The following is a 134954-nucleotide window of genomic DNA, read 5'->3' on the forward strand; positions in this document are numbered from 1 at the left end:
GACACTGCCTCATTAATTCATCTGGTGTTTACAATTGATTTAACCTCTGTTAAGTAAGTCCTATCCTAAATTATATCTACGATTTTTACGTGGGGAAGGAGTCAACAAATCCAGAATAGAGAACAAATTAAAAGGGTCGTTCATACCAAAATGATAAAAAAACGGCCTTAAATATCCCAAATTCTAAAATGTCTAACACTTATCAGTTGCCATGAATCATTCCTAACAACAACAAGTTCCTTTTTCCATCCTTGCCTAAATATGTGATTGGTCATAGCGGCTAATGCGCGGCGCGGCGACCCCTGAAATGAAAAGTGAAATGGTTAGTATGTAAATGATAAGCATCCTTCTTTCCTCCCTTCTGGTCCACGTGTGATTATTCATGTCTGTGGGAAGAAAGACTTGATTAAATATTCGTGATCCCCTCGGAGCGCCGGAACAAATGAAGCACGGCGCCCCCCGTCCTAACAGGAGCTGACGCTTCTTTTAAATCATGTTTATTTATCTGCGTTAACATTTAGCGGCCTTTCGCTCGCTACCCGCGACCCTTCGCCCCCCCCCCCCCCCCTCCACTTTACGTGATAAAAGTTTGCTTAAAAGTCGGACGCCGAAAAGTCCGCCAAAGTTCCCCCTCCAATGCTCTTTCCTCGTCTTGAGCGAATCCAGGTAGCGAGGCACCGGGCTGGATTCCGTTGTTGCCGCTGCCGCTGTACTATGGTCGGAAAAGGAATACATGAATACGTGAGCGTCAAACATCTGCATGGTGATACATTATTCACCGTATCTGATATGATTATACTTCAATTAATACAAAGTATACTTTTACCATTGCAAAATGCCTTTGATTTTACTTTCAGGGAATGTCAGCGCCACTCGGGTTCAAAGGTACCTTTGTTATGCCTGCAAAAATGCGTATAAAAAGCACACGGGCGGCGGCGGCAAGCGCCAGTCGAGCGGGACGGCTCTGGTTTTGTGGAGGAAACGCGCCGGCTGGCCTCCTTCTTCTTCTGCGAGTCCAGAAGACGACGATGATCAAGCTAAATTAGCAGGTTTGTGTCAATTCATTGGAAGCAAATATATATATTTTTAGCAAATACCAATACCATTTTGAAAAAGATTTGGCATAGTATTAGTATTATTTATTTTATTCTATTTTATTTATTTAATTTTATTTCTTTATTTTATTTCTATTTATATGTTTTTTATGTATTAGTTGTATTTATTATTTTATTTATTTATTCATTTTTAATTTTATTTTATTCATTTGTTTTATTTAATTATTTTATGTTATTTTGTTTTTTATTTATTATTATTATTAGTATTTTTATTCTAGTTATCTAAAAAAATATATATAACTGCATTTCTCCCTTCTTGCTACTGTCACAATGAAATTTCCCAAATACAGGACGAATAAAGTTACCCAATTCAATTGCGACATAGTTGTTTACAACCATATTTTTTCTTGCCCAGGTCTTGTATGTATTTGCGGACACCCCCGAAGCAAGCCGCGGGAGAGTCTACCATCCCTCCGTAAACCCTCCATCCCACCCTGTCACGGCCATTCGCATCCACCAAGTAAGTTTAAGGCGCGTGCGGGTGAAATGTCAGCGATGGCGGCGGCGTAGTTGAATTGTTAATAATTGGCGTCCCGTATTTGCTTTGCAATCATTTAAATGGCTAATCCGGCATTTTCATAAATGTTGCTTTAATGAAGTGAGCGAGCGAGCGGGTCTCTTATGAATACACATGAACAAGCAGCAGACAAAGGGAGTGCCAGTCATTTGAATAGTTACATTACACTTGTACATAATTTCTCTCCATTAAATATGCTAAGACGTTTGATTCGATGTGTTTTTATACCCACGCACGGTGATACGCCGCGACACGCGTCAGGCCAACGGATATGACCCTTGGTTTTTGCAAAATAACATTAATAAACATCAGAAGAGACCGGGGGCATTTGCGTGCTACATTCTAGAAGACTTTAGGTAATATTCTAGTTTACCTTTTAATTTTTTCTTTGTGGAGGAAGGGGTCTTTGCTCTAGTTTTTTTAATTCCTTAGCTATTATTAAAGAAAGGGCTTTAGGGCTCATGTTTAAACTTGTACTTTTCTCTTCTAAAGATTGCATTTGATTCAGTAAAACTTTTTTTAGTCCCCTTACACATTTACAAAGTATAATTTAAGGTATTTTTGGCATAGTTTGGTATTAAATTCTTCAAATTGATCAAAAATAACGTTTTATTTACAGACTTAAAGTACTGTATATTTAATGAGCTCATTTGACCTTAAAGATCTGTTAGTTTAAATCTACTTTTATAGTCTTTAATTAAGAGCTCAGTATACTACAAATATTACTATTGGATTATTCAGAATGCAAATTCCATTTTTGATTTTGCCAGATTAAATATTTAGCAAAAAATAATTAATATGAGGCTATTATTGAATTTTGTGTACTCAATTCAAGTATATTTAGCATTTTATTTTGTTTATTTTAAAATTACGTTTTTATTTTGAAGTAAAACATTAATGACAACATAGTGAAATTATTTTTTAGGAATTGTCACATGTATATCATGTTTAATAATGAATGCCTTAGCAAATCTAAACCTAAAATCGGCCTAAAAATAATCAATGAAATAGAATGACACCCCCTTTTTTCAAGTGTAATGACTGTTTGGACTGTCTAGTTGAAGGGCGCATTACAATATTAAGGCAAGAGGTAAAAAATTGAATATTTATGACGGGATCCATCAGCTGTTTGGACGTCCGCATTTTAATGGACGGCCCCGGGTGGGCTCGCTCGCCTTTGGAATCCAAATAAAGGCCACTCGCGCTAGTTGATCTCTCTAAAATGTTTGGACAAAGTGACAAATGCGAAAACGTTCTCTTCTCTCCTACCGTACGTCCACTCATTTTACCATTTAAAAAAAAAGAAAAAAATGAGCCCAAGTGTTGTTGAGCGGCTCAAAGTTGAATGAATATGCAAGAGTCCAAATGGACGTTAGACATTAGCATGCCTTTGAAACCCGAGAGAGGGAGAGAGAAAGAGAAAGCCGGCCGGACGCACTTTGGAATGTCATTTGTATGCGTAAAAAGTCAAACCAAGTGAGGATGTGAGGGTCTAAGTAGGGGGGGGTCCAAATAGGGGGTCCAAGTGGGCCTGCAGGTGGACTTCTCGACAGATCAAATGGAACTTTTAACGCGTCTTTTTTGGGTTGGATAACTTTATTCATCCCGTATTTGGAAATGTTGTTGTCACAGTCGCAAGAGGGCGAGAATACAGACACAGAAAAATACATTTTAGACATAGACTTGTTTTGTCAATATACAAGTAGAATGAGATTTGATAACGTATGGGCCGCTATTGAAGGCTGGTTTTGACAGCAGGTGGCGTCAAACCAATGGAAATTCCGCCAAGTAGGAAAGTGTCCATTCCCGTTTGTTTGTCGAGTGACCTGCGTTTGATTTTGGGGGTGACGGGGTGGCGCCCCTGCTGGCAAGCCCTCAATTATGCATGCTGATGACAGCACGATGGAGTCCTCTGAATTGTAAATCCCCACAATTATACAGTCCATTGTCTATTCATGATTTCACTACCCAATGGGGAATTATGTAAAACTCCCTCCAAAGTGGACGGCGGCGTGTAATACGACTTGCCATCCCGTTCATGCAATGCAAATATACATCAGGGGCCCACCGCCATATTTAAATGGAGCCTGACCCGCGTGCCGCGCGCCATTAGGGCAGATGAGACACCATCACCGCTAGCTAGCGGGCGCTAATACTCGTCAACATAACTTCTTCCTTCTTGAAAAAAAGAATGTCAACTGGCTTGTGGACAAATGAGGATTTCTTTATTATCCCCACTAAGCTCGCGGGGGTGCTAGAGCCCCTCCTCGAATTGATGGACAGCCATTTGCCAAAAAAAAACATGCTGACATGTCAAACATATTGTTATAATCATTCATTTCGGATGTACTGACATTTTTTTCAGTGTAAAAAATTAATTTGTTGTTCTAAAAGTCAAACTTGAGTCTCGAGAAAAAGGGGATCGTCTTAGATTCGGGTCAAAACGAGACATTTCAAGGGCTAGTTTCCAACCGACCAACGTTTTTGATTTTCCTGGGCTGCTTATTTCATTTTTTCTTCCTGCTATAAGGCGTGTGGCCTCATCTTCATTCACCCCGTTGCTTATTTGGTCCACCTCGGGCCGTCGTCGTCAGGTATTTGTTTAGGAATCTGTGTGTGGAAATGACACTCCATCTCCGGCCGGCCGGCCGGCTCTGCCTATCAACACACAATTATCACGGGCAATCATGCAGAACAGTGTTCAATTCAGCTGGAAGTCCCGCTCTGATGACACGGCGGAGTGGGAGGCACCCCGCCACATTAAAAGCTGTGGATGTAGCACATCATATACCACACAAGCATGTTTTTTTTTTTTAATCTTATTAGGATTTCATTCAAACCAGGAAGTGAAGCAGATAAGGAATATCATTCCCGAGAGACCTGATTTTATTATTGTATTTATTTATTTATTTTTTGCAGGTAAAGCCTGAACTAATCATGTGATTATATCTTACATTATATTAGCATCTGGCAACCTTGGCGCTCTGTCTTGACGTGACCCACAGCTCAAAATTTGAAATTAAAAAACATGGTTTTCCCTTTTACTACCCATTATTCAGGTCATGTGCGTATTTAACTCTATTTTTATCATAGGTTTCGTGTTGAATAATCCTTAAATCATGTTTAATTGTTAGAATTGAACATTTTCAGCAATAATATCACATGCCTACTTAACATTTGTTGATTTGACTTGTCATTTTCTCTGAATAATGAATAGAAATACTATTTGTGCCAAGCCCCTCCCAAAAATACTCATTTTAACTTAACTAAATTTTCAAATCAAGATTTTTATTGTTCGTTTTTTTTTTTTTTTTTTTTTTTGCAAAGGTTAAATCCTATACCCCCCATCCCCCCTACATCTGTTTACGTATTTTTTTGTCTTTGTTTTCTGGCATTTTGCATTGTTTTATAGTGTTTATGAAATGTAGACTTGTCTAATTGCTTTTAGTACCTCATGTTTTAATTCCTCCAACCATTAATTACCAGTTTGAAGCCTTCATTTTTGAATGTTTCACTATTTTCTGTAATGTACGACTTGATTAGCCCAGAAATGACCACATTGGTCTTAGCAGGCCTAATGAATATCATATATACATGTACAACATTAATGCTTCCACTATTGTGTCCTTTTCAGGAAGTCGTGAGGACACCTTGGGACTACAAATCCTGTGTGAATCTTGGAGGTGTGAATCCCCATTTTTTGCAGAGATAGCGAGACGTACGTCTAAATTGAGTCCAACCTGGAAAAGAAGCGCACAGTCGATTGAGACGCACGAGATTGGATGGCGGCGGCGGCGACGGCGTCCATTCATTCCCGATCAAATGCTCCATTCATGAGTGAAATTAGCATCCGTCTGTCAGCCGGGAGGTGTGAATTCTCTCATCTTCTTCTCAACTTGTGATGAGATGCATAACACCACATGCGCTCCACATGGAGGCTCAACTCAGGGAGCAAAACGGGGGGCATCCCTTCCTTTCTTTTCCCTTTTTTAGGCATGGAGGCTCTCCAGGTGCTTCATTGCCCTCTTGTGGCCACTTGGAGATCTTCACCCTCTCTCCACACCGACTTTTCGGAGCGGTGTGAGCCCCCTCATCCATGCCAAGTCCCCCGAGAACAACATTTTTGGATCGCCCAACATAAACCACAGAGAGCCCTCATTCGTAGATACATATTTATTTAGTTTTTTACACTGAATATATCGTAAATTTAACACGTTATATCATCCACACGACGTCTAGACAATGTTGTAGTATATCATTTGGTAATCTAGTACAACTTGTTTTTTTATTTACTATGCAGTAAAACTGATTATAGGAAACTGCTTTTAGAACATTTGATAAAAGGCACTAATGATGTTAAAACTGATTTTTGAAGTGTTATTTTTTTAATTAAATGGTGCCATTACATGCAAATATAAAGAAAAAACAAAGGAATAACAATTCACAAAAGGAGGAGGAAGGTGATTCCATATTACATTTTAATTTTATACAGTACTCTGTTTTTTTTTTTCAGGACCTAATCCCAATCTCAAATGCTCCCCTTTTAGTGATAATAAACCTTGACGGTTCGGCCGATGAGGAGGAAGAGAAGACCGGCCAACAGAGAGAAGAATATCCCAACGGGAGCGAACATGAAGGAAAGGCCGTAGTTGAGGGTCAACTGGAAATCTGGACACGCCCCCGAACGTTGGTAATCCACGTAAACGTCCACCACGTCCAACACCTCCAGCCACAGGACGTACATCACCACCACCAAAAGGAGGAAGACACCTAAAGGTGAGGATACATTGGCTCACTTTCCTTCACTTGACCTTACAGTGGGTGTGGCTAAAGAGTTGAGAGGGAATGACACAAGGAAGCAAATCTTACCCGAAACCAGGAAGAAGCCACCTCCCGTTTTGTACAAGCAATGGCTGGCGAAGGGGGCGGCGCAGATGACCAAGAACCCCGCCAGAACCACGGCCGCCACGCCAATCAGCATGAAGATACTCCAGAAGCCTCTGTAGACTTGAGAAAGAACCACACCGGTTACACGGTGAAGGCAACAAAAAGCCAAGGATACCTACTGATGGCCGATTCGTAGGCCGTGGCGTTGTGGCTCTGGTGCGACACCGGGAAGGGGAACAAGTAGGATGGCGTGCACACTTTGGAGTGAGGTTGATTGGCTGGAAGGAGGGAAGAAATGGAAAAGGCCATCATGGAGAACCCAAGAAGAACTTTCTTGGCTGACATACTGAAAATGCCTTGAAAATGGAGCCCATATTTTGAAATGTTGACTTACTGAACCAAAGCGTCCATAGCAGGTCTTCTTCTTCTTGCCCATTGCCTCCAAAGGAACATCTCCAGAAGAAGCCCTCGTGGTACAAAGTTACACCACCGGTGCTATTCCGTACTGGCATTTCTCCATCCTGAAGTGGAAAAAAAGGAATTATAAGGGATGTTTTCTTAGGGTCATCATATTTCGTGACCGGACGTTTGGTCGCCGGACGTTTGGTCATCAGGAATGGCACGATAGGACAAACCCAAAGTAACCACAACAAACTCACATGATTATTTTTAGAGCAATTTTCCTCATCTAAAAACCTCTTCAGTCCATTTTACCATCAACTACGGCCCATCAATCCATCACAACAACGTTCCCTTCAACATTTGACTCTCATAGAACGTCCATTTTGGCTCAAAATACCATATTTGATCCCCTACCTCCACAGAAGCGCCATCACGACCAGAAGACGGAGGATGACAGCGTTCCGAGGCCAGCAGCCAGTAATCCGTTCCGAAGGAAAGGAGGATGAAGACCACCGCCAGTGCCCCGAAAAGGCCGGCAAAAAACAACGCCACGTTGAGCTTCATCCCAGACTACGAGGAGGGGGTTAATGATGTCTCGGAGCCGAGCGCCCTCCGTCCAGCGCCGAACTGGACACGTGACGATGTCGAGACGTCTGGGCTGACCCACGCCAACGCGTCAAGCTTGTCTAGTATGTATGACGGTGGACTGTTTGGTGCACATGATTTCTATCTAGAAACCACCCTCCCCAAAAGCACGACCTCTATGCTATTTTGAGCTCTGAGTGAAGGCAGCTGCTGGGCAAACACTCCAACTGTGTAGGGAATTGGACCGGCAGCAGCAACTGGACACTCGGGGTGGCGCGGGGAATGTCAGGGTGAGAATTTGGAACATTTTGCCTCCCCAACTCAGGCAGGGCATGTGACACAGAAGTTTGGCCTCGTTGATGGCTATATCATTTGTTGTCTACAGTTGCTTAAACTCCTAACTGTTGGAATTAATGAGGCAAGTATATTCTAATCCGTCGGCCTATTACACTTTAATGTGACAGAATCAAGTCATCCGTAAATATAGGTTGAAAGGTATGTGACAACCACTAGCGTCTAATTGGCATATTTAGCAGGGAGCCTTGATGTAGGTGCTTGGCTCATTTGCACACTTGTGACAACATTTTAAAAGTACTAAAAAAAAGACTACAAACTGGTTCTATGTTCCATCCTGCGGTACACAGCAACAAAGGTTAGTTTCAGTATTTTAAAGGTGGTAAAGCAACATCTTACTTTAAGTTTACTGTATAAAGATAACTAGTAGTGAGTGCACTATTTTGCGTTATGCGGTATGTTTCTGTTATGGCTGAGTTTGTCCGCTAGGCGGTGTAACATTCTCACCAGACCATAATAATCAAATACTACTAGTACATAAATTAGTATTGTTGACTGAGATTTTTTTTAATTGAAAATTTACTGTGTAAATAAAATAAGCTTATTTAAATAATGAAGGAAATCTAAATCCTTTTTTTCCATTCATCTTTGGCTCAGAATATTTTTCTCTTTCACGACCTGTTGGTTTTTTTCACAATAACTTAATTTTATATCTAGTAAAAACACATTTAAACACGTATACAATTCACTAAGTTTTACTGTTATTTAAAAAACAACAACAAACAAATGAATGAAATTCACTTCCGCATTGACGTCTTTGGGTGATACCACGTGCTCGTAAAACACGGGTTGGTCGGACCGGTCTATTCGGGGTTTCTCGCTACAAAACATCTACCAAGACTCGTTCGCCACCTCCGTACCACGGTACAATTTTCCACGTTGTAAATTCCGACCTCGTCAATCTGGACTTTCTTTTAAAGACGATACAGAGGGGACCATTTATCCGCCACCCCCCTTCATAGGGAGCAACGGCAGACTTTGCCCGTGAAACTTGGGTCCCGAGTCGGATGAGCGCTTCCGCATTGCCCGCTGGGTAGCCGTGCGGTCACCCCGGCAGGATGAACAACCACAATCGTAGCACTTGGTATCAAAAACGCCGAGGACGGACGAGGATTATTCAATGTGTCTATGTAGTTGGCTTTATGGTGAGTAAAGTCACAATAGCTAAAACACATGAATTCTATGTGCTTTTTCCACACGCTTTTTTTTACCCCATTGTTGTCAAAGTAATCAGTTAATGCAAACTCGTTAAAAAACAACAACAACGATCACATATAACATGTCATTTTCCTTTCTTTTACTGATCATTCGAACTGTAAATGTGTATTAGATGAGATGAATTTGACCAATCTAAAGCATCCAGATGATGCTCCTCATTAGAGGTTGCTGTGGCAACTCCAAAAACTGCTTGATCATGAGGGTCTGATGTTCAAAAACATCCCTGTCACTCAAATGTGTCGCAGGAGGAAAAAAATCCATGATGTCAAAATGTTATGTGACGCATAAGAAAAAGAATAAAAAAGACTAAATGTGGAAAATTGAATTCAGCGCTCTCGTCAGAAGACGTAATGACACACCATGAGGCTTCAATCAGGAGTTTTTCCAACAAAATAGCCTCCGCTGTAATCTCACAGAACCCTGATTTTGAAACATATTTTCTTATGGGAAGTCATGGAACTTGGAAATAAGATTTCATAAGAGTAAAGTATGAGGAAGAGGTGCAGAAAGGTGCACTTGACAAACCTGTTGTTTGCTGGACTCCACACTAAAATGCCACGTTTGACTTAATCCTTGCTTTTATTGTTGATCTTTTGGCTGAATAACAAATATTTATATATTATTTAAGGATTTGTTCGGGGTGAGCATGATCATCCCGTTGCTGAGCCATCACGTCAAAGCGCTGGGAGCAAGCCCGACCGTTGCGGGTATCGTCGGTAAGATTTTTTTGTTTGTTTCTTTTGATTTTATAGTATCCAACTACTATTACGATTACTCAACCAAACTCCTTTGCATTATTATTTGATTTTGTTTACAGGGTCCACTTATGGCGTCTTGCAGCTGTTCTCAAGCACAATCGTGGTGAGCAAACACTTTTTTTATCCCCTTTGCTCCTAGTCAAGGTCATAATTTGCATCCTACATGTTGCCATACATTTTAGTATCACAATTTAGCACCATTCAAGCACACTTTTTAAGAAACTATTTTTACGTGAGAACGGGACGATGGATGGGTCTTAAGTATTTCATCTGATGCAATCTTCTCAGGCATGACATGGGCATAACTTTGGAAGGTCATGCGACCAATTAGGCCAATAAGAGGGCGTCTGTTGCTCCAAGCAGCGGATTCTTGTCCGCAAGAACACACCAAACTCACTCTGGCCTAATTGCATTATGCGTGTTGGCGTGCATGTGCATGTGTGTATGTATGTTAGATGAAAATTGAATACAACTATTCCTGTTGTTTCCTTAATAGGAAATACAGTCTTCACTACCTACTACTATACTTATATTTATTTATATATCACCACTAGAACAAAAAACAAATAAGTAAGATAAAATATGTCAAGCAAAACACAATGAAGAGCTCAGTTTTTTACATTAGTTTTAATGTTTACGTACTCAAAAGAAAATAATGAACTCTCCAGTTTCCCACATTGACTTCAATATAAAGGCAACAATGTTTAAGCGACGTGCTCCATCTAGAGTTAAAACTGAGAACTGCAACAGACCGAAGGTGGCTTTTAATCGTGTGCATGCCATCATCACATTTCACCATCTAGAAAGGCTTATAAATATTGCATAGTACTCTGTTTTATATCGTTAGAATGTCAATTTGAATTCCCATATTATTTTCCCCATTGTTCTTTAAAAAAAAAGTATGTATTTAATGTTTTTTTCTTCTCGGTTTTCAGGGCAGCTGGAGTGACGTGGTGGGCCGCCGTCAGTCTCTGCTAACCTGCTTGCTGCTGAGCGCTCTGGGCTACGCCATTTTGGGAACGTCCACCAGCATGGCTTTGTTCGTGCTCTCGCGGATCCCCGTGGGTGAGTGGCGAGCCTCCGTCAAAGCCTCAACGTCATTTTTGCTCCGTTTGATGATAGTCCGGACATACGGCACCGCTCATTTGACCAGTTCAAAATGTAAATTTAGCATTTTGGTATATAACGATAATCCAAATAAACCTGGATAATCATTCGATTGTTCTATTTCCCTTCATTTCTTAGCAATTTTTCCGTCGTCCGTACGACATAATGTCTAGTCATCCATTGGCCACCCGTGCTAGCATAACATAGCCGTGTGTGTGTTTGCTAACGCGGGCGCCCTGTGGACTGTCTCCCGTCTCAGGGCTGTTCAAGCACTCCCTGTCCATCTGCAGAGCCCTGCTGTCCGACTTGGTGTCCGAGACAGAGCGTCCTCTAGTCATGGGACATTTCAACGCCGCCTCCAGCGTGGGCTTCATCCTGGGTCCCGTGCTTGGGGGATACCTGACGGAACGCGAGGGCGGCTTCTACACCTGCGCCTTCGCTTGTGCCGCCATCTTCCTGCTCAATGCGGGTGAGTCAACCAATTTATTTTTATGCCCCCTTGCGTGTAGATACTCATTATTTAAAAAATGTTTAGCTGTTGCGAGGGGGCTCGGCACAGGGGTGGGTAAACTACGGCTTTTTAATCCGGCCCGCCGACATTGTCCAAATATTTTTTCCCCAAGATGGCGCAGTCACGAAGAAGCCAGTGGCAGTAGCTCTGTCCACTCTTGTTTATTTTTGTTTTGTTTTACAGCCCCTCCATCTTTTTTAAATGACAAATACACACAATTGGCATGCGTTTCTGGTTCCAGGTCTGGTGCGGATGCTCCCCTGGGGCGACATCCTCCATCACTGCGACGGCACGGCCCGCTCCAGCAACGGTTCTTCTTCCGCAAGGGGCGAATCGGAAGCGGCGGTTCCCGGGAAGCGGCGCCCCCTCTGGAGCCAGCTGTCCTCGGTGGGCTCCAGGATCCGCATGGTGGCCTTGTCGGACGCGTGGGACCTGTTCCTGGTGCGCCTGCTGATGGCGGTGGCCATCATGCTGTACTACAGCAACTTCTCTCTGGCCATGGAGGAGCGCTTCTCCCTCAAGCCCAAGACCACGGGCTACCTCATCAGTTACAGCAGCACGCTGGGGGCCCTGGGCGGCTTCCTGGTGGGGCCCGTCACCCGGCTGTACGCCGACGACACGGCCGCCTTGCTGCTTCACTCCACGCTGCTGACCTTCCTGCTCCTGTCGCTGTACACGGCGGCGCGCAGCGTGTGGCAGGTGCTGCTCAGCTCCACCTTCTTCGCCATCTCCACGGCGGTGGGCCGCACCTGCGTCACCGACCTGGAGCTGCGGCGGGGAGGGGCGCGGGCCAGCGGGACGCTGATCGGAGCCGGCCAATCGGTGACGGCCGTGGGCCGCGTGCTGGCGCCACTGATTTCGGGCGTGGCCCAGGAATTTAGCCCCCGCGGGCCCCCCGCGCTGGGGATCCTCTTGGCTTTGGCAGCCGTGGCCGTGCTGCTGGTTCGAATCCCCCATTGGAACAGGAAGGGGCGTGCAAAAATGGACTGACGTGGATTTTACGTCCCAGTGTGCCAACGTGACCAGAGCGCCTTTTTTATATTTAAAAGTTATTTTTTACCACAGTTTTTTTAAAGACTAATAATTTTAACATTTTTGTTAAAATGACCTCAAATTTTATTTTCCTTCTCTGCTGGCCTAAAAAAAATATCTGAATCACAGACGGATGTTCATTATTTTGGTCCATTAATGCTTATTAAAGAATTCCAAAATGTCTGTCAGCTTCCTTTCATTGCTGGTTGTGCTGCTTCCTTATGTTTGTTTTCAAATTTAAGCATTTGACCAATCACATTTCAGCCATTATTCGTTGCCAGGTTCAGAAATCTATCTGGAGCCTTTCACAATCAGTTTTATGTGCCCTGTAGTGTCGATAAAACTTGCTATAACTAATCAGATTTCGAGTTGCTTTTGTTATTGTTATTTTTATGATTGATTATTGACCTTTTGTACCAACATAATGCCAATTTTACAAATGCATCATTCATTGATTCAATCCTTTTCTGTACACATTTTCCTCGAAGTGTTGCTGGAGACTATCCGATGGGTTGCCAGACAATCGAAGGGCAAGCAGGCAACGACAGCTGGGCTGCTCATCAACTAATTGACTTCAGGTGCCAAGTGCATTGCAACTCAGACCAGTTGCTCGTCCGTCAGGTAAAACAATGTTTATCAATTTTATTTTGATATCTTACGAGTTGTTTACGTGTTATAATGAATAAGTGTGCGTTTATCGGAGGTGAAGAGATTCGCGTTTATTTTGAGGTGAAGCACTGCGCGTTTATTTTGAGGTGAAGAGCCGAGGTCGTTGTGTTGAGTTCCTGTAAGCAAGCGAGGGCTAACTAACCCCAAACCTCAATGTTAGATTATAATGTTATTTGCTAAAAAAATGTCTTGTACGAGCATTCATAATAACCCATCGGCGTTCTTAACGTGCGTGTTATTACTATGTTATCAAATAGTGCGAGGCCAGCGCAAGCCGCGAGTGACTAATCGCTACCCTATTAGAGACTTCACGTAATATGCTAACTGTAGTTATACTTTATTGTGGATGCTAAATGTCCTTTCAGTGGTCTGAGTGGTAAGCGAGTCGGACTCATAGTAGCCTCTGGCCCGAAGTCAGCTGGGATAGGCTCCAGCACCCCATGAGAGTGAGGACGAAGCGGTTCTGAAAATGAGATAGGATGCAAAATTTTACATTTTATTGATTCACACACTCATAGTATAGCCTGCACTGATTGTAATGTATGTACACGATGGAAATAAGGCTCCAAGTGTTTGTTTAGAAAGCAGAGCTAACTCTGTCCCTATGTGGCTTTTCAGCTTTGGCCCAAAAGTTCACGCACGGATGTCTTCCTGGTGAACAGCGGCTTGACTCAGAGCGACTTCCAACAGGCCCGGACCGGAACCTTCCAGTTCGACTGACCCACCAAATGACCAGCTACCTGTCTGCGCACCCAGGACACCAGAGTGGACTTCAACCTGGACGCTCACCGGAACAACAAAAAAGCGGCCGCCGCCGCCATCCGCTGTGGATTTTGGACACTTTTCAGGAACTTTGGACACTTTTGGACACTTTTCATGAACTTTGGACAATTTTTCATGAACTTTGGACAATTTTTCATGAACTTTGGACAATTTGTCATGAACTTTGGACAATTTTTTTCATGAATTTTGGACAATTTTTTCATGAACTTTGGACAATTTTTTATGAACTTTGGGCAATTTTTTATGAACTTTGGACATTTTTTAATGAACTTTGGACACTTTTCATGAACTTTTGGACACTTTTCAGCATTTTGTTGTTACTGGTCCCCGTGGACCCCAGGTAAGCTCGCCCCGTGGCGATTCAACGGCACCTTTGGACACTTGTTGAACTTTGGACACATTCATCAACTTTGGACACGTTTCATGAATTTTGGACTATTTTCATGAACTTTGGACAATTTTTTCATGATCTTTGGACAATTTTTATCATGATCTTTGGACAATTTTTTCATGAACTTTGGACATTTTTTTCATGAACTTTGGACAATTTTGGACACTTTGTGGATTTTGGACACTTTTTTCATGAACTTTGGACAATTTTTTCATGAATTTTGGACAATTTTTTCATGAACTTTGGACATTTTTTTTCATGAATTTTGGACAATTTTTTCATGAATTTTGGACAATTTTTTTATGAACTTTGGACACTTTTCATGAACTTTTGGACACTTTTCAGGATTTTGTTGTTACTGGTCCCCGTGGACCCCAGGTAAGCTCGCCTCGTGGCGATTCAGCGGCACCTTTGGACACTTGATGAACTTGGACACATTCATCAACTTTGGACACGTTTCATGGATTTTGGACACTTCATGAACTTTGGACAATTTTTTCATGAACGTTGGACAATTTTTTTCATGAATTTTGGACACTTCATGAACTTTGGACAATTTTTTCATGAACGTTGGACAATTTTTTTCATGAATTTTGGACACTTTTGGACACTTTTCATGAACATTGGACACTTTTTCATGAACTTTGGACAATTTTTCATGAACTTTGGACACTTTTGGACACTTTGTGGATTTTGGACACTTTTCATGAACTTTGGTCACTTTTGGACACTTTGTGGATTTTGGACACTTTTCATGAACTTTGGACACTTTTGGACACTTCATGGATTTTGGACACTTTTCATGAATTTTTCATGAACTTTTGGACACTTCATGAACTTTTGGACACTTTTTATGAACTTTTGGACACTTTTCATGAACTTTTGGACACTATTCATGAACTTTTGGACACTTTTCATGAACTTTTGGACACTTTTCAGGATTTTGTTGTTACTGGTCCCCGTGGACCCCAGGTAAGCTCGCCTCGTGGCGATTCAGCGGCACCTTTGGACACTTGATGAACTTGGACACATTCATCAACTTTGGACACGTTTCATGGATTTTGGACACTACATGAACTTTGGACAATTTTTTCATGAACTTTGGACAATTTTTTTCATGAACGTTGGACAATTTTTTCATGAATTTTGGACACTTCATGAACTTTGGACACTTCATGAACTTTGGACACTTTTGGACACTTTTCATGAACATTGGACACTTTTTCATGAACTTTGGACATTTTTTTTCATGAACTTTGGACATTTTTTTTCATGAACTTTGGACAATTTTTTTCATGAACTTTGGTCAATTTTTTCATGAACTTTGGACACTTTTGGACTCTTTGTGGATTTTGGACACTTTTCATGAACTTTGGACACTTTTGGACACTTTGTGGATTTTGGACACTTTTCATGAACTTTGGACACTTTTGGACACTTTTCATGAATTTTTCATGAACTTTGGACACTTCATGAACTTTTGGACACTTTTTATGAACTTTTGGACACTTTTCATGAACTTTTGGACACTATTCATGAACTTTTGGACACTTTTCATGAACTTTTGGACACTTTTCAGGATTTTGTTGTTACTGGTCCCCGTGGACCCCAGGTAAGCTCGCCTCGTGGCGATTCAGCGGCACCTTTGGACACTTGATGAACTTTGGACACATTCATCAACTTTGGACACGTTTCATGAATTTTGGACACTTCATGAACTTTGGACACTTCATGAACTTTGGACACTTCATGAACTTTGGACAATTTTTTCATGAATTTTGGACACTTTTCATGAACTTTGGACACTTTTGGACACTTTTCATGAACTTTGGACATTCTTGGACACTTTTCATGAACATTGGACACTTTTTCATGAACTTTGGACAATTTTTTTCATGAACTTTGGACAATTTTTTTCATGAACTATGGACAATTTTTTCATGAACTTTGGATAATTTTTTCATGAACTTTGGACACTTTTGGACACTTTGTGGATTTTGGACACTTTGTGAATTTTGGACACTTTGTGGATTTTGGACACTTTTTTCATAAACTTTGGACAATTTTTTTCATGAACTTTGGACACTTTTGGACACTTTGTGGATTTTGGACACTTTTGGACACTTCATGGATTTTGGACACTTCATGAATTTTGGACAATTTTTTCATGAACTTTGGACACTTTTCATGAACTTTTGGACACTTTTCATGAACTTTTGGACACTTTTCATGAACTTCTGGACACTTTTCAGCATTTTGTTGTTACTGGTCCCCGAGGACCCCAGGTAAGCTCGCCTCGTGGCGATTCAACGGCACCTTTGGACACTTGAGGAACTTTGGACACATTCATCAACTTTGGAGACGTTTCGTGGATTTTGGACACTTCATGAACTTGGACAATTTTTTCATGAACTTTGGACAATTTTTTTCATGAACTTTGGACAATTTTGGACACATTTTGTGGATTTTGGACACTTTTTCATGAACTTTGGACACTTTTGGACACTTCATGGATTTTGGACACTTTTCATGAATTTTGGACAATTTTTTTTCATGAACTTTGGACAATTTTTTCATGAACTTTGGACACTTCATGAACTGTTGGACACTTCATGAACTTTTGGACACTTTTCATGAACTTTTGGACACTTTTCAGGATTTTGTTGTTACTGGTCCCCGTGGACCCCAGGTAAGCTCGCCTCGTGGCGATTCAGCGGCACCCCTGGACACTTGATGAACTTTGGACACGTTTCATAAATTTTGGACTATTTTCATGAACTTTGGACAATTTTTTCATGAACTTTGGACAATTTTTTTCATGAACTTTGGACAATTTTTTTCATGAACTAAGGACAATTTTTTTCATGAACTTTGGACACTTTTCATGAACTTTTGGACACTTTTCATGAACTTTGGGACACTTTTCATGAACTTTTGGACACTTTTCATGAACTTTTGGACACTTTTCATGAACTTTTGGACACTTTTCATGAACTTTTGGACACTTTTCAGCATTTTGTTGTTACTGGTCCCCGTGGACCCCAGGTAAGCTCGCCTCGTGGCGATTCAGCGGCACCTTTGGACACTTGATGAACTTGGACACATTCATCAACTTTGGACACGTTTCATGGATTTTGGACACTTCATGAACTTTGGACAATTTTTTCATGAACTTTGGACAATTTTTTTCATGAACTTTGGACATTTTTTTCATGAACTTTGGACACTTTTGGACACATTTTGTGGATTTTGGACACTTTCATTAACTTTGGACACTTTTGGACACTTCATGGATTTTGGACACTTTTCATGAATTTTGGACAATTTTTTTCATGAACTTTGGACAATTTTTTAATGAACTTTTGGACACTTTTCATGAACTTTGGACACTTTGTGGATTTTGGACACTTTTTTTCATGAACTTTGGACACTTTTGGACACTTTTATGGATTTTGGACACTTTTATGGATTTTGGACACTTTTCATGAATTTTTCATGAACTTTGGACACTTCATGAACTTTTGGACACTTCATGGATTTTGGACACATTCATCAACTTTGGACACTTTTCATGAATTTTGGACAATTTTTTCATGAACTTTGGACATTTTTTGTCATGAACGTTGGACAGTTTTTTCCATGAACTTTGGACACTTTTCATGAACTTTGGACACTTTTCATGAACTTTGGACACTTTTCATGAACTTTGGACACTTTTCATGAACTTTGGACACTTTTCATGAACTTTGGACACTTTTCAGGATTTTGTTGTGACTGTCAAGGCCTCCGTGGGCCCCAGGTAAGCCCGCCTCGTGGCGATTCAGCAGTCCTGGTCGCCGTTCACAATTAGCCGGGAGACAATGGAACCTTGCAGGCGTGTGCCACGGGACGTTGCGGAGACCATGGTGAGAAGGCTCGCGGCCGGGAGCTTAGCGCGTCATCGCCACGGTGACGACCAAGGTGTATTTGTCATCACAGGGAGAATCGGGACATCGGGGCGCAACAGGCGCGAAGGCGATGCCGGGCCCCCGGAGGAAGCCGGTGAGTTTTTACATTTTATTTTTCCCCCCTCCTGACAAGTTTGACCTAACTCTACCTTTTGTGTACTCTCACTGTGAACTGTCCATACGTTCGCCAGGGTCTGGACAGCAGCAGACAATACGGCACGCCGGACATAAAGGGATCAAGGTAAGCGCAATATTCCCCACTCCTTAGGCTAGCTGTCGATGGCACTGAAGGTGTTCCTATGCCTATTGTGTGTTTTTATAGAGAGATCCAGGCATCCCCGCTTTCCCCCGGGATCACCATGGGTGCTTCCTTTCGTTTTGGCCCAGGGTGAGTCCGGCCGTTTGACACAATGGCGCAAGCCACGCCCACTTTTCTGCTCCTAGGCGAAAGCACAGCACAGGGTTCCAAAGGGACGTTGGGACGCCGGGACGCAAAGGCAACCGAGGTGGCAGGGTAAGCGTGCGGCCCAAAAAGCCCCTTCTTCCCCGTTATTTTTCTTCACTTTTATTGTATTTGTGCCCCCTGCAAGGCTACCCGTGGAACTTGGGATCCCCGGGTCAGCCGGAGATCCCGGTTACAAGGACACAAGGTGAGCCAATATTCTGATAGACACTAATTTATTTAGTGGAACAGTAAATAGAACTTTTTCTATAATTACCTTTAACCCTTTTAATTATAAACAGTGACCATGTATAGTAAAGCTTTTTTTTCTTTAAAAAAAACGACACAGTAAAGCTTCATTTCTTTAAAAAACGACAGTATAGTAAGGCTTTATTTTTGGTAAAAACAACATAGTATAGTAAGGCTTTATTTTTGGTAAAAACGTCATAGTATAGTAAGGCTTTATTTTTGGTAAAAACGACAGTATAGTAAGGCTTTATTTTTGGTAAAAACGACATAGTATAGTAAGGCTTTATTTTTGGTAAAAACGACATAGTATAGTAAGGCTTTATTTTTGGCAAAAACGACATAGTATAGTAAGGCTTTTTTCTTTAAAAAACGACATAGTATAGTAAGGCTTTATTTTTGCCAAAAACAACATAGTATAGTAAGGCTTTATTTTTGGCAAAAACGACATAGTATAGTAAGGCTTTTTATCGCCAAAAAACGACATAGTATAGTAAAGCTTTTTTTCGCAAAAAAACGACATAGTATAGTATGGCTTTTTTTTCGCAAAAAAACGACATAGTATAGTAAGGCTTTATTTTTGGCAAAAACGACATAGTATAGTAAAGCTTTATTTTTGGCAAAAACGACATAGTATAGTAAGGCTTTATTTTTGGTAAAAACGACATAGTATAGTAAGGCTTTATTTTTGGTAAAAACGACATAGTATAGTAAGGCTTTATTTTTGGCAAAAATGACATAGTATAGTAAAAGCTTTATTTTTGGAAAAAAACGACATAGTATAGTAAGGCTTTATTTTTGGTAAAAACGACATGGTATAGTAAGGCTTTATTTTTGGTAAAAACGACATAGTATAGTAAGGCTTTTTTTCGCAAAAAAACGACATATTATAGTAAGGCTTTTTTTGGCAAAAAAACGACATAGTATAGTAAGGCTTTTTATCGCCTAAAAACGACATAGTATAGTAAGGCTTTTCATCGCAAAAAACGACATAGTATAGTAAGGCTTTTTTTCGCAAAAAAACGACATAGTATAGTAAGGCTTTTTGTCGCAAAAAAAACGACATAGTATAGTAAGGCTTTTTTTTCGCAAAAAAACGACATAGTATAGTAAGGCTTTTTATTGCAAAAAAACGACATAGTATAGTAAGGCTTTTTATCGCCAAAAAACGACATAGTATAGTAAGGCTTTTTTTCGCAAAAAAACGACATAGTATAGTAAGGCTTTTTTTTCGCAAAAAAACGACATAGTATAGTAAGGCTTTTTATCGCAAAAAAACAACATAGTATAGTAAGGCTTTTTTTTCGTAAAAAAAACGACATAGTATAGTATGGCTTTTTATCGCCAAAAAACGACATAGTATAGTAAGGCTTTTTTTCGCAAAAAAACGACATAGTATAGTAAGGCTTTTTTTTCGCAAAAAAACGACATAGTATAGTAAGGCTTTTTATCGCAAAAAAACAACATAGTATAGTAAGGCTTTTTATCGCCAAAAAACGACATAGTATAGTAAGGCTCTTTATCGCAAAAAACGACATAGTATAGTAAGGCTTTTTATCGCAAAAAACGACATAGTATAGTAAGGCTTTTTTTCGCAAAAAAACGACATAGTATAGTAAGGCTTTTTGTCGCAAAAAAACGACATAGTATAGTATGGCTTTTTTCGCAAAAAAACGACATAGTATAGTAAGGCTTTTTATCGCAAAAAAACAACATAGTATAGTAAGGCTTTTTATCGCCAAAAAACGACATAGTATAGTAAGGCTCTTTATCGCAAAAAACGACATAGTATAGTAAGGCTTTTTATCGCAAAAAACGACATAGTATAGTAAGGCTTTTTTTCGCAAAAAAACGACATAGTAAAGTATGGCTTTTTTTCGCAAAAAAACGACATAGTATAGTAACGCTTTATTTTTGGCAAAAACGACATAGTATAGTAAGGCTTTATTTTTGGTAAAAACGACATAGTATAGTAAGGCTTTATTTTTGGCAAAAACGACATAGTATAGTAAGGCTTTTTTTCGCAAAAAAACGACATAGTATAGTAAGGCTTTTTTTTCGCAAAAAAACGACATAGTATAGTAAGGCTTTTTATCGCAAAAAAACGACATAGTAAAGTAAGGCTTTTTTTCACAAAAAACGACATACTATAGTATGGCTTTTATCGCAAAAAAACGACATAGTATAGTGAGGCTTTATTTTTGGCAAAAACGACATAGTATATATAGTAAGGCTTTATTTTTGGCAAAAACGACATAGTATAGTAAGGCTTTTTATCGCAAAAAAACGACATAGTATAGTAAGGCTTTTTATTGCCAAAAAACGACATAGTATAGTAAGGCTTTTTTTTTCGCAAAAAAACGACATAGTATAGTAAGGCTTTTTTTCGCAAAAAAACAACATAGTATAGTAAGGCTTTTTATCGCAAAAAAACAACATAGTATAGTAAGGCTTTTTATCGCCAAAAAACGACATAGTATAGTAAGGCTCTTTATCGCAAAAAACGACATAGTATAGTAAGGCTTTTTATCGCAAAAAACGACATAGTATAGTAAGGCTTTATTTTTGGCAAAAACAACATAGTATAGTAAGGCTTTATTTTTGGCAAAAATGACATAGTATAGTAAGGCTTTTTTTGCAAAAAAACGACATAGTATAGTAAGGCTTTATTTTTGGTAAAAACGACATACTATAGTAAGGCTTTATTTTTGGTAAAAATGACATAGTATAGTAAGGCTTTTTATCGCAAAAAAACGACATAGTATAGTAAGGCTTTTTTTGGCAAAAAAAACGACATAGTATAGTAAGGCTTTTTGTCGCAAAAAAAACGACATAGTATAGTAAGGCTTTATTTTTGGTAAAAACGACATAGTATAGTAAGGCTTTATTTTTGGTAAAAACGACATAGTATAGTAAGGCTTTATTTTTGGTAAAAACGACATAGTATAGTAAGGCTTTATTTTTGGTAAAAACGACATAGTATAGTAAGGCTTTATTTTTGGTAAAAACGACATAGTATAGTAAGGCTTTATTTTTGGCAAAAACGACATAGTATAGTAAGGCTTTATTTTTGCCAAAAACAACATAGTATAGTAAGGCTTTATTTTTGGCAAAAACGACATAGTATAGTAAGGCTTTTTATCGCCAAAAAACGACATAGTATAGTAAGGCTTTTTTTCGCAAAAAAACGACATAGTATAGTAAGGCTTTTTTTTTCGCAAAAAAACGACATAGTATAGTAAGGCTTTTTATCGCAAAAAAACAACATCGTATAGTAAGGCTTTTTATCGCCAAAAAACGACATAGTATAGTAAGGCTTTTTATCGCAAAAAAACGACATAGTATAGTAAGGCTTTTTATCGCCAAAAAACGACATAGTATAGTAAGGCTTTTTATCGCAAAAAACGACATAGTATAGTAAGGCTTTATTTTTGGCAAAAACGACATAGTATAGTAAGGATTTATTTTTGGCAAAAATGACATAGTATAGTAAGGCTTTTTTTGCAAAAAAACGACATAGTATAGTAAGGCTTTATTTTTGGTAAAAACGACATAGTATAGTAAGGCTTTATTTTTGGTAAAAATGACATAGTATAGTAAGGCTTTTTATCGCAAAAAAACGACATAGTATGGTAAGGCTTTATTTTTGGTAAAAACGACATAGTATAGTAAGGCTTTATTTTTGGTAAAAACGACATAGTATAGTAAGGCTTTATTTTTGGTAAAAACGACATAGTATAGTAAGGCTTTATTTTTGGCAAAAACGACATAGTATAGTAAGGCTTTTATTTCTTTAAAAAATGACATAGTATAGAAAAAAAATACAAATAAATTTCTTAAAAACAAAGTGAAAGTCACACAATAGAACAAGAGATCCTTTAATGTCAACTTTAATTTTTATTTTTTTCAGATTAGTGACAAAGGCAAAAGGGCTTGGCTAGGGTTAGGGTTTGCCTAGGGTTAAAAACATTTAAAAACATTTTAAAAAAAGACATAGTATAGTAAGGCTTTAAAAAAAAAACATGACCATGTATATATAGTGAGGCATTTAAAAAAATGACTATCATTTCCTGACAAATTCTTCACCATTCTTGTCTTCTGCAGAGTCTGTCAACACGAACCCAGCGCCATCAGACCTGCCAGAAAGTGGAGTGCAAATCTTCATAGATGTGTAAGTCCGCTCGTCGTCGTCGTCTTCTTCACTTTGGTCACGTGATCTTCAGGTCATTCACGGCGTCCAGTCAGGAGTTTGTGAAACAGTTTGCTGAGCGGCGGCAGGAGCAGTCGTCACCACCTCCATCCTTCAAGGTAGAAAACTGTGTCGCCACTGTAAAGAAATTAGAATCACAGTGTCAATGTTGTCTTGATTAGGCAGCGAGAAGACACACTGGACAACAACCACGAGGAGGAGGAAGAGGATGTGGCTTACCGCTCGCTTCACTTCGTGACCGTCATCGCTTGGAAGTGTGACGTGGATGAGGGTGACTGCCAGAACGATGTCACCACGTGATTCTTGGACGGCCGGAAACAGAGCTGATCTAGATGTCATCTAGACGTCATCTAGATGTCAGCGCCACTTCCATCTCTTCATGGTTTGGCCGCCTGTTGCGGCCAACCACTTGAAGGGCAATTTGGTTCCCAAGGGGCTGTGTATGATGACAATGAGCTTTTGATGATGAATCAATGATGATGATCAAGCCAAAGTCTGAAACAGCTCAAGGATCGGAACCTGTCGAGTGCGCTTTTCGGATCAATACATCTAATGTTTAATGGGTTATTTGAAATGATAGCAAATACTAAATGTCTTTTGATATTATTAGTAGAAATGTGTTAGTGTACAGTGTGTTCCAAAATGTTTGACCCCATTTTCTAGGACAGTCATTTACAGAATTATCATCGGAAGTAACCTTAAATTTTCGTAACTTGTGTAGAAAGGGTTCAAGTTTTTAAGGGTAACGTTTGTCAATTCTAGCTTTTCAGAATAAGAAATGCTGTTCCCTTCTAATGAAAAGACATTTTGCGTGATAGGGTATGATCGGATTCATTCACCCAAAACAGTGGAACTTGCCTTCTTTTCAAAATTTTGTAAAGAAAGCACCCACTACAACACTCATTTGCACCAAAACTTTGGGATGCTTTTGCATACCTTTATCGCCAGGACGGCCAGGAAGCTTCGAGAAGCCTACGAAAGGGAGTCAAACATTTAGGAACAACATGTATTTGCGTGCATAGATACTATTTTAGTCTTTGTGTTTGCATTGTCTAGTTGTAATGTAGATGTATTTAATAGCACATGTATTTTTCCGGGAAAATTGTGAAAAAAATTGTGCTTAACAGCTAAGGTAAGTGCGTGTCGTTATATTTAATAGCACATATGTATTTGCGTGTAAACTCTGTGAAAAAGTGTCCTTAACCGCTAAGGTAAGTGCATCTAGTTGTAATGTATAGTTATATATAATAGCGCATATGTATTTCTGGACAAACTGCATGAAAAATGTGTCCATCACAGTTAAGGTAAGTGCATTTAGTTATATCTAACAGCATATGTATTTCTGGCTAAACTCTGAAAAATGCCCTTAACAGCTAAGATAAATGCGTGTAGTTATATTTTATAGCACGTATAGAATTTGCAGGCAATTTCCTAAAAAAAATGTGTCCTTAAACACTAAGGTAAGTGCGTCTAGTTGTAATGTGTAGTTATATTTAATAGCACATGCATTTGCGGGCAAACGCCAGGGAAAATGTCCTTAACCGCTAAGGTAAGTGCATGTATTTATATTTAATAGCACATGTGTATTTTGCGGGCAAACGTCATCAAAATGTCCTTAACAGCTAAAGGTAAGTGCGTGTAGTTATATATAAAGTAGCAGAAATTTGCGGGCAAACTCCATGAAAAAATGTGTCCTTAACAGCTAAGGTAAGTGCGTGTATTTATATTTAATAGCACATATATTTGCGGGCAAACGACATCAAAATGTGTCCTTAACAACTAAAGGTAAGTGCGTGTAGTTATATTTATAAGCACAAATGTATTTGCGGGAAAACAACATCAAAAATGTGTCCTTAACAGCTAAAGGTAAGTGCGTGTAGTTATATTTTATAGCACGTATAGAACTTGCGGGCAACTTCATAAAAATGTGTCCTTAAACACCAAGGTAAGTGCGTGTCGTCGTAATGTAGTTATATTTACTAGCACATATATATTCGCGAGCAAACAACATCAAAATGTGTCCTTAACAGCGAAGGTAAGTGCGTGTAGTTATATATAAAGTAGCAGAAATTTGCGGGCAAACTCCATGAAAAATGTGTCCTTAACGGCTAAAGTAAGTGCGTGTAGTTATATATAAAATAGCAGAAATTTGCGGGCAAACTCCATGAAAAATGTGTCCTTAACCGCTTATGGTAAGTGCGTGTAGTTATATTTAATAGCACATATATATTTGCGGGCAAACGACATCAAAATGTGTCCTTAACAGCTAAGGTAAGTGCGTGTAGTTATATATGAAATAGCAGAAATTTGCGGGCAAACTCCATGAAAAATGTGTCCTTAACCGCTTATGGTAAGTGCGTGTAGTTATTTTTATTAGCACAAATATATTTGCGGGCAAACGACATCAAAATTTGTCCTTAACCGCTAAGGTAAGTGCGTGTCGTTGTAATGCAGTTATATGTATTAGCACGTATGTATTTGCGGGCAAACTCCAGGGAAAATGTGTCTGTAACAGCTAAGGTAAGTGCGTGTCGTTATATTTAATAGCACATATATATTTGCGGGCAACTCCATGAAGAATGTGTCCTTAACAGCTAAGGTAAGTGCGTGTAGTTATATATGAAATAGCACAAATTTGCGGGCAAACTCCACGAAAAATGTGTCCTTAACCGCTTATGGTAAGTGCGTGTAGTTATATTTATTAGCACAAATGTATGTGCGGGCAAACGACATCAAAAATGTGTCCATAATCGCTAAGGTAAGTGAATGTAGTTATATTTAATAGAACATTTGTATTTGCAGGCAACTCCATGAAGAATGTGTCCTCGACCGCTAAGGTAAGCGCGTGTAGTTAGATTTATTAGCACATGTATTTGCGTGCATAGATAGCATTTTAGTCGTTGTGTTTGCATTATCTAGTTGTAATGTAGATGTATTTAATAGCACATATGTATTTACAGGCAACTCCATGAAGAATGTGTCCTCAACCGCTTAGGTAAGTGCGTGTAGTTATATTTATTAGCACTAATGTATTTGCGGACAAACGACATATTTATTAGCACTAATGTATTTGCGGACAAACGACATCAAAATGTGTCCATAATCGCTAAAGTAAGTGAATGTAGTTATATTGAATAGAACATATGTATTTGCAGGCAACTCCATGAAGAATGTGTCCTCAACCGCTAAGGTAAGTGCGTGTCGTCGTAATGTAGTTATATTTATTAGCACATATATTTGCGGGCAAACTACATCAAAAGTGTGTCCATAACAGCTAAGGTAAGTAAGTGCGTGTAGTTATATTTAATAGCACACATGTTAAACATGTGCAGTTAAGTATTTTAAAGTAAACTTAATATGTAGGGGTTAGTAAATGGCTTGAAGCAAGAATATTAGACGCAAAAGTTCAAGTCAATTTAAAATATTTTAATGAAGTATTAAAAAGAACACATACAAGTCACCGGTAACGTGGTAAAAATTCGACTCTGCTAAAATTGCTTAACTTTAAGATGCAAATTGTACTCTCACCAAGGAGGTCTTCAACTTTTAGGCTTCCACTGCGGCCTCCTCAGGAGAGGATTGCGCGTGGTGTCGTCTCGCCGTTCGGCGGCCCAAACGTCGGAACCGCCGTGGCTCCCAGGCGGCTCAGCGCGACGTGGGGACCTACTGGAGGAGGAACGTGTCTCAGGTAGAGCTCTCAGAGTCCGTCTTTCGTCCAAAAAGTCCACAGAGGCCACTTCTTCCAGTGTGTCCAACCGCCGTAACGGGAGCGGCTCCCTATGGCGCCCGGCGCCGTAGGAAATCTCTGAGCTGGTCTCCCGCTCATCTGAAAGCAAACGTCCCACTTAAGCCCAGGGCTTGTCGGTAATTTGATTTCAAAACGACGTACCTGCGCCGCGCCGGCGGACGGGGGGGAAATCGGAGTCCAGGTTCTTCCCGGCGGGGAGGGAAAAGTACTTGTGCGATTTGGGCGGCGCCTTAAAAGGAGACAGGAGGGAAGAACGGATGAGTTGGTGAGTGAGATTCCAGGCGAGGTGAGTGTGTGTTTACCGCCGTTTGAAAGCTTCCCGGGCGGAGACTGCGGCGGATGCTGGAATGGCGTCGGATGAGAATCTCCCGCGTGCGGCTCTCGTTGGGCAGAGCGTGCTTGCTGGTGTATAACGTCGTCTGCATGACGGGAGACAAAAACCACAGAGAAAATCATTTTTAACCATGTAAAATGTGAAAAAAACTCAACTAAAGGTAAGTTGTTGCATGCAAATCATCACCTTAACATTAAACAAATATTTTCATCTACTTTTTGGCTGTTTTTGACTGTCTTATTGATGTAATGTGACTTTGGATTATGCTTCTTAATGAGTAGTGCGTGGTGCAAACATCAGGACGCTGTTTAAAGTGTCATGTTTGGTGTTGGCTCACCCTTTGTCGGATCTTGTACATGTTCTTGGCCAGAATGTCGTGCATGCTCCGCAGGTCGGCAGCCAGGAACTTCTTCTTAGCTTTGGTGGGACCTTTCTTTTCCTCACTGGAACAGAGTAAGAGTTTTAGCCGTCAGAATACGCCTCAGAATACTTTTTAAAATGGACTTACTGCACGGAGATGGTCGAGGGAGCGGCGCTGATGTCTCCTGACACGCTTTCCAGGATCTCCATGGCGTTCTGGAGCTCCAGCTTCTTGTAGAGCGCCACGATGCTGGATTCGGCGCGGTTGTCTCGAATCAGGATCCGACGCAGAATGCGAGTGTTGAATTTCATGAACCTGCCAAAACAAACAAAAACAAACATTGACACTGAATACGCCTGTGGGGGGGAGAATTGCAGACAATAAAGAAGAAGCCGAAAGAGCTTTAGGCACAACAAAACCAGTCTGTCCAACCCGACACCAATGCGTGCCACCAAAGACAATGGCGGGCGGCTAAAAAGAGGAAAAAGACAAGCAGAAGTTGGACACGCGAGCCTCACTTGTCCTTCCAGTAGAAGCGACTCCAATGGCCGCAAACATCCTCGATGCCGGCGATGGTGTGTTCCATCACCTGGGAAAAAGAGAGAGAGAGCACAAAATGTGTTAGTGCGTAAGCACACCACAAAAATATGACATAGTATAGTAAGGGTTTCATTAAGGCTTACCCGGCAATGAATTTCAGCATTGATGGTGTCCAGATTGCGGTTGGTTCTGCGCACATTGATGAACTCGATCAAAGGGCGGATGCTGATGCCCTGTCAACAAAATAAAAGGTTCACATTTAAAGAGTGTTTTGACTCCTTTTGAACCTAACAGACAGTTCTCCAAAAGACTACCTGGAGAAAGACGGTAAAGATGATGATGGCGATGGTGGCGGTGACAAAGAGCTGCTTGCGCCCAATGTTGTCCGGCAGCGTGAAGGCCAGGGCGAAAGAAATGGCCCCCCGCAGACCGCCGTAGGCCAGACCAAATTGATCCTTCAGGTTGAACGGGATGGTGCGGAAGGGGTTGATGATTTGGGTCAAAACCAGCACGCCTGTCCAAAAAAAGGAGATAGTAAAATCATGTCAAATGATATATCTTCAACTCTTTCTAGGACATTTTTTAAGCCAAAAAAATAATACTAAAATTCCAATGCAAAATACACCCATTTTCCAAAGTCCTCTTAAATTGAAATAATAATAAAATCTGGTTGCCTTACCGAGCCCCCTCCACAGGAAGGCAAAGAGCAGCGTGAAGAGAACGTATCCCCAGTTCCACTCGTGCTCGGTGGTGACGGTGACCACGCCCAGGAAGAAGAAGATGAGCGTCTCCGAGATGGAGCCCAGCATCTTGACCACGTGGCGGATGGTGGTGCAAGAGCGCTGAGACACGTTCTCCTCCACGTAGTACTTCATGGTCAGGGCGCACGTCACGATGCTGGCCAAATGACAAACAAATTGAAATATATTTTGCGTACAAACGCCACCACCGGATGGAAACGACGTCGTACTCACGCCATGATGGAAGAGATGGCAAAGAGCTCGGCCACCAGGTAGGCCAGGTAGCTGTACATGAAGATGAAGAGGGGCTCGATCTCGCGCACCCTGGAGGTGAAGCGGGTGGTGAAGGCGGCCACGAAGCCAAAGAGGGCGCCGAATCCCATCCCGCCCGTGCCCACCACCAGGAAGCGGGCCACGCCCAGGAACACGTCCACCGGTTCCACCACCGGCATTTCCGCCACAAAGGTGAACATGTTGTACAACACCTGTCGTGGCACAAAAGAGAGAGAAAGACACTGCGTTATCAAATGGAGGAAAATAGGACATCGTAAACATAACGTGGTCAAAAAAGCTTGAATTTTCAAAATGTGCATTTGTCAAAGAAAAACAGTTTTCCATGAAAAAAAATACTAAAATTGTTCGTTTTTTGCCAGTGATTTTCTTTTTAACCACAGATTTTTGTTGTGATTGGTCACCTTTTTGTTGACGTCTCAAGAAGACAATTGACTTGTTAATCCCAAAAATAAACGCAATCCCTCACAAAGAGGTTTTGATCCACCTCTGCGAAATATGAGAAGTTTAAAAAACGATTTTACAAGTTAAAAATGGTCATTTACCCACTTAAAAAAAATACTATCATCGACTCCTAAAACATTTTTACATGTGAACCTAATAAACTGGTTTTACATAGACCCTACGCTTGTCTCAATGTTTGTATTGGTTTGAAATGTAGTGTTTAATACAGACACACCATTTAAAAAAGGAGGAAGTGTTCTGACTACAATAAAATAAGGTGGGGGTTTGTTTTTGAATTCTTAGTGGTCTAGTTTCAGATGATTTAGATGCCCACTCCGCCCAGAACATTTGCACAAATGACCGCTTAAACCGGTTTGGCCACATCTAAGCAAATAAAGTCCCGACAGAAAGACGGGAGACGTTCCCTTAGGGGGGATCTTTTTGGGCGGCTTATTTGGTCAAGTTGTTCTTTACGTAGTGGAGAGTAAAACGGCTGGCGAAACTCGAGCTGAGCTTTGTTGTCAAAGAATTGACAAACAATAGTTTGGCTTGCTTTCACATCGTCCCACGTTTGACGATCAAATGGGGACGGACGGACTGGACCCACGGTGGAGTCAGGGAACTAAAAAAATCTAAAACTATGAAAAATGGGAAGAACAATGGCCACCTAAAAAACTAAATAAATGAATAAGAAAACTATACTATGTTGTATTTATAAAGAAATAAAGCCTTCCTATACTGTGTCGGTTTTTAAGGGAAAAAAGCCTTACCATACTATGTTGTTTTTTAGGGAAAAGGCCTTACTATGCTATAAACATATATATAATAATATATGAATATATTTACATACTGTAAACCCGCATGTAGCGCGCTAAGCTAACCTCAGGCCAAACGAGTTCAACACCCCAATTGTTGTTTTGGTTTGACTTTGACAAAACGGTACACTTTTTGTCTACCTACCAGAGTAAAAGTGGGATTTGTTTACTGACTTTGCTCCGAGAGATAGCTCCAAGGCTTCGGGCTTGTTTTTGTGGCAAGTCAAAACACTAAAAGCTCAACACCAGCATTGTTTCAGCGCAACCAAAAACAAAACGAAAGAATGGCATGTGACTCACCACGGTGACGGCGTCATTGAAGAGGCACTCGCCAAAGACCACGATATAGAGCTGCTCGTTGACCGACACGTCCTCAAAGACGCTGAGCACGGCCACGGGGTCCACGGCCGAGACGATGGCGGCGAACAGCAGGTTCTCCTGCAGGTTGATGTCCTGTACGCCAAAGGCCTCGATCTGGCAAATGGCAAACAGCGACATGCCGATGCCCACGCTGTTCCAAAGCGTGCCCACCACCGCGAACCACAGCACCTGCCCCAAAAAACAAAACAAAACGTCAACGGGAGGGGAGTTAAATTCCGTCCGATTGGCTCACCGTCCCGATGTTCTCGAAGAAAGGGCCGGTGGGCATAAAGTAACCCGAGTCCAGGACGATGGGGGGCAGCATGTAGAGGAAAAAGACGTGGCTGGTGAGCACGGCGGGGGGCTCCTCGTTGACAGAGTGCATGATGGCGCCCACCACCAGGCCGATGCTGATCAACAGGCACGATTCCGGAACCCAAACCGTCATCTTGTTGTACACGTGGAAGCCTGAGAAGAGGGGAAAAAAAGGGCAAATTATATCACATTCATGCGTTTGTGGATTTGCCAGTTGTTTTTATGATAGTTTTTTTTAGACAATTAGCAAACAATAAAGCAAAAAAAAAAAAAACATCAAAAGAGCCACATATGGCTCCTGAGCCATAGGTTCCCTAACCCTGTAATAAACAGGGAAGCGGGCAGGCTTCACCTGCAAATTCACATCTTTTATAGTAGTTGAGTTTCTGGTTACTGGTTTCAAGTTTCCAATACACTTAACGTAAATCTCAAGTGTCCACATTTAATCTGGAAAAACCAGATTTCATTTTAGAAACGAATCACAGTAACCCAGTTTCCTGTCAAATTTGGAAACAAAGCTTTTTTTGAGGGGGTACCAACATAGCTCACTTTCAAAATCATTTTTCACTAGTATTTTTACTTGTATAAAAACCCTGGCATCATCATATCGTTAGATCTTAACGAAAATTGAATGGGAAGTGGAACAAAATCGGTATCATAACATCCCTAATGAGCATAAACTTGGACTTTTCACATACAGTATACTATTATACATGAAAAATTTTAAGGTTACTTACCAATCTTGGCGAATGATGCCAACAAGACCCACAAGGTGATCTCAAAGGGGATTTGGATCCTCTGGTAGTCCATGGTGAACACGGGTAAATTGTCCTTTTGGGGCTCCGGGTACGCCTGAGGACCATCCGGTTCGACCGGCGGCAAGACCGGGACCGCACCACCGGCCGTGGGTCGAGCTGGGATTTCCCCCGAGGAACCGGGCAAGACGACCCATAAAATCGACAAAGTAACAAGTAAAAGGCCCCCAATTTGCCTGAAGCGAGCCTCCATGTTGTCCATTTTCCGGGCGAAGCACTCACAGCGTCCAACAGCCAAACTAATTAAGCTCCAAACTATTTCCACCAGCGCCGCATCATGGCTACTCTCACCCGGACGGATGCCCAAAGTAATAGCGATGAAATTTTAGTTTCAATTAGAGTGTCTTACTTGAAATTTCCGCGAGAACGAGATACCAAACATTTGTGAAAAGTTGTCCACCTGAGTCAGGCGCGTGCATGGGTTCCTCCACGGCCAAGGGCGCGGTCACGACTGATTGGACATCACGTGACCGAATGGAAGTTTCGATGCACTATCATCTTGAAAAGTTGTTTCTACAAAGCACAAGCACGTTAGTTTTTAAAGAGACAAGACAAATGAACTCCCATACAATGTGAATAACAATATTTCTGTTAAAATTTGGAGTATTACCATGAGTATTTGAAACAGGTTCTTTTTTACTCTCACAACGCCAAAAACCTTTCAATGTCAAAGCGGGACTTTAACACCATCTAGTGGCGACAAGGAGTTAGTGCGTCGGTCACACAGGGAGTCTGGGCGAGTCTTGTGCTTTCTGCCTTCCAGACGCCGTCGAGCGGCCAAGATGAGAGCAACGAGGTTCGTTTCACCATGACAACACTTCTCCTTCCTACTCTTCCTTCTGCTAAAGGTTGGACATCTTGTTTTTTCGCATTACATCTGCTAAAAAGCCCGTTGACGTCACGCGCAGGGCAACGAACGATTGATGATAATTTGACATCAATACGGCTGTTTATGTTTTCATCCGGCCTCACTCTCCCCGCAAAACCTCTTATTTTACATCTATATTTTATCATCTTGACAAAAGGGAGTAGTATTGGGATAGTGTGACACTGACAGAGACAGAAATGGAAACAAGCATCCAAGTAAACAGCCGGGATGACACACCAATGTTGATGTGGGATTAAAGTACGGGCCACTGGTTGTGGATTATAAAGAGGGGGAATGGAATGGGATGTTTTCTTTCTATGTGCAACTGGATATTGCTGCATTGGAGGATGGAAATGGGTGGTTTGTGCTGGAAAAGTAGCATCCTTAAGGGTACCACCCAGTGACGTTGCATTGATGATGCAGGGATGGGCAAACTGCAGTCAAAATGCTAGCATTTTGCTTTTGTCAATACAATAACAAAGTGGCGTTTTTCTAGGGATAGCTAGGAGTGACACATTTATTGGCTGCCAAAAATTGCTTATTTGACTATAAAAACATCAGAAGTTAGCATTATTTGAGGTTTGCTAGTCCAAACAGAACTGAAAAAGATGACTCATCATAAAATCCTCCAATGTTGATTAAATCTGAAGCTGTTGGGAAAAATGCTCTTATCTCAGAGACCCTGCAGATTTTTTGCAATCCCCTGAGGCTGCTCGGCGGGGGGCCCTTTCTGCTTCGAAGCCCCAATTTGGGGGAACAGCTGTTGGCGAATGCGCCCGTGGGCCTCCAGTGGTGATCTTCCTGGCGGCACAAATGGAAATTTGCCGGCAGGGAAGCGTGTAGCTAAGCCACGGTGATCTTTGAGTCCCGGCGAGTCTCGGGCTGTGATGCATGCGCCCACCCCATTCCTAATGACACCATGACTCACCACGCCCCCTACCATAAGATCCCATCTCCTAAAAACCCATACCACGGTGACTAATGAGGCGCACGCCAGCTAGCGTCAGCGATGCTTTTGTCATCTCTCGACTGGGCGGGTGGCAGCAGATTGGGCCCATGACGTCAAAACAGAGCCCTATAGAATAAAAATAGAACAGCGTGGTGGACATCTGTGCCCAGCCATGGGCAAAAAATGAAGCAGTTTTTCTTTTGAAATGGCCTGTTATCATTACCGAGTATTTTTAGAGTCGCGAAAAGTCACACGCGAAAAAGTTCACCACCCAGCGGATAATTGCCTTCATTTAAATTGGTCCAGCTGCGTGAGAAGATGGCGTCACCCCTTGTACGTCTCGTGTATCCATGGCGACGGGACACTGACTCCCTCCCTCCCCCCTCTTCCTATTTGTTTGCCTTTCATCAGAAACTCGTCGATAAAAGAGCACGCTTTTGGGCTCTGGGTTTGAAAAAAAGGGAAAAAGAATGGAAAAGGGAACTCACCCTCAGCCACCGGCGACGCGCCGTGACCCCTCGACCTCGGGGAAAGAGCGCAGCCCCCGGCATCGGCCCTGGTCGGTTTACCGGGCCAACACCTTTGACCTTTCGGCGGAGATGATGGGCTTGGCGCTGTCGGGTAAGATTACATTAGATTTATCTTAAACAAGTAAAAAAACATTTTCCAATAAGGCTCTTTCTCTCTTAATATCATCTACAGGAACCAGTCAGGATCCAGATGAGCCAGTGTTGGAGTTCAGTTTAGGTAAGATGAAGGAACCAAAATGGCGTTTGAGCAGGCAGTTTCCTAGGAAATGTCCCCAAAAAGTTCCCATCCAATCCAATTCTTCCAGTCTGCAGCGAACTGGCCACGCCCACGCCGGAGCGTAAACCCAGCAGCTTCGTGGCAGTCAGCTGCACCACGCCACCCCAAGCTTTCTGGACCAAACATTCACAGACGGAGATCATCGAGGTGCATCACCATTTTCTCTCAATGGTGGATTGTGAAGAAGAAGCATTTGGGATCTTCTTGTCTGTTTTTTTCCAACACAGGGGACAAGTAACCCCACGTTCCTGAGCAGCGTGGCCTTCTTCCAGGACTCTCTGGTGACTCAGCAGACCCAGGTCAAGCTCTCCGTCTACGATGTGAAGGATCGTTCGCAGGGCACGGTCAGTGGCGTCCGTCTTCAATCCAAAAGTGTCGCTTTGGGCCAACTCTTTTCAAAATGGCCGTTGTCTCTCTCTGGCAATCAGATGTACCTGCTGGGCTCGGCCGTGTTTTCCTTAAAGGAGCTCCTGCAGGATCAGCACCACCGCCTGCACCTGATTCTAAGGTAACTCCTCCTCCTTTGCCCCCAAAAAGCCTGTCGCTCAGCGAGTTTTCATCCAGGTCGGCCGAGAACGAGCGGGTGGGTCACTTGACGGTCATCGCCTGGCAGGTGGAGGAGAAACGGGAGCAGCGAGCGCCCATCGCCAGACTCCAACGAATGGACACCGTCAATGGAAGGGTGAGTGCTAACCGAAGGGAGTACTAGCTTTTCAATTTAGAGTGAGAAATTAGCCTAGCTTGAGTTTCAGCGTGGATTTTCCCCTTTTTTATGAACTTTTGAACTAAATAAATATATATTTTTTAAATTAATAGCTGGAAAAAAATCACTAAGAAGTAAATTTGCCATAAGTGAAGTCACATTAATTGGCTGTCAAGACATTTAATAAAGGTTGTTTGACTTTGGAAAAATACATCAATTGCAAGGGGCTAATGCAGAAGGGTGGTTGCTAATGCTACTGTTATTTCAAACGGGTACATTTTGGTAGCCCCCAGAATGACCATCTTACTTGCATGTTAGCCTCAGTACCACCACCAAAGTCATCTGGCCTTTGTCCTCCGCTTTTCAGATGGTCCTTCCAGTGGACGAAAGTCTGACGGAATCCAAAGGCATCAAGTCCATGTCTTCGTCCCTCTGCAAAGATCCCCTGTTGAAGGCGGGTGAGTCAAAGGTCAAAACACTCCACATTCCCAGAAAACCAAAAGCGAGTCCCATGTACCTCAGTGTTTGGAGGCGTCATGTCGCACACGTACCGTTTCCCCACCACGGACGGCAACCGTCTGCGCGTCTTGGAGCAGATGGCCGAGAGCGTGCTGTCCCTGCACATTCCTCGACAGTTTGTGAAGCTGCTGCTGGAAGAAGACGCCGTCAGGTAGCACAAACAGACTGGAGACACTTTCCATTGTCCCTCAAGCGTCACTTCTTCTTCTTTTTCCATCTACGTACCTGCAAATTGGCACAGGGTGTGCGAACTGGAGGAATTGGGCGAGCTATCTCCGCATTGGGAGAACCTCCGCAGGCAGATCATCACGCAGTACCAGACCATCATCTTAACCTATCAGGAGACCATCAGCGACCTGCATGAGTACAAAGGTGACACGAATTATTTCCACAAATCAATCATGTTTTGACGTTCTTCTCGTTTTCAGGACCTTCTTTTAAATCGAGCACACTGAAAGCCGAGCGCAAGTTAGAGTTTATTCCCACAAATTTGCACATTCAGAGGATGAGAGTTCATGGACAATCTGGATATGGTAATTTTGCTTCAAAACCCAGAGGGGTATATTGAGATTTTTTACCCATTGCCGTGTCCCTTGAGCAGAACACACGTACGACGTGGTGACCACCGGCGCCCCCGCCGCGCACCATCAAGGCTTAAAGGGGTGTGGCCTCAGAAAACTGCTGCAGCAGCTAGAAGAAGCCAGAAAACAGTAAGCAAAAACACATTACCAACCAACGTATGCCTAATTTACCCGACGTAAACATGGATTTGGCTTTTTGTTTTGCACCGCCAGATCTTACGAGGAAGAAAGGTGAGACCGGCGGGCACACGGCGGCCATTCCTTCCCCCCGATTTAGCAAAATGTCCTCCCGGTGTTTTCCAAGCTCCGGCGTGCCGAGGGGAACGCCGTTACCGTACCAACCGCAAGACGTGGTCAGGGCCAAGGAGCTGATTGGTCAAATCAATACGCTGAAGACGCAAGTGTCTTACTACGTGGAACGTCTGAGCAGGGCGGCCAAGGAGAGATCGGCCAACGCCATGGAGAGGACTTTGGCCATCCTCAAAGAAAAAGTAAGCACGCCAATGACTTGACTTTCTCGGGCCGCACAAAATGATGCGGCGGTCCAGATTTGGCCCCCGGGCCGCCACTTTGACACCAGTGCACTAAAACGATAGGATCTCATTAAGGAGTATTCCAAAAAAATAAAGATCCATAGCTATTGGGATGATTTGGGTCACGGTTTGTTTATGCATAGTGGAAACCGACCACAAGAACAGCTAATGGCTTCTTGGGAGGCTAATCCATCAAAATGGAGCCTAATCTATTTGGTCTTTCAGACTCGTCAGTTGGTGAGCGCCTGTGATTCCAAACTCTTGTCCTCGGCCATCACGGCTTTGAGCGCCGCCCGGCCCGAGTCCAACTGGGAGGGCACGCCGTCGCCATCGTCCCGCTCGCCCTCGCGCTCGCCCTCTCGCCAGCCGTCGTCGTCATTGTCCCCGTCGAGGGCGGCCACTTCGCCCTCCCGCCTGGGCGCTCCCCCGGACAACTGGAAGAACAAGCGCGCCTCCTTGCAGGCCGACTTGCTCGGAGAGGAGTGGGTAGGGAGGACATCTGTCGGACGCATCGTCTCCGTCACTCTTCTATGTACGTGCCACGTGTCCGCAGGAGAAAGTGTGGCTGAACGTGGACAAGAGTCTGGAGTATGTGATCCAGAGGGTGGACGGCTTGCTGCGAGGAGACGGGCTCCAGAGTGACAGCAGCTGCGATGATGTCTTCTCATTGGCCAGTGACGATGTCCAAAACGCCAAAAAAGGTCATGAAAAATGTCCAAAACGCCCAAAAAGTTCTGACAAAAATGTCCAAGACACCAAAAAATGTCCAAGATCCCAAAAAAAGATCAGAAAAAATGTCCAAAATCCCCAAAAAAGGTCAGAAAAAATGTCCTAACCACCCAAAAAAAATCCGAAAACATGTGCAAAACATTTTGATGCTGGCAAAATCAGACTGTTTGTCTTCATTTGACCAAAGACAGTGGTGACATTGCACATTTTTGTTTCAGGTAGCAGTCCCGAGCGAGGAAAAACATCACCAGGTGAGATCTTCAGTTCAACTTCCACAAAAAAAGCCACCTTTTAGGCCTTTTTAGGCCCAAATTTGCCATCTTCCTTGTCACAGGGGAATGGAGCGAGGCCTTGCACCCCCTACTGAGCACATTAAGCGACTGCGCCTCGCTGATGAGCGACAAGGCCAAAAAAGCCCTGGTGTTCCTCCTGATGCAAGACAGCGCGCCCACCATCGCCGCCAGCCTCACGCTGCAGTACCGCCGCGACGTGGTCTTCTGCCAAACGGTCGGTGTGGCCGGCCAGCGTCACTCACGGCGGACATTTTTTCTAAGCACCCTTTTCTTTCGACAGCTGACGGCTCTGGTCTGCGGCTTCGTTCTCAAGTTGAGGAACAGTCTGTGCGACTCGGCCTTCCTCAAGCAGCTTCACACCATCGGCTTGCTGGTGCAGTACGAGAGCCTGCTCAGCACTTACGGTAACAACTCCATACTGTACTAGTATGAGATTTGATACCAGGGTGTGTAGACTTTTGGATTTTTATTTCCTACAGGGGCTAACTTGAATTTATTTGGCAAAAAAATGGGAATTTTCCCATTTGAAATGGATTTTAACATCTATAACTGTCACTGGCTGTGCATGATTTAAGGGCGACAGTCAAGAAAATAATCCAAAAGTATTGCTATTTTGAAATATGTATCTTAATTTAGTATACCTAACTGATACAAACTATGCAGAACCAAGAGAAAATGTTTTTTTTGGCATATAGGTACATTTATATTAACATAAATTGTTCCTACCTTGACTTCATGCTCTTGAACATGGGCCAATGGAAAGATGTTAGTGAAAAGCTCCATCTGGTGTTGAATCTGAAAAGTGCAACGTCATGAAGATTGAATTCAAGCTTCTTGTTCGCGCCATTGTCATTGATATTTTCATAAATTGTTGCAAGCTAATAACAACTTGGCAACGGGTCAGCCCATGGTAATAGTGGACTAATAAGTGAAAAATGAATTTAAAATCCAAGACTGAATTTTGTGTGAATTTCCATTTAGGCGAGGAGCTGGCCATGTTAGAGGACATGAGCGTGGGCGTATGCGACCTGAGGAACGTCACCTTCAAAATCACGCAAGCCAGCACGGTGTTCGGGCCCGACATGCTGCCGGTCATCACGGGCAACCGTAGCGGCTTCAACGTACGGGTGCCCGTCCCCGCCGCCATTTTCGAGGGTCTTCCCCGGGAGATCCAGAACGGCATGTTGCTACGCGTGCAGCCCGTCCTCTTCAACGTGGGCATCAACGAACAGCAAACCATGGCCGAGAAGTACGTTCAGTAACAAACAAGCCCATTCATTCAAGTTCATGGGGTCCTGGGTTCGATCCCAGATCAGTTCTTCCAAGTTTGCATCTTCCCTCTAAATTTAGAATGGCTTTTTGTGCAGGTTCGGAGACACATCTCTGCAAGAGCAAATCAACACAGAGAGCATGGGTCGCCTAAGCTTGTACTACGAGCACTTTAAGGAGGTCCTTGCAGAAGACTGTGAGTTTACATGACCTCGGCGAGGAGATATCCCTCATCTTCTAAGCTCCTCCCACCCCGCCGTCATCTCCTCAGGTCTCCCTCGGTCCCAAAGCGCCACCAGTGTGCCCGATCTGCTCAAACGGCTCAACCACAACATCGGCGCCAAGAAGAGCAAGAACGTGGAAATTTTGTGGCAGGCGGCTGAAGTAGGCCCATTTTCATGACAACATAAAAAGAGTCTGAAAATGCACTAAGCTCTTTGTGTATGGTTTGCAGGCGTGCCGGCGGCTAAACGGCGTGCGCTTCACCAGCTGCAAGAGCGCCAAGGACCGCACGGCCATGTCGCTGACCCTGGAGCAGTGCCACATCCTGAGGGAGGAGCACGCCCTGGCCCCGCCCATCTTTTACCAGGCCCTGGACTGCATGCGCAGGTCAGTAAAACCTTCCAGACTATAAAAAACTTTGTAATCTGAAAATGTCGTACCTAGAGGCATTTGTAAGTAGAGGTACGACTGTAACAGTGTTTTTGTCGGGCGCACAGCGAGGGCTGTCGACGGGAGAACACCATGAAGAACGTGGGCTGCCGCAAATACGCCTTCAACTCGCTTCAGCTCAAGGCCTTCCCCAAACAGTATCGGCCCCCCGAAGGCACGTACGGGAAAGTGGAATCCTAAACGCCGAGGAATGACCGACGACGGGACACTTAAGCCCGGTGGTGTCCAACTTTGGTCGGCGGGCCAAATTTGTGCCAACGAGATCTCACATGGGCCGTAGCGGTTTAGCCACTCACCAGTAAGGAGATTTGTTTGTGTCCATGTTCTGCTTTAGGGTGTTTTGTTGTTGTTTTGCTTCTCCGTGGTTCTAAAACGAGGTGAGCACGCAGGGGTGTTGGTGCCACGCTGAAATGAAAAGAAAAAAATTAGTTCTCCCACGGATATTTTTCTTTTTATTTGTATGAAATGCCACAAATGACGATTAAATGGAAAAAAACAACAACCGAAGTTGAATACTCGAAATGTTTTTTCCCAATATGCCTTAATTGTTTATTTCTTTTAGACAAATTATCGGCACTTACCTAAAACGCATCCTCATATGAATTGGAATTGGATTGGATAACTTTATTCGTCCCGTATTCGGGAAATTACATTGAAACAGTATATAAAACAATTAGTCAGTGTATGTATCTAAACACAAGTGTTTTGTTTTACTTTAATTAAGGCAACGCCCGGAAGTGTCGTAGTTTTCATTTCACATAGCTCGTCTATTTAAAAATGATGCTCTTTATGAACAATTTCTTTGGAATCATCCAAACTCGGATTTTCGGGAGTAAATAGATGACTATTTTATGAGACATTATGAAATACATTTGAAAGTGTGTTGTCATAAAATAAATCACTGGGATAAAAATGATTATGGACACGATTTTGAAAATCCAACCAGAAGAGCACCGAGTACTCCGTCTTGCTGTCATAGACCAGCTTCGATGCTCTCCATGCATGCTGCCGTCTTTGGCCGCTCTTTTCGACTCAAGTACGTAATCCCGAATATTTTAATTAGACATCATACTACGGATACAAAGATGTATCGTGCATTTTCTATTTTAAATTGGGTGTCGGGATGACAGATTGTGTGGAAATAAAAACAAACCTAAAGCAGTGAATAGTAAGAAATGGCAATTACATATAGTATTATTAAACAATCATTTTACAGTTGCCAGCATTTGATTTGGAAGGAATGAGGAAGGATTTTTTTTAATGTTTACTGCGGAAACCCAGCTCTGGATTTCAAAATAAAACCACAAGAGGTTATCTTTTCCAATTGACCTAATTATTTTTTTGTACTTCACAACAGTGTCTTACATATTTTTTATACCGTTATTGGAAGGTTTGGACAGACGTCATCAAAACTACACTCCAGTTTATTTGCATATTCAAAGGGTAAGTTTAGCATGGTTCTCAAATGTTGAGTGAGGATCTGGAGTAGTTTGTTTCATCATTTCTGGAATGAACTTTGAACTTTCCTAACGTAAATAAACAACTAGAAGGAGCAAGTTTTTGCGATTTTATGCTACGCTTGTAAATGAAGTCCTCAAAAATACTTTCAACTAGAACTTTAACGGTGAGTTTAACAATGTACTAAGTTATCAAAGTACTAAGCCTTTTTTTGCCAGTTTACGGGTCAACGGTTGCAGAAAAATCTTCGGCAATGAGGAAAAAGCTGCTGATGGACGTGGACTGCGGCGTGGATGACGCGCAGGCCATGATGCTGGCGCTAGCTGCCCCCAACGTGGATCTGCTGGCGGTGACCTGCGTGCACGGCAACACCACGGTGGACAACGTGTGCAGGAACGCGCTGCGTGTTCTGCAGGCTTGCGATAGGCTGGAGGTGACTCACTCGGGATTTGAAATGATTTTTTTTTGGAAATGGTTTTCAAAATGTCTACCTCTTCATTAGATTCCAGTGTTCAAGGGTGCGGACAAGCCACTCCTCGGCGACACCATAAACGCTAGCCACTTCCACGGACAGGACGGCTTAGGCGACATCCCCGACCCCAACGCTCCCGGCCTGGACCTGGTGCGGGATGAGGGCGCCGTGTCGGCCATGATTCGAATTATCAACGAGAACCCGGGAGAGGTGAGCGAAGTGCACAGAACGTTCATCCGCGCAACACCACTTGTTTTTTGTCACGCCCCCTTCCCAGGTCTCCTTGGTTGCCACGGCGCCGCTCACCAACCTGGCGCTGGCCGTGAGGTTGGATCCGTCCTTGCCGGGTAAACTGCGAGGGCTTTACATCATGGGAGGCAACACGGAATGTGAGTTGTGGACGATGACGCAATGGATAAGCGGAAATACGTACGTCGTGTTGAGAAAATAGCCATTGGTGGTTGGTCGGCGCAGCCCGAGGGAACACCACGGTGTGCGGGGAGTTCAACTTTGTTGCCGATCCGGAGGCGGCGTACATCGTACTCAATGACTATCGCTGTCCGACTTACTTGGCATGCTGGGAGTTTACATGTTACAGCAAGCTTTCCTGGGTGAGTCTTTTGTATATTTGAGCCAGCCACTGGATATTGGCTAATCGTTCAAAATCTCAATTTTTGTGACAGGAGTTCTGTGACGCCTGGCTAGCACAGCCAACGCGCAAAGCGGCCTTCATGGGACGTATCTTCGGCCATAGCATGGAGGCGTCGCGTAGCGAGCGCGGCCAGAAAGAGTTGGTGGGCGGGAGCGGCTTGGTGTCCTGCGACTCGTACGCGGCGGCGGCCGCCGTGGATGACGACTTTGTCACGGAGAGCGAGCGCTATCCGGTCACCGTGGAACTGACGGGCACGCACACGCGAGGCATGATGGTGGTAGATACGGGGGGATTCCTCAACAAGACGCACAAGGCCATTATCATGAAAAAGGTGGACTTGGAGAAGTTTAAGGAGATGATGATGGCCGCTTTGAGATAGTTGTTGCTCCAATTTTCTTGCAAAAATGGTGATTATTAGGATTTAGACATCTAAAATGGTTGACTTGTTTTTTTTCTAGTTTTAAAATGTAAATAGTTTGAGATTTTTAGTCATAGTCTGTTTAACGCACGGGTAAATCACTATTGAATTATGAATAACCTCTAATAAAACGTTTTAACTATGATTGAACTGTAATTTTCTAATTTTAGTTTTTAGTCTGTTTACCACACGTGTATATCATTATTACCAGAAATGAACATGATCAGTGCATTGATACAGATGAAAAACTTAATCCGCCCCTTTTAAAAAAATGCCTAGCATTCAGAGTCAAACACTCGAAGCTCTAAGACGTCAAAGTTAGCATCCCCTTTTATTTTCTCCATTCAAGTCCAGTCATTCTGTATCAGAGTGCGCTGTTCACAGCGACTGCTAATGGAACAGGGACGGCTGACAATAGCTAACGATAGCCCTAGCGGCTTGCTACCTGATGTCTGGAGATTGACGACGACGACGATGATGACCTTGCAGTCGAGGCCCTAATATCCTTTTCTCCCTCTGAATCTTGACCTGTTATCCAGCTGTAGAAAGCCAAGCGTTAGAATGCATATCGCGGCCGTTTCGGGCGAATTATTCGTAACATTTTGAATAACTCACCATGGATCTCTTGCACTCGAAGAAGGAGGTTTGAAGGGCTTTGCAATGGCCTTCTTTCAAACACTCGCTGGGCATTTTCCCCTCCTAAAGAGAGAAACCATTGACTTAAACTTTTACATCGTGGTATTCGCTGACATAAATTAAGAGAGGGAGAAGTTGAAGATTCTACCTTGAGAACGCAGTCGTGTTGAAGGAGACAAGCCTTGAAGTCTTCTCTTATCCCAGCACATGCTCGGTTGTCTTCTTCCTTTTCCTCGTAGTATTTGGGCATGGCGAAGAGTTCTCTTAATGCTAAGATGAACTTAATTTAAAGCTAAATACTAAATTATTGGCCGTAAGCGGCACCAAAGAACGTCCACTTCATTTGTTGTGAAAGCGCCCGGTCGCCATTTTGAATAAACGCTGCGTCACGGGAAGTGACGTCACACCAAGTGCATTATGGGAGCAGTAGTTATTCTCTATGGAGATGACCTTGACATAGTACGTATACAAGTAATGATTTTATACAGCCCCCCGCTTTTGGGAATGTTTGTCTTTTTAGTTAAAAATAAAATAAAAAGTGAGTTAGAATGAAGCCAAGTAATTGTTTTTCTCATTTATTTCAAACGTGCCCATGAAAAAAAGAACAAAAATCAGTAGAGGCAGGCAACAGACATTACACAATGAAGGCACACAAACCAATGAGTGTACTGTTATGAAAGGAGAGGGGGGGATACATTTCCAGCCTGAAACGGAATTTTCCACTTTAACTATCCACATTCACGGGTTGCAACCAGTGTCGTTTTGGCTTTCGCAGTAAAGACAATCCAGCAAGCGAGAAAAGAAACTTTGTTTCAGAGTAAACATCTGATTAGGCTCCAAAGTTCAAATAACACGGGGGTCTCACCAAGAAGCTAGCTTTAGCCTAACCATAATAACACTTGTATGAACAAATATGCATGGAAAGAGCACAACTGCAGCTTTGTCCATTCCACCAAAAGGCACTTCATTACCCCTTAGAAGAACAAAATAATAATAACAAAGAAAACAAAACACTTGGCATTTAAAATGACAGCAAGTTACAACAAAACGTCACGTGACCTTCACTAAAACGAGTGAAGTGCCAGAGTAACGGAAAGAGATGCGCATTGCTCTTCATATTTACAAGTAAATAAACTCAATGTCCTCTGTTAAACCCTCACGACAAAAAGGTGCACTCCTAACGATCAGTAGTCGGGATATTCCGCTCCCCCCTCATAACATCAAAATTGAAAAATATAGATATGTCAGAGGACAAATACAATCTATGAAGTAAATTAGGACGCATGAATGGGGATAGGAAGTATTGGAAACATACTTTTGAAAGAATGAAAGTGAATTTTCTTGCAATTGTAGACTAGAATTATCAAACTGTATTATTACTTTGATTGGGGACAATTCCAAATGAAAAACATCACACAAAAATGATCAATTCTTCTTGTGATCAAACAAGAAAGTCGTGAAAAGCACACATTCAACAAAATTGGATATCTGGGAGAAAAAAAGAACTTTTTACCAGTACTGCATTCATTTTTGTCCGTTAAATGGCCCTTTAAAAAAGGCAACTTTTTCCTCACAATGATTGTAGCAAATATGGTCATTTTTCCCCCCTCTGGCACAATGAAAAAAATCAATTGCAGTCGCTCCCGACGGCGACACAACAAAAAAAGCAGTGCAAAACAAGCAGGAATGCGGCACAACTACAGTCATAACGGAAACCGACGCAAGCGTCTGCTATTCTCACAATGATAATAATAGAATCATCTTAACATGTCCAGTCGTTGATGTTTTGGCAAAAAGAAAACAACGTATTGAAATAAGCGGGTCGCTCTCGGGGAACCTGTCGTTAAGGCACGATTCTCAAGGCCGAGTGTGTTCTCGTCTTCTTTCTTGTCCTTTTCCTTTAGCTGCGCGGATAACGTCCTAAATGTCGACGGGCTTCAAGTGAAATGAAATCGAAAAAAAAAATGATAAACGAAAAAAATGGCGCCCAGCAATAGATTAAAAAATATATTTCACCTCTTATTACATATTAAAAAGATTTATTCTTAAATAAATTAAGTCACCTTCATAGATCCTCCTCTCTGTAATCCTTCAAGAATATATATATACATATATATATATATACATTAATATATTCCAAAGGCGCCAAGGCAATGTCTGATTAGTTCAAACACTTGTTTGATTACTTTTTCGCTCTTTGGCGGAATTTCGCCTGGAAAATAATCGAATACGGGCATATATTTTTTTTAAATAACAAGGACTATTTTGCATGTTTAGGCTGGTGTTGGTTCTAAACACGATATTTGCGGGGGGGGGGGGGGTTGTTTACATTCCCATCTGGGGGCTTCAGTCTGAGTGCAATGTCCTAGCGCGCCCCCGTGTGGCAGCATTGAGTTGAACGGGAGTGATTTGGCAGCACTGAGTGACGTCATGATTTTCTTCCCCAGGGGAGGGGGGGTTCCCATGTTGGCGTTTACTTCCAAAGTTGCTGGAAGAATCTAACTGGCGACTTCTTCTGCGTATTAACGGCAGGATTCACATTCTGCCCATTGAGGTAAGAAAGAACGTAAAGGGGTGGAACGAAATGAAATAAGGTTGAACCCGACCCCCTCCCGTAGCGGCCCAATGACTTCCTTGCTGCCTGAGCTGAGGTTCGAACGTGAGCGGCGGCCTACCACATTTTGCTATACCGCTCCAAAAAAAAAATCATCCTGCTATCCTCTTGATATGGATCTGACGGGAGACAAAGAGAGGATGTGGTGAAATGCGATTAGTGGGTGTGGCTTGTTTTTTTTTGCTTGCATAGAAGTGTGTGATGTCATTGTCTTACTTCACTGAGGATGGTCCATACGGGCGAGTTTTGCAGGACGGATAGTCGCAAGGCCAGGATGGGATTGAAACACGGATCCACGGCACCCTCCGCCACGCCCTTTTCAAACTGACCTGTGGGTTTCAATACGCCATATTAAAAAGGACACATTGTTTCTGAGACTTAATTGACTGCACAGTTTAAAATCCTAAAAAAAAAACATTCAAATGTGGTATATCAATGTTGACTTCTATGGGGGGTGTCCCTTTAAAAAGCCTTATCCAGTTCAGGATTGTGGTTGTGCTAGATGCCTTAAGTGTTAATTATGACAAACAAAAGAGGAGGTCGCTCGGGCACATTGTCGCCACCACGCCTTTCACCTTTTGCTAATCAGTGGGGAGAAAAAGAAAATCACGTTTATCCACTCACCGATCCTGTAAAAACGGTCCTCGGTCCGCTTGAACTTCTCTTTGGTCTGCGGTACGATTTCCTGAGCAAGGCAAGGTTCAATTAAGACGGATGGCGTCTTACCAGAGTGTCAACGATGTGAGAAAAAAAGCCAGTGTTTGGGTTTTAAATCAATAGAGCGCAGCTTCGTCATCAAGTGTTTCCTTACGGAGACGGGCAGAATTTCCACGGTAGTATTTTGCATCTTGTCCCCAAGGTGTTCCTGGTTACCGCTGCGAAACAGGAACCTGCCCACAAAAAAAACAGGACGTGCCTTTGGTAAACTTTATATCAAGGATTGGTTTGCGGAACTGGATTAAAATCCTTGAATATTCCGTTTTTTTTATAGATCTAAAACAATGTTAATTTGAGCTTTTTCTAAAATATATTTTTTGATTTTACCAAGTGATTTTTGAACTAAAAACACAGAAAAAATTGGGCAGACGGAGTCTTGATGGAGAGTCATTTAATGTCTGAGCCACTGCCTCGTCACGTGCCAATTCCCTTCTGCTGCCTGCCTGACCTGAAGAGGACTATTTTCGAGTCCTCTCGCTAAGTCTAATTAGCCCCGTGGCGTCCCCTCGGAGAGGCACGGAGAGATGCGCCAAAACCGACTCCGAATGTGGCTAGCTGGGGCAGCCGGAGGAAAAAAAGTTATCCCGGACATTACTCACCTCTCGATGCTGATGGGCCGGTCAAATTTGAAGAGGATGTAGTCTCCGGCCTTTGGCGCGATGGCCCAGAAGAAATCCTCCCCGAGGTAGGTCTTCTCCAGCGTGTGGCCCTGATACACCTAGCCACCATAGCATTGAACTAGTTAGTATTTAAAAGGTCTGCTTTTTTCTGCATGTGATAAATGTATATTAGCTGTACTAGTTTGGCTTTGGGAATTGAGTATGTCAAGTAAAGAGATTTTTCTTCAATGTTGGCATGTTAAGTCAATCAAGGTTTTTAGAGGAATGAGCATTGGAGGGTGAAAGAGCGTCAATGGAGACAAATACCTTCATGGATGTGGAAATTTCAGCCGGTGGATTGACGTGTATCTTGTGGAGAAGCGGCTTCAGGAAATCTTTGTCCTGTGAGGAAGCCCAAAGGTCAAACGTTGAAATTTATGGCGCGCTAAAAGGTCTCGCTTACAGTCAGTTTCTGGATCTTTCCGGCCAGTGACGAATGGAGCCCCACGTGTTGAAACAACGAAGGGCGGAATCGAACGCGGAGGCTGGACTTTTGCCGCTCGCAGTGTTTCTAGGGAAAAAGGAAACAAAATAAAATAAAAAAATAGGGGCATCATTATCATGATTCATCACAGCACTGCAAAGCGTATACTACTAGAATAGAACGGCTTATTGTCGTCATAGATTGGGTTAAAAAAAGGCTTGTCCATTTCCTCACTAATGTCATCAAAAGGGGCGTGGCACCCTTTTAGAATCATTCTAGGAGGATGCCAACAAAATTGAATTTAAAAGTTTTTTTTTTTTGACCAGGACAGCAGATTCGTTGTACGTAATTCTGTTATTTCCCGCTCAAATGAAATCGGATTTAAAGACGCCAGTTCCATTGAAAACATGACTTCCTTACCGCGTCTTTTTCAGGATTGCACACTTTAACCCAGAGAATGTGGTCCAGTAGCCAATCGATGGGCTTCTCCTTGTAGAACATGAAGATGAACTCCACAATAAGATTCAGGTCTGTCGCCTTGAACATCTTTCCTGAAGGAGAAGACAAAAAAAATAAATAAATGATGTCACTGACACACAAGATTATGAACAAACAACATTTTGTGTGACTGGACATTTGGTCCGGCGAACAAACGTCCGGGCGACCAAACGTCCAGGCGACCAAATGTCCGGGCGACCAAATTTTGAGTGGGATGAATCTATGGCTCGGAGGAAAATGTTGTGTATTTTGCCGACAAATCATACCGATGAAGCCCAGCTGAGAAAACTCCAGGACCATCCAGTCCTCGGACGATAGCTGGAGGGCAAAGTTCTTCATGGTGGCAAAGTAGTTGGGCTTGGCCACAATGTCGTCCTCCAACTGAGGACAGAAGAAGATGTACAAGATTGAATCAAGCATAGTTTTTTTTTTTTTGGTGGAGTGGAGAGAGGGATTACAACGGTCACAAAAAAGGGAAAGCCATGAAAAGACGCAAGAAGGAGTGAACACAAAAGCAGGTCGAGTGGAAATACCTCTTCCCTTCAGCTGAGAGCAGAGAATGGAAATGACAGTTCATGCATTAGATTAACAACAAGCATGCCTTCTCCAATATTTTGATTCTCCAATCTTGTTTATGGCCGGAAAATATTGGTGCAATAATACATTTCCCTTGGCGGAATTGGCACATTTGAGGGGTATCCATATTTATGGTTTAGATTCCAGGTTACACATTTACTAGTGGCTGACATTGAAAGAGTTCATAATATGAGCCACCTCAGCATTTCCGGTCTATTAGTGACACATTTGGGGGGAAGAAAAAAAAATGCAGGGCAAAAAAAAAAGATGATTGCAGCAAAAGTCAAAGAGGAGGATTAAGCTGTCACCAAGTCAGCGAGCAAGCCGTGGTTTTATGAGCGGAAACCCGCCGACAAAAAATGCAGAAAGCCACATTTTCGGCTTTCAATTCAGTGGAAGACAGAGATGGAGGAAAAAAACATCTTTACCTGAACATAATAAACTCCTTTGTTGACGGCATACATCATCAGGAAGGAATAGTCCAGGTTCTGCTTGGTCCGCCATCTAAACCATACAAAAATAATCAATGTTGTTTACCAATGACACTCATACCTCTACTTATGAATATATTCCAGGTTACAATTTTTTTATGCTTTTGAAATAACTTCATCTGGTGGCATTTGATTTCTTTTTTCTTCTTGAAACGCCAATGTTTTCCAACGTTCTTCCATAAGCACATTCACGGTGCTCTACAAGACGCACGCACGGCTTGTATTACCCGGCGTGCCGACGTAAACAATCACTCGAGCCAACACAAACAAGACGCGTCTGCGGTCCGCCCGGGTCGATGACGATCCCACGGCGTACGCCCGTTTCTCGGGAATGAACGTAAAGGCTGACGACAAAAGCTAGCGAGAGTGGGGGGAGCGCCATGTGGCTGCTTCTGCTGACCTTGATGTGACTTTGACAAATGCTTTTGGAATACTAATCAGCCGACTAAAAGCCGGCCGGCCGGCTCATCCTTTCAGTTCGCTGCCGGTCCTTTAATGGCTCTCAAAATAAAGCGGTCCGGGAGAGCATCGGGTGGCTCACGTACCTGACTCGGTCTTTACGGTCGCCAAACGTCTCCTTGAGGTTGTCCAGGTCTGGATAAAAGGTGCCGGGAGGGGAAATAACCTCCAGCAAACCCGAATTGAGCTCCACGGAGAACCTGAGGGAAGACAAGACGAGACGTGAGTGACCCCGGGATATGGCGAGGTGCTCGGACGTTTGGTGACCGGACGTTTGGTTCCCGGTCTTTTGGTCGCCAGTCAAATGGTGACAGAGAGTTTACTGTTGAAACCAGCTCTCAAAATTATATTAATGAGAGAGTTTAATATCGAAGTACTGTTTGTCCGAGTCCATTTGACCGGCGACCAAACGTCCGGTCACGAACGGCGACAGCCAATCGGAAGGCGCTCTTACTCGTTCTGAAGGCCGGAAACCACACTCTGAACGTACTCCAGGTCCGTCTGCGGGAGGAAGAGGGCGCCACTTTAGAGCGCGGCGCCATGGTCACGGGACGGCGAGCGGGTGGTGGGGGGCGAGGCCTCACCTCCCCGACGAAGACGATGATCACGCAGTCGAGCTTCTCTTCCGGAGACAGCTTGTCGATGAGCGAATGCAGCGTCTCGGCCAGATACGACTTGACTTTGCGCTTGACGGTGGGGATGCCCATCACCATGGTAACTGGGAGGAGAGAACAGGAGTTTTAATCAAAGCCACACCAACGTTTCGACGTGGACTTGATTAGATTGGATGGAATTGGCGGCCGGGGCGGAGGGACAGATGGGAAGAGGGGAGGGAACAAGCTGGATGCAAAAAAGAAGCTCCCAGAAACGACGTCTGGGAGGGGGAAAAAAAATAAAAATCAAATGGTTGTGTTTACGAGCGCTGAGGGACGTTTCGAATGGAATGGAGGCGGGATTTGCGAGTTGCGGGACTCAAACAATTCATGAGATTCTGCTATGAATGACAGGCTTTTTGGCCCAGGGCAACAATGTTCCGCACATCACATTGATCTTCCCGTAACCTATGAATAAATTCACGAGAAACGGGTTATTTCGGAACACTTTTGGGGAAAAAAAAAGAAGGAGCATACTAGGAGACTCAAAATATATCTGCATCTATATCTCTATCTAGCTATATAGCTACTGTGACAACGAAATTAACCAAATACGAGATGAATAAAGTTATCCAATTCAAAACAACAACAACAAAAAGCAGAAGCAGGATGAGATTAAAGAGAGCGGCGTGGAGAATCTGTCCCACTTTCGCATTGTGTCCCTCACGCCGACCGCCGCCATGTATGGTGACGCCCACCAGCATTGAAATCAAAAAATTAAAAATCTAGGTCAAAGATGAAAGGAAAGCGAGGGAGGCAGCAAATAGAAAAAAAAAATAGAAAAAAGTGACAGCATGCTAGTGGAGAACGTATGTTAATGCATCCAATTGCGAGGCCCCATCAGCCCCATCAGGTTCTTAAACTTTTACTGGTCTGCTTCCAGAGGATTACGCTCGATACTAAACAACTTTGCATTTTTGGGATGGCTATATGTATTCCTATATTCTTATATTTGCTAAAAATCAGAATCCAAAAGCAATCTTGACAAAATAGCGAGCACACACGTGTAGTATTTCCAGGCCAACAGGTTAGAATATCATCGGTCATGGACCATAAAAGCAGTGCAAAGTTCAGCCCGTTTGACATGTGTTGCGACATGACACTTACAAAAATGGCTTTTTCAGTGTGTCAATCAACAACTAAAACCCAGTACAAAGAATATGAGTGGGCCAATTAGCCATGCGATTTGTGTTTATATTTTAGCATTAGCTTGTCGAGTGACATCCGTTTACAACCTTAAAAAAAGAGCAGTCCATTTTAAAATCCCAAACATTTCTACTGGATTCCACTGAAAATGATGTGATTGGTCCCAAATTCTGAAACATGGCCAATAAAAATGCTTTTAACGTGTTTTAAAGCATTCCAAATTAAAGGAGGCAGAGGTTAAAGAGTGTAAAAGTCACATGGGGCTTCTTAGCAAAGACTTGTAATCCACGTGGACTAAAAAGTGACTCCTGCGTACACATTCTTTGGGGACGACTCGCTATCATGACAAGCCTCGAAGATATTTACAAAGAACCCGTCACAAATTGCAGGCGTGTAGACGCAAGACTCTCGTAAAAAAAGGCGGAGACGCCGTGGAATGGGATTGTCACCTCCGGTGCGTCCCACGCCGACTTGTACGGCGGGTTGCAGGCTGCCCTCGTTGTTGAGCAGGTGAGGCATGTGGTGATAGATGTTTGGCACGTGCAACGGCTTCCGATTGGCCAGCTGCTTCAAAAGTTTCTGCGTCTCATCTGAAAAAGTCGGTTTCATTGTGTCATCATCACTTATAAGGGTTTCACACTCATTTCACGTGGGCCCGACCATTTTAGATAGAATATTTAGATATTTTTTTTGTAAATGGATAATAAAAACTGGATTCAAAGCTCTAAATATTCATTTTTTTTTATAAATCTAAAACATTGTTTATTTTAGATTTTTTTTAAATATATTTTTAGATTTAAAAAAAAAAGATTTTTGAACTAAAAACAGGGAAAAATGATTTAAAAAATTGCAATTATGGATTTTAAAGGGGAAAAATAAGGAAATGTAAAATACATTTTAATTTGATCCTAAAACAAAAAGTTGTCACTCATGATTGACTTTCTCGGTCCGTACAAAATGATGCGGCGGGCCAGATTTGGCCCCCGGGCCGCCCCTTTGACACCTGTGGTCTACCAATTGGTACCAAAGTAAAAATGTGTTTTGGTAACTGTGCAAATAGAAATGGCAGGCATAAGAAAATGAAACCTATGTGGTCAATCCATTACCTGAGAAGGTGGCGAGGTTGTCTTTGCTGCTGTTGGTTTCGGCAATGGCGCGGCGAAACTGCTCCAGGATGCCGTTGAGCTCGGACGAGCGCTGCAGCGTCCGGTGCTCGGCCACGCGGAGACGCTCTTTCAAGGCGTGGAACTCCCGCTGGTAGGCTACCAGTTTCTCTGTAAAAGACCAAGCGGAAAGTCGTCAGTGAGAGAGAGAGAGAGAAACACATTTAAAAGACAATCGACCTGGTCACGTGTATTCGTCTATATGCTTTTACGGGGGGCCGTCCAAGTTTATGACCGAGCGGTCATTCCTACGGTGAAAGCCGAACCCAAACAATGGCGGTCCCTGTGCGTGCTTTCTTGGGTCACATAGCAACACACTTTAAAACTTTTTCTTGTAGTACCATTGTACAAATGGATTCAATTCATGACGGCCATCTTTATGGGAAAAACTGCTTTTCTATTACGGTTGAAACATTCAGTAAACAAAAAAAATGGCTGTTGATGAAGCTAGCAAAGATGTTCAATAACATTCATTGGCGTGAAGGCTTATATTACTCCAAAAATCAATTTCTTTCACGCTTAAATTAGGGACAAGATACAGTTGTTGTTTTTTTTTCCAGCTGGTCTTGAGTGTCTGTATTCATAATCTGAAATCATATGACTCATAGCTGCAAGCCAGCGATGACATCCTCCCACAGCAGAGGCCATTCTCTCCATTTTGTCCTGAAAATCCTCAAATTCTGTAGCGAAAGAGCACATTCAAAGAGCTGTAGTGAGATTGAGAGGTTGACGGGTTATTTTTGGGGCTCTGTGATCTAACGCCGCTGCTCTATTGCCAGAGCGCTCATCAATAAAACACCACCCAAGGACGGCTTTCCCTTTATCTGGTGGCCTGTGTGCTCGTGCTATTGTCTTTTTCTCTCCGTGTGTCGCCTGTGCTTTAAAGCACAGATGCTGTCATTTGGATGGAAAGGGCTTCACACTTCAAAACCCTAAAAGTAGACTTTCATGTGCACAGCGGCGCTTCGGGTGCCACCACGGTTCGGGGGAGGTCGAAGCCACCCGCACCTGCCAACGCCGTGGCGGACACGGACGGTGGTACAAAAGCTACGTCTTTATCGTCTCTGTAAAAGACAACAAAAAACTTTGTCTTTTCATAGTTTTGATACAACATGTGTTCGGTAAAAAGAGTAGTGGAGAAAAATATGAAAGATTGGTAATTGTTTTTGGAAGCTGGAACATGACTGGTGTCCAAGTGTTGGCCCGGGGGCCAAATATGGCCCACAGAATCATCATGTGCGGCCCGAGTAAGTAAATATTGAGTTTCTATTTTAGGATCAAATTCAAATGATGATAGATGATGGGCATTATATGTCCTGATTTTCCCCCTTTTTTAAATTAATCATTGCGATTTTTTAATCAATTTTTTTCTTTGCAGCGCATCATAAGGCGCACCCTCAATGAATGACACTTTTTAATATTTTTTCCACATAAGTAAGGATAATAAGCAATGGATTATAAGGCGCCCTGTCTATTTTGGAGAAAATGTACGACTTTTAAGTGCACCTTATAGTCGTGAAAATACGGTATATCTAAAAATGGCACGCCCCACATGAAACCGAGTTGACAGCCCTGCTCTCCATCGCCCCTAATTCCATTTTAGCATCCGAATACAGAGCGCTTTCTAATTATAATGGGGGAGATGATGGTGGCCACAGATTGTGTCCAGCTCTGACACGAACCAAAGCAACGTTTGCAAAATCTGCTTCTGCATTATGCATGAGAAACAAGCCTACAGTGGCGCACCTGCTAGCTTTTTGCAGCTCACACACATCACCCACAAAAATAACCACAATTATTCATCTCACGACCCTTCGTTAAGCCAGAATCAAATGACGTTGTGCTAATTTCAAAATGGAATAAAATGCTAAAGAAAGCCAACTATAGACAACAACAACAACAAGCATTTTCTTCAGCCGACTTGAATGTGTTTGCAAACTTTCTCATGCTAAGGTCAAGAGAGCCAAATCAATACAAAACAAAGACAAAAAAGCACCATCCAGACTAGTCCCTCTACGCTTCCTTTCCTTTCCTTTTGCTGGCTGTAGTGTTCATTGTTTTCCTCCTGACCCCCGCCCACTTTTAAAGATCCCTGGGCTCGCCGTCAGCGTCATTGGCAGCGCACGAAAAAAAGGATATGACTCCATTTCCGGAATATTTCTTTTTTTTTTGTTGCCTTCCTGGTCACGGAGGAAATGTAATGAGTCGGCCAAGATGGCAAGCACGGCCGGGAAAATGTTTCTCTGGAACAGAACGCAAACTTGTTGCTGAAAAATATTAGTCAGAGGAGAGAAAGAAATGCAGGTAAAACAAGGTTGTCGTGGGAACGTGACTTTTTCTCCAAGTGGCTTGTCTACATATAAAAAATGATTGAGTAAGTGCAAATGTTATCTTCATCTGATTGTAGACAAGGTGAAGCAGTTGCTTTTTTGTACATTTTACCGCATATGTTGTTCATTTCATTTTTTTATAACAACAGTCAAAGATATCTTAGCTGTCCTTATAATTTGGCAATGTAGGAATTTGGTGTATTTTCCCAAAAGGACATACAATAACAACACTGAGCGGAGCTAGCATGTGCTATGAGCCCCTTTTACACATTAAACAGTATTAGGTGTGAAGTCATTAGCTATCATTGACTCACCAGCAAAAAAATCATGGGGGACATCCCTAGTAAATCCACACGGCAAAGCAAAAGCAACAAACAAACAAAAATCAATGGCTTGTGATGACGCCAAGTCCTGGCTCAGCCTATCTTCCTCTCCAATTGGGGTGGAATTCCCTGGGGGAGGAATTCTTTTCTAAAAGCGACTGGGGGAACGGAAGCGCGCGACACAGGATGTTACTGTTACTGTAATGACTTAAGAGTACAAAATAGCTAGCCTGCCTGCCAGCCCAGCTTCCGACGGTGGAAGGGGAACAGTAGGTGGATGCCTGTTTCCCCCGTTTCCATGCTTGCTTTCTTGCCTGCGTGAGAAACAGAGGCAGGACACGTGCAACAAAAGAAGCAACACGTCCATCTCGTTGCCTCGTCAGCAGCACTGCACTCACTCTGCCGCCTTTCACATTTCGCAGGCCACCCACCGCAGGCCTTTTCCATCCGCTCTAGCGCTTTTATCACGCCACCATCCATCCTCGCAGACCACTGGAGGACTGGTCCGGGACACCACCTTTGCATCATCTTTACGTTGTGCGGCCCACAGGTGCACGGCAATCGTCGTCCTATCTGGAAATCTGGAGCAGCCATTAGCCGTAGTGGCCTGTGCTATTTTTGGCCCATTGTGCGCGGAACGCCGGGACCCCAGAGGAAACACTCTAATGCGGGGGTGCCAAATGGGAGACCCGTGGGCCGGGAGTGGCCCGCTTAGGGCACGTGTGTCAAAGTGGCGGCCCGGGGGCCAAATCTGGCCCTACGCATCATCATGAGTTTTGGACTCATCTTTATGTCAACAGCATTTGAAATTCAACATCCTTAAGTGATCGTTGGATTTATTGTTAAACAGCCATCATTGTAAAGAAGCATCGGGTTTGCCGAGGCGCCATCATGTGACCCAACAAGACAGAAAGACCAACACACTCGGGAGAGTCACGTTGGAGTGTGTTTGTGCAGCTGACTGACGTCAGGCTCCGTTGGCAGCCAATCACGTGACAAAAGACGCCAGAGGTGAGAAATCAAAAAGACAAGATTAGCTCTTCAACAATTGCACATGGCTCCCAAAGACATTTTGCCGATAAACGTCACCCAAAAACGAGTGCGTCTCTAAAAATAACCTCGTGAATAGTCTCATCTTTTTGCTTTTTCTTTTGAAGGTCATTAGAATGGCCTTTTTCCGCAAATCTTTTGGCGATAGCTCTGTTCAAATTGAGGGCATAAAGACAATCAGGGTTGGATTTCAACATGCTAATGAGCCATTTTGGCGCTGCGCTCACTAACTTGTAGTTACAAAACAATGGTTGGAATTTTTCCCTGATAATTGAATGTGAATAATATTTCAAACAATAATTGGATGCTGTCAGTACATAGCGTGCCACATCTTGAGCTAACAGAAGTGACGGATAAATGACAGCCTAACGAATGCAGGCAAATAAGATTTGTTGCAAAATAGCGGCGTGGTTGTCCACACACACGGACGGAGCCTCATTTGCATTCGGAAAGGCTTGCGATTGCAGCAAGTCCCTTCAAAGATGTTTGAATGGACTACCCAAATCCTCTAAATTTGTCACAAAGAGCGGCGATAAAAGGAATTTGGTCCATTAATGCGAGTCTCGTAACACTGGCGACCGGTCTCAGTATCACAGGGCCAACTCTTGATTTGTCCAGACCGGTCGCCAACACAACCTGGGATGAACTTTAACTTCTTCAATAAAGAAAGCATTTGCTAAAACAAAATATAATACATTTCATTTCATATGTTAGTAAGCCATTCCTGTAATGACATTCGTCCAAATACAATGACACTCATACAAAAGTAACAAAATGGTGGGTCACGAGAAAACTGATAACAATGACCATTAACTGTACAAAAGTATCCTGGAAATAAAAAGGGGTACAGGTACATATAATACAACGTCAAATGCTGAAATGTAGTCGCATGAGAGAAAATATGATAAAATAAATGTTAGAACATGAACAATAGGTCTTTTTTTTATAGAAATGAATGTGTTTGATCTTATCGAACTTCTGAAATGTATAGAAATGAGAAGTTTGGTTCCGGTTTTTCTTTTCTCGTTCATAAATACGGCTAACTATGAATCCCCAGTTAATTTTAAGACACATTTAGCGAACGGTGACTCGTTGGGTAAGTGTCAAGTATGTAAATGTGCTCATTTGGTTACCAAATTAGACCGTTGTTTTCTCTTAGCGAACGCAGGAGCCTACCTTTGCCATTCTGCCAGGCGGTGTACCAGGACAAGCTGAGGAAAGACGTGAAGAAAATCAACGCAGTGGCCACAGTTCCATTTCTGAGCCTCATCTCATTTCAGCGAAGCCTCGCATGTGTCGTCGCCGTCCTGAGTGCCTCGAGCCCCCCGGCAGTCCTACTTTGACGTGGCCCGGCGAAGCAGAAACGTGCGCACGGGTACTTCCGAGCGCTGTCTTCCGCGTCCAGGAAGGTGCTCGCTTACATGGTGTGTTCGAACGGAGAGGGGTGGGTGGGACGCTTGCTTTAGCTGCCGGTGCAGTCCATTTTCCGAGAGGGGGGTGTTGTCGGGGAACGGGCGGCCCCGTCAGCGAGAATTACAAGCAGGAAGAAAAAGAAGCATTTCGTTTTCGGTGGCGCTTGGGCTTTCCGTCATAGCCCGCAGACGACTCCTCGGTTTCGCCTGTAATTGCGCCGCCACCAGCAACAGATGAAAATGGACCAACCCGAAAAAAGGGGAACTGTCGTCCAAAGCGATTATGTCTTCCCGCTCCTTCAATCTTTTCGGTTTCCGCGCGAATGTCTTCGTGTTCGGCGGCGCTCGGCTCTCTTCGGTCGGGCTCGGTTAGCTGCCGAGCTAAGGTGAAACGCCAAGTGCAGTTGAGCTCATTTACAAGCAAAATGGGGCGCCCGAGCTGGCCCAGATTTTCCTGTCGTAGACGCCCCAAATATGTGGAATCACGTGCACGCACACTGGACACTAACAACCTTGTAACTCTTGGACGTTGTCTGTCACTTTCCGTTCATGTACAGGCTCACATCCGGTTTAGCCCTGATTCTTAAAATAATGAGTAGTCTATTTCTGTTTAGTAGAATTCGGGATTTACTTTCAAAATAAGGCATAACGCCCCCACTCATCTATGTTTGGACCCACCCAAGTTTAATTAGCCACCTCCATCATCCTTTTGGTTTTCCGTTTGTACACAAGTCCTTCCCGGAAATACTACCAACATGAACAAGCGCCACCTTTGTTTTCCAACAAGTGACAGCGACTGTATGTTTTATTCCACCATGCCCCCCAGCGAATATTTGGTGCCGCGCACCCTGACAAAGACGCACTATCTTAGTATACACATCTCGTTTTACGATTTAAACAAGTCCTGACTACCGAGGAAGCAAAAAGAACATCCCATTTTTAACATTTTAATAACATGTATTTTTCCAAAACCCTAGCATTCTAGTGATAATGTAGTGTGGTTAATGTATGCTTCAAAATTTGAAATCAACTTTTTATTCAGTTGTAGCAATACATTACATTCTGGCCTTCTTTACCATGGCAACCATCTTGGCTTGAGTGGAAGGAATACTTAACAGAATTGACTTTATGTCTCTTGCGTGAAGAGAGAAAGGTGACTTGTTTATCTTTCCTAGGCTGATGTTATGCAGAAGAAAGCCGCAGGAGGTATTTCAGAAAGGAGTAGCCTTAAAGTATTCATCCAATGGAATGAGTGAAGCTCCTCCGGTCCAGTCCTGTAGCCACACTTGGATCAGCTCCAGTTTCATGAAAAACCACTTGTGCCCCGCAGGCCACTGTGCCATCACGGGATGTCTGGAAAACAGAAACACGGCATCATTTCAAAAGATGTTATACAAATATTTTCTCCATGTTCATATGACTTGGTGAGCATGTTTTACTGCTTACCTGGAAAACATGGCCTCTTTTGCAAAGGCCTGCTCTTCTGTGTCCACCTCCACCATTTTGCCAGTCAGTGTGAGTCGCGCACACCTGGGATCTTCTGGATCATACATCATTTGCCTGTGAAAAGAAGTACAAACTAAGGAGACCCCATGAAAAACCTTGTGGCTTTAAAAATTGGATCACGCACGCCTACCTGCAGAAATCCCCCTCGGCCTCTGAGAAAGTGATGGAAGCGTAGGGGTTCAACTTCAGGTCGGACACCGTGTTATCCATGGGGGTCACGTAAAAGTAGATGACCCCTGTGCTGTTGTCCATGGGTCCATCGCTGATAGAGAAAATGTTCCCAAAAGGAAGACCTTTGATCTATAAAAACACACAGTTAAAATGAAGTGGTGTCAAAAGGAATAACATAGATAAAATAAAATCAATGTCAAAAGGACTCTTGTAAGATAAACGACATTTCTCACTGAATGTCGGTATTGTCAACCTTCTTAATGACAACTGACACTCATCATTTCACATCGTCTCTGTGGCGCAATCGGTTAGCGCGTTCGGCTGTTAACCGAAAGGTTGGTGGTTCGAGCCCACCCAGGGACGTACGACTTTTGCGCAGACTCATTTCAATCGCAACATTATATCCATTCTTAACAAATACTTTGCTTTAATGGTGGGCTTCGAATTTTAGCCCATACGAGTGCTACCTTATCCTGGCTAGAAATGGTGGCCAGGGAACCCCAGTCGCTGCTATGAGCGACGTATCTGGCCGTCCGTGCTATTTTCTGGTGCGGAGGAGGATCAGGAGGACCAGGACTGACGCCCCCCACCACATTCGACTTCTCCGTCCGATAGGAAAAGAGACGAGTGGAGCCCTGCGCCGCCCGGGACTCGGCCTCGGGCTTCATTTGCTCCCCGGCAGTCTCCTCCGCCCCTGCCGGGAACGCCTGCTTCCACAGCCCGCCTCCGTCCGCCAGCAAGGCCGGGGCGACCTCCTCCGACAGGTCGGCGTCCTCCACCGCGTCTTTGGAGGAGACCGCCCAGGAGACTGAGCTCCGCAGGGTGTAGCCGGCACACGAGGCCAAAAGATGGGCCAAGAGTGTAAGCGCGAGGGCATTAGTAGTGTTCTTCATGAGTTCTATCGACGGTGTTGTCAACTTGTTTCTCTGCGTACATTCGAGTTTCTTCTTGGTGGGCTGCCCTCTGCGGGCACATTACAGTACTGCATCGGAAAATCAGAATACTACTACTGTACTCCAATGTATATTGAGGCCAAGTCAAATTGTGTTAACCATACGTATTGTAACTGTGTTCTTATCACTTTTGATACCCCAAAAACGAAGCTTTTTCACTGACTAACACTATACATAGAAAATAAAAGATCTCTAAAGATTTTTAATTTACAGTCCTTCCTAAAAACATAGATTGGGATGGGACATGTTCAGAATTAGAATGACCAAAGCTGACATGATTGGAATTTGATTGATTGATTATTAATCAGAGCAGATAAAATTATATTGAAAATACTTTAGTACTTTAGTAGGAGTCCAAAAGTGGGAGGGTCACAAATGATGACAGATACAGTGGAATTTTTCCCAGTCAGTCCATGGTCTTATCGCTCCACGCCATGGACTTCCTTTTAGCCAGCTCCATCCAGGAAGGTTGGCCACTGTCGGGCGCTGACCTCATGATGGGGGACGAGGAAGGCGACGGCGAGGACCCCAGTTTTTGCCGCGTCCATTTCTCCTGGAGAGGCCCGTCCCGGATGCGGATGGGGCTGGAGGACTCTGGAAAAGAAAAAAACGCCACACGGTGGTGACAATTGCCGTCGCCACGCCGTCGGGAGGTCAACGGCGCCGAACCTGCGGGCTTCCAGGCGTCTCTTTCTTGGGGTCTGATGTCCCTCTTTTCTACGACGGCTTGGCTCGGCGTCTCGCTTTCCGACTGTGCTTTCCTCGACTCCGTCTGAATGACCTTTGCCCCAAGCGGAGGCCACCGTTGGGCCTGTTTCTCCAACAGAGCCGCCTTTTGGCCCCCCGAGCCGGCCTTTAAACTCCGCTCGGCCGGGGGTGAGAGGCTCTCCTTCTCATTGGCCGTCACCTTGGCCTGGGGGTCCACCGAGGTGGGGGCGGTCTTGAGCCGCCACGTGGCCGGTTGGAGACCCGTCTGGCTCCGAAGCGGCGAGCGGGTCTGCAAATCCCGAGTGGCCGCGTCAACCGAGCGGAAAGGCGACCCGGTCGTCGTCGTTGGGGGAGTGGCGCTTCCGCCGGGTTGCCTTTGCTCCGTCACCCCCCGGTCCTCATGACACGCTGTCATCGGCGTTGGCGAAGCGGGACCGGGACGGTCTTTGGGAAATCTCCTAGTGAAAAGCTGCTGGATGCTTCTGGTCTTCTCCACGGCCAGACTGACCCAGGACACCTCGGGGGGCGGCTCGGGCTCGCCGGGTGGATTTAACAAAGTGCTTTGGACTTCTTTGACTTTACACAGAGACGGGGGGCTGGCTTGGGATTGGGGGGCTGGATCTGTGGAGGGAAAAAACGTTTGAATGCATGGCTTTTAAATCCAAAGTTTAGGCCAAAAACAATCACCTTTTTCTTGCTGGTCTTTGAAGCGCATCCTGGACGGACGCCCGCAAGATTCCTCCTGCGCCGACCAATAGGGAACGGTGTTGGCTTTAAAAGCGAGCACGGTCCTCCCTCGGTCTTCCCCGACTTGGGCTTTGGTGTCCCGCCCGCCGTCCGGAAGCAGCTCCACGCTTTTAGGCCATTGGACATTTTTGTCGGCGTCCTTCCTCTCCCACGGAAGAGCCGAGCTTTTCCGCTCCGGTCCCGCTTTCCCCGAGGCAAAACCTCTTTCCACGGGATGCGGATCGTCCCTGGGTCCCGCCGTCTGGCCGCGTCCGGACCTGGCCGGTTTGGTCGCTTCGGCAAAACTGCCCGAACGGGGACGCTCTTCTACGTCTCGGCGGGACGCGGCGGCGGTCCAATGGAAGGATCCGGAGCCGGGTCTCTTTACGCCTCTGGGGCTATCCGCCGGGGAGAAATCCCGCGAACGGAGGGGCGAGGACTCGGGCGATGCCAGGTGGAATGAATGGAGGGGGCTGGCTCGGAGGTCAGACCCCGCCAAAGTATTTTCGGAGAACGGAGACGTGACCACGGCGCGTTTCTGAAGCTTGGCCTGAAGCTCCTCGGAGGACACGGGAGAAAGTCGACTGGCCAAGGCGTGGTTTAGGGGGGCCCTTGGCGGGATGGCTTGAGGCGGGGAAATTTTATCAAATCCCTCTTGTTTCTGCGTGACGAGTGCTTGGACCGGAGGCTCGGGATCGTGGTTCGAGTCCTCCGTGATAACCTCCGGCTGCAAGGATGGACAAAACGGCAGGTAGGTAAGAATACACAATAGCTTTACAAAAATGCTAAAATGAACATTGTTTTAGATTGATAAAAAACGGAATATTCAGGGATTTTAATCCATTTATTAAAAAAAAAAAAACAACCTAAACAGCGTCTACTCACCGGAGCCGCCCTCCTCTTGGTGCTGGCCCTCTGCTTCCTGGGCTTGACGGCCAGGCGGTGCCGGGCCGCCGACGTGTCCAGGGAAGGGGTGAAGCGGGCCGGGGAGCCAAAGTCCAGCGGGGGGTCGTCGCTGGCGGGGACGGAGGGGATGGAAGCGCTAAACGTGGCGTTGCCAAAGGCCACCGCTTTGGAAGCCGGAGCTTTGAAAATGGGGGAGAATGGACGTGGGCTGGCCGGGGATCGTGCCTAACAATTAGAAAAGAAAGAAAATATCGTCAGTGGGGTGCTTTATACTCCTAGTGGACGGAAAAATAGGAACATGTTGTGAAAAGTTGCATTGTTGACTCACAAAGCAACACAGAATGTTAGCTCATCACTGTTAGCATTGCTATTTTGGGTTAGCTGGATTTGTTTCAAAAAGATTTATGGTTTTGTGTGTTTGCCTATTAGAACTTGGAATTGGGAAAAAAAAGCCTTTCAAGATGGATTATTGTGTTGTCCCACCTGGTTGAGTACCCCGTGGCTTGGAGAAGAAGCAGCATTCGGGCTCCTGGGAGGCGCCCAAAGACCCTCCTCTTCCACCTCCACGTCATTGTCCAATCGCCCGACGGATGGAAGGAGAGGAGGCAGGCCCAGGTGCATCTTCTGCCGCTCCAGCTTCACCTGCAAAGCCTTGATTTTGCCACTGATGTTCTCCGAAGACGACGGGGAAGACGAAGGGGACCCGGGCGCTCCGTCCTCTTGCGTCTGCACCAGTTGGGCCCAGAAGATGCTGTCGTGGGAGAGCGCTCGAGATCCCAACCTTCCTGGCGGGCACCTGAAGGGAACATTCATTCATTCAAAAAAAAGCCAGTGTCAACTTTTTTTCCCCTTGCAATGGAGCTTTTTACAATCCAATCAGGTTCCAAATTCCAAAAGCAATAAAGTCACTGACGGCAAATGTTGGCCAGATCTCGGCGCGCGTCCCGCGTGGATGTCGCCCACCGACTTGCTGAACTTGGCGCCAAAGTCACCGGCGGGTGGCTTGCTTTTGGCCAGCAGGCGAGTCCTCAGCGACCCCATTCGGGATTTGCGGCGTCCTAAAAGACAGACAACAAAATGATGACGGTCAAAAACAATTCCAAAGAAACGTTCCGCCACATTTGATTGGCCGAGCCCACCTGAAGGATCCTCGGGGCCTTCTTGGGGATCCACGGAGAAGGCTTCCATCTCTGTGTGGTCCGGTCCGGGGCAGAAGAGACTCGGGACGGGACGGCCAACCTGGCTAGCCTCGGCGCTCTGTCACAGAAAACAAATGTTTGCGCACGTGCTAAACATTTTGGCATTTTCTTAAGAAGACGGGGCCGCAACCAGTTCAAAGGTTTATTGCTTTTATCAAGATATGGGACGCACCTGTGCGATCAGAGGGCGGGGCCACCGTGAGACGATTGGACGCCGGAGACAACCGTGGAGGGCCTCGAGTGGCGGAATGTCAAACCGATGAGATTTCAGCCCCTGCAAAGATAAGAACACTTTCAAAATCATAATAGCCCTTTTACTTGTTTCATTTAAGACCGCTAGATACACGTTTGCACAATAATGCTTTCATTTCAGCGAGGGAATTCACATGAAGTCACATAATGCTGAAATTGGATACACACTTGGACTTTTACTCACAGAAACGCTGCTTTCTTCAAGTTTAGCAAGGCATCAAAGGTGGAAAACGGCTTTCACTTTAAATAATGGCGGCATCATTTGAAAAGGGGACGGAATCCCACTTTGCTCAAAGGCTCCACTGTCAAACGCCTGGCTATCGCCACGGAGACCAGGTGTGTCCCATCGGGGAAAGCAAAGTCCAGACGGAGGCGCCGTTCCCCGGACAAACACGCACATTTTAGAAAAAGGCAAACGAAGATGACCTCCAAGGCCAAAGTGGCGTTCAACAAAAAAAAAAGGAAAGAGAAGTACCTGGAGGCTTTGCCAAGTGGTCACGGGACGCCCTCGGACGGCGCTCCCGCCGTCGGCGACGTTTCAACCTGCGGGCTGCTCCTTCACATCTGCAGGAAGGTGGGAGGAGGGAGGAAAAAGTGGGAAGGGCGGGAGGGAGGATGTTTAGGGAGAAGGTCATTATTCCCTGGTGGGACAAGCACAAAGAGGAAGGGAGAGAGGGAGGGAGGGAGGGAGGGAGGGTGGGCGAGAGACACCGGATTCCATTAGTAGTAGCACACGGTGGCAGTGGCGGCGGTGGCGGCCCTCTGCGCTAAGCTCCTTATAAAACACTAACCTGATTTTGGGCCCAGAAATGAGAGAAGGGAGGGAGGGCAGCCCAAGGGGGAGGGATGGGAGGGACGGGGGAGGGAGAGAGAGAAAAAAAAGGAAAGCTGTCGTTGGAAGGAGGACAGGAAACAATGTTGCCACTCAATGGAGGCTTCATTGCAAATGCCACTGCTCAACTCATTCAGTCATAAATCAGTATTAGTACAATATTATTATGGTATAGCAATGTCATATTATTCGATTGTGTCTGAATAAATATGTCAATAACACACTTACCGTTGGAATGCTATTTGCATTCTTTAAATATAACCTGAAATATATCTCCACTATGTTTACAATATATGAGAAATATTGTCATTTTTAGGAATGAATGGGATTTCAAAAGAGGACCACATGTGCCACTTAATCCTAAAAAAAAACATTCTCCTGATTAAAAAGCACAAATATGGACACCACGTACACATACGTTGTATTGTGTGCCGATAATCACATCAAGTCCATCTAAGCAGATGAAAATTTGGTCAAAAGTTCACCCAATCTTTCAATTTCACTTCAGAATTTGCCACATTCATTGCAATCATTCCAAGTCGCCTCCATTGAAGTAGGCCACTGGATTATGAATGGGAGGGAAGCACATTTACGTGCATTTTTTTTTCTTTTCTTTAATGGGCATAGTTGCCGTTGTTGATCCCGCCAGAGCTGATCCAAAGCCAGCTGTCGAGGCGCACGCCCATGACCCCGCCGAGGCCCGCCGCCGGTCCTTTGGCTCGCTGCGTTCGCCCACCCAAGCGACCAACCGTCGCCTGGCGTTCCGCCCGCTCTATATGCCACTCTTTACGTTAACCGGGTATCGAGCCCGGCCCGCCACCCAAGCAAGATTCTAATTCCCTGGCACGCACGCGGATGACATATCGAGATTAAGGCCGAAAGATAATCCCATCATAACGCCGTGGTTTGGATTGACGCAGCTGACACTTGGTTCCCAGCGACATTAGGGACGACGACAAACGCGAGCTAGACAATAACCTCCCGTGACAGATGGATGCATATACAACGTGTTCTTTTTATTATTATTATAATGATCATTGTAAATGAAGTGAAACAGAGAGCACTTTTCCACCTTAAAGGCACTTAAATCCTTTTGAAAAGGAGCTCCTCCTTTACTTAGCAATGGCTATCTTGCCCGAGGATACTTGGACTAGGCGGGGAATCGAACCCACGACCCCTGGGTCGGGCAAGGACGACTCTACCGTGGGAAAGTGAGCGGCAAGATAAAGTGCAATACAACATTTATAAAAGGCACTCTAAAAACCTTTAAAACCCAGCTTGGTACACATGTACACTTGAATTTAAGACAATCAATGAGAAGCAATAAAATGTGTGTGTTTGTGTGTCATAGCGTTTTGGTGTGCTCCGTGTGGAAAATATCTACGGTGGTCTCGTGGCACTGGCGTAGGTCGTAGTCGCAGTATCCCATGGAGAAGCGGCCCTGAGTGGTTTGGAAAAGAACAGAAATGTGGATACATTGCAAATAGTCGCATATATTGACAATAGCTTATCGAGTAGAAAGGCTCACTTTAGGTTTCTTAAAGTAATCCAGCCCTCTTCCTATCTTGATGATCCAGCCGTTATCAAATCTGTAATCATTTTAACCTTTGTCATAAAAAGGCTTTTTCCAAAAACCTGGTTTGGTGTGGAATTAATCTATTATTTGTACCATCTTCATAATGAATAGGGTATAATTGTCGTGCTGCCATTGCTTCGGATGCGCTTTCGTACCTGATCTCCCGGTCGTGGATGGTGGACGAGTATCGAACGTCCAGAGTGACGCCGTGAGCGAGCAGACTCCGTTTCATCTCGGCCAACGCGTTCTCCTGTTGCCCGCCGTCTGACTGCAAAAAAACATCATTTTTTTAAATTGTTGGGGGGAAAAAAACATTGCTTGATATTTTTTCCTTGTAGTTTCAATACCATAATTTGTAGTTTAGTAGCAAAATACAAAAGATTCATAGCATTTGGCATATTGTGGATAAAAAAAAATGTAAAAACAACTTACTTCCGATGACGTGAGGAGATGAATAGTCTTCACCTTGCAGGACGCTTTGAGGAGCATCTCGCAGAACCTCAGGAAATTATACAGCTGCAGTGCACATTTTTTTTATAAAGTGTTAAAAGAGGAGGGGAAACATATGCACAGATACTTCCAGTCAAGCAAAGCAGAAACAGTGAATTGGAGACATTTTCCTGACCTGGTGGGTGTGTCGTATGTAGGGGTCTTCCACCCAGACCTCTTGAAGAAGGTCACTGATGTAAGGCTTGAAGAGAACCTGGTAGCTGTAACCCGTGGCGTCCTCCGCGATCTTCATCTGTTCGTGGTACTTGCCATCTGAGAATTATTCGAGATTAATTTCCTCATTCACTATTATGTCAGATAACCGTTGAGTGGTATCGGGGGAGACTCATAAGGTTCCCATTCATTAAAGATAATAATAACTCACCTTCTTTTGCTTTGTTGACATGAACTTTAATTTGCTCTGCTCTGTCCATATAACCCTTGATTTTTTCCCTGTAGTGTCCTCTCTTCGATTCATCGTTCAAAGCTGCAGGCAGGAAGGATAACATAAGAAATACAAGTAGTCTACGTGTTTTGCATTCGGTGGAGTGGCGTGAGGCGAACCTTTTAAAACATCTATGAGCAGTTGGATGCCCTCTTGGTAGCAGACCAGAGACTCCAAAAAGCGGCCACTTTGGTCCAACTCCACCGCCCGCTTGAGTACGGAAATAGCAGAAGACTCCATACCTGCCAGATGATTTTGAGTCATGTTTCCCCAGTGTGGCGTCACAAATGATCCATAAAGTGGTGACTTTGGTTGTGATTTTGGTCAGGAAAATACAACAAATAGTTTGTTTTAACCTCCAAAGTGGTAAAAATCAAAATGGCAGGTGGCTTGGAATGAAAGCTACGCAGGTGGAAAAGGTTAAAAGAAATTAACTGTGATTTAAAAACAAACAAACAGTGATGGTACGGCGCTAGTAGACGTCTGACGAGGAACAATTTGACGGCTGCTTTGGTTCCGGCTTTTGGGTTTCGATTCGTGATGAGCATATCGACAAATAATATGTTCCCAGGAAGAGTGTCATTTCTGCATTTTTTGTCAGAGATAAAGTACCTCAAAACACAAGATAATATATTTAAAAATTCGTTATTTTGTTTTTTTCTCACTAAATCACATTTTAAAACAATTTTAGAAAAAGACGCTGTGTCGTGCTCGATGTATTTCCGTTTCCTGTTATAACATTCAATGGAGGTCGCCACACTTTCTCGTTTTGTCTTTTAGTACTCCTAATCCTCCTATTTTCCTCTTTACCCAGGTTTAATTTATTTAAAAAACAGTCTGGTGTTATAATTATGTTGAAATAATTTCAGAATTGAACGCGCGTGCATTTATCCGGTTTTGGCACATTAACCTTGTCCCGTGTCACTCAAGTCAACAAATAATTGATGGATGTGACGAGCAGCTAAAATGTCTGCGTTTGGTCTAAAATCATCTTCGCTTAAGGTAAGAATTTCATTTCAATGGTTTTCTTTGGAAAAATAAATGATGCTCCTTGCGGTTTAAATATTCGATTCCTTTCCCCTTAAAAATGCTTAAAGCCGACAATGACACAAAAAAACGTAGTGTTTTAGCATTGTCATTAGTTTATGAACTTCATACTGTTTCGCAGGGCCTGGCCATACTCTCGTGTCGTCTTTGGTTTGGGCGGGGCAAGTTCACCAGATCAAGAGTTCCACCAGAGGTAAACTTGATTGAACAATCCATCTGCCCCGTTTTGTTGACAAACATGTGTTTTTGTCTCGCCCGGCAGCATTATGCAGAGCGGTCAAAGGATCACGAAAAATATGGCGGTGATCCCGAGCAGCCTCACAAACTACACATTGTGACACGTGTCAAAAGTGCCTTGCGACGGCCGTACTGGGAGAAGGATATGGTCAAGCACCTGGGCCTCCAGAAGGTGTGTGCTTGCTCACAAAACTCCAAAGTCCATTTTCATTTCTAGTCGTTTGAAGTGTGGCGTCCATTGTAGGCTCACGTGCCCGTGATCCACAAGAACACCCCCTCGGTCAACACCAGACTCAAGTTCATCAAACATCTGGTCAGGTATGAGCTGCCGTCACGTTTGAAAACACAGTCATTTTGGGTAAAATGAGAGGTGGGTTCCGTTCGATGGAATTCACTGAGAGTGCCCAACTTTTGCATGTGTTAAGGGTGGAGCCGCTGAAGACCCCCTACGGACTCCCGGCCGAGCGGGACATGGCCGAAAGCTTCATCAACAGCAGAGGAGAGCTGATTATTCGACGCCTGCTCACGCCTCTGCAGCCCAAGGCCGTAGAGTCATAATCTAATTCACTGTATGGTGTCAGTGTTTTGTTTAATTTCTTGTATGGCTGTTGTTTTACTGCTCCAGGAAAGATTCAATAAATGAAAAACAATGGAGAAAGATGCAGTTTGGTGTACTATTGATTCCATATGGTTATTTCCTCTCAGAGACGAATCAGCAATTGACATTTATCCTGCTACGGAAAGAAACTACTCGTTAATTTGGTGCACTATATTTGGTCATCTATACTTCAAGTGTGTCAATTGGTGTAAATATTTTTAATTTCAAAATGAAATATGCTGACATTTCAAGGTCTGAAATCCACAAATAATTCAATGAATTCAAATTCAAGATGCATGGCACAGAGATGTTGAGCAAGGCTGGGCCATTCTTCATTTTAAGCCACAATGGCCCAGCCCTACACTTTATCGTCAAAAAGATACGAAGGTAGAAGGAGGTAGCCCAAAGAGGAAAAAACGGAGACGCTGGGCGCCATCCTTCAATCGTCTTCGTCGGAATCCGTGTCGTAGCCTCGCCCTCTGATGGTCTTTTTCTCGATTTTGGTGAAGCGGGAATGAGACTTCTGCCCGGAAGTGGGTGGCTCCATCAGGTTACCGCTAGAAAATAAAGAAAAGTATATAACGCCATCTCAAGAAAAGCGGGACGTAGATAAAATACCTGTAGTTGATGACGTCGGCGCAGCCCAGTCGCCACTCCAGCATTTCCGTGGCAAAGTCGTCCGTGTTTCCCAAGTCGCGGAAACCCACCACGTAGTCCGTGGATTTGCCGTCCAGGAGCAGCGCCAAGGTGGGGATGAATTTGATGCGCAGCCGCTCGGACAGGAAGGGCGCCTGCTCCACGTTGAGTTTCAGGAATTTGGTCTCCACGTGCTTCTTTGCCAAGATGGCCAGGTGTTTGTCCATGATCTTGCATCTGCACCACATTAAAAATAACAAAGTGTTAGAGGATGTTTCGGTGTAAATGACCACTATTTTGGTTAAACTTCGGAAAAAGAACTTTTATTAGAAAACCCATGTAATAAAAAGAATCTTTTTTTAAACACACAATGACATCACCTGAAGGTGGTGTTTTTGTAGAAATGGCAGACCACTTTTTTGCTGTCCTTGACCTCGCCGAAGAAGTCTTTCTCACTGGGAATTTCTCGGTATTCTCCGTGTCCTTTGGACAACCACTCCTGCGACCAAGCAAGTCAAACGTTCTCAACCACAAAATTGGGGGGAGGATAACATTGACAAATGGTCCAATGTAATGATCTCTGATAGAAAAACATACCTGCTTCTGTTTCTGGGCTTTTTTGAGCGCTTGTAGTCGTCGTTCCCTCATTTTCTCAAAGTCGTCATCATCCACTTCGTTGAGTTTGGCCAACTCTGCATCCACCTGTTCCTCCACCACTTTAGCAGATTCCAGCAGAACCTTCTGGAGGTTGTCAATCATGTTGTTGGCCATGCTAGCGCGATTCGTCTCGACCTGATGAATTGGTCAGTACAATAATAGTCATTAGAGTAGTTACCAGGCAAGGACAGAATAATGCGTTATTCTGTAGTAACGCACCCTTGTTGAAAAAGTCCATTTCTCAGTTTTTTTTAGGGAAAGGGCTTAAGACAAGCACGTACCAAAACATATAATTGTGATGAATACATGACCCCAGTCTATTGTAACTGGAGAAGACATTGACGTAAACGTCATTGTCGTTGACAACGGACACGCCTCAACGCCATGCTAACATTCGCTAATGTTTTGGTCACATTTCGTTTCCAACTGAAACGATATCATACTTTTTATATCACCGGAAATATACAATAAGATGTTCGAGTTCATGTCGGCATTATTATCACTGCTTATGTTGGAATTTGGGAATATTAGCTCACATGCTAAAGATAATTAGCATTACATTCGCAATGCGTAGGTATGAGGCGAGGCAAAATCAAACATGGAACCTGGCGTTATAGAATGTCTCGGTGTAAAAGACCAGTATTTTGGTTAAACTTCGGAAAAAGAACTTTTATTAGAAAACCCATGTAATTACTGACCTGATAGCGATGCTTTAATGAGCCGCTGAGCCGCGGGACTGTGACGGATATGGCGTCATGACGTTGCGACGTCGCCAGAAGCGTGACGTCACTTGTCAGTCAAAAAAATGGTCAGTATATTTGCAACGACTTTAAAGAGACAGTGTACATTTAAGTCATTTAGCCCTACCTAAATGTGTGCGCTTGCATGTGTTTATTAAACTTTATTGTCGTTGAAAAAAAATAAAAAGTGAACACAATAGAAATAGAAGGTACCTTTTATTGATATCAAGCTTTAGAAAAATTTCACAGCTTCAGGTCTTCAGGCACAAGCCATATTCATAAAGATAAAACATGGCCTGCTTTAAAATCAGGTCCATTTGTTCACATGACCAACAAGAAAGAAAGTGGAGCAGGACCAACAACATGTAAATTAATAAATCCCTCTCCAACATTCAAATCCAGAAATATGACACCAATTTGGTTTGCATAAGATATTATTTCATTTTTTTGCCACACATGATGTTTCTAAATGACAGCTGGATGATTTCCCTTCTCTTAAATACAATATACAAATTTTGGCTACAAAAATGTAACATTGTTCAGATCAAACTTGGAAAAGTACGTCTGGCCTTATGAAATAAAAGTGGAAAAAATGTAGAGGCAACATACAGAATAGTGCAACAATCAGCGGTTGACCTCTTAAGTGCTCCGTTTCAAAATGGTGGACAGTTTGTAGACTTACTAACATTTCACGAAATGTAAACAAATACAAGAGGTAAACCGTTTGGTTTTATCAAACCGGCCATTAAAAAAATGCAACATTATTTACAATAATGAGGTGTTGGCACTTTTTTTTCAGGAACAAAAACAATAAATGACAGTTTCTTGCCAAAGTTTTGAAGAATATCAGATAAATATGATTTGACTGCGAGTCTTAAAGTCTTAAAAACCAACTTAGAAAATCATTTTGAATACAATCATGGCTTTTGGCGTGATATGTACGTAGTGTGCCGTTTACCAAATTGGGCAGTGGCTTGAATAAGAAAAGTTCCAAGTAGAAAAAAGTGGAAAAAGAGAAAAAGGAGTTCACGCCATCTTGAGGGTGCTACCGTAGGTTTGCTGCACAACCACCTGCACGTTGTCCACGATGAAGTCAAAGGCCATGCTCCACACGGACTCTGGCGACTGTTGCATGATCCTGCGCACGCACACCCAACAGAGAGACGCCATATTGGTTTTCAGCAAAGCTTAAGGAATAATCATTTAGTTTAGGAAGGATCAAACTTGCCTCTTCATGTATTTTATGATCAGATCCAGCTTCTCCAGGTCTTTGTCTTCAATTAAATCAGTGCAATATTTCACCACCTGTAAAATGTCTTCTTCCATGGGGTCTGACAAAAAGTAACAAGTGACATTGTGAAAAGCATTTTAGATTTGCCCCCAATAAATTTACACAAACTCTCCATTTTTGAATTGATCTCTGCACGTAAAGAAAGATGGAAATGTACCTGTCATGGTGGTCACCCACTCCCGTAGCAGTGTTTTGATATCCCGTAGCTCAGAGGCTCCGGCCAGAGCTGGAGAAGGGCGAGCCACACGTTTTGGCAACGGCTCTGGGATCTCCTCCTTAGAAACCGACGTGGACGGATCATTTTCGGCCTGCGCGGGAAAAATGCAGGTTATAAAAACAAAACAAAAATTGGACAACATTGGCGGGCCGAATTAAAAAGCCTAGTTTGCCCATGTCTGAGTTATACTCTAAATGTCGCATTTAACCAAAAAAAACCTTAAGAATGTACCTTTAAGACATTCATAGGCTCTTTGAGTTTTGTGAAGATCACTCCGCTTTTGGAAGGACTGTTGTTGTTGGTGGTGCGGAGCTTCTTTTGAGGCGACGGGCCCTTTTTGCCGGGGCTTCCTGCGTTCTTCCTCTTGTAGCGCCGCTTGGCTCGGCCGACGCCGACTCCAACTGCTTGCTTCAGCTGTAAAAGTGCATTGTTCTGCTCCGCTGCGGGGAAATAAAAAGAGCAAATGAAGACTGACGATGGGGAAAAAAACAACAACATTGCACTGAAAATAGAAGTTGACTTGAAAGACTTACACATTTTGGCGTGATGTTGGTTATTAGCGGCACGGTTGTAGGCAGACTTGAGTTCCTCCTGAAGCTCTTTGGGAAGAGCAGCAAAAACATCTGGGTCAACCTGCAGTCCAACATCCCACAAGAAATATATCACACTATTCAGATTAGGATGATATCCAAATTTAGCATACATGACTATGTACCATCCTAATAATGACACCATGTGAAAATGCTAAATTTTAGCAATAAGGCTAGGTTTAGCAGCTAAAGCTAGCCCTAGAAGGAATCAGTTTGATGAAATGTAAACAATCCATCCAAGTGTGACGAAAGCACTCAGTTGCTAATGTAATCGTACCTGGGAGTAGTTAGGGAGTTCCAAAATGATGTCTGGACTGTCTGGTTGATTTGGAATCTGTAGCACCAAAGCTCCAGGTGGCGCAAGCGCTTTGCTGGGTGCAGGACAAGGAGCTTGTCTGTCTTCTCTGCAAGTCCACGACTGCTCCACTTGTAATCTCAGCTCTGCTGGCAAGGCTTCCAACACAGACCGGTCCACCTAGAAATGAGTGTCATCGTATATGTGTAACTGGGTATGAGGAAAAAAAACAGGGTCCAAATTGAGGGCCTACCTGGGAAGGGGAAGGAATTTCGATACTGAAGTTGAGGCGTGTTCTGGGATGTTTTGGCGTTTGTCTGCATGCTTCAAGTTCTATGCTAGTTCCCGAAAACGATGGATCGGGAGACTGAGGGAGCTCAGCGGGTCCAGGCGATTCGACTTCCATCAAGTGCCTTTCTTCCTGACGTCTGTGGTTTTCACCCGCATCTAGGACGTGAAGATAAATCTTAAAACGACAATTGTACGATGTAACCTGTGGGCCAAAAGCGCCAACCTTTACTGGTGGACGTGTGGCTGAACAACATGTCTTTGACAGAGCGTGTCCGAAGGCCCGTGCTGTCGTTTGGAGCGGAATGACTTCCCTCCAGAACCTGGACCTGGATGCCCAGGCCTCGGAGGTCCTCTGCCGGCAGCTTCATGGCGTGCAACATTTTGATGACCGCGGTTGCAATGGCCTGGCCGCTGTCAGTGGCCCGCGGCAGCATCACGGTCCTGCACCGAGGATGAGATTAAATCTTCTTAAGTGGGGTGCTCCTAAATAGTGGCACTGAACGACTCTTACTTGGCAAAGTTGTCGCATATGCCGTGGCCGCCGTATTTTGCCGTCTCCCGCGGCGCGCCCTCTTTGCGGACCATGACCTTGAGGGTCACCCTGCGACCTCGCAGCTCAGCTTCTCGAAGACGCCGCTGCACCTCCGTGGACAGGTTGGACAGGAAAGTCTCTGCCTCGTCCATCTGAGAGTCAAAATGAAGTGGAGATCTGGACTTGGGACCTCCCTATATGGTCTAATTGCTAGTTAAATGAGACGACTACCTTTTTAAAGCGTATATTGTAGTTCATCTCTGCTGACACGGACTTCCTTTGCTTCTCGTAGCGGACGGGTCGATCGTCGAGGCCCCGGCAGAAGCGGAACAACGTTTGTCCCGAGCGCGGTCCAAATTTCTTTTGCAGCTGACTCAGAGACACTTGCCGGAGGTCCCCGCATGACTGGACCCCGATGGCTGCCAGCTTTCTGCCCATGACAGGCCCGACACCTGGAAAAAAATTTAAAAAATAAATAAATATCCACTAGAAAGGCGATTGGCAGGAGGCGCCAAATGGACCTGGCAAGCTGGTCACGGGAAGGTCCCTGATGAAATCGTCCACTTGCTCCGACTTTAAGTAGTACTGTCCGTCTGGTTTGGCCTTGCGTGTGGAAAGGCGTGCCAACAAAATGTTGGACCCTACCGAGTAGGGAATAGGACTGAATTCCAAATGCTGTTTTGGATTGATGTGCTATTCACGACTGGTCAAACTCACCCATGCCAATTGAAGCGGAGCATCCCGTCCTCTCCTTGATGTCCGTCCTAATGGCTTTAGCCAGATCTTCTGGGTCGGCGCCCAACTCGGCCACGAGGGCCGAAGCGTCCAGTAGTAATTCATCGCAGCTCAGAGCCTCGATGTCGTGACTGTAACTGGAAACATCAGCGTGCAGAATATGGTAACGCCGCATTCCGAGACTTCACCGACCGACGGCGCTTACCTGGCCAACGTCTCGTACATGGCGAGCGCCACCTCCTTGTAGGCCTCAAAGTCGTACGGGACAGACTGCAGATTGGGACACAGCTTTTTGGCCTGACCAAAAAACATCCCGTTTTTCACGCCCGCCCGCCTGCGAGTGAAAGCCTCGGTTAGTCAGTCATTTTGGTTTGTGACTTCCAAGGCCCACCTTGCGGCGTAACTACAGGATGCGATTTCCGCCATGGAAAGAGCAGCGTCCTGGACGACTCCGTTGGTATGTACTTCTGCACTCTGGTGTGGAGTAGCGTCATGTAAGCGCTCCAGCGAGTTACCTGTGAGGAAAAAAAAAGACGTTTTTCAAAGTAAACAGTGTACAGTCGTACCTTAAATATGTACATGCTTTGAGCTTTTCTCACCCGGTGAAGCCAGAGTGTGTTTCCTCTGGTAGTACTGCTGCTCCAGCTGTGGGTTGGCCCCCGCTCTTAAAGGCACGTGCATATGGCCACGGTTACTTGTCACGGCGACAGGTTTGCCTTTAACAGGGAAAAAAATGGAAAATAATAAATGTCAGATTTTTTCAACATTTTTTTTTTAGCAATTAGAAATTAAAGGTCAACTATTGCTCCTTTTCCAATGCATAACATATGGGTGAGCACTCGTTGTTGGTTAATATGATAGATGTGTAAATAGAATGAATTTTTGTTGTGGTCGAACAGGAGTGGCCAAAGCGGGGGATGGTTTTGGTTTCAAGCCACCAGCCCAGACACAGAGTTGACTTGAGTTGAGGTGAGTTGAGTTGAACCAAAGGGGGGGATGGGCTGAAACCAGCAGCTGAATGCAATCCACTGATTGCACTGACGCGACACTAATATTGAGGAAAACTTTCCTCTGTAGAGTTTGGAACTTGCGGCCCCTTTCTGAAATAAATAGTTGTAGACTATGATATGAGAATTTAATTCCAAGTTAATTTACTGACATTTGTTCAGCACGTTACAACGATTACCACATTTTAGTGGAGTTACACAAATTGTAGTAAAACAGACACTAAAACAAATCACTTATGAAAAGTCCAAAGAAAACCTGTTACCTTTGAGTTCAGGTCGATTTCGGATACCAACAGAAACAAAGAAACAATCCATGTCGACGTGGAGGATGCAAGATTTCACTGCAAAGTCTCTGGACTGAGCTGTCAAATGGAAGAGAAAAAAAATCAGTCATTTTTTTCTGGCCAAAATCCATTTCAACATGCAATGGTTGCTTTTGTCACCTTGGCTTTGAAACGCACGCTGCGAGAGCCACTTGCGAAGTCGCTCTCTGCCTGGGAAGGAGGCCCCGCTCGCCCCCTTTCGCTTGCCGTGCAATTCGTTGACGTACTCCGAGAAGGCCGTCCTCCACGTGGAGATTTGGTGCAAACGCGAGTGAGCGTAATACTCGGAGATCGCGCCCCCCGTCGGTTCGCTTTCCGTGGCGTTGTGGGATGAAAAGGCATTTCGGTGACTTCCGTTCAGACGCGGATGAGGTGTCGGCAAAGGATCAATTTGCTCGCTTTCAACGGCTGCATCTTCCGAACGCCGTTCTTCCGGGCCTTCGACGGGCTGCTTTGGAGGACTGCCCGGGAATTCATACGGATCCAGTTTGCTCGGCAAACCGTCTCTTCTTTCTGGGCTGGCGATACTGCGCTCGCACGGGTTGTCGGGAACAGAAAAATGGTCTGGAACAAAGTCCTTGGACTTTAAGGCACCATTGAAAAGAGCATGTCCGTTGGTGAGGGGAGAGGGGGCTGCCGCTGAGGTCTGCAGTGATCCGTTCCTGCAAAGTGAGATTAAAAATGAACAAAATACAAATAATTGAAATGAGAAAAATACTCACACTCTTGTTTCCACTGGCGTACTCCCGTGAGTTTGAGGTTCAACTTGGTCTGCTCTCTGTGTCTGGAGCGTATGAGGTGACGGTGGCGGGTGCTTTAAGGATTTCGATTTATGGGAATTGCAGTGTCTCGACTCGACACTAAAGTGACCGTGCTCGGGCTCGGGGTGAGAAGATGCTGGGGGGTTAAGATGTGGGAGGCAGGAGGGGCTCTTTGGGCAGGAGCCTTGTTGTTTGCCAGCGGGGTGACTGGAGTTGGAGGTCTCCCGGGTGGGAACACTGGGACGACTGTGAGAGAGTCCAGCTGTCTCGGAGGATGTCTGACGCGGCTTGCTTGGCGGAAACAGCGGCCCTTTGTGTTTGGCGTACAGTTGGTAGTGCAAGTAAGGGAGGAGGCGTCCTTCTTTCACGCTGTTTGGGAGAGACAAATTAGGCCAAATACTTTTCTTCTTTTAGGTGTCTGTGGCGTACACACTCAGTCAACTGACCTGTCAGTAATCCAACGAGGCTGGATGACCTTCTCCCCTCTCAACTCCTGAATTTTACTGTTTGGCAAATTGTTGGCAATAATGTGAGTGGTTTTGGAGCGGGAATAGTAGCAATGGAATTGGCCGCCGTGCAGCATCATCAGCCTGCGGAGTTCATCTGCGCTCGGTTCTGTGCACACAAGAAAACGTGACAAGTTAGCCATCTTCGATATCTAAGTACTGTTTACTGTTAACTATTTTCTGACTGATCTCGCAATTTCACATAATGCTGGAAAATGTAACATGTGTCACCTGTGTATCCATTAACATAGATGGCCACCCCAGTAAAAATGTCGGAAGTGCTGTCTGTCTGTTTCTTCCCGGTTGCATCACTTTTGAACTGCTCCTCCAACTTGGACACCTTGGCTGCCATGTAGCCACCCTGCAAATAGCAAGTGGAATGATGAGAAATAGAAAATTGCAACATAGTAAAGTAGAATTATTATTTTCTATTCTAAAACTTATAACAACATGCTCACCCTCTCAGCCCAACCATTGTCGTCACTGGCTTTGGCTTTCTTCTTGGTCCACGCATCTCGACTCATACTGAGCTACCTAAAACCATACAAAAAAATGTGCAACCAGGGGTACAGAGAAAAAAAAAATCAGGTTATATAGAAAAAAACTTTGACAATACATGCAAGCTAAAACACAAATCCAGGCCACCCTCCAGCTATTTTTTTAAAAAACTTCTTAGTCTCCCAGCAAGCCTGAAGCACTGCTAAGAATATGTGATATAGAAAAAGAATGTGGGAGTTCTTTTTCATAAAAATAGCTGCCATAATTTTGACTTTGTAACGTTACAAATGGTGCTGTAGTAAGAATACACAGTCAATAGCATAGAAAAACTCTGAGATGACCTTGGACTTAATGTTTTTCAATTGGTTAATATTTATAGTCCATGAGTGTTTTTATAGTATGCAATACCATAAAAGATACTTACGTGAGCTGTTACTTGACAACTTGGTTTATAAACCATGAATACCGGCTAGTGGCGCTTTAAATAGAAACGTCGGTAACTTCGTCGTAAACTGGGGACAGTCTTCATTTTTTTGGGTTGCTCTAAATGTGAAATGGTTTGTTCCATGAAATTAGGTCCAATTTCAAACTAATACACACGGTAAAGTCACGAACACGAGCGCAGTTGAAGTCAACTTATCAACGATAAAGAAAAGCCCGCTTGTACTTTGTTAGCTAATATTAGCCTATAGCACGACACAGCCGCGGGAAAATTTCAGGGAGTTCACGTCAGTTGACGGCGAAATATTCCAAGCACTAATGAGCTAATTTCTAGCGCAACATTAACACGACACACAACAAAAACGCAGCCGCCACTGACAACAACGTCTTGTACACAAACGCGGCCATGTGACAGACAAACATGGCACGTCGTGTACCTTTTGTGCTGTCAAAGGAGCTGTTGTTTGCCACACAGAAGACTTGCCTCCGCATATGGAGCCTTCAGCAAAGTCAGCCACCAAATCTTCGGAGTATCTCGGAGACACTTTTCGCCCTTTGTTGTCCTCGTTCCGCTTCGTTAAAGCTTACTCGGTCATGGTGACCCCCGAGTTACTACAACATTCTCTACATCCTATCAGCTCTCCATTACTGTCGCTTTTCAGACAATCCCTTATGCTTTCATTCTATCTGTCGCGGGCTTGGAGGAACACATACAAAGCAAGGTTCCGGTATTCTTTCAAAATAAAACATTGAAGGACGCAACCAATTCATCCGTGTCTTATTTTTGAAAAGCTTGATGAAAGAACCGGAAAATATTGTTTCTGTTAATAGTTATCTTTAATTTGATTTAGTTCGTCTCCCAGTCACCCCAATTAACTCTTGACATATTTTGGAAGAAAGGAACAATGGCCGACGTGAAATTGTGTCAATGACCCTGTTGGTTTCGAAAGGTAAATGTCGTAACGCTAAATTATTTACACACAACCGTGTTCATTAACGACCCGAAAGTCCAGTTTGTGTTTCTAATATTTCCACGCTATTTATTTTCTACCTTTTCAGACAGTCGACGGGACCGTCTGGAATTTTTTTTTATCGGTGTCCTCAAAGGACCCCATTAGCGTCGCAGAGGTACGTGTAAAGAGAGACATGGTGTTTTGTCCGCCGTTATAGAACAAAAATGTATCATTTTTACTTACTAAAATTGTCAAAAAAGGGGTAAAAAGCGAGTTATATTCAGCGCACGTGATCAAAGACTCCGAAGATTAGGATCCTTGGATGTACTATACGGCACGTGAGCCATTTGATTGGCTGTTCCCTGTTGCCATGGCAGTAGACATGGGAAGCCGAAGTTTGCCTACTTTTTTTCCTATGGAGCAATCGATGATGCAGAGGCAGACGACTGCATGTTTATGTAATATTGCTCACGTGCACTTGGGATTTTAGTTCATTGTAGAATTATACTGCATCACACATACGTTATTTATATTCACTATCATCTATAGTACTAAGATGCTCATTTTATTCAGCAAAGGTTTAATTTATTGCATAGGATTCGTTTCAAATATTGTCTTAAGTGAGCCCGATTTGTTGTTGTTGCTGAAACAAGATGAACAAATATTGCACAATAAAACAAATATTTAAATAGGCACAAAAACAATCATCATTGGCCAACCATTCAAATTTGTAGAAATAGCTTTGTACAGAGTAAAAAAAAATTACAATGGTAACATTGTATGAAAGGTCTTTGCAGACGTTACTGTAAAAAGAGTCTTGCTCATATGTCAATATTGGACATTTGGCAAAGTATTTAGATGCTGCAAATCATTTCACATCTGTCCAGCATCATCAAATGTAGAAAAAAGACAAATGAGTCCTAAAAAATGGCTTAATTTCATGTGTGCAGGCACATTCACAGTTCATATCTCTTCAACCCCCTCATAGGAACCTTCCTCGTGCTCCTCGCATATAATTATAAACATTTCCACGTGATCATTTCCATAAATGTTGCAGAGGAACTCACTAGCTGACAGTTGACAGTCCCTGTTCTGCTTTTCAGTTGAGTTTTGCACTGATGCGGATCCACTGAAGAGCTTGCCTGGTGTACTGGACTGCGTGAACAATGCTGCTGTGAAGCGTCAGTGGTCCGGACAGAGTATTCAAATAGTTGAAGAACTCTGTTTCCAAAAGGTAAGAAAAAGAGAGTTATTACACAACATAAAGTAACATAAATGATGTTCACGCAAACACAGTAGACTTATTCAGTACAATTGCAAAAATAAATTGTATGAATAAAACAATTAAAATAAAAAATCATAAAACTTTTCATTCATTTTATTAGAACGTAATGACCTATTTTAAAGGAGTTAAAATCCACATGTAATTATTTGAAATGAATAATAAATAAAGCACTTCATTTTTGTTTCTTATATTTTTAGTAAGTATTACCTTGTAGGATCAGCAGCCAATTCATGTTTCTTTAGCAGTGTTCATAGGTTTTTTTTTGTATATTTGAAAAGAAAATACTTTGAAATAAGGATGGAATCAATTGAAAAGATTCAACCAATTATAATGGCTCAGGCACTAAGAAGCCACGCCTCCTGAGAATCTATGTCTTTTTAAGACTGGAAAGACAGACCTTTACTCTCCTTGGCAAGGTTGTCCGCAACCTCCCAGTACTCGTAGCTGTACAGGACGCTGTTGGTGATGTTCAGATGGTTGGCCGCCATTTGGTGGATACGTTGAGGGATGCTTATGACCGAAGGCGACGAGCTTCCGTCCCCGTGTGAGCCTCGCCGGATGTGTTTGGTGGCATCGGGCAGGTGGGGATGAGGACGGGGTCCTCCTGCATCCCTGCGCAAAAAAAAGCAATCAATGGGGTCAAGATCCAAGAACGTTGTCAAACCCAGCTGGTGGTTCACCTACTTGCCGGCGTCGTTCCAGCAGGAAGTCATCGAAGGCACTTTGGAAGAAGTCTGTAAGCGACAACATGCTCATTGATTGTTGGGTTCATATACATAACAGTTGTTCCCCCAAACCAAAATTTCCCAAGAATTCCATGACTCAGCAGGTTTGATTGGACCATGTGAGTACGCCTCCTGAACTCAAACAACCCTTTGACCGAGAAGTCTTCACACCAAGCGCAACTGACCTTAAAGTAGTCAAGCAGCACTTTGGAGTATTTGAGAGCGTGGTCCTTTTTTAAACGGAACATCTGCCAGTAGAGGAGGGCCAGGCATCGGAAACTGCAAATGCACAAAAAACATGGAAAGTCACCACCAATTTCAAGCGGCTCAGGCCAAATCTTTGCCTTTTTTAAAAATTCGCACCAGAGCACCGCCAACTGCTTGTCTTCCGGTCGGGCTCCAGAACCAGAATGGCTTTTCAGCCTCATTGCATATCTGCAAAAACATTGGATCTCGCATTTCAACCAGCGACCAAGTGACTAGGGATGGAAAACAGAACCAACAAGTGCCATTTTCAGTTCACCTGATGAGCTCCACCGTCTCTGCGTACATGGTGTAAGGCGATTTGGCCTCCAACGGACCTTCCTCCATGGCTTTACCGCATTCCATGAAAGAAAGAGCAGCGTCCACGTAATTCACCGCCTTCCCCAACTTGTCCACCTGGAAGACGCAGAATGCCAATGTAGTACCCTCAACAAGTACTTTTACGGATCTAAAAAGGAATCGTTGAGAAGATTTGATGGAAAACCCACCATGGCGTCCGCACGGTGCTTCATTCTTTTGGCTTCGTGGAGGTAGTACTCTGCGTGGTGAGGCCTAGAAGGACGAAAAACAGTGGGTCAATGAGGATTTGCCAGTAAATGGATCTGCTGAGTTTGTGTCCACGACTACGACTCCTTACGTCTGTGCATTGGGAATGGCCGCTCTGTGTCCCGAGGGTCCCCAGGAATCGGTCAATGGCTGTCTGGACACTTTGACGCTATCCACCTCCTTTTTGGGCTGGAGTGGGCAAGTCCAAGTGGAATAAATACTTTGCCTTTCAAGTTTGGAGTTAGTCCAATGATTTGATGTTACCTTGAGTGCCGCATCTCGGTTCTTCTGATAAACTTTTCCGTTCTTTGCTTTAGACGAAAGGCTGTTGGCCTCGGAGCTGTCGGAAAGCGGCGACGGGGGAGATAAAGGATGCTTTTTGGCCAAGTACTCCTCCAAATATCTGTCAACGTATAAGTTGCATGCAGTCAAGCGGCGGACCAAGACGCCATCATAGGTAGGCAAATTCTGATGAGATACATTCCAGTAAAATTGCCTGAATTTTGTCCTAAGATGTTTGTAAAGCCACAATAGTCACACGCAGTACAGTAAAGTAAAGTATACATTTGATGTATTGTGGTCGGGTTTTTGGATTATGGTACATATTTTGTAAAAGTCAAAGCTTACCCATTATGAATGGTCTCCGTTGAAAAGCCAAGCCCAGCCACATGTAGCGAAGACTCCTTGCCACCAGGGACATCGTTTTCAAGCGGTGTGTTCCGTTTGCTTTCTTTATGCAAGACGCCATTTTCCATCTAATCACAAACAGGCACACAAAATTTAACATGGTGGTTTTTTTGTGTAGGCTTGTGTTTTCTATTATCTTTGGACAGGGCACATTATAACCGCTTATGTGTCCTCGGCCTTGCGACTTTATTATTTATCTGTGTTTTAAAATTGTCATGCAATATATTGACTGAGCAACAGAGGGTGCTGTTTCCCCCAAACAAATTTTCTGACATGGTACCTAATTGGTTCAAGGTAAGTAAAAATGAACATTTCTGCTTTGTATTTTCTCCTTCTTAAGATGAAAGGTCAACATTGTAAGATTCCATGTTACGTGGATAAAATGGCTCCTTTCCAATTGCATAGAAAACAATGCTTTAGGCCAGTGTGGACTCGAAAAAAGCAAACATGTACCTTGCGTTTTCTCTTGCTGTCTTTGGAGACGGCGTCTGGCACATACAGATGCCTCATAGCCTCCGTTTGCGTATCCTTTCTCGTCGAAGAAGAAGATTTAGCGGCGCCAACGGCGAAATCTACGTCCGTGTCCGGGACTCTGTTGAGCAGGCACAGGTCTATGTGGACCACCAGGTTTCCGAGACCACGCTGGGATGGCGCCGGTGCCTGTTCGCTCCGCCCGAACGGGACCAGGGTGAAGAGTTTGTGCTTGGTCCCGCCCTGCCGCCCTCTAGAGCTCGGTCCACTGGACTTGTTGGCATCGGGCTTAACTGAGCCGCGTTGGCCTTGTCCTTTCTTGCGGAGTCTCCGGAGAGAAGTGGAGTCTGCCGGAACCCTGGCGACCTGAGCTCGATACTCCGAATCCGAGTTGGACAAAGCAGAGGACGAGGGGGACTGTCCGTGAGGTAGAGGGCTGAGGGAGGACGAGGAATCTCGCCGGGTCCTGTCCTTCTCGGCTCTTCTTGACCGCTGTCCCTGTTTTCGTTGGTGGGGTGGCTCTTTGGACTGGATTGTCTGGCATTGGCGGATTTGTGGTTGGTCCCGAGGCCTCCTCTTCTGCCCCTCGACAAGGACGACTTCCTCCGCCTCCTCTTCCGGAGAACTCTCGATCCAGCGACGTCTCAGGAGCTGCTCCTCCGCCAGCCTCCTGTCTTGGCGTCCACCTCCCTTCCTGGCGTCTTTCCTCCCCTCGACTTCGGCCTGAGGAACCTTTCTTTGGGCTGCCTCGCGTTTGCTGCCCTGGGGCGGCTTGCCCGATGCTACAGAAGGATCGGTGTCAACGGTCTTGGACTCGGTCCACCTCCGGAGGTTCTGACCTCCTCTTAAGGGATTGTTCCCGGCAGCCTTAGCGGTCGATCCTTGGCCGGCACGGTCTCGGCGGCCGCTTGGAAGCTGTTTCTTGGTTCTCCCGGGACTGGGTCGGGAACCGTGTTGACCTGGAGGTCTAGACTCGTGGTCGAGGCTCCGGCCTGGTCGGCCTTCCTGGATCTGCTCGTGACGGGAACCCTGTTTGGCTGTCTTTTTAGAGCCCGAATGAGAACTGTTCTGCAGCCTGCGATTGTCACTTGAGGTCAAAACTGCTTTAGATTTGTTTTGGTCCCGGTCTTTGGGCCTCCGTTCTCGTTCTGGAGGATCTGTACTATTCACGGGCTTGGTTTTGGCATGGGTGTAGGTCGGTAGGCCTACCCGTGGCTTAACTTTAGTCCCACTTGACGATTTTGCCGAGTACAGATGACTCCGGACCTCAGCGGAGTGATAACTCTGCAAAGGAGTTGACCCGGGGCTTCCCACGGCGGCTCTCCGGGTGGACTCTGATGTATGGGGCGCACTAGGGCTACTGGACGGACTTGGGAAAATGCTGGGGAGTGGACTGGCTAGGCCGCTGAACCTGCTATCGCTAGGGCTGGGGCAGGTGGCGTAACCGGGACTGTTGGGCCTATGGCTCAACTGCAAACTGGGAAGGGGGCTCTGGCTGGGGCTGTATTCGCCATTGCTGTCCCAGCATCTGGCCGGGGACGGCGCTCGCGGCGTGCGGGGAGAGCTGGGCTTTCCCGGAATGCTCGGCCCCGGTTCGTCGGCGCTGGGGTTTCTTTTTTTCTTGGACTTCTTCAGCCACTTATCCAATTGCCACTGGGCAGCCGCGGGATGATCACTCTGCTAAAAGCATTAGAGAAAAATCACATGTGAGGGTACAGCTGCTTTCAAAAGCCACCATTGCATTCAAATCTGCTGCAGTTAATTGTACGGATCCCTTCTGGAAACAAAATTCTTTTACCCTCGTTGAACTGTCTTTTGGCACGTTTAGTGTCTGGGAAACATTCCAGAAACATTTTCCCGAATTCCATTTCAACAGACACAACATCCAATAATGCTTCTTCAATAATCCCCAAGCATACGTCCAGTCAATAATCCCAAAGGTCCCACTGAAATGCAAACTCGCAGTCAGTCCGGAACGCTAACCGCTACCCCGTAGAACCGCAGCAGCCCAATTTCTCAACGTCCCCATCGCCCTTGGTCCAACTCGCACACCAGCCACTCCACTCTTGCCGAATCCCGTCCAATAACTGGCAGTTTCCCCAACAAATGAGCATATTATGAGCGAACACAAGCAAGAAGAAGTTTTGAAGAAAATACTTACAGCTGTGGAGCAAACGTCCCCCCTTGGCCCCGTCCCCCGTCCGTCTCTGGCTTTCTCCCTCGCTTCTGGCAGCGAAGCAGCAGTGCTAAATTAAAGCTCCACTCTTCAAGTCAAACAGCGACGCCCCCCCTTCGCCTCTTGGCCCCCTCGCCTCTTCGCCTCTTCGCCCCTTCGCCCCCTCTCCCTTACCACATCCCTCGACCTCTTTCCAGGGAAGACACTACATCTCTTGTACCGTTTCGGACTCTCCTCCCCTTTTTTTCCCTCTCCCGGCCCGTCCTACCTCGTTGGTACCTGTAACTGTGGATGCGCCCCTTTCCAAAAAATCCAACCCCCGTCCGTCTCTTCCTTCCAGAGACACTGGGCGTAAATGAAAAACACATGTTAAGCCCTCCTTCCTCCAAAGCACCCACAGCCTCACATAAAGTCCACTCCCCATTTTTTTTTTTTGCCATAGAGGCCCAATGTGGTCCATGCTCGTACATCTACAGGGACTTGCTTTCATGAAAATGGAGCAGGTTGCCCCCTAAAAACCCCCTCTACGACCATACCTACCCACCTCACCCCACATACCAAGCAGCCCAGCGCTCTCCACAGGAGCCCAGCTTTAGCATACTTAACACATCAACACTAGTCATGTAATTGGAGAACTGTTAGAACTGTAAGCATTCAGATAGATTTGTCCTAAAAAGACCAACATAAAAAAACTTTAGCATTACACGAAGTCATCAATCTGTAATTAATCAATATGTTCATGACTTTTCTCTTAAAAAAATGTTTTCATGCATGGCAGTGGTTAGCACGTCCGGCTCACAGTGGGGGATCTGGGTTCAAATCCAGGTCAGTCCGCCTATGTGGAGTTTGCATGTTCTCTTTGGGCCTGTGTGGGTCTACTCCAGGTACTCTGGTTTCCTCCCACATTCCAAAAACATGCATGCTAGGCTAATTGTATGCTAACTTGCAGAGATTAGCATTTAGCATAGCAACTCACAAGGTCAAGTTGACAGTCCGCCCTGCGCTTTGAATTTTTCTTTCTTTCTGGGCAGTATTCCAGTTTATTTCCATGTTTATTCATGTCCTGCCAGCTAGCACGCAGCTAGCAGCGACAAGAACTTAAGATGGACAGATAGCCAGACTTCCCCATCAAGTTCTACTTGGGGGATAGCGTGGGTTTCCAGACCAAGATGTAAGGCCTATCCACAGCTGCACTATTTGGTCCCCGTACTAAACCCAAAAAGTTCTCAATTGGGCCATGGTTTGAATCCAACCCAGCCAATTGTGTCAACAGGAGTTCCGAGATTGTGGAGAACATGGGCACCCCATGGAGGAAAGCGCTTTGGGGCATCTTGTATCCGCTCCCTCTTTGTTCAGGTCACGACCCCCAGCATGCGAACATAGGTGAGAATAGGAAGGTCCATCCACCAGTAAATCAAGAGCTTTGATTCTTGGCTCAGCCCATTTTTTGTGCCACAACAGATGTGCATATATCAATGAAACTTAACCAAAGTGAGTAGAAATTGGCTCCATCTTTTTGTTCACTGGACCAAAATTTTGGGTATTCAAGTCAAAACTGAGCAGGCCTGGAAGAATTGTGTGTTTCTCGTTCATCTGGGACCATAAAAAGGCAAAAGCAGAGGACAGAAAATGAGTGGATGTCTGTTGCTGGTTAGGCTGCGCTGTTGTTGTTATTGTTGTCTGATGTCAACACGACTTCCCATCCTGAGGGCTTTTGTTCCATGAGAGCCAGCTTGTTGACATGACACCCAGCCGCTAATTCCCAAAGCTCACCTCACCGCACCGCACCACGCCGCCAGGCCCTTCAACCAACGACTTCCCTTTTTTCCAAAGTGCCACACGGATTCCTCCTTTCTTAGCCGCCTCCTATCCCCGCCATCGCCATTGCCCACGACCCACCGCTCGCCCAAATCCAGAAAACCGTGCCGTTGTTACCTCCTTGTCGATTGCGCCCGGGGAATGGACGTCCGCGGCCGGGCTGGAGCTCCGGGAAGCGAGGCTGCCGCCGAGCGACACCACGGTAGAGCGAGACGGCCAAGAGTCTGAGCTGGAATGTCTCGCCCTCCTGCCATTCGTCCGTGACGGGCTGTCGGTCAACACGCGTACGTCGACGGGGAAAAAATGCATTGAACGTGAGCAAAAAGGACTAAACAAACACAACAGAGTATACTTGGCGAATTTTGGAGAACGTCGGCGGGCCGGATTAAAAAGCCTAAAGGGCCGTATGTGGCCCGCGGGCCGTAGTTTGCCAATTCCTGGACAAGAGGTTGTGGCACAGTCAAGTCCAATCTACAACAGTAAAAGAAATGTCCTAATTACCTTGGTCCATCCCAGGAAGCTGGCTCTTGTGTTGCCTTCAGGGCCAGAAAGAAAAAAAATACAAACCAATCATCCACAACTAACGGAATTCCTATTACCAATTCATACACAGGTGGTGAGCATCACTCACCGTCGGCAGGTCATCCTCGTCGCTGCTCAAGGTCAAGTCGTCAACGAGCATCCTACAAACGGAAAGTCAAAGGAACCAGATATGGCAAAGCGCCACGCGTACGGTACTTATTGTTGACTTTTATTGACATCTTCCTCTTTCTTAGAAGCGCTTCAAGCAAAGCGCTAAAGCCAGCGGCCACGGGGGTACTACCCCAGGGGTATCTCGGCTTCCAAAAGGTCGTCGACCTTTGAGTCACACACTGACATTTGTGTTTGTTTGTGCCTTTTGAGGTTTGACAAGCCGCCCCTGACTTATGTTTCCTGGCGGGACACTTACGACTTTTGAGGCGCCACATGGCGATGACAGCTCATTGGGGGCTGAGCATCCCCCCGGCCCGCTCCTATCCAAGACAAAAGGACACGTGGTGGGGAGTTAGAATGAAAGGGGTAAGCTACGACACCCCCTCAACGGACACCTTGCCTGGATTATGTTGTCGGCTCTTTTCCATCCTGGTAGAAACGGGACACAAATATACAACATTTACAATCCCCTGCTTTTTCTAGCATCTTTGCCAAACCATATCTAAAAATGAAGATTAACCATTCCTAAAAGATACGTACCGCGGGGCTGAAGAGGATTTTCTGGTCACCCTTTACGGCTTGTTGACAGTGCCGCCATGGAGTCATGTCCTGTGGGATCACCAAATTTTTAAGTTAAATCAAACCTCTTAAAAATGCCCCTAAAAGCACGGGATTATGGTCTAAAAATCCAGTGGCCATGGTCGCCCTGAGCCTTTTTTGTGACTTAACTGGCATTTTTTTTGTTTTTGTATTGGTTGTGGACAACATATTGTTGTGTCTGTCCTCTGATCCTAATTCCTTGTTTTTCCAGGAACGCCACATTAAGCCAAGTGGAATGTTTAGCCATCCCGGGTCCCCGACACGAAACCCCAGAGGGTGAGCCTTTTCCTTTCCTTTTCTTTTCCTCCACTGGGCTGGGCTCACCCTTCCACTCGATTATCTTCCCCTACGTCGGCAATCACCAAGGACACCACGGGTGCCAACTCCCACCGCCGCAAAAAACACAACAACGTCTTCCAGGTGTATTTTCGACCTTTTGTCTTCTCTTATTTGAAATAGGAGCATGAAATAGCTTGAAAAGTGAGTCCTTACCTTCCAAAAATGTTTGGCACAGCAGTGGGGGCCTCTTGTTACCTGACAGGAAGACAATAAATTGCATTTATTTTGTATTTAGGGCCATGCTAAGTACCAAATGCCAAATTATATTGCACACAATATGCCACAGATGTTATTCAATCATTAGAAGATTGATGTTTATTTACATGTTGCAATTGGTCAACTTTTTGACTTGATTTTTTTAATGCTTTTTTTCTGTAATTACCTAAATCTAATCCGAACATCATTTTGTAACCGAGTATCACGATAATGGTGACTATTTTGACCTGTGACCTTCCATTCCCAGGTTTGTCCGCGTGACGATCGCAACACGAAAACATCACCTGCAAACCCCTGAGACAGCCTATAGGCTCTCTCATTCTCGCTCGCTATGTCGCCCTCACCTGAGAAAAGAGACATGGGTGCAAGCGCAGGTGCAGCTGGACGCCAAAGGCAAGTTTCCCGCTTCCGGCGTGCAGGGCGGTGGGCATGATTCCAGCCTGGGTGCTCACAGCCCCGTCGGGACGTCCATAACCGACTCCTTGTGTGACAGGACGCCACCACCGTCGTCTCCGTCTCGCCGTCGCCGGTGAAAACGAGGAAGATGATGAGTATCGGGAAGAATCCCGGAGGAGGCGGGTCGCCCGGCGACGCGTTTAGTCACTTGGGAAGGCCGGACTGCGACGTCACGGAATTGTTAGACACGCTTCCCTACTCCAATTCTGATATTAATATCCAATACCAGCACGGAAAAGTATATTCGTCTCCGTGGCGACCAATTCAAGGTGTGCCCAAAGCTAGCCTCCAGCACCCCTTTGACCCTCCAATAAACTACGAAATGGTACAAACACAGCGTATGCAAAATAGAAAGGCTACATTTGGTCGTTTTTTTTTCTATCGACATAATCCGCAGTGGCGGGATTATAGCGAACATATGTCCAGCCATTTATTTCTCCATTTATTCATCCATCCATCCCGGCATGCTGGCCTCGCGCCACCGCCGACACGGTCCATCATTCCAGTCTGAATTCCAGCTTGGCTTCGGGAGGAAATCATATTTCAAGTGTGTGTGTCCCGGGAATCCAGATGGAAAGACAATTAGAAGCTATAAAAAAGGCACATTGTTCTTATGATTCACCACTAATCCCAACAGAACGCCACACTCTCTCACCCCAAAAACGCTCTGGATCTGAACCTACAACTCATGAATTGAAATAAATTACTAAACACATTCACCAGGGTCCATTAAAGATAAAAAAAATCTTGAATAGTTTGATTATTGACCTTGTTTATTATGTTAGCATTTTGAAGTGAGTCTCATATCTTGACGTCCGATCCATTTCGACTGATAGCCTGGAATGGATTGGACGTTCACAGTCGTCTAGTGGAGTCTATTTATAAATAAAAACGCTCTATATGACGTTTATGCTCTGTTTTTGGCACGTTTGCGCACATGCCCGAAAAAGACAAGAATTGAAGAATGTAAACATTTGAGTGGAGCGCCACTGCCATCCTCTAAATTGCCTCTAAACGTATTTGTTTTGTTTTGCAGTCGGCAGTGAACCGACAGGAAGCGGCACGTGAAAACACTCAAGCCGAGGCTGCGCACTCGGGCGCGCGCGCATGACGTCACCTAACGGACGAGCGGCATCATCATCATCTTCATCATCGGCAGAGAGTCTGACAGATTGAGGGAGGGGAAAAGAAACCACGGAAGAAGAGGGGCGACCGGGCCGCTCCTCCTTTGCTCTCCTCTCCGTGTCTGCCCCCTCCTCTCCACTCCCTCCTCCCTGCTCCTTGTTGCCCCTTTCCGCGCGCACGCGCGCATCATCATCGTCCCCGCGGACGCTCCGGGATGATGACAGCGTGAAAGACGCCGCGGAGCCAGGAAGCCGTCGAGGTGCAACGGCCACCACAACGGCAAAGGCCTCCCCCTCCCAGCCTCCCTCCTCAACCCCTTTTTTTTCTCCCCTCCGCGGCCGCAGCGATCGACTAGAACGCGGCCATGAATTCGGCGGAGCAAACGGTGACCTGGCTCATCACGCTCGGGGTGCTGGAGTCGCCCAAGAAGAGCATCGCGGACCCCGAGGCTTTCCTGCACAGCTCGCTCAAGGATGGTGTGGTTCTCTGCAGGCTCCTGGAGCGCCTCAGCCCGGGATCCACGGAGAAGGTAAGGGCAAGATCGTCGCCCCCCAAAACCATCCCCACTCCCCCCACTGTCTACCCACATCCATGCGGGGTTTGTTGTCTGTCTCCCTGCTCACTGGCCCATGAAGAGATTTCGTTAGTAGGTCACAACCGACCCTCTTTATTTATTATGGCAATGTGTCAAAAAAAGAACCACCCCACCCGCGCATGCCCCGAAACAACACCAAACGCGTATCGTCAAAGAAATCGTATGCTATCGCCGCGATATTTCCAATTTCATTTGGTTGTGGATGAACAGGTTGCGTTAGGGCGAACCCTGGACGTACTGTATAGCTCCAAGCCGCCATTGACTGGCGAAGGCAAACGCAGATGAACCCCCTCCCATTCCCTCTTTTTTTTTTTATTTAAAAAGACACAGTATGGTGTTTGTGTCTGTCAGTACATTTCCCGGACTAGGGCCCAAAGGGTGTTAGGCTTTCTCAACTGTACCCTAATTCCTCTAATTCAGGGGGGTGTCAGTCAGTCACGGGCTACATTCATGTTTGGGCCGAAACATGTTTATATTTTTAAAGCCCAAAAGTTGACTTGCTCCCATTGACAGCACTACAAGTCCAATATGAAGGAAAAAGGGGTCGAGAAAGAGAGGAATGATAAATGTTTTCCAGGTTTTGGTTCTCCAAGATTTTTATTTTTATTCGCTTTCGTATTAAAATTACCGTTTTTACTGCCATTTAAAAAAAAAAAAAAACATTCGAAATGTTGACACATTCATCACTTGGTGGAAGGGGGAATCCATCTTGTAGACGTCACGTCCGGCGTGTGAATCCAAGGCTGCTCCACTCCAGCTCGGGAGCTCACAGCGGGATGAGCGCCGTCTTCCGGGGTGTCACTCGCTCCACAGTCCTGCTCGAATATCCATATCATCCCCCCTTCCCTTCATTTCTTCAACGTTGCTTTACAACGCGACAAATAACGAGCTGAACAAGTGCCAAAGCGTGCCGCTAATGTCGGCTCTCGTTGTCCCTTTCTTAGATTTACCAAGAACCGAAGAACGACGGCGAGTGTCTGAACAACATAAAGGAGTTCGTCAAAGGCTGCACATCTTTCCGTGTCGAGGTAAGAAGTCCGGCTTCGGTCAGCTTTAAAAAACACGGCCGAAACATTGGGCTCGACGTCATTTTCAAGAATAGTACGGAGCGAATTCGTCTAGTGGGGATGGTTGAAACAAAGGTTAGGAGGAGGAGGAAGAGGAGGATGAAGACGGGGAGCAAACATGCGCCCATCTTTGTAAAAATCGACAGCCATGTCCTCTTGCCCCCTAAACATTGATTATTTGTTACCCTTAAGCCGTTATCGTTCTTGAATAATGCAAATCTATGCGTGGCCCTGCTAGTATTCCAATCGTAAATAGATTACGACTAAAAGTGTCCAGAACTTTCCTTAATACACGCCTACTTAGTTATTATTAGTTATTACATAGTTATTAGTTATTACGTATTATTAGTCATTACTAAGTTAGTCACAGTTATGAACATATCCTTGAATCTAGCCTTCAAAAGAAGCTTAAATTCAGCCCACTTTCCCTTGCACTCGTTAGTTTTAACAGTAGGGGGAGCTAGTGATTGAAACCCTGCGAGGGTTAAATCCTGACATTGAAATCACTGACTATTTTGAAATAGCGTCCTATTTTCAATGTAAATTGCTTTAAAAAAAAAAACATTGCTTGTTTTTTTTCCTCATAGTTTTGATACAAAATGTGGATTTAGTAGTTTGGTAAAGACCAGGCAGAGTAAAATAGACAAGATTTGTAGTATTTGACAGCTCTGATATAATTTGACGTGGCCACAATACCTGTTTAAAATAGCAGTAGGAAGACAGCCGATTAAATGGAGGGTGTCACGTAAGGCGGTGGGTTCATTGGCCTCGGCACACAAGGGTCATTCAAGCACGCTCCGCCTGACAATAGCGCTCAGTGTTCCTCTCCACCGGCTCGTCGGCCTACCCGACTTTGCATACGGCCAACCAAACCAGGCCTTGAGCACTGCTGATGGGTTTAATAGGACAAAAAAAAGATAGTTTCGGTTGTAGCCAATAAGAGCCTTCTCAATTGGTGGCTCATCACTCAACGGTTATTTCTGCATCTGCATTTAATGGAAGGAAAATGTGTTATTTATCAACCATTTCTTGAGTTGTTTACTGATGGCGCTTCTTATATTTGTCCTATCTGCCATCTCATAACTTTTATGTCAGGCTAGTGAAGGAATTGGTGGCCATGACTGGATATTTTTATCTCGGTAGTGGCGATATTCCAGGTTATATTTGCGTGACAGAGTGTGTATTTTGCGACACTGGACTTTTACTTTTGGTTAAAGTGGTCTGAGCAGGATTACGTGGAATAGTTTGGGACTTGTGCCATCTGTAGAGCAGAGCTGGATCTTCTCCAGGGTGCCTCTTTAAATTGCTCCATCCGTTTAAAATTCACTTCTTTTTGCAACATGTCTCTGGGTCTCTTTTTTTCATTGAGACAAAATATTCATTCATAATTGGAACTGAACTATAGAATGCAAAGTCCTGACATGTTTTTGAGGCAAAATAAGGGGCGCTTTTTTCCGAATCTTCTCGTCCGCAAAGCAAAATGTCATTCTTTCAACGACAAAACTAGAAGCCGCGTCCGCGTATCACCTCCAGGCGTATCAGCAATCAGAGCGGAAGATGAATAAAGCGTCCAATCCCATTCGCTGGCATTTCCAGTAGTACCAAAGTAGCTCTCGTCAAGGAAGATCCAATCACTGTCAGTCATACTAAGGCTGTGCCACACTCGGTCTCAGAAAATTTTGAGGCGAACGTACTTGTGCCGTTCATCAGGCCGTGGGTCATTCCTTAAATTGGCCGCACTGGATGATAAGAAAATATATGTAGCCTGAAAATGTCCATACGTATGCATTCTGACTTGAAATGTCTGGGCTTGGGATGCTAAAACTCTTTTTTTGTCTTTCTTCCTCAGCCATTCGAGGCCAGTGACCTACTACTCGGCCTCAATTTCTCAAAGGTGTTGAGTACTCTGGTGGCGCTGAATAAAGCCACAGCAGGTTGGTACCGCCCCCTTTCATAGGCTTCCACCACAGTGGTAGTATTTTTTTTTATCATGACTCAGTTTTTGTGTGGGAAGACAGTAGTCAGTCAATAAGCTCGTCTGGGTCAGTTGTGTGATTTTTATTTTTGGATTTGTGTCTTTTCCCGTTCAGATATCGGCGTGGGCAGCGACTCGGTGTGCGCCCGCCATTCTTCCGCCCACCGGATTAAGTCCTTTGAGTCTCTGGCCTCCCAGACTTCACTGGGGCGATCCTCCAAGCTGTTACAGAACCAGTTTCGCAGTCTGGTAAGGGTCAAGCGTCCAAATGGAATGACTAAGCGCAGCTCCCTTCCCTACCCTTCACCCCCCATTTCTGTCTTTTCAGGACATGTCCGAGAACTGCGGGCAGCAGCTGCTGGTCAAGGCGCGTTTCAACTTCCTGCAAACCAACGAGGACGAGCTCACCTTTAATAAGGGCGACCTCATCGGCGTGACCCGTCAAGAAGATGGAGGCTGGTGGGAGGGGACGCTCAACGGCAAGACGGGTTGGTTTCCTAGCAACTACGTCCGGGAAGCCAAAGGCTCCGGTGAGTTCCGTTGCTGAGAACCTTTATTCAAAGATTAATCTCAATGTTTTCTATGTTGGTGTAAATTTTCTGGAGTAGGATTACAATTTTCTGTTATAACTCCTTTTTTTCTTCTGTCATTATATTACTTACTGTTATAACTACTACCAATTGCTTTTTATCTCCGCAGACAAACAAGTCTCCCCCAAGTCGGGCACCCTGAAAAGTCCGCCCAAAGGCTTCGACACGTCCGCCATAAGCAAGACGTACTACAACTTGGTACGCCATCCAATCATAGCGCAGACCGTTGCCGTTTCCCCGTTAGGGAGTGCTCAATTTGTCTTCTTGCGTCGTAGGTGTTGCAGAGCATTTTGGAAACGGAGACGGAATACTCCAAGGACCTTCAGAACCTCCTGGCAAATTATTTGCGTCCTCTTCAAACCTTTGACAAGTAGGCCTGACCGGGTGGCGCTATCGTACGCAGCTCGGAGAACTCAAACATTTTCCATCTGTCCACACCTCCAGGATGAGCGGCGCCGACGTAGCTCTGATCCTGGGAAACCTGGAAGAAATCAGCACTTTTCAACAGATGCTCGTCCAATCCTTGGAGGAATGCACCAAGTCAGTTTTTAAGCACGCCTCCTGTAAACTCCAAATCCCGACCTGATCCTATGTGTTCATTTGTGGTCCTTTCTCTCAGGCTTCCCGAGAGCCAGCAAAGGGTGGGCGCATTTTTCCTCAAGCTCATGCCGCAGATGAAGGCTCTGTACGTGGCCTACTGCGCCAACCATCCCTGCGCCGTCAACGTGCTCACGCAACACAGGTGCGCCTCTCCCCGCCCCTCTGTCCGGGCTCTGGCTTCCGCTTTCCGTCCAATCACGGCCCACGTCTCCCACAGCGAGCCGCTGGGGGAATTTGCCGAGGGCCGGGGCGCCGTGGGACCGGGGATCCTGGCCCTCACCACCGGCCTCAGTAAAGCTTTCATGAGGTTGGACAAGTACCCCACCCTGCTCAAAGAGTTGGAGCGCCACATGGAGGTGTGTTTGTGGTTACCGTCGTCCCAGAAATGGTCTCCATGTTTTATGGCCTTTTGTCTGTCTTTCAGGAGAGTCACCCCGACCGAAGCGACATCCAAAAGTGCATGGCCACGTTCAAGAATCTCTCGGTAAGGGCAACTGGCTTCTGGCTGGAAATGGTGGCAAGATGATGATGTGTTTTTGCCTCTAGGCGCAGTGCCAGGAGGTGCGCAAGCGCAAAGAGCTGGAGCTGCAGATTCTGACCGAATCCATTCGCTTGTGGGAGGGCGACGACATCAAGACCCTGGGCTCGGTGCTCTACATGAGCCAGGTCCTGGTTCACGCTTCTGTCGCAGAGGTAATGCCAGTGAAGCCACTGTTATTATTATTATTCTCAAATTAGGTGGTAAAAGGGCTCTAGCTAACAACCACTTAGCTTTTAATTCCAGTAATACCTGGATTGACTGTCGCTTTGGATTCACCAAATGTGAAAAATGTAGAGTGGAGGCCCAAATAATACCAAATCAACACTGTCCCAAAATGGCGTTTCTACTGCCACACTGATGTGCCTTTTCATGTGGCTAGGAAAAGAGCGAGCGCTACATCATGCTGTTCCCCCACGTCCTCCTCATGTTGTCGGCCAGTCCCAGGATGAGCGGCTTCATATTCCAGGTCAGTCCTGAAAAATGCATTTATTATCATCTCATGTCTTACGCCATTTTTTTTTCTTACCCAAAGGGTAAACTGCCTTTAGCCAGCATGTCGGTCAGCAAACTGGAAGACTGCGAAGCCCACAAAAATGCATTTGAGCTCAACGGTAAAAAGCCACATTTTGCCACCACGCTTTACCGCACGATATGTGAATGTATTTTTTTTTTTATAAATTTGGGCAGGCCCTGCCTTCGATCGACTTCAGGTGTCGTGCACCAACTCGCGGGATCTCCAGGACTGGGTGGAGCATCTTAGCCGGCAAATCAAGCACACGGCGGCGACGGCGCCCAGCCACAAGCCCCTGGCCGTTCCGTGCCACACTGTGGGCATCGCCAATTCGTCTCTTTTTCTTCTTCCCCATCATTTCTGACATTGTTTTCTGCCCCTTTTTAGCTTCCGTCCCATCCGGTAACCCTGTCCCGGCACGCGGAGGGCAGGGCCATGACGGTGGCCCCCACCTACCACACCCTTCCCCACCCTTCCTCTCACGGGAGCTCTCACGGCGGCGTGACGTGGGGGCCCCTGGAGCCCCCCAACACCCCCAAACCCTGGAGCTTAAGCTGCCTGCGCCCCGCGCCCCCCCTGCGACCCTCGGCGGCCCTCTGCTACAAGGAGGTGAGACACAAAAACGCTCAAAGAATGATTCCAAAATGGGTTCAACTTAGCCAAAAACGACGGACTTTTCTGGAAAAGTAGACACCCCTCCATAGTTGACCGACGTGACATCCTTGATCATGATCATGTGTTTCCGGGCAGGATCTCAGTAAAAGCCCCAAGAGTGTGAAGAAACTGCTTCCCAAGCGCAAACCGGAGAGGAAACAGTCTGAGGAGGAGTTTGCCTTGAGAAAGAGTAAGTTGTCTTCCCTCTGCGAGTGACTCAAAACCCCAAAATAAAGAGCCCGTCCAACCATCTCGTATCTATTTGTAGGCACCGCCGCTCTGGAGGAAGACGCCCAGATCCTGAAAGTCATCGAGGCCTACTGCACCAGCGCCAAGACCCGGCAGACACTCAACTCAAGTAAGAACAAAAAAAAATATCTTCTCTGGTCCGCTCGAGCGTAAACGTTGACCAATCAGCAACGGGCCTTCCAGTCAAATCTGTCAGTTTTCAAGAGGCGTGGCCACCCTTCCACCGCCGCTTAGCAAAGTCGTTCCCAGTCACGAGCGCCAAATATTCCCGTTTGTCGACCTTTTTTTTCTTTTCATTTCTTAACACCGATGTCCCAAAGCGAACTGACCTTCTAACCGTATCTTCTCCTTCTTTTCTATCTCCCTCCTCTCCTACTTTTTGCCATTTTTGTGTTTTGGCCATTTGCATTGGCTCCATGGTCCCATCACGCCTTGATTTTTTTTCAATTTTCATTTTGGTGGCATGCATCCAACCCGTTGATCCCCCACATTCCGACAACCCCCCCATTATTCCCCATTATCCCCGTCCCCCACCCCAGCCTGGCAGGGTACCGACCTGATGCACAACCACGTGCTGGCCGACGCGGATCGGCCCCCCGCCGAGCCGTTGGGCCGACGCGGCAGCGTGTCCCGTCCCGAGTTGAGCTCCGACCTCTCGGAGGACTCTGACTACGACTCCATTTGGAGCAGCCACTCTTACCGGATGGGCTCGGTGCCGCGCAAGAGCTGCATCTCTCACCAAAACTAAAGTGGCCACTATTATGATGGGCTTTCTGCTTTCCGGTTGCCAGTTTCCGATTTCCAGCTTCCGGTTTCCGGCTTCCGATCCTATTTTCTATTTATTGCATTGTTTTGCTCACTTGGCATCTGCTTGATTTCTTTTTTGGGACAGATGGAAGGAAGACGTAACGTAACGTAGCGCACTTCTCCCCCTTTGACTCCCTTTCTATGTGCCTCCTCTTCTTTCTCCTCCTCCTTTTACTTATCTGGAATGTAGGCCTAAACCGACAGAGCAAGTAAACACACACTCTCCTCTCACTTAAAATGGCACCCCGACCATTTTGAACCAAATTCCAAGCCTTTGTTTTATTTTTTATATAGGGTTTCCCCATCGTTTTAGATCTAGTAAGACATTTGGGGAAGTTAATAAACGTAACATTGAAAATGAGCCAGTTTAAGTTAACTTGCGATCCAATCCGATAGTGACTCGCCAAAAATAGCCGTATTAAGCGACCAAACCATTGGGAATGATCTAAATAAGGAAACTGTCAGAGATTGTCCAAACAATTGATTTGAAAGCTAAATTTTGACCATTTTTGGCTTTAAAAAACCCAAATAGAAGCTCACGTTATTTAGTCTAAAAAATGCCTGTGTTGTCAAGCTCTCGCGCGTCACTATTTTCATGAAAAAGTATTTTTCCAGTGTTGCTACTTAAAAAAGTCCCAAGTTGGCGTCTATTTAAAGCGTTGCACTCTATTTTTATGGTATTTATTTTCTCTGCAATTGTTTGTTATTTATTTTCATCCGTATTCCAATGTGTACAAAAAGCAACCTTATTTTTTCACTTTTCTTTTGTTCATTTTTCTGGCCAAAAAGTCTTCTAAAATGCTTTTGCACAATCACGTCACGTCGCTAAGAATGTGCTTCATTTTCTGGTCTACTTCGAGTCTGTATGATCTCGTCTTAAAAGGCACAATGACTAAAACTTCAGTGTTTCTGTCAAGCATTACTTTTGCCATCGAAGGGCCACAAAAACAAAACAAAAAACGAGTTCATAGCAGAAATATTGAACACACTTTGACCTCCCTCTGTCTCAGATGACACATTGTCTGGTTTTGGCCAAAGTGGACATTGTCAGAGTAGACTTTTGATTTATCTTTGGAAAAAGCACATCGTCCCTTGTCTGTAAATAATAGTTGTTAATTAGGTGAATGGAGAATTTCACTGTCCTGTATTGTGAGCTCAATTTTTGTGACAGTTGCATTCCGTGGAGTCCGCAAAGTCCGTCTTGAAGCGTCAAATGTCCTTGACGTGTGCGTGCGTGCGTCTCGATAGTAGTAAGTGGCCAACAAGTTACGGCGCTTCAACATTTCCGCAATTGTTGGAGTCCCAAAATGGCTGTATTATGTATGAGTTTGGAATAAATCTGGTTTCTTTTCTAGACTTTTGGAGTTTTTATCCTCATCCCCTGTCATTTCCACATTCCGTATCTTGTCTTGTAGTCCTCTTAAAATGATACAAAGTTTCTGACTCGGATTCATCATGTCCTCCAACAGGAGCGCGGTGGGAGACGGAGCTGCACGTCATCCTTCCCGGCGGCCAAGAGAAAGGCCCGTTCGATGACTTTAACCGTAATGGACAAAGCGTAGCAGAAGACAAGTATTTGGACTTTTACTCTCTAATAGAGAAAATGCTTGGAATTGGGTAAAAAGTTGGCTTGTATTCATTTTTTTGTTTGTTTGTTTCCAGGAGTCTGGTGGACGTGGTGTACGGCCTCCGAGATGAGGTACAAGAACTAAAGCAGGTAGTAATTGTTTTTTAATCATTTAAAGCCCCCAAAAAAGTAGGGTCGTTAAAGAAAACACTGTGTTTGTTGCCGTCGTCCGTCCGTAGGACAACAAGAAGATGAAGAGGTCGCTAGAAGAGGAGCAGAGAGCCCGCAAAGATCTGGAGAAGCTCGTTAGGAGAGTTTTGAAGAACTTGAACGACCCCACTTGGGATGAGACCAACTTGTGAGGACAGAGAGAGAGAAAGAGACTGATTTTAATATTTACTGTCTTTTTTATTATTCCACGTTGATGTCGATGCTTTCAAGACATTCCTCCAACATGGAAGTCATCTCCAGTCCGCACAGACCAGTCGCTGGTCCGTCACCCCGTTTACAACTTTATGTCTTATTTTATTTAATTTCTATGACTTTTTGAGTCCCGTCTAGGAGGTTTTGTTTTTGTTTTTAAATCTTGTCGGATGATATGTATGTGCATGCAAAGAGGAATGGTCCATGGTTTCACTTGTATAGTGTAAATATGGTTTTAAAAAAAAAACGTTTTGGAGAAATACAGCATTGCTTTGAGTGTATTTCTTTGTTTGACATTGAATATTTTCACTTTTTTTTAGGTATCCTAATCTGACGCCCAAGCTTTATGTATTATTTTTAATTTCATTTAGTGTATTAGTACTGTAACAATTAAGAGATGTAATAATAATAATAGTTACATTTAGAATTATGCTTCTAGTTCAAATTTGCTGCTTCGACGATTGGCTTGATTAGATTGGTGTCGTAGTATAGTACAAATGTTATTGTTTGTTTGTTCGTTTTTTTTAGTGACGCACTTTCATTCATTCGCCGGAATCACTGCCCTCTGGTGGCGACAAGAAAGATGGCACGTCTCCTCCGCCTGACTGTGCAGAGCACGCGTATGGGGGTGGGTGCCCGGCTAATGACGCTCAACAGGTGTGATGATGACAAACAAGGAAGGAGCAGCGAGATAACGCCGAGATTCAGCAAGAATAGCCAAGAATAAGCAAAATAAAGCCCCCAAACCTCGATGCAATGGCCAAAGCGCAACACATGATGTCCGTGGACTTGATCGCAGCCAATAAAACTAATTAAGCGCTGTCGATGTTGAAAGATTCCATTGGAAAAGCAGGTACGAACTACTCAAACGTCCGTCCTCACGTCCAACACGCGCAAACATTTGGGAAACAATGCATCGTCTGTTGTCGCTCCTTTTTATAACAACAACAAACAAAAAACATGCATTTTGCATCGCATTTTGGAACTATTTCGCTGTTGGAGGTGTTTTTTGCCTACAACAAGAAAAACATGCACCATAGTGCATCGCAATTTGGAAGTATCTCGGCGTCTGTTGTGTTGCCCATCTGCAACAAAAACAACAAATCAATAATTCTCCATCGCATTATGGAACTATCTCGCCATCGAAGGTGTTGTGCATCATCTATAACAACAACAATAATCCTTCTGCATGGCATTTTGGAACTATTGGGCCTTCTGGTGTGTTGTTTCCCATCTAAAACAATAACAACATCAACAAAACGCATGCCACTGCATGGCATTTTGGAAGCAACTCACCATCTAAGATGTTGTGCATCAATAAGAACGACAACAACAACAAAATAATCAATCTGCATGGCATTTTGGAACTATATGGCCTTCTGGTGTGTTGTTTCCCATCTACAACATCAACAACAATAACAAGAAAAAGCATCACGATGCATTGCATCTTGGAACAAACTCAGCATCCATCTAAGATGTTGTGCATCTACAACGACAAAAACAATCCTTCTGCATGGACTCATCCACTCGATCAAGTCTGCTATCAAGTAAGTTTGCTGTTTTGATTATTTTTGCTTGGGATGAGCTCTTCAAATGCTGCATTTTGAGGCTCAAATGTATTGCTGTGTTTGCGGTTTATTGCCCCCGTCCGTGTTTGTTGTTTAAATGAGTTGGCGGCCTTTTGAAATGTTTTGCTTAGAAACCCAATCTATGTCCCCAAATGGTGAGCAGCTTTGTTTATTGGCTAGTTTGTTGATCCAATATGTCGTGGGCAGATGTCCATCTTTCCACAGCTACTCTGGTCTTTCCCTATTGTCGCTAATGAAAAGTAATGTTTGTGGCCTTTTGTTTCACTCTTATTGGAATAGTATCTAGTCCTACTGGGTTTGTTGATGTTTAGGTGACATTTAGAACGTTTTTTTTTGTGTGCAAACATCCTGGTTTAAAGAACCTGTTTGAATGGCACGATCTCCAAGTAGCAAAAGCAACTTTTTAGTCGTGAGGGGCTCTAAAAGTGGGCTATTAGTATCAACGTTCTGACCAACCTTGCACAAACACACACACGCGTATTGGAATAAAAGTGACAATTTGACAATTGAGTTCGGAAGCAGCCGTCCGGCCGGCATTGTGGCTTGTATAGAAAAAGCATCAAGGTCTTCTTCTTCTTCTTCTTCTTGGGGTGTGCTCCCACTCTTTCTCTCTCTTTTGAATGCATGGAATCAATCAAACGTGCACACACACACAGTCACACACAGTCTCACACACACACACACTTTTGTACATACAGGAGACTCACTTCCTGCTATTCAGTGGCCAGTGATCATTTAGACTTGACGTGCATTGTGGAAAACGCAGCTCTTTTCTTCTCTTCTTTCTCCCCCTCTGCCTTTCTCTCTTTCAACTGTCTGTCATTAATGTCCACAATCTGGCGGCGGCGGCGGTGGCGGCGGCGGCAAAGGAGAAGAAAGCTTTTGAGCAAGGGATGAATTGATGGGATGGGAGGATAAGCACTCAGTGTCCTTTTCTTTGGAGATTTGTTATTGTACAGTAGCGAGCGTCTCCCTCCCAGTCATTTTTTTCCTTTCTCTTCTCTCTTTTTTTTTTTTTTTTTGGGGTGGCTCTCTCCATCTGAAAGCTCGTCCACGTGCTCTTTTGTACGGCCCGCCAATAAGGCCCCATTCAACGTGGCTGAATGGACCTGCCATCCTTGGGGGCTGAGAGGCCCGAGGACTCCTATTCTTTAGCTCAGACCCCCCCCCCCCCCCCGCCCCATCCCACCCCACACACACAATCTAATTGGAGCCCAAATGAAATGGACGTTTCTTATGAAAATAGGCTTTGTTTGGCCGCGAGGCTGGTAATTCATAAACAATAAGCCGGCCTCCATTGTGTGGATAATAATATATTCATGCGCTCGGAGATGGGGAGGACAAGGCGAAGGGAAAAGTGAGGATATATAAGAAGGAGGAGGAGGAGGATGATGAGGAGGAGGAGAGTGGAAGGATGGAAGTGAGGAAGTGAGGGAGGCAGGCACGGTGCGCTTTGGACCGGACACTAAATAAGAGAAAATTGCTCACAAGAGCAATAGTCGCCAAGAAGAGATTTTGAGCAGACGTCCACGCCATCAGTCTCATTTGGACTCAGAAGTGAGAGAGAGACTTGTGGCCGGGAAGAGGTGTGCGAGGAAGGGAGGAGCCCTAGGGAGGGGAGCACAGGTGATGCTCACTACTCGCTATTTGCCGCCGCCGCATCTTTCCTTGCTGGATTTTCCTCTCCTCAAACTTTGGCCTTCTTGCCAAGTGAGCGGAATCACACCCGGATTCTTTCTCTTTTTTTTGTTGGGTTTTTTCCCTTCCGTTTGACCAGAAGGATGCTAATTGCTTTGAACTTGTCGTAGCTCCTGGTGAGGAATCCTGGTGAGGCAGCAAGTGGATTCTGTCTGTAATTGTGTGTGTGTATTTAATTTGCTGTATTGATTAATGCTGATAATTGCTGTAACTTCGAAAATGTCATTTATTGAAACTCCTATATTCTTGTGTTTACAACAAATGCAAATTTGCTTCATATTGTATTTTAGTTTGAAATAGGAGCGTTGTAACGCATTCCTTAACATTTAAATGAATGAATTCATTTTTTATATCGTTTTCTGAGGTCATATTTTCTCTGGCGCTTATTCCTAAATGACGACACTGCTGTATTTACTATGACGCGGGTGGGTATTTCTTTTTCAACGTCAGGCAGATGCAATATTGCCTAATCGCCGCTAGATGGTAGCATTTATCAACATGCTGTTTTCGACCATATTATTCATGATTCTGCTTTATTACTCTCCTTGCAAATTAGCTGTATCATTTAAAAAAATCTCAGCTACCTATAGTATTACTAAGTAACTACAGCTCAGTGATGCAAAATTGTACATAAAACGTGAAAATTAATGGCAGGCATATTTGTTATAGTTTTAAATGGCAAGAAGAGTGCTTCTGTATGTTGGGTTAATCGTATTGGCTTATCATTTAGTGAAAGTGAAAAGTGGACTCTGCTAAAATCATCTCACAATATTGCTTATTCCTACCGCAAGATGGCAATGATGCGTAATGGAAGGCCTCAGTGGTATGCGAATATTGCGTGTGTGTTTGTGTGTTTAACCTAGAACCGTTGACTGAAGGGTCAACGTCATTGGCAGGCCGTATGCTGTACACTTTGATTTATTTTTGTTGGTTTATTTGGTGCTTGTTGGCTTGGCCGGTCATTCCGAGTGTGCGCGGCGCCCGCTAGCTAATCAGGCCGCCAACAAACTTGGGTGGCGGCGCTCGCTCCAAACGGGTTGGAAGATTATCCCGAAATGATCCCCTCAATTACGCCGTTCCACTCAGGCCTTGTCCGTCTGCGTCTGGGCGCGCTCACAATGTGTGTGTGTGTGTGTGTGTGTGCTGTGTGTTTGTATCTGGCAACCTCGCCACACTGGGCGTGATGGAGCATGTTAATCCACATCAAAGGTCCATTAGCCGATTTGACTCCCAAGTCTGGCCAGCCAAAACAAGACTCTTACATTGGGATATTTTGGTCTGGCACCCCCCGAAACGCTGGAACAAAAAAAAGCAGGCCAGTTTGAAAAGACGCCGTTATTTTCCTCCCAGATTTGTTTGGAAAATGGGCACATTTTGGAGCAATTTTCACGTGCGTCATTAAAGTGATTTCTCCCATGCTGTCAGTTTCGGGGCTGCAAATCGCCGTCGCCGCTCCCGCGTTAGTGCGTGCCGCTTGAATGGCGGCGGCGGAGAGCCTCTACGCGATAAGTGTTTGCTAAACGGGTCAGCGTATTGTCCCTCCCACCCCTCGGGCTCAATCGGAGCCATTTTCTCGACTGGGAGCCCAAATGATGCCCCGCGTTTATCGCCAAGCGCCGTGCGGGCCTGGACGGACGCACATCCGTCCGTCCGTGACAATCCTGAGCCCATTGGAATCTGGCAACCAATGGCAATCTCCTTTTCATTCCTCACCATCGGCCATTCCTATGAAGGCTTTTCTCTAGAATGATATTTTATTTAATCCAAATCTTGCTGTACTCATCGACGACTATTTGGGACGCCAGCAACAATTTGACTTATCAGTACTCTGTATGTGAACTTGATTTTTATAACAAGCTACAATTGGCTACTGTGAAAAGTACATTTTAGACTTTATATTTGTATTTACAAATCCTAATCAAGAGAGACCAATTATCACATTGGACATTTTTTTACCCACAAATTAATTAAGAGCACCACATATTTAGACGTCATTTTTTGGCCAACTTGATTTTGTGCACCCTTTTTGAGTTGTTAGGTTTTTTCTAATTCGGGGGAAAATATCAGGTGACGCCTAACCTTTGTCTGTGTATGTAAAATTCCAAATATTATTATCGCTACATTTCAGATTTGGGAACATATTTAATTCCACTTTGCGGTCTCCGACACCGTGTCGCTATGTCAAAGTTGTGGCAGATAGATGATGACGGATGTTAATTAATTTGCCCAATCCCGTGGGGGCCCACGAGGTGAAGTAGACTGGCGGCCAAGGTTCAATGGTTAAGTGCTCATTTAGGGAGGAGGAGGTCCGTAGTACTTCCTGCCGGGCCCCCATCCCCGATCCCTGACCTGTGCCGTAAAGCCGGGAAGTGTAAATAATTAAAAAAAAGCACCGGGGAGGAAAAAGACGGAAGGTTGCAAGGTGAGCGCTGGAAAAGATCCACACAAAAAAAGCCAATGGGAGGAGGAGCCAGGAGGGGGACAATCGGACGCACGCACACGCACGCACGGAAGCGCCAACTCAAATGGACTTTTCCCAGGCGCGCACACACACACGTGCACACGCACAAACGCACACTTAGCGCCGGGGTCCCAGCAGGCGACAAAGTTCAATGCGGCTGTTGCCATGGCGATACGCCCAGTTTCTGACCCCCGACTCCATTTTTCCTGCCGTTTGGGCTATTGAAAGAGATGATTGACTAGTGTCCAAATGTCAGACGACCCAGGCCGGCCAACGCCGATGGGGGATGACGGACATGTGTGTGTGTGTGTGTGTGTGTGTGTGTGTGTGTGTGTGTGTGTGTGTGTGTGTGTGACGGAAATGTGTGTGTGTCATGCTGTTTTTCATTCACAAGGAAGCCGGAACCATTGCAAGAATTGACTTTACTAATATCTTCTTTTTCTTATATAGTTGCAGTAAGGACAGGTGTATGCACTTGTATTTCGCTCATATCTTAATTGTATTTATTTCAAAAAGTATTTTTTATTCACCCTTCGTTGTATACAAATGTGAATTTAAGTCGCATTATGCCATGTCATTTTAGACCATTTATAATGTTAGAGTAGTGCATACAATCATCATCTAAATTTGCAACATTTGATAGGCCCACTTTTTTTTTCTGGAAATGGCATACACATAGTCATTTAACAACCTCAGGGCTTATCCCAGTTGACTGGACGGACTGGGCGGACCATTTACAGGGTATATATGATATGTATAAGAACAGAAAATTGATATCAAAGTTGCATTTTTCATGAGGGCAATTTTTTATTTGACCAGAAACCCATGTTAAAGTACCAATAATAAATGGGCCAAATTGGCATCTGTTAACATAATACTTTTTTACAGATAATTCTAGCCCTAAATAAGCAAAACTGTGGATACTCCGAGAAAGGAAATTCAAAAAAACATGCAAGTTGTTAAACATGTAAAATAGTGTGACCTGTCATCCGGAAAATACGCTCAACATTGTACTTCTGAGAAACAAAAAAAAGCAAGCAAAAAAGGTGTTCAATGAGATAAATTAGCCGCTTTCTTGTCTCCCATAATGAGGTCCAAGCACTGTCCCTAATGTTATGGCCGCCTGTCGCGCACACACACGCACGTGCACGTCCACGTGCACGCGTCTACACAAAAGAGGCTTCCAAAGCAAGGCCTTTTGTCTGTGTGACAGGGTCATATATATTTGCGGCGTACTGATAACACATGGCTTGCAAGTCCGTGCTTACTTTTTAGCACATTTAGTCCCTTTTCTCTTCACCCGACCGACTCCATTTGAATGAATCCAATTAGGCCGCCGCGCATTAAATACTCTATGAATGAATATTGTGGCGGGCGGGCGGGGCTTGTTTTTATGTGGCGGTGGGGGGCAAAAAAAAAAAAATTGGAAAAAAAAATCCTCACCTGAGCTTTAAAAACACAAACACACACACACACACACACACACACACACACACACACACACACACACACACACACACACACACACACACACACACACACACACACACACCACCTAACCATGTCATTGTGTGTCGGCTTGAGGGATGGTTTTTATCTCGATCACCCACGGCAACACATTAACCTCTCCTCTCTTATCTGTACACTGGTCATTAGCGGCAAAACCCTCAACGTCCTATTGACGAGGGCCCCCCCACACCCCCATCCGACCCCCCCACCACGTCCGAGTTATCGTGGCTGTCGTGCGCTTTGAGATCTGCTGAGCTGGTGATCCCATCCGATAACATTATTAGCCCGTGTGTAGTGTGTTTGCGCCTGTTTGTGTTTATGTACGGGCGCCGATAGTTTTTTGTCGTTGTTGTTGGGGTGATGTGCTTTTTTTCAAGTGGCCAGGATCCTTTTCATAGCAAGATTTAGCGCGTGTCGATTTAGCATTTAGCTTTGATATCATAGGCAAGCGCCATGCTAGATACTTCAGGGACAAACCACCACTGGGGAATATCCGTCAACTCACACTCGGCTACTTTTTGTTCGCGTTTTTGCTCTTCAAAAGACTTTGACTGCGTATGAGTGTCCATTTAAAAAAAGGAGAAAAAAAGTAGTGCTTCATGTTTGTGGGTGTTGGATGAGTGTTTACTGTCACACTTCAGTGATATTAAATGGCTTCATTTCAGGTTGTTTTTTTTAAACAGCAATGTTCCCTAGAAGTAGTTTTCACATCCAATGAAATGTAAATACGTTTTTTTGTTTATATAACCTATGTATGGGCAAACTAAGGCATGCGGGCCACATCTGGCCCGATAAGCTATTTAATCCGGCCCGCTTTTTTGGGCACATAATGATCATATCATTAAAGTTAGTGGAAAAAAAATCCCAAACCCGATTAGAATCTGACCAGGATCTACTCACAAATTAGTTCAGATCAGGAGTCAGACCCAAAAACTAATAAAAAGTCAAGATCAAATTGACTACATTCACTCATAATTGCTTTATTTATTTTTTATTTGAACCCAATACGTGTTTTTTTAGCGCATCTCTTTCTTTTCAGACGCAAAAGTGACGAAAATTTTGGCGACTTTTCAGAACGGCAAATCAAAGAAAAAGCAAATTCCTTTCACTCGGACAAAAAGAAAACATGAGAGGAATCGTTTTCACTCATTTTAAGAAAGGCCAAAAGTGGCGTGGGGCCAAGGGCAAAGGCCTGTGGGGGGTGACGGAGTCCGTCTTGTTAAAGATGGGCAAAACATGCCCCTTTGGTCGTAGCTTACAAAAGCAAAGGTTTATTAGACGCCTTGAAAACGGAAAATATTTTGCCGGGATTGCCTTGTATTGTTCGTTTGATGCAAAAAAATGAAAAACAAAATGCTAGAAAAGTACCCTTAAAGTCCAGCATTTTGACAGCGTTAGCTTGCTAGACACTCCAAAATATTTGGAAATCATTTCTCAAGGTTGCCTTCCATTGTTGACTTGAGTTTGAAGAGCCGCAAAGTTTCTTGCCTTCATTTTCAATTGGGCCTTGAAAAGAAACACTTGTTCTATTGTACTGGAATGCTAACATCGTTTTTTTTTTTTTGTAATAAACACAATCCAAATCGATTTTTTTGTGTGACAAACATGGATTTCCCCCCAAAAAGTAGAGAATTGTAAAATGGATGTCATTAGCAAAATGGCAAATCTCACCCTCATTTTTGCTGCCAGAAAAAGCGTGGCCCTTGACTCCGCCCCCTTACCCCCACTTTGACCCGTTCCAAAGAAGCCCGCCGCCATGTTTGGTTTTGTCACCTGGGTGAGTTTCCGGCGCAGCGTCGGCGAATGTCAGCGCTCGTGACACTCTGCTAAGGTTAAAAGAATAATTGCGCCTCCATTTAGCCCCAAACAGCCTCTTGTGGCGCTCGTAATTAGCGTCCACGCGGCCAAAGCGTGGCGCCGCCGCCACAGTGGCCACCCCCTCGCCTCCAAAGCGTGGAGAGACAGACTAATATTTAGGTAGTGGCGTTGGAGTGAACCGTCCTCTTGTACCGCTCTCCACTCGTACTCGTTCACTCGCTCAGTCAGTCATTGGTGGCTGGCCGTGACCCGGCCCATTGTGCGCCCTCCACTCGGGGGCGCCCAGAACGGCCGCGGGCGGCGGGCGGCGGGCGGCGTGGTCGTGGCGGCCGTCCCTTGAGAAACGTCAATGGCATTCAAAGATGAGATTGGATTGGACAACTCACCTCGTCCATAGCGCTAGTATAGTAAGGCATATTTTCTTTAAAAAACATAGTATGGTTATGTATATTTTCTTAAAAAATGAAATAGGACATAGGTAGCCCCCACCATGACTATGGTGGGCCGGGCATTACATTAGGAGACATTATCTAAATACTGGACAAAGTTCAATTGAATTTAGCCCCCCCACCCCCCACCCCGGGTGGGCCCCCTCAACGGAAGATCACATTCTCTCCTTATTGTTGCCGCATCTCCTCCGCCGCTTAAATCCAATCTGTCTCCATTTGACCTTTTTTGTTGTTGTTGTTGTTGTTGGATACAGTCTCCCGAGCAGATGTACAGTAGAGCCCCCTTGTAACCCCCCCTTGTAACCCATCCGGTGTCACAGTAAGGGGTAGCAGCATCTCTTCATTTGCGTCAGAATAGAGCAATTAATAAGGAGCAAGGGAGCAGGAACCGGCGTCAATGTATCATTGATGAAGCACATTTGACTAATCACCACGTCTGCTGAACCAGGGGCCGCCGATGTCAGCTGGAGCCTCAACATCCCATAGTGCACGACACCGCTTGTGTCTTTTCCTTCCTTCCTTCCTTCCTTCCTTCCTTCCCAGCCAATTTCTTCCTTCTCCTCTCTTGTTTTCTTTTCTCGCACGTTTTAGCGGAGGTTTGGTTTTTCCCAAAACCGACGTGCAAATACAAGAGTTGGATGAGGGTTGATTGCATTCTTTCATTTGATTCCGCTGGTCGCTTCACCGTGTTGGAACGCGGCCATTTTTATTCAAAATGAACACGTTGCTATCAGAGCTAGCTAGCTTTAAAATGGGACTTTTTGGCCTCACTAAAACTTTGCCCTATTCATTTTTGGGGGTAATATTAAAAGTATGTATACATGTATACATTTTTGATGTCATTTAAAATATGTTGTTGATTTTTACAATTTAGACTGGTGTCAAAGTGGCGGCCCGGGGGGCAAATCTGGTCCGCCGCATCATTCTGTGCGGCCCGGAAAAGTCAATCATGATATATATATATATATATAAAATAAGCTAAAAAAACATTGTATTAGATCCCCTTTCAATATGGTTAATGGTTTAACCACTTTTGTTTTCCTAGCGTCTTGTTTGTTGTTAGCGCCGTGCTACGTTGCGTTCACTTCATTTGCTGCGAAAACCACAGGACACTGTTTTTTTTCCTCCCTCTCTCTCTCTTTCTTTCTTTCTCTCTCTCTCTCTCTCTCACCCCTTCTAATTCGTCTCACCTCTCCGCTTTTAAATAATAGGAAATTAAATTAGCGCTTTTGGAGACCCGCGTGTTGTGTAATGGCTATTAGTTATCATATTAATTAGCATCTGTTTGACAGCGTGCGCGACAGCCAGCTGGGAGCGGGACGGAAGACATGCGGCGATCGTCGAGGGAGGGGGTGACGGAGCCGGGGTGACGGAGGGGGTGACGGAGCCGGGGAGGGAGCTTGCACTGGCAGCGTTTGATTTGTTGTGTTGCTAATGTGACACTGATTATACGGGTCACGGTGAAAGGGAAGCCGCCACACTGTTGCTCACATCTGATGCTGCTGCACATCACTGACACCTTTTTTAAATTTCAAAAATACCAACCGCGGGAGAGAAAGGGTTAAAATAACTTTTTTTTTTTTAATTGATGGAGTGTCCTCAGTGTGGAAACGTAAAAGACGTGGAAAGGCGCACGCATCTCTTTAGGCAAAAAAAACAAATGTAATGAAAGGGTGGAGTTGTCGTTGCCATGGCGAGGAGAGGTTAGTGAATTTGACCTATGCTATCACGCTACGCTAGCTGGGCTCCCACAGCTGTCATTTCAAACGTGTCAGAGGGAAAAAAAGTGTTTGTGGCCCAATTGATTTGTCCCTATGTTTATGTGAGTAGATAAGTGCAGCGATGCTGAGTTGGAGGGAGATGGAGGGAGACGGAGGGAGATGGAGGCCCGCGTTCACGCCGTGACTCTTTTGTGCCGATTGTGTTTATCTAGGCCAATGTTGATGGACTGTACTCTAGCTCTTTTCGCCCCGGCGGGGGTCCCTCTTTTTTTTTTCTCCCCCGACCTCTGGCGCAGGTAAAGCAACAACGTAAATGCACGGGAGAGAGAGGAGGCGCCATGGCCCGGCGTTGACGCAATTTTGCCAACATAAAGCCCAACACTTAGCGGGGGTCGCGCGCCAGGCCACCTCCATGCACATTTAGCCTCCTCCTTGGCCCGTTTGGCTAATTTTAGCACGGCGACTTTGCGGAAGAATTAATGGTACGGAAATGTATAGAGAATGCGAAAAAGATGATATAGTAAGTAAATACTAAACAGAAGGCAAAGTAGCAAAAAGGCACACGTGAACACTGCCACCAAGTGGGAATCAAACCCACACGGTAACATACAAATAGGAAATGGCAGGCCGTCCTTACTATAGAATAACTATAAGGTGGTTCCTCGCGCGGAAGACGAGTAGATTGCCATCTGTCTGACTTTTAAGGCAATTTGTCACATCTGCCGCCAACGCCAAACTGTCACTCATCACCGCTTTGACCGGCGGGGCCCGAATGTGTCCGTCAAGGCTTTGACGGGACCTCCAATGGGGTCCGAATCTACCCCCGCCCCCTCCAAGGTCAGTCGGAGGCACCCATCCCATTCCGTGGGCCCAATTGTGCGTTCATCTCTGTCGCGTACAGGTCAGGGAAATAAGATGGTGGGGGCGGGGCTGGCCAGAAGTGAGTGGAAGGTGGGTGGGGCCTAAACCTCAAAAGCTGACAGTGTAACTGGCCTCTGTGTGTGTGTGCGTGATGAGAGCCAGGGGCCACGTCCGCTCGTCACCGTGTAGCGGACACCCAGTTGACCCGTAAAGGGACTTGTCCACGTCCCCGTCCACATGTATTGTGGCCATTTATGTTTTTGCAAGCCCATTGTCCCCCTTTTGTAGATAAATGGTAGCGGGCAATTTGGCGGCCGGCGCGGCGGGGGAGGCGTCTCACCTTGCTTCTCGGCCGGCGTGGCGAGGGACACGCCTGGCTCACCTTGCCGCTCGCTCGGCGCCGCTGAGAATTGTTTGTGTCGAAACGGGCGGCGTTGTCCTCCGTCCCTCCGTCCGTCCGTGGTGTAGAATACAAATCCAGGAAAAACGGCGAGCCGTGGCCCCCGCTTTACATTGAGCCACGGAAACAAAGGCGCCGCGTCGCCCACGGCGGACGCCGCGCTCGTCGTCGGACGATAGAAAAAAGAGGGTGCTGACCTACGTTGTCGAGCAAACAAAGAAAAGGTTGCATTTTATCATCCATTCCGCTCATGTTTTATTTAAAAAAAGGAAAGATTTTTACAAAATCACTTTGGATTTCATTAATGAGTCGGGTAAACATTAACCAAAAGAGCTGAAATTCCAGTGGATGGAAATATTTGTCGGTGGCGCGGTGGAACAGTGGTTAGCATGTCCGCCTCGCAGTTCGGAGAGCGAGGGTTAGATTCCAAAATTTGAGCCTTAATGGCGAATTTTTTTTAATTTTACTACTCAGTTGTGCAGCAGAAAATAAGCTTCTGAACAAATGACGTTTACATATTTGTTTGACATGAAAAGTTTTCCCCTTTTGAAAGGTTAGCCCGGCAATCCCTGTAAATATGCACATCTTTTTTTTTTTTTTTTTTTTTTAATCCCATCACCATGATTGGCCGCGGAACATTTCCATTGTCCTGCCACTATTTGATAGAAAGTGTAGTGCGTCCCTTGGATGAATACCAAGTCCAAACATCATCAATGTCGTGTCACTCATGTCAAGCCCGAGCGCGCCGTACGTCGTCGGACGCTCTGATTGGCGCAGAGGTGTACCTCAAGGTCGCTCGGGGTGGGCGCTTCACTCTTAATGTTTTTTTTTTGCTTTGTGTGTGTGTGTGTGTGTGTTTGTGTTGTGTCGCTGTCTTGGAGTGCGTCTAAAAGAATCCGCTGGGAAGTGCCATCTGTTGATGATGGCCGGGAGACGCTTTTGCCTCACCCTTGTCATTTGCAGCTGCGTGTCTGGTGTGTGCGCGTGCGTATTGTGTACGTGTTTGCGCGTGGGTTTGTGCGGAACGGGACGTAAGGCACCGGTGTCAAAGTGGCGGCCCGGGGGCCAAATCTGGTCCGCCGCATCATTTTGTGCGGCCCAGGAAAGTCAATCACAAGTGCCGACTTTCAGTTTTAGAAGTTATGAAGAAATGCATATTATATTTACTGATTTCCCCCTTTTTAAGTCAATAATTGTGATTTTTTAATACATTTTTTTCTGTGTTTAGCTCAAAAATCTAAAAATATATTTTAAAAAAAACTAAAATAAACATTGTTTTGGATCTATAAAATATTTTAAAAAAGTAAATATTATATCTAAAATGGTCCGGCCCACATGAAATCAAGTTGACGTCAACGCGGGCCGCGAACCAACCCGATATATATTTTCTTTCTTTCATTCTCTCTTGGCTGAAGCACCCCCCCCCCTCTCCCCCGGCCCCTCCTTTTCAATCCCAAGGGCAAGCCATTGGCTGACAGCTTTGTTTGTGTTCTCCACTAAGTGATTTTTAATCAACTTGTCCGCGTGAGTCCTCCCGAGGGCCCGGCCGGGCGTATTAAAGTCGTCATTCGGCGAAAAAGCTAGGCCCGACCATTCAAACAAAAATAAACCCCAGAAAAATAAGCCGGAGTGCCGCTTAGGTACGTATCATCTCATCTCATCGCGGTGGCGCCATAACTAACGATGTAGATGTCGGCAGGCTAATGATGACACTTTATTAATGATGAATTTCTTCCGCTTGACATCCCATGGCGCTAATAGGCAGCATCCATCACGGGACGGATTGTTCTCGCGAGAATTGACTGGGATTTAGCGCAAAAACGCAAGAGGCGCTAATGACATGTTAATGGAAGAAGCGCCATTTTCCATGCCTTCAATTGGCTTTATTTGGATTTAATGACACTTGCCATATCAAATACATTTTTCAACGGCATTATCGCTTTGGCAGCATTGTCGTCTTTCCCTTCTTCATATAAAACAATTTATTAAAAGTATGCAAATCAACCATCAGGAACACTTTTTAAAAAAATAAAATACCAGCAGCCTATTACTATACTATACTATTACTTTAGCAACTATAATGGCAAGATTAAAAGGAAATATGTACCACTCATATTCCCATATTCACACGTAACTTAAACAATCAAAAATCAAATAAAGTTTAAATATAATATAGTGGACATGCTGCCAAGTCGTAATTTTGCTATATCCAGTGCAAAAACAACCCGAATTATATCCTTTAAACTAAATAAATTATTCCACCTGCTTCCATTTTTATGCCATAATTCATGTTTATGTTTGGCATAAATCCTAATGAGATTATTTACATTTTTGGGGGACAAACATTACAAAATAAACCAACAAAACAACAACAAAAAGTATCAACTATGCCTTCTATACTCCTAAATAAGCTTTATGTTTCCAGTAAAGTCATCAGTAAAGCTAAATAAATGATAAGAATCTTATTAATGTGGAAATAATGAAGTGATTTGAGCTACAGTATTTGAGATTAGTATTTAAAAAGTATTCTAAAACGCGAGCACTCCAAAATGTTCAACCCAACGTCTTGCCTTGCTACAATTTAAACAGTCTTTATTTAAAAGTACGTGTTTTTTTTTTGTCTTTGTCCTTGCCCAGCAAAGTGTACTTGGAGTTTTATTGATGCTGAATGAATGGAGGAGAAGAAAAAAAATCATATTTAAGATTTTGTATAAAAGGACTTTGCCTTGCCGTGGAGACCGACCGTTAAGGACTGTCTAGGCCAAGAATGCGCAATGTTGTGGGTCGGGGGTCACGGACAAAAGTATTGTAAAGTGTCTTCATCTCACTTGTGCCTCCTCCAACAAGAACATTGCTGAAGTTGAGAGCTATTTTATTTCCTTCCATTTACTTCCATTTTTTTTTTTTTTTGAAGGACTTCACTTTTCTTTTGTCGGGCGGGGCGTGTTAACGACACGCTTTCCTTGACTCTTTTCTTCGCTTGGGCTTTACACTCATTTAATCAGACATAAGAAGACTTTCTTTCACCCAGCGTAAATCCCACTATCGTTTCAATCTCATGGGATTTATCGATTTCATTTTTTTCTTCCGGTTCGGTCCGAATGGACGACGGCGACGAAATAACCTCGCTCCATCAGCGTCCTTCCAGGTCTGCATTCCCGTCAGAACAGTCCTTGAAACCAGGACTCGGTGACATGTTACCATCCCAATCTTACTCCAGACAAATTAAACGAGTTCTTATACAATAATGATTAAATGTATACATATATATAATAGTATTACAGAATAACTCCAAGAGGGAGGATCCTATATTTCCTATCAAAGTTGAAGAAAGATGCGCGATACCTACGTGGACCGGCTCGCTTTATTTTGGCCTTGCGGAAGGACTCAAAGAGGCTGAAATGTGTTTAAAATGTGTTTAAAATGTGTATGGCGTCGTGGCATTGTGGCATGGTGCTATCGACCCTGAGCCGGTCGCTCTGCGGCCTTCTCAGAAACGTTAGCGTCGGCGGCGGCGGCGGCGGACAGTCTTATTGTTAAACAACCTTCGGGGTGAATGGCTAGCGCTACCTCATATTACCCATCAGGCTGTTCACCGCCCTCCATGAGACGTGTATGGAAGAAAGACAGATAGATCCTTCCATTTTGTTGCTAAATTGTCAGACTGAGAGAGAAAGAGAGAACTTTGTAAGGAAAGATTGATCTAGGATTCTTCATTTCTGTGGAATGACACATTTTGGAGTGATTGTTGGAAATGTTTCATATTCTAGCTCGCATCATTTCGTGACTATAACACTGCTCTTAGTTTAGATATATTTTTGTTTTCTAGGATGATACATTTAGTGGCCATACTTTTTGCCCCGAGTCGCCATTTTGGGGCAGTTTGTCACTTTTCATAACTTCAATCAAGTAAAAAGATTTCAGCCTCGCTATCGTTTTACACGATTTCAATTCATCGCCGCCGCCAAAAAGACATTGTCGCGTCCCGTTTCCTCAAAGCGCCCGCCACGGAAATGACAGTAGGCCTTCTCCACGGGAGGCGTGGCACGGGATCAAGCCCGACCGTCCGTGGGTCCGTCCGTCTCTTCCCGAAAGCCGTAGAAGAGATAACTCTTAACTTTGTTTTGACACTTTTGATTAAGGAGCATTGAAGGAACACCTGTATGGCGATCGGACGGGAACAATGGCGCCCGGCCCACAGAGAGATTGATTTTGGGCATTAGAGAAGGCGCCTTTGTCTAAAGCCGCCGCCGCCGCCGCCGCCGCCGCCGCCGCGTCCTTTGTTATGCTAACCAGCCGTGGAAGATTTCCAATTCAATTTCACCTGAACGCTGGTCAGCCGCGGGCTCCATTGTACGCCGTCCCCCGGGCCCGCCGCTAGCCCACCGTCAAACCGCCGCCGCCGCCCCCCCACCGCCATCGTCTCTCCAACCGCAATTGGGCTATACCGCGATTGACAGGCAAAGTGGATTCGCGTTTGATGCCGAGAGGAAGCCGGCCAAACGAGAAGATATTAATTATCCTAATCCCGATAGTCTTCTCTAGAAAAGGAGAGACCCTCCGCCATATATATCTCAAGAGAGCCGGCAAAGAGAGAATGTCAGGGAAGTGCAAGAAAAGACAATCTATTCCGCCGAGACACCGACAGCTATTGTGGGATTTTGCCCTGATCTTGAAAATATGAATTCTACAACTTATTTGCAAACGTTTTTTAATGATCGTCCAGAACTATTAGCCACTGTAATTAACTTTCTATTTCATTTTGCTCTTTTATTAATATATATCCCCCACGTGAGCGCTATATTAATGGTGGTCTTAAGCTAAGAATCAGTGTAATATCTCCATTTGTATTGGAAACGGTTTTGAAATGTAAACCCCTCTTACCATCTCTTAAGAAATCTGATAAAACTAAAGAAGGAAAGGCGCTCTTTTTAATTGAATATCTCGGCTCAAGAGAGCTTAGTAATTGAAGCGGTTGGGGGGGGGGGTTGGTCAAAAGATGGCAACATCAATGGGAGGCGACGTATTCCACCCAGATTTGCATTAAGATCTTTTGCGCCTCGTCATGGTCGTCATCTGCTCCCAAAACTTATGAACTGGCCTCCCGTAATATTGCGTCTTATCCATTTGATGATAGCAAGGGTGGCTCAACCACGGCGCCCCACGTCCTCGTCGGCGCCTTTCGCCGTTAATTGTTTTGTCATTTAGCCGTGCGTCTGCATCGGCGTGGCGCTTTGTTCCGTAATCCGCCACATCCGCGTCAAACTTCTAATCCTGGCCTCCAGTCGGATATTTCCATGGCGCCGGATGCCGCGGCTTATTATTCAATTTTAAGCGCCGAGGGATTTTTTTTCACGGGGTTACAAGTCTGCATTTCGGCCATAAATGTCCAAATAATCGCTAGACTAGTTTGGCGAGGCTAAGGAAGAAGACAAACATGGCACATTTTCCCCTCCTTTTGTGTGATTGCGGGTGACGTCAAACACTCCACGCTTGCTAACACCTTGACCCAAGTGCTAGCTAATGACGCTATAGTCACCGCGGGCGGAGGAACCTAAACACAATTGTGAAAAAGCTAAGAGAGTACAAGGACACAAGTCTTCTCATTGAAACACTATCACAGTATTATGAGCAGCGCACTGCAAATAGGCGCACATTTGCCGTCTCTCAACTCGTTATTGTTGTTTTTTAAAAATTGCTTTGCATTGGACGAGAAGGATATCCTCCCCCTCCTCCCTCCCTTGCACCCCGTCACCCCCCCCCCTAAAACCCGACTCTCAATAGGCTTCCAAAGTGTAAAGTACATTTTTGTTCTTATGTTTTTTTGATACCAATTTTTAATTCCACAGCTGCATATCTGAGAAGCCGGATTTTCTTGGTGCTTTTCCCAAAACATGCGTCCCTCTCTCTCTCTCTCTCTCTCTCTCTCTCTCTCTCTCTCTCTCTCTCTCTCTCTCTCTCTCCCTCTCCCTCACCCATTCCCTCACCCGTTTCCCTCAGCCGTTCTCCGGCACCGGTTCTCCTTCCCTTTGGCAATCCCTTAACCTCTTCCTTTTTCCCTTCCGTTGCCGGGGGAGGGTTTGGGGCGATTATTTTCAGGGATGCGCCGACGGATCTGGCCGTCCCGAGTGCGTCCCCTCTTCCCCTCCTCCCCACCCCTCTTCCTCCCCATCCCGCCTCCTCCCCCGCCTCAGCGTAACGGCGTCTCTCCGCTTAGAATAACCAATCTGATGATGTGACAGTTTCTTTCTCCCCATAGAAAATCTGCCGCTAACCCTTTTTTTTCCCATTCAAACCCCTCTCGCAAACCGACCCCCCCCCCTCCTAGGATTGTAGCGTTGTTTGACACGTTATGGAAAGGTTTCAGCTCGCCACCTCCGCAATCCTCTTTCTATCCCCCCCGGGGGAAGCGCTTTGGCATGGGAATCTTCCATACTTGGCAGACGGAGAAGAGGGCTGGCGTTTCCAAATATTTTGGGCAAAAACGCGCGGCTTCTTCCAGGTGGCGCCTCAACTTTGTCTTTCAAAACGGCAGGCCAGATGTCCGAGCAATTTGAAGGAGGAGGGATGGTAGAAAGTTGACGTAAAGGTGCTTTTTTGTACAGTGGTTGGTGTAGATTGCAGCCATCTTGCACAGGGCAACGGGTGCATTTTCTGTTTGTTTGGTAGTTGTTGAACCTGGCGGCCATTTTGGGTAGGGCGACTTGTAGACTCGGCTCATTGTACATATTGATAACCTTATTTCTCCCCAATACTGACATTTTTTGAGCCAGATATTAGCGTGTTTGACCTGAAGTCGAATGAATTGTCACTTAAGTAGTAGTAGTGTCGATCCCGGCGCCAATCAAAGCACATCCTCGGCACCTCCAGCCACGTGTACTTTTCTGTGGCGCTTTGGCGGGCCAGGCGACGGCGGCGGTTAAGTCGTCCGTTGTCATCAGTCGTCATCAGCGTCATTGTGGCGCAATCATACTGTTGGGATTTGCCAATTAGCTTTGGTTGCCGTTTGCGTGGAATGGCCGAGCCACTCTTGGAGGAGCCTTCATCAACGCTCTCTTGTTTCATTGTCTCTCTTAATGGCTCCAACACAAGTGCCTGTCTCTCTTTTCTTAAATTCAATTCTATTTTCTCAATTTCGTTCGTCGGATTCTCGATATTATCCATCTGCTCACATTTGTCGTTTTAGCGACGTCAGCTAACGTTTACGGCTCGAATCGCACAAAAAAAATCTCAAAAGAGGCCATCGAAAGTCCCAAATTGCTTTGCTAGCCACATTCTACAAGTTGAAACACAATCCCAGCAATAATTTACTTTTTAAGTCATTTTCAACAGCACTTATTCCCGTCGTTGTCGCGGGGTGCCGGAGCCTATCCCTATTGACCGTCCTCCTGTCAATCGTAGGCCAAAAAATAACCGCTATTTTTTTCTGTAATCTCTGTGGACTCTGGTTAAAAATAATGAAATTGTAGCATAACAACGGGGAGCCGCTTTTTTCCCAGCATGCACGGCGGCAGAGCTGCTGTCATTGTTTAACGCCTCCCCTGATTAGTTTACTCTCGCCTGATTAGAAATTAATTAAAATGATGACACGGATCCCGCCGAGAGGGAAGCGCCCCATGATGGTGGGTGGCGGCGGCGGCGGGAGGAAAAAAAATATGGAAAATAAGGCCTTTGCGGCTGGACAAGGCGGGGGGGGGGGGGGGGGGCTAAGAAATAAATACCTTGAATAAATGGGGTAGGTTTATGTTGACATTCGCCAGGGATGGGGGGGGTTTGTGTGTGTGTGTGTGTGTGGTAAGCTGAGTGTTTTGGGACTGGGTTTTTTTTTTTGGGGGGGGGGGGGGGGCAAACAGGACTTAATGAGTGACTCTTGTCGCAATCAGAACATCATTTCCTCATGCATTCTAATGAGCTAAAGAGGAGATGGGCTCCCTCTCTCTAATTTATTCCAATATATTTTGCGTATTCGCCCTGTTTATTTAATAACATGGTGCTGTTCTGGTGGGGGGGGGGGGGGGGGGGACTGTAGTCGGTATTAATCAACGGCCTTGATGGCGCAAATACTCCAGAGTGACTTTTTCCTCATGTCTCTCATGGCTCCTCCCTCCCGCCTCGCTTTATTGCGTCCGCGCACACGGCGCAACAAATGGGAACAAAAGCTCGGGGCGCTATTACGCCGAGGCCCCGATAGCCATCGTAGCCGTCGTGCAAATATGAGCCCCCGAAACAAGGGGCGACACGCATGTCGCCCACGCACGGATGAGCTTGTAATTTTCGGCGCTAATAACGCTCCCCGGAGCGCCGTTATCCCGTGTCCTTTTTCCGAGAATGCTTCATTTGAATTTTGATTTTTGTGTGCAAATGCTGTTTTTTTGGGAAAGATGCAAACGCAAAAGTATAAACTTTGGCGGCTAACCTCCAATCATTTGCGTAGAACTTATAAATTGCCTAAAATTGTAAAAATTAAATAATTTTTCTACCACTTTTAACCTATTCTTTTGAGTACATTGATTTTATTTTTGTGCAACGCAAATCTATTGTTCAACAACACATTACTGTAACTAGTTGCACATTTAGCCGACTTACGCTAGCCTGGCGCTAATTGCTCATTAGCATGAACTTTGACGGTTAATCTCCAACATGCCAAGTCATGATCATTATTACCACCAGAGGGCAGTGTATCCTCCCACCACCCTTTTTTAATTCATTCATTATCAGAGCTGCTTATCCTCACAAGGATGAATGTTCAAAGCAGCAAACTTGAAGCTATTTTTCTAACCGAATGCCTCCATTTAATCAAAGTACTTTTCTACAAGAGGAGGAGGAGCCAAACTGGCGTTTACGGAGCATTTAGGCAAAAATTGTTCCCTCGCTAACCTATTTATCTTTTATGATGACAACATATGAGCTATTTTTACTATTGGCTCTTCTAAAAACAATCTGCGACCTCTCTGGTAATTCCCACGGCGCCATTCGCCGCTAGCTAACCATCTCGTTTCCTCTTCCCGGGTGTTCGTCGTCATATCTGTGCACTTATTGTCACTAGCTTTCTTTCTTCCTCATCGGTGGCGTAATATAATCAAGGGGCGGAGCCAGGAGAAAAGAGAAAAAGAAAAAAAAAGTGGTATCAAAGCGGTCGGGTTGGGGAGGGGGGTAGAACGCGGGAGCCCCGTGAATTTCCCATAGCGATGAGGGCCCCGGTCGGCGTTTGGTTCTCCTGGTAACCTAATTGGCATGTGTTTCCTGGCAGCTCTTATTATGGCCTCCTCCTAATCACTGTCCCCATGCAGCCCCTAACAAGAAGAGTTGGGCAGGCGGGCGGGCAGGCGGGCGGGCAGGCGGGCGGGCAGCTTCGGCGTGGCCAGCGCGCTCAAGGAGCTCTCGTCTTTTGTGCCTTTTTTTTTATTTCCTTTCCTCTCTTCCTCCCCCCCTCCTCATCCTCCTCATCCTCGCCTGATTATAGCAGGCCAAAAGTGCACGTGCACCTCCCCATCTTTTTATTTTTCGCCACATTGACCGAGAGACTCTTCTCCTCCTTCCTCCTCCTCTTCCTCTTCCTCTGCCGGGCAGTGGCACAGGCCTTAATTGGAAAATGCTTTAAATAATTCCTAATTACAACAAGTGCGGTCATAATTGGCGGGATAATCTGCGGATTAATTAGCCGGCTTGTGTGTGTGTGTTCGAGGGAGTGCTCGGTCAGCACGCGTGTGGGTCATTCTGAGTGTGTGTGTGTGTGTGTGTGGACCCACGCTGCGAACACACACACACTTCCACTCACACACACACTTCCACAGTGGGCATGGCCCTATTTGAATGGAGTCCGGGTTGTGCAGCTTGCTAATGGAATCCTGCCCACTCGAGGAGGTCTGTCAAGGAGGGAGGCCAAGACAGAAGCAGCTTTGTTGGACAAGTTTTTTTTCTTTTTTTTTTCCGTGGGTGGCCCCCCTCCCACACCCCCATCCCACCCGTCTGACCCCCACCCCACCCACCTTTCCCTCCCCTCATTTGTATCACGACGGGCAGGCAAGACTCCCCGAAAAGACCCGGTCGCCCTTAACGGCCAACCTAACCTGGCCCGGGCAAAGCCATTCCCCTTTTGCCCGTCCATCATTTCGTCTCTCTCTCTCGGGCTAAATGACGGCTTTTTATTTAGTTTGACCCGAAGCTCGCCCCTCACACCCTCCTTCCCCCGGCGCCCTCTTTCCCTTTTTTTTTGTTCCCTCCTTTTACCTTCTCCGCTTTACCACATTCACCCTCTTATGCCCTCCTCCACCTTTCTCTCCTCCCGTCTTGGCGTGGTGGAGAGGGCGAGTAACGGCGAGCAACGGCGCCCTGCCTCTTAAGTGGGCTACTTCCACCTGGTCCAACCTCTAATTACCACATCCTTTCCTTTCCTTTTGGCAATACGGTCAAAGACACGAGAGGCGTAGTAGGAGTGAAAAAGGGAGAAGAGAAAAAAAGCAAAAGCAAAAGCAACAAATCCACACCGAGTACTTGTTGCCGTAAGCAGTGTACTTTGCGTGGAATGGCCACCAACCTGCCCCCCCCCCCCCCCTTTTGTGCGTCCCGAGCTCGTCGGAATTTTCCCCGCGATATTCCGCCGCGCCGGAGGGGCGTCAAGGGCATCCGACTCGGAAGCAAGTAAACAAACGGGGGCGGCCGGGATCGATACGGCGGCTTGGTTTGATCGCAGCGACGCAAACACGTCGTGGCGTTTCAAGGCTCCACCGAGCCACGGCCTCTCCATTAGGTACACCTTTGTTTTTGATAAGGAAACTGATCACGATTGATGCCAATGCGATCGATAAAGATGACATTCTCATTTTTGTGGATGTATTGAAGGTGCTTCTATTTAGTGCATGCGGCAATTTAATTGGTGGTAACGGACAAATACTGTATTTTCTGGAGTATAAGTCACTTTTTTCATAGTTAAGTTGGGCTTTTGACATGTTTTTTTCCAATCTGACCCATGACAGCCGTTTTTGAGGCGATTGTTATTTCAATACCAAACGCTTATGTTAACTCAAGGCTTTTTAGCCTGTTTTTCTCCATTTTTTTTAAAATTCCGCCCGACGAAGATGTTGGGTCTCTGGTCTGCCATTGAGTGGTCCAGGACAAGGACGTCCCCTTTCCCTTTTCCCTTCTCCCATCTCCCTCTCCCAGTTAATCAGACTGGTGTGAAAGGCAGTCTGATAAGGCCATTGTCTGCCTTGACAATGTCTGGGCCAAAAAAGCCCGTTAGCGACGGTGGCGGGCAACCGGACGGCGCATCAAACTGTCCCAACCCTTTACTCAAGGCAACAGCCCCCCCCCCCATCCTCAGCTGACCTCGCTCCCCGGCCTCCATTGAGCGTCGGCGGGGCCACCAGAGGGAACTCATTAGTGCGCTGCTCCCAGGTTAATTGGCTGTGGGCCAGAAAAGAAGCCATGAATGAGAAGAACACCCACTCTGCCGCCGGAGAAAAGAAAAAATCGACCCGCCGGCTTCTCACGCTCGCTCTCACGCAACTGCCGTCGGGCCAGATGTGAACCGGGGATGCGTTGATTAACGCCGTTGGAGGGGGACCGGACCGGACCCGGGTCTCCCGGCCTCCCCGGCCCCTATTGTCCCCGCTATCTATGGTGGAGCTATTTAACAAATGTGCAGGGCGCCCCCCCCGCCGCCCGACGGCTCCGTATTTTCCGGAAGAAAAGAAAAGGCGATAAGCATCGGAGTCTTATCGCCGTGCCGTTTGGCCTGGGGTTTCGTGCGAGTCACCGCAAAAAAAGATGCCAGTGCGGTCCACTCTTGAATTATACGGACTATAAGTCGCAGTTGTTTCTCTTTCTCTTCTCTATTGTTTTGTGCATCGCTTTTATGTATTCATTTTTCTCCCCCGGATAAAAGGATCAATGTTGGTCTGTTTTCTCGTGCGTTCCCGAGACTCCTCACTTGACTCTCCTCCACCTGACGCACCGACGTTGCGGATTAGAGCCATGTTGGCCCCTCCCTCCTCCTCCCCTCAGCTCGGGTTCTGGCTTAGTTTGTTTGTTGGACCGTCACTCCCTCGTAACCGCCACTTCGTCCTCTCTTAGTCTCACACACACGCACACACATAGAGGCTGAAGCGAAGCACCCCCACTCGCATTACGCAGCCTCTCGTCTTTTCAGATGGGAGAAAGAAAAAAAAAAAAGCAAGATGGAGAAAGAAGGGGCGGGTTTGGCATAGATTTGCTGCCATTGTGTGTCAATCACTCGGTGTGTGTGAGTGTGTGTGAGTGTGTGCCAGTGTGCGACTGTGTGTGTGTGTAAGTGTGTGTGTGTGTGTGCGTGCGTGCGCTCCTCCCGCTTATCCACAAATAACAAGACGTACAAGTCGTGCATTAAGCATGTTAAGTGTGCACACTGAGGATGGAGTGATAGTAGAGGAAGAAGGCCTTGAAAAATGGGGCCCGTCTAGTGGGGGGGGGGGGGGGGGGTCCATTTGGGTCCTCCATCTTTGTGTGTGTGTATGTGATATTTTACTTTTTGTAAAACTGTAAATTATCTTTAAAAAGTATGACTGCCTTCTTAAGAAATTATATTGAAAAAAAACAATAGTAACGTTTGTTCATTCGCTGCCGTCCTTTCACTTTAAGTGAATTGGACGTCAACCACCAAAAAAAGTCATTTAAAGTCATTTAGTATGAAAAAAAAATAGAGCATAAAAACCAAATGTTGTCACCTACCCATTAATTTTTTATGATAATTTACCATGAAAAAAATTTATTTGGCTAAAACTGTATCCTTTTCCCCAATAATTTAATCACCAATGAGATAACGTTAATAGCAGACCCCCAAAAATCATCATAGTAAGTACGCAGTCATTTAATTCAACTAGCATGAAGTATAGTTAGATTTTTTGGTGCGTTTTTATCTCGATGTCCTCTGGGCGTTTTCCTTTAGTGTCTCATTTGTCTTGGTCATGCATGAAAGTCAATAAATGTCTCCAAAAGTCACGTTTCAAAGGAAAATTGCACACCTGTTATCAATTTGCACCCTTTTTTTTCTCCCTCATTTCAATTTGGCTCAGCACGTCCCCGCAGGAAACGTCGCGCAAACGCCTTTCTTCTTTTAAAAAACATTTAGTTCATTTTTTTTGGGATTTGCCACTGTCATAAGTGGGTGTGCAAAAAAAAAGAGAGATAGAGAAAGAAAGAGAGAGAGAAAGAGAGAGAGAGAGAAAGAGTATGTATGGCCTTGAGCTGGCGGCAAACATGAAATCAACACAAACTGGGGCAGTGACAGTGTTTAAATCGGCTTTAGATCACTGTGAAAAGGTAAAGGATTAGGACGCTTCTCCGCCGTGGCGACGAGATAGGACGGCGTTTTTGGAGGAGCGCCCACTTGGGGGCCGCCATTGCCGCCATTGCCGCCACTACCGTGGTCTATCTTCTTCTAATCTTCTAAAGCACTGTGCTTTTGACGCCATATTTGCATGTGGTGTGGCCTACATACTCGCTTAGCATACGCTGGCTGGCTGGCTGGCTTCAAAGCCTCGGAGACGATGAATAGCCGCCCCGCGTTTCACCGTTTCACAACCGCTCTATTTATATCATCACCACTTCGTCGTCATCTTTCTTACTTTTAATGAATATAGAACATTTTAAGTCACTTGATTTCAAACTCATTTCTCGTTTAAGTGGTTTTTTTCGGTTTTGTTTACTTGATCGTCCGCTCTGTAGTTCATTTTTCTCTATAATTTTTGGACTACAAGTCATGAAAAAAATCATATTTGTCCATTTTTTTTATTTGACACAAAACTAAGAATAAACATAGTAACAATAACAAAAAAAAGGCTAAATTGACATAACAATCCTTCATATAATTATAGCAAAAAATACATAAACAAGCTGTCAGAAAAAAAAACTACATTTCCAAGTGTCCTTTTGGATCATGTGACCAGAGCAATTGTTGACTTGTTATTTTTGACTTTGTGACTTTTGCAAGCCTCCAAATGAGCTCGTATTTCTTGGGGGAAAAACAACGTCAATGAAATTTGGCTGAAGAAGAAAAAGAAAAAAAGCAGTGTTTTGTTATTCCGATGCTGCCTTGGAAGCTCTTTTGTGCTCCTGTAATTATTGTGTGCGCTATCAGGGCGCTCCACGGGGCTAATTAGTCACTTTTCTCTCTCTAAAGAAAACTCTTGCGATTGCTATCACCTTTAAATGGCCCACCTTAAAAAGAGCCGGAGTTTACGAGTGAGCTTTTCATTCTTTTTTTTAACTTGATCACCTTGCATTGTTAGTCTTGTGTCCACCTTTTATGGTTGGCTTACAAAATCTCCCTTTTCTTTTCATTTTTAGGAGATTTTTATTAAGACTGGGATGGCTTTCCCTTTCCATTCAACTCTATTACAATTGCTGATAAAGCACCATTCCTACTTGTCAGATTAATCATTCATTTTCAAACCCTGAATTTCAGGTAAAACTGATATTTTTTTATTCACATTTTTTCCTATTTGATACATGGATTTTGAGCATTTGATATTTGAAATTTGGTCATTATTTATAATTCCCCAGGTTCTATTGACGGCTTTGTTTTTGATAATTTGCGCTCCATTTTTTTCATGGTTTTGGGATTTAAAGGTTGGAATCCATTTCCAAAATTCATCTTTTAAAGAGATAAAATGGCTCACTTTTAATCCAACCAATAATCTAATCAATAAAAGCGACAACATTTCCCAAGGTCAAGTCAGATGACCTCCAGGCCATCTTATTTCTTCTTAAAAGCTAACCTGAAAGCCATTTTTTGGACATTTTTTGGACATTTTTCTAGAATCGATGGGACGCCACACGTCAAGTCACAACTTGACGTTGGCCAAGATGGCGGCGTGTAAGCCTCAGTGACCCTCCAGTCGTAGCCGTCACTCGCCAATGTGTCATTTTAGTTAGGCCGTTAAGAAGGGGGTGTTTTTCTAATCAGAATCGCTGTCGTGGTGCTTTTTTGTTGTCGACGGCAGACAAAGTGCCATTTCCTGACTCTTCACAGTTATCTGACACCCCCAAAATGGGGGGGGGGCGTACGTTAGGGGGGTGTGGGGGGGGGGGGGTGTCCAGGCAGGCACCCCATCATCATCATCATCGCTGCCGCCAGCGCTAAGGAGATGGATTGTTATCAGATGAGGCGAGGAAGTTTATTTTCTGGACTAAATGTGGATGGAAGAGGTGTGGTGGGGGTGGGGGGAGAGGGGGGGATAAAGAAATGACACATCCCCGGCCGGCGGACACAAAAGGGGAAAATGAGATTAGTGAGTGTGCCGGCATATCTGCCTTTAGTTCAACCTGACAGGCAGCAGATTGAAAGGTCATGAAATAATAATCCCTCTTTTCTTCCCCTTCTAATCCTGCCGGGGCGGCTTTTTCACTATGGGAACGTACGGCGAGGACGCCGCGGGCCGCCACCAGGTCGCCACGTGCCGTCACCTCCGCCGACACGACTTTAAATTAATTAGGCTCATTATCCTGGGAGAGGACGGCTTTTTTATGACGAGTGCCAGGCCGTCAAATCTTGATGTGTCGGTTTTGGTGGCATTTTCGGCTTAAAATAACAGTAAACGGTACCTGTTAATGTAACGTGTTATCAGTAAGAACACAATTTGTAGACAAAAAAAATGGAAAAAAGTGCAGTTTATAGTCCGGAAAGTACAGCACTTTGTAAAAAAATGTGTTTTTGGGGGACGGTTAGCAAGTTATTCCTGCAACAGGTGATCAGAAGTAGCATGGGAAACCATTCAATGTCAGTAGTACGTATAATAAAGCTTCCCCGAGAATATCCGCGCTTTGATTTGGACTAAACACGGAAACATTGATGGCGGCCATCTTGGGTAAGGCGAAACCAGTCCTGAAAGTACATGTCGCATCAGCGAGATGGACTTGATTTTCAAGAGTACTTTTAACACAACAGGGAGGCAGAAAAGGAGCCGTCAAACTCACCCCCACATTACACTATTCTCTTCCAAATAGCTGGAACAAGCCATTTATTATTGACTGCAAAAAGCCAAAAATGGCTGCTTTTACTGCTTCCCAAAAAAAGAAAAAGTTTGGATGGTCTTGCTTCAAAAAACTGCAAAAACATCTTTTTGATGCTCACTAAAATACAGTTAGAAATCAATGTTGCGCTCATATTTGTCGTTCATCCCCCAAAAATACATAAACTGTAATTTATGTGTATTTATTCGTGTGATGACGTCATTTGGAGGGGTTACCGTCCGACAAATCCGCCTTTTCTGGAAGAAAAATGTGATGATGGAGCACGCATGCAAAATGGCTGCCAGGAATTCAATGCAAGCTAATGTGCGCCGCGCAATTATTCGATTAATAATTCTTATTCCATTACCGGCGGGCGGCGGCGGACAAAGGCGCCGGGAAAGAGCTTTTTTAGAAAGCGGAAAGGAGACGAGAAGGGGGGCAGCTAACGTAGAAAAGTGTGTCCCCCGCCCTCGTGTATTTTGGTCAGGCGGCGTCAGGCCCAAAGATCTTGCTTTTGGGGCGCCATATTTTCCCGTTTTGCCCCGTTAAAACGGGCACAAAAGGGTCAGGAAACTTAATTATAGCCTAAGTGGATGGAAAGAAACATGCAGACTGATTGCAACTTTTAATATTATCCTTCCTTTTCCCACAATGCACGGCAGAAGCGCAATCACGCCAATCCGCCGCCGTCTCGCCCCCCCTCCCTTCCCCAGCCCAACCCTTTAACCCGACTCCCCCCGTCTGACAATAACACTAATGCATATCAAAATTATATAGTCGACGAATGTGCGCACTGCCATTACTTTCCAATTTTGCCAGTTCAATAAAAGACATATCCCGTGTAATGGCCATATCACAGCAAGTTATTTCCACACGGCGGGCGCCAGATAAGCCGCCTATCCAGCTTTCCATCCATCCATCCATCCAGCCAGCCGTCCTCACCTTAAGGCCACGCTTATTAAAAGCACAAGTGTAATTTTTTTCATTTCTCCCCCACCTTTCCTTTCTTTATTAATTTCTGGAGTTTCCCCCTTTTGCTATCGCTACATTCCAGCTCGCCGTGCGTACCATTTCCCAGATTTGGGATTCCGGGATCGGCGGCGAGCCGAATCAATGTACGGCCTGTTATTTCTTTTTGCTTTTTTCCCCCCCTCTTCTATGTAATCTATTTGCAGTGCATAAGTTTTGCATATCTGCAGCTCATGAAGCAAGGCTTTAATTTCCTCCTGCGAGAGATAAACATCACCTTGTCAGAGTAGAGGGGGGTAGAGGGGGCGGGGTCACGGGAGGAGGAGACGCCGCACAATGCCGTCGGGTCACGCATTCCACCGTGGCCACTAATACCATTGCTACATTTCCATATGCTGCTCAATTTTACATTTATTTACGGGATGAATGGCAGATGGTACGGTCGGGAGTGGGGGTGTCCAACATGTGGTTCCGGCCACTTTTTCGCCCAGAAAGGCGCCGAAAAAAGTGCGCTGGGCTCAATTTTCTCTCCTTTCTTAAAATAAAAAGGAACCATGTTGATGCATTTGTTACCGCTCGCGGGGGTGCCGGAGCCTATCTCCGCCAACAGCAGTTCGCAGTAGAGTTGACCCTGAATTGGTCGCCAGCCATAATGATGTTCATTCCGAGTCATACCTAGTATTCATTTGAGTAGGCATCTTATCCGCCAATTGTATCCGTCAAATCAAGTGAGAGAACAAGTGCATGATGGGATTGGACACTTTGTTGTTATGAGTTCAAACTGTAGTCCGCGCGGCTCCCATTTTGGATGTCGGATTGTCGTAATTGAAGCGGAGCGGCGCCTCTGTGCTCGCCCCGTTTCTCCCGACGCCGGTTAGCGAAAAAGCGTAAACGCCCGCTCAACAAGTCGAGCCGCAACGGCGAGGAATCACAATCTCGCTGTTAATTGAATCAGACTTGAGTAATTCCTCCTCCTCTTCTTCCTCCTCCTCCTCCTCCTCCTCCTCCTCCATCTTCGCTCCCGTGACAGCTTTGGCGTTTCCCCCGCGAGCTCGCCGAAGATGAAGGGAGCTTTCAGCCTCTTTTAGAAGATGAGGGTTCAAGAACAGAGAGATTAAGGAAGTGAGCGAGCAAAGAGAGAGAGGGAGCGTCTGAAAAGAGAAGAGGCCTGCAGATTATGTCAGCGCCAATTGATGTGCTCCCTTAATGTACCTTTAAACATGTGCCACCGCAGCCCGTCTCTTCTATTCAACGTTAAAGTATTAATCCGGCGACGCCCGCCCGCACAGGTGGGGCGCCTCTCGCGCCTCTCGCGCCTCTCGTGTCACCAGAGGAGGCTTTTTTTTTGACGCTTTGATATGGATATGACGACTCGGCTGGCAAAATACGGCAGACCGTCATCGGGGAGGACAAATCAGCTGGTGGTTGATTCAAATGAAAGCTATTACGCTATGTTAGCTTTTTCCCAATTGGCCTTTTCAAATGTTTTTATACCCGTCATAGACCACCTTTTTTTCTCCACATTTTCTAGAAGGCCTTCAATGGCAACCTGACCTGTATCTCACTAATGTACTGGTGTCAAAGTGGCGGCCCGAGGCCAAATCCGGTCCGTCGGATCATTTTGTGCGGCCCGGGAAAGTCAATCATGAGTGCTGACTTTCTGTTTTAGGATCAAATTAGAATAAGGTTAGGGTATAGATGTATATTAAATTTCTCGATTGTCCCCCTTTCAAATCAATAATTGTAATTTGTTTAATACATTTCTTTCTGTTTTTAGTCCAAAAATCATTTTGTAAATTTTAGAGATATATTTAAAAAAGCTAAAATAAACATTGTTTTAGATCTATAAAAAACTGAATATTCAGGGCTTTTAATCCAGTTCTTTTAATCCATTTATTAAAAAAAATCAAAATATTATATCTAAAGTACCCTAGCTAAAAACAACTACAAAAAATATTTTCCCTCTGATTTGTCCTGGGGACCAATCCTCAGTGTTGCCAGTCTTTAGCTGAAAGTCAACAAGAGAAGTATCAATTGTACGCAAGGGATGTTATCTCCAAGAAAAAGCCACTTTTATCTTTTGTGTCTGTTCACGAGAACACACAATGCAAACACACACACACACACACACACACACACACACCTTGTGTTGAAGCATTCGATTAAAACGGCAGCTATCACTAACAGCATTAGCCGAGTGGACAGCAGAAGTCTATCATTGCTTATTGATTTCCTCCTGATCCCCCATCATGACATGAGTCCATCGAGGGGTGGGGGGGGGGGTGGGGGTGCTGATGCTCGGTCCGGCGGTCCCGCTGGGAGAATAGCCAGACGCCGCGGGACAATGTCCGGATCTCCGGGGACCCTCAAAGGGCTCGCCGGCCGCCGATCCTCCGCCCACAGCCCAGCTATCGGGAAGTAACAGACGCCGTTCCCCTCTTTCCCATCTTTCTCATGGCTTTAAAACCGTTTTTCCAGTCACGAAGACGGGCAAAGAGAAAAGGGCCCGTTGCCAAATTGCATCCCTAAAAGCTGCAATTAAACATTCAGGTGAAGAAGCATGCCACGGCAAAAGATAAAAGAAGTTAGTGGAATGCGGCCAAGTTAATAGCAGCCTAGCAAAGAAGCATTCCAGACATTTTCAAAAAGTCGTGCCAAAAAAAATAGGCCAAAGATGAATTCCAATTAAAATAAGGGGTAATTACCTTGCTAATTTCTCTCATTACATTTTGAAATGTACAAAATGTGTGGGCGTACAATAGGTGAAATGTTTCAACCTTGCTTGGCTTTCATTTGCTTCCTTTTTGACGACTTTGTGCTTACCTTGCGTTTTAATTGCAGGCTCGAATTACATTAACTGAACGGAGTGATAAGGGATTACATATAATATAGTAAAAAACTATTTTTGGAATGCCAGTACAATGTATTTTAATTTATAGTGTCTTTTTGGTAATGCCATTTTTGCCCAATAGACAAATGTTGACTTTTCTTCAAGTAACATAATCTGTAAAATTCTGATTCATTACATGACTCAACTTTTGAGGAAATAATTTGCTTTTTCCTCCTGCTTTCTTCTCTCGTCCCAAGCATAATGGTGCCAAAAACTCATTTGCCAATTTAGCCACAAGACGCCAAGTGGTTTGTCCCCGCCAGGCTTGTAATACGCGCCCCCAGGCGAGGCGAGGGAAGGCGACGGAAGGCTCTGGAAGGCTCGGGAAGGCTGTGGAAGGCTGTGGAAGGCTGGGCTTGGCGAGTCCATTGAATTGTCATCCGTCATGCTTAGTTAGCGGCTTGTCAGGCGTCCGCTCACCCCTGACCTGGAAGCATTCTATCCAAATCACATTACACGGGCTGGCCTTCTTTATCCCCCCCCCCTTTTGAAGTGTCCCCCGCCAGACATCTGCTGTCCCTTTGCGTTGACTTCCCCCGATCCGACGTGGCGTCTCAATTAGCCTATGGGATTTTACGTGGGCGAACCGGGTTGCCTTTTGTGCCGCTCCGTACGTGTTTTTTAGTATCAAAGGTTTCCAGGGCTGACTGACGGGTCGTTTGCTAACAGCGAAGAAAAAAAAACGAAGCAATTCATTAATGGCGCCGATAATAGCGGCGAGAGAAAATCCTTGTACGTTCATTAGCGCTTGGCGTGGCCTTCTGCTCCCCAAACGCCCGCCCGCCCGCCTGGCGTGCTTTGCTCAAGTATTTGTTCAGCACCTGAGTCCTTCCCAAAATCCAAGGCTATCATTAGCGCATCGCTAACAAGTGCCTGCCTGGCCTCCAAAGTAGCACCCTCTTTTTTCCTTCATTTATTATTATTATTTTTCTAAAGTGGCATTTTAGCACATATATTTTTTTAAAGTCATCATTTGTTCCACACTTTGCACAAGTTTTTTGGAAATATGTACAAAGGTCAGGGCCGGTTTTTGTTATGCGCAATGTGGGCGACACACTCAAGGTGGAATCGTTTCGGGGGTGCATTGTAATTATTTTTTGTCGTATATTTTCACGTTTAGCAATGATGAAAAGTGAATTAGCTTCACAAACTCTGGTTTTTAAGCCTTGTTAAGCCTGAAGTTGCATCTTTTTTTAGCAGAATGGCGCCGTATCCAATTCTAATTTGATGTCTGCTCGAGTTAATCCGAGGTATTTTCCGTCTAATACTTTGAACAACGGCGTCCACTCCTATTTGTCTTCAACTGCTGTAAAAATGTTGGTTTGGATGTCAGTTTAGCCAACAGTCTATTTAGAAGCATGCTTTGTGAAGAATCCATCCGATTGGCCCCTTAGATGTAATCAAGCGTCATTTGTTGCCGCTTGTTTTCTTCATTTTTTCATTTTTTTTGTGTGTGTGCGAGGGCAGAAATGGAATCCAAGCTTGCCTTC

The 134954-nt window shown here is 44.9% G+C and overlaps 15 protein-coding genes and 1 non-coding gene across 38 annotated transcripts; 6 read left to right on the forward strand and 10 right to left on the reverse strand.

Moving 5' to 3' along the window:
• Positions 1-845: 845 nt before the first annotated feature.
• On the forward strand, positions 846-12669 carry slc67a2 (solute carrier family 67 member 2). Of its 2 annotated transcripts, XM_077728586.1 has the most exons (9): positions 846-1049; positions 1471-1575; positions 5267-5500; positions 6180-6408; positions 9707-9794; positions 9896-9939; positions 10772-10901; positions 11203-11412; positions 11696-12669. In XM_077728586.1, the coding sequence occupies exons 5-9, from the start codon at positions 9725-9727 to the stop codon at positions 12442-12444; spliced, it is 1203 nt and encodes a 400-aa protein (XP_077584712.1). In that variant the 5' UTR covers positions 846-1049; positions 1471-1575; positions 5267-5500; positions 6180-6408; positions 9707-9724; the 3' UTR covers positions 12445-12669. The 2 variants fall into 2 exon arrangements, with proteins under 2 accessions (XP_077584712.1, XP_077584711.1); XM_077728585.1 differs by lacking the exons at positions 846-1049; positions 1471-1575; positions 5267-5500; positions 6180-6408 and adding an exon at positions 8620-9005.
• tmem182a (transmembrane protein 182a) lies at positions 5834-7770 on the reverse strand. The gene is made up of 5 exons (XM_077728587.1): positions 7336-7770; positions 6914-7040; positions 6699-6797; positions 6502-6639; positions 5834-6402 (listed from the first exon to the last, which is right to left on the reverse strand). Exons 1-5 carry the CDS (start codon positions 7483-7485, stop codon positions 6176-6178), a joined length of 741 nt encoding a protein of 246 aa, XP_077584713.1. The 5' UTR covers positions 7486-7770; the 3' UTR covers positions 5834-6175.
• A 13910-nt stretch (positions 12670-26579) lies between the features above and the next one.
• slc9a2 (solute carrier family 9 member 2) lies at positions 26580-32663 on the reverse strand. Its single transcript, XM_077728534.1, has 14 exons — positions 32548-32663; positions 31860-32450; positions 31061-31275; positions 30748-30996; positions 29132-29382; positions 28837-29054; positions 28472-28671; positions 28301-28390; positions 28136-28206; positions 27765-27932; positions 27594-27699; positions 27225-27341; positions 27064-27151; positions 26580-27000 (listed from the first exon to the last, which is right to left on the reverse strand). The coding sequence occupies exons 2-14, from the start codon at positions 32137-32139 to the stop codon at positions 26714-26716; spliced, it is 2340 nt and encodes a 779-aa protein (XP_077584660.1). The 5' UTR covers positions 32140-32450; positions 32548-32663; the 3' UTR covers positions 26580-26713.
• Positions 32640-40341, forward strand: inpp4aa (inositol polyphosphate-4-phosphatase type I Aa). The gene is made up of 24 exons (XM_077728548.1): positions 32640-32785; positions 34166-34375; positions 34457-34501; positions 34590-34708; positions 34789-34905; positions 34990-35069; positions 35126-35243; positions 35632-35722; positions 35787-35934; positions 36025-36155; positions 36212-36316; positions 36385-36493; positions 36578-36595; positions 36669-36855; positions 37123-37383; positions 37451-37598; positions 37845-37877; positions 37961-38133; positions 38200-38323; positions 38901-39168; positions 39287-39384; positions 39460-39572; positions 39643-39797; positions 39908-40341. Exons 2-24 carry the CDS (start codon positions 34225-34227, stop codon positions 40038-40040), a joined length of 2925 nt encoding a protein of 974 aa, XP_077584674.1. The 5' UTR covers positions 32640-32785; positions 34166-34224; the 3' UTR covers positions 40041-40341.
• coa5 (cytochrome C oxidase assembly factor 5) lies at positions 35429-43898 on the reverse strand. 3 transcript variants are annotated; one of them, XR_013327904.1, is made up of 8 exons: positions 43645-43898; positions 43476-43559; positions 43306-43399; positions 40442-41937; positions 38646-40265; positions 36009-36139; positions 35782-35911; positions 35429-35709 (listed from the first exon to the last, which is right to left on the reverse strand). XR_013327904.1 is itself a non-coding variant. In XM_077728547.1 (3 exons), the coding sequence occupies exons 1-3, from the start codon at positions 43744-43746 to the stop codon at positions 43358-43360; spliced, it is 228 nt and encodes a 75-aa protein (XP_077584673.1). In that variant the 5' UTR covers positions 43747-43896; the 3' UTR covers positions 43173-43357. The 3 variants fall into 3 exon arrangements, 1 of the variants encoding a protein (XP_077584673.1); XR_013327903.1 differs by lacking the exon at positions 40442-41937; XM_077728547.1 differs by lacking the exons at positions 35429-35709; positions 35782-35911; positions 36009-36139; positions 38646-40265; positions 40442-41937 and having other exon boundaries at positions 43173-43399; positions 43645-43896.
• On the forward strand, positions 40569-43005 carry LOC144204505 (inosine-uridine preferring nucleoside hydrolase). 9 transcript variants are annotated; one of them, XM_077728536.1, is made up of 7 exons: positions 40569-40896; positions 41251-41303; positions 41537-41751; positions 41821-42000; positions 42068-42179; positions 42265-42401; positions 42474-43005. In XM_077728536.1, the coding sequence occupies exons 1-7, from the start codon at positions 40712-40714 to the stop codon at positions 42819-42821; spliced, it is 1230 nt and encodes a 409-aa protein (XP_077584662.1). In that variant the 5' UTR covers positions 40569-40711; the 3' UTR covers positions 42822-43005. The 9 variants fall into 9 exon arrangements, with proteins under 9 accessions (XP_077584662.1, XP_077584663.1, XP_077584664.1 ...); XM_077728537.1 differs by having other exon boundaries at positions 41558-41751; XM_077728545.1 differs by having other exon boundaries at positions 40862-41170; positions 41558-41751.
• A 157-nt stretch (positions 43899-44055) lies between the features above and the next one.
• On the reverse strand, positions 44056-58571 carry mgat4a (alpha-1,3-mannosyl-glycoprotein 4-beta-N-acetylglucosaminyltransferase A). Its single transcript, XM_077728535.1, has 15 exons — positions 57776-58571; positions 52840-53007; positions 52183-52323; positions 50519-50652; positions 50389-50435; positions 50021-50134; positions 49413-49488; positions 48675-48789; positions 48331-48461; positions 47890-47997; positions 47754-47828; positions 47427-47545; positions 46922-47000; positions 46735-46795; positions 44056-46439 (listed from the first exon to the last, which is right to left on the reverse strand). The coding sequence occupies exons 1-15, from the start codon at positions 57867-57869 to the stop codon at positions 46315-46317; spliced, it is 1587 nt and encodes a 528-aa protein (XP_077584661.1). The 5' UTR covers positions 57870-58571; the 3' UTR covers positions 44056-46314.
• A 459-nt stretch (positions 58572-59030) lies between these two features.
• On the reverse strand, positions 59031-60643 carry creg2 (cellular repressor of E1A-stimulated genes 2). The gene is made up of 4 exons (XM_077728546.1): positions 60156-60643; positions 59648-59817; positions 59458-59571; positions 59031-59364 (listed from the first exon to the last, which is right to left on the reverse strand). The coding sequence occupies exons 1-4, from the start codon at positions 60579-60581 to the stop codon at positions 59223-59225; spliced, it is 852 nt and encodes a 283-aa protein (XP_077584672.1). The 5' UTR covers positions 60582-60643; the 3' UTR covers positions 59031-59222.
• trnan-guu (transfer RNA asparagine (anticodon GUU)) lies at positions 59978-60051 on the forward strand. Its single transcript has one exon. It is a non-coding gene; the product is annotated as a tRNA-Asn (tRNA).
• A 185-nt stretch (positions 60644-60828) lies between the features above and the next one.
• On the reverse strand, positions 60829-65040 carry cracdla (cracd like a). Of its 3 annotated transcripts, none has more exons than XM_077728838.1 (11): positions 64908-65034; positions 64617-64745; positions 64353-64454; positions 64121-64238; positions 63895-64039; positions 63465-63777; positions 62961-63206; positions 62037-62802; positions 61549-61970; positions 61311-61413; positions 60829-61235 (listed from the first exon to the last, which is right to left on the reverse strand). In XM_077728838.1, exons 4-11 carry the CDS (start codon positions 64167-64169, stop codon positions 61048-61050), a joined length of 2232 nt encoding a protein of 743 aa, XP_077584964.1. In that variant the 5' UTR covers positions 64170-64238; positions 64353-64454; positions 64617-64745; positions 64908-65034; the 3' UTR covers positions 60829-61047. The 3 variants fall into 3 exon arrangements, with proteins under 3 accessions (XP_077584964.1, XP_077584962.1, XP_077584963.1); XM_077728836.1 differs by having other exon boundaries at positions 64617-64749; positions 64908-65013; XM_077728837.1 differs by lacking the exon at positions 64617-64745 and having other exon boundaries at positions 64908-65040.
• A 1221-nt stretch (positions 65041-66261) lies between these two features.
• On the reverse strand, positions 66262-68510 carry mitd1 (MIT, microtubule interacting and transport, domain containing 1). The gene is made up of 7 exons (XM_077728437.1): positions 67894-68510; positions 67715-67816; positions 67466-67602; positions 67273-67356; positions 66996-67108; positions 66793-66853; positions 66262-66705 (listed from the first exon to the last, which is right to left on the reverse strand). Exons 1-7 carry the CDS (start codon positions 68036-68038, stop codon positions 66610-66612), a joined length of 738 nt encoding a protein of 245 aa, XP_077584563.1. The 5' UTR covers positions 68039-68510; the 3' UTR covers positions 66262-66609.
• Positions 68482-69716, forward strand: mrpl30 (mitochondrial ribosomal protein L30). Its single transcript, XM_077728436.1, has 5 exons — positions 68482-68776; positions 68943-69014; positions 69084-69230; positions 69303-69376; positions 69484-69716. Exons 1-5 carry the CDS (start codon positions 68741-68743, stop codon positions 69614-69616), a joined length of 462 nt encoding a protein of 153 aa, XP_077584562.1. The 5' UTR covers positions 68482-68740; the 3' UTR covers positions 69617-69716.
• Positions 69717-69855: 139 nt separating this feature from the next.
• txndc9 (thioredoxin domain containing 9) lies at positions 69856-71740 on the reverse strand. 2 transcript variants are annotated; one of them, XM_077728434.1, is made up of 5 exons: positions 71648-71740; positions 70890-71084; positions 70673-70791; positions 70275-70529; positions 69856-70213 (listed from the first exon to the last, which is right to left on the reverse strand). In XM_077728434.1, exons 2-5 carry the CDS (start codon positions 71061-71063, stop codon positions 70096-70098), a joined length of 666 nt encoding a protein of 221 aa, XP_077584560.1. In that variant the 5' UTR covers positions 71064-71084; positions 71648-71740; the 3' UTR covers positions 69856-70095. The 2 variants fall into 2 exon arrangements, with proteins under 2 accessions (XP_077584560.1, XP_077584561.1); XM_077728435.1 differs by lacking the exon at positions 71648-71740 and adding an exon at positions 71169-71281.
• A 148-nt stretch (positions 71741-71888) lies between these two features.
• rev1 (REV1 DNA directed polymerase) lies at positions 71889-79864 on the reverse strand. Its single transcript, XM_077727538.1, has 22 exons — positions 79657-79864; positions 78696-78767; positions 78469-78598; positions 78178-78346; positions 77693-78100; positions 77091-77632; positions 76911-77009; positions 76240-76356; positions 76032-76155; positions 75846-75974; positions 75623-75777; positions 75427-75546; positions 75137-75357; positions 74885-75057; positions 74597-74814; positions 74336-74529; positions 74065-74262; positions 73731-73830; positions 73429-73637; positions 73138-73288; positions 72918-73020; positions 71889-72827 (listed from the first exon to the last, which is right to left on the reverse strand). The coding sequence occupies exons 1-22, from the start codon at positions 79666-79668 to the stop codon at positions 72716-72718; spliced, it is 3756 nt and encodes a 1251-aa protein (XP_077583664.1). The 5' UTR covers positions 79669-79864; the 3' UTR covers positions 71889-72715.
• A 117-nt stretch (positions 79865-79981) lies between these two features.
• Positions 79982-101390, forward strand: arhgef7a (Rho guanine nucleotide exchange factor (GEF) 7a). Of its 9 annotated transcripts, none has more exons than XM_077727537.1 (30): positions 79982-80126; positions 80236-80304; positions 81233-81363; positions 83267-83406; positions 88715-88835; positions 89005-89160; positions 89606-89814; positions 90197-90674; positions 91442-92059; positions 93070-93153; positions 95042-95126; positions 95283-95416; positions 95496-95697; positions 95867-95955; positions 96033-96127; positions 96202-96297; positions 96377-96499; positions 96575-96713; positions 96782-96841; positions 96904-97050; positions 97278-97364; positions 97431-97509; positions 97586-97725; positions 97797-98018; positions 98160-98253; positions 98332-98421; positions 98852-99040; positions 100592-100691; positions 100782-100836; positions 100926-101390. In XM_077727537.1, exons 9-30 carry the CDS (start codon positions 91895-91897, stop codon positions 101046-101048), a joined length of 2598 nt encoding a protein of 865 aa, XP_077583663.1. In that variant the 5' UTR covers positions 79982-80126; positions 80236-80304; positions 81233-81363; positions 83267-83406; positions 88715-88835; positions 89005-89160; positions 89606-89814; positions 90197-90674; positions 91442-91894; the 3' UTR covers positions 101049-101390. The 9 variants fall into 9 exon arrangements, with proteins under 9 accessions (XP_077583663.1, XP_077583655.1, XP_077583656.1 ...); XM_077727529.1 differs by lacking the exon at positions 98852-99040 and having other exon boundaries at positions 91442-91789; positions 91875-92059; positions 100589-100691; XM_077727530.1 differs by lacking the exon at positions 98852-99040 and having other exon boundaries at positions 89606-89670; positions 89761-89814; positions 100589-100691.
• On the reverse strand, positions 80866-90380 carry aff3 (AF4/FMR2 family, member 3). Its single transcript, XM_077727513.1, has 16 exons — positions 90294-90380; positions 89719-89777; positions 88733-88784; positions 88603-88637; positions 88219-88369; positions 84090-85787; positions 83577-83704; positions 83214-83352; positions 83041-83138; positions 82892-82955; positions 82663-82799; positions 82503-82574; positions 82325-82418; positions 82099-82148; positions 81812-82026; positions 80866-81350 (listed from the first exon to the last, which is right to left on the reverse strand). The coding sequence occupies exons 1-16, from the start codon at positions 90378-90380 to the stop codon at positions 81229-81231; spliced, it is 3201 nt and encodes a 1066-aa protein (XP_077583639.1). The 3' UTR covers positions 80866-81228.
• Positions 101391-134954: the final 33564 nt, after the last annotated feature.

This window comes from Stigmatopora nigra, chromosome 11 (assembly GCF_051989575.1).
Source record: "Stigmatopora nigra isolate UIUO_SnigA chromosome 11, RoL_Snig_1.1, whole genome shotgun sequence".
NCBI lineage: Eukaryota > Metazoa > Chordata > Actinopteri > Syngnathiformes > Syngnathidae > Stigmatopora > Stigmatopora nigra.

Excerpts from the sequence above, each read along its gene's own strand:
- creg2 (XM_077728546.1), bottom strand. The coding sequence starts at position 60,581 with ATGAAGAACACTACTAATGCCCTCGCGCTTACACTCTTGGCCCATCTT. Across the intron at positions 59,818-60,155 it reads CCATTTCTAGCCAGGATAAG|ATCAAAGGTCTTCCTTTTGG; the intron begins GTAGCACTCGTA and ends GTGTTTTTATAG. Across the intron at positions 59,572-59,647 it reads GCCGAGGGGGATTTCTGCAG|GCAAATGATGTATGATCCAG; the intron begins GTAGGCGTGCGT and ends TTCTTTTCACAG.
- slc67a2 (XM_077728585.1), top strand. The coding sequence starts at position 8,919 with ATGAACAACCACAATCGTAGCACTTGGTATCAAAAACGCCGAGGACGG. Across the intron at positions 9,006-9,706 it reads TCTATGTAGTTGGCTTTATG|GATTTGTTCGGGGTGAGCAT; the intron begins GTGAGTAAAGTC and ends ATATTATTTAAG. Across the intron at positions 9,795-9,895 it reads GACCGTTGCGGGTATCGTCG|GGTCCACTTATGGCGTCTTG; the intron begins GTAAGATTTTTT and ends TTTTGTTTACAG.
- cracdla (XM_077728837.1), bottom strand. The coding sequence starts at position 64,169 with ATGGAAGCCTTCTCCGTGGATCCCCAAGAAGGCCCCGAGGATCCTTCA. Across the intron at positions 64,040-64,120 it reads AGGCCCCGAGGATCCTTCAG|GACGCCGCAAATCCCGAATG; the intron begins GTGGGCTCGGCC and ends TCTGTCTTTTAG. Across the intron at positions 61,971-62,036 it reads CAAAGACCAGCAAGAAAAAG|ATCCAGCCCCCCAATCCCAA; the intron begins GTGATTGTTTTT and ends TTCCCTCCACAG.
- aff3 (XM_077727513.1), bottom strand. The coding sequence starts at position 90,380 with ATGCCCACCGCCCTGCACGCCGGAAGCGGGAAACTTGCCTTTGGCGTC. Across the intron at positions 88,370-88,602 it reads GCTTCCTGGGATGGACCAAG|CCCGTCACGGACGAATGGCA; the intron begins GTAATTAGGACA and ends GTTGACCGACAG. Across the intron at positions 82,027-82,098 it reads TGCTGGAACGACGCCGGCAA|GGATGCAGGAGGACCCCGTC; the intron begins GTAGGTGAACCA and ends TTTTTTGCGCAG.
- slc9a2 (XM_077728534.1), bottom strand. The coding sequence starts at position 32,139 with ATGGACAACATGGAGGCTCGCTTCAGGCAAATTGGGGGCCTTTTACTT. Across the intron at positions 29,055-29,131 it reads GCCATCTCTTCCATCATGGC|CATCGTGACGTGCGCCCTGA; the intron begins GTGAGTACGACG and ends TCATTTGGCCAG. Across the intron at positions 28,672-28,836 it reads CTTCCTGTGGAGGGGGCTCG|GCGTGCTGGTTTTGACCCAA; the intron begins GTAAGGCAACCA and ends TTTTTTGGACAG.
- mgat4a (XM_077728535.1), bottom strand. The coding sequence starts at position 57,869 with ATGAGGCTCAGAAATGGAACTGTGGCCACTGCGTTGATTTTCTTCACG. Across the intron at positions 47,829-47,889 it reads GAAAGATCCAGAAACTGACT|GACAAAGATTTCCTGAAGCC; the intron begins GTAAGCGAGACC and ends GCTTCCTCACAG. Across the intron at positions 47,546-47,753 it reads AAATTTCCACATCCATGAAG|GTGTATCAGGGCCACACGCT; the intron begins GTATTTGTCTCC and ends TATGGTGGCTAG.
- tmem182a (XM_077728587.1), bottom strand. The coding sequence starts at position 7,485 with ATGAAGCTCAACGTGGCGTTGTTTTTTGCCGGCCTTTTCGGGGCACTG. Across the intron at positions 6,798-6,913 it reads GCTATGGACGCTTTGGTTCA|CCAATCAACCTCACTCCAAA; the intron begins GTAAGTCAACAT and ends CCCTCCTTCCAG. Across the intron at positions 6,403-6,501 it reads TGGCTTCTTCCTGGTTTCGG|GTGTCTTCCTCCTTTTGGTG; the intron begins GTAAGATTTGCT and ends CCTCACCTTTAG.
- mrpl30 (XM_077728436.1), top strand. The coding sequence starts at position 68,741 with ATGTCTGCGTTTGGTCTAAAATCATCTTCGCTTAAG. Across the intron at positions 68,777-68,942 it reads TAAAATCATCTTCGCTTAAG|GGCCTGGCCATACTCTCGTG; the intron begins GTAAGAATTTCA and ends ACTGTTTCGCAG. Across the intron at positions 69,015-69,083 it reads GATCAAGAGTTCCACCAGAG|CATTATGCAGAGCGGTCAAA; the intron begins GTAAACTTGATT and ends CTCGCCCGGCAG.
- txndc9 (XM_077728434.1), bottom strand. The coding sequence starts at position 71,063 with ATGGCCAACAACATGATTGACAACCTCCAGAAGGTTCTGCTGGAATCT. Across the intron at positions 70,530-70,672 it reads TACAAAAACACCACCTTCAG|ATGCAAGATCATGGACAAAC; the intron begins GTGATGTCATTG and ends AATGTGGTGCAG. Across the intron at positions 70,214-70,274 it reads GCCGACGTCATCAACTACAG|CGGTAACCTGATGGAGCCAC; the intron begins GTATTTTATCTA and ends TTTATTTTCTAG.
- LOC144204505 (XM_077728536.1), top strand. The coding sequence starts at position 40,712 with ATGAGACATTATGAAATACATTTGAAAGTGTGTTGTCATAAAATAAAT. Across the intron at positions 40,897-41,250 it reads GGCCGCTCTTTTCGACTCAA|GTTTGGACAGACGTCATCAA; the intron begins GTACGTAATCCC and ends CGTTATTGGAAG. Across the intron at positions 41,752-41,820 it reads AGGCTTGCGATAGGCTGGAG|ATTCCAGTGTTCAAGGGTGC; the intron begins GTGACTCACTCG and ends CCTCTTCATTAG.
- coa5 (XM_077728547.1), bottom strand. The coding sequence starts at position 43,746 with ATGCCCAAATACTACGAGGAAAAGGAAGAAGACAACCGAGCATGTGCT. Across the intron at positions 43,560-43,644 it reads AACACGACTGCGTTCTCAAG|GAGGGGAAAATGCCCAGCGA; the intron begins GTAGAATCTTCA and ends TTCTCTCTTTAG. Across the intron at positions 43,400-43,475 it reads TCGAGTGCAAGAGATCCATG|CTGGATAACAGGTCAAGATT; the intron begins GTGAGTTATTCA and ends GGCTTTCTACAG.
- rev1 (XM_077727538.1), bottom strand. Across the intron at positions 77,633-77,692 it reads ACGCCAGTGGAAACAAGAGT|GAACGGATCACTGCAGACCT; the intron begins GTGAGTATTTTT and ends CTCACTTTGCAG. Across the intron at positions 75,547-75,622 it reads CTCCGCTTCAATTGGCATGG|GGTCCAACATTTTGTTGGCA; the intron begins GTGAGTTTGACC and ends CCTACTCGGTAG.
- inpp4aa (XM_077728548.1), top strand. The coding sequence starts at position 34,225 with ATGGAAAAGGGAACTCACCCTCAGCCACCGGCGACGCGCCGTGACCCC. Across the intron at positions 39,169-39,286 it reads CAGCAAACCATGGCCGAGAA|GTTCGGAGACACATCTCTGC; the intron begins GTACGTTCAGTA and ends CTTTTTGTGCAG. Across the intron at positions 39,573-39,642 it reads TTTTGTGGCAGGCGGCTGAA|GCGTGCCGGCGGCTAAACGG; the intron begins GTAGGCCCATTT and ends TATGGTTTGCAG.
- arhgef7a (XM_077727537.1), top strand. The coding sequence starts at position 91,895 with ATGAATTCGGCGGAGCAAACGGTGACCTGGCTCATCACGCTCGGGGTG. Across the intron at positions 96,842-96,903 it reads CCACGTTCAAGAATCTCTCG|GCGCAGTGCCAGGAGGTGCG; the intron begins GTAAGGGCAACT and ends TTTTGCCTCTAG. Across the intron at positions 98,422-98,851 it reads CCGGCAGACACTCAACTCAA|CCTGGCAGGGTACCGACCTG; the intron begins GTAAGAACAAAA and ends CCCCCACCCCAG.
- mitd1 (XM_077728437.1), bottom strand. The coding sequence starts at position 68,038 with ATGACTCAAAATCATCTGGCAGGTATGGAGTCTTCTGCTATTTCCGTA. Across the intron at positions 66,854-66,995 it reads ATCCACGACCGGGAGATCAG|ATTTGATAACGGCTGGATCA; the intron begins GTACGAAAGCGC and ends AAATGATTACAG. Across the intron at positions 66,706-66,792 it reads ATTACTTTAAGAAACCTAAA|GGCCGCTTCTCCATGGGATA; the intron begins GTGAGCCTTTCT and ends CAAACCACTCAG.